This window comes from Pelodiscus sinensis, chromosome 2 (genome assembly GCF_052426305.1).
Source record: "Pelodiscus sinensis isolate ZL-2025 chromosome 2, ASM5242630v1, whole genome shotgun sequence".
In the NCBI taxonomy this organism is placed as follows: Eukaryota; Metazoa; Chordata; order Testudines; family Trionychidae; genus Pelodiscus; species Pelodiscus sinensis.
In genome coordinates, this window is record NC_143053.1 from 87,264,088 (window position 1) to 87,408,266 (window position 144,179).

General features: G+C 43.7%; 2 protein-coding genes and 1 long non-coding RNA gene across 5 annotated transcripts; all 3 read left to right on the forward strand.

Moving 5' to 3' along the window:
* The first annotated feature begins 446 nt into the window (after positions 1-446).
* On the forward strand, positions 447-78,635 carry RAB31 (RAB31, member RAS oncogene family). 2 transcript variants are annotated; one of them, XM_025181869.3, is made up of 7 exons: positions 447-992; positions 35,031-35,110; positions 40,975-41,056; positions 59,925-59,996; positions 61,764-61,870; positions 64,608-64,717; positions 74,532-78,635. In XM_025181869.3, the coding sequence occupies exons 1-7, from the start codon at positions 969-971 to the stop codon at positions 74,627-74,629; spliced, it is 573 nt and encodes a 190-aa protein (XP_025037654.1). In that variant the 5' UTR covers positions 447-968; the 3' UTR covers positions 74,630-78,635. The 2 variants fall into 2 exon arrangements, with proteins under 2 accessions (XP_025037654.1, XP_006117529.1); XM_006117467.5 differs by having other exon boundaries at positions 450-1,007.
* Positions 78,636-80,472: 1,837 nt separating this feature from the next.
* LOC112544863 (uncharacterized) lies at positions 80,473-86,745 on the forward strand. The gene is made up of 3 exons (XR_003088193.3): positions 80,473-80,989; positions 82,985-83,070; positions 86,235-86,745. It is a non-coding gene; the product is annotated as an uncharacterized LOC112544863 (long non-coding RNA).
* Positions 86,746-95,541: 8,796 nt separating this feature from the next.
* VAPA (VAMP associated protein A) lies at positions 95,542-143,669 on the forward strand. 2 transcript variants are annotated; one of them, XM_075920981.2, is made up of 7 exons: positions 95,542-96,072; positions 125,061-125,213; positions 129,926-130,029; positions 133,644-133,724; positions 137,325-137,564; positions 140,591-140,767; positions 142,899-143,669. In XM_075920981.2, the coding sequence occupies exons 1-7, from the start codon at positions 95,997-95,999 to the stop codon at positions 143,055-143,057; spliced, it is 990 nt and encodes a 329-aa protein (XP_075777096.1). In that variant the 5' UTR covers positions 95,542-95,996; the 3' UTR covers positions 143,058-143,669. The 2 variants fall into 2 exon arrangements, with proteins under 2 accessions (XP_075777096.1, XP_075777097.1); XM_075920982.2 differs by lacking the exon at positions 137,325-137,564 and having other exon boundaries at positions 95,571-96,072.
* The last annotated feature ends 510 nt before the right edge of the window (positions 143,670-144,179 follow it).

The window sequence follows — 144,179 nt, forward strand, 5'->3', positions numbered from 1 at the left end:
ATACATTCATGGAGGTTAGGTCCATCAATGGCTATTAGCCAGAATGGGCAGGAATGGTGTCCCTAGCCCGTTTGTCAAAAGCTGGGAATGGGGTGACGGAATGAATCACTTGATGATTCCCAGTTCTGTTCATTCCCTCTGGGGCACCTGGCATTGGCCAATGTCAGAAGACAGGATACTGGGCTAGATGGACCTTTGGTCTGACCCAGTATAGCTATGATGTTCTTTATAAAAGATTTGTTATACAAAAATCACACAGACACACACACACACACAGACACACACACACACAGACACACACACACACACACCCCTTTTCCTTCCAGTGATTTGAAAAACATTTTGTTCTTAGACCAGGCCCACTCTTGTTGGCTCAAATCTGAATGCCTATTTTGTTAGTCTCGAAAGGCTCTACAGGAACACTTGTTTTCCAAGGGTGTTATTTATTTATTTTGTGTCATCTGCAGATCTGCCAGCCAAGCCTCTGCGACTGAGGAGAAGATTCCTCCTGTGTTTGGGATTCTTCACTCGGGCACTTTTTGAAGCCTCGCATTGCTGCGCAGACCGACTTTGCTGCCTGCCTTTGTCATCTCCCCGCTCATTTTTGCACCTCCCGGGCAGAGTTCACCTGGCACTTTGGGACGGCGCGGGCGGGTGGAGCCCGCGCGGCGCACAGTGGCTGGGGCGGAGGCGAGGCAATTCCTGGCCCGGGTAACTGAGCGCTCGGGCGGCCAGCGCCAGGCAGCAGCCGCGGGGCAGCAGAGATTTGCGCGCGCTGGGCTCAGGGGGGAGGAAAGCACCAAAGCGGGCGAGGAGGAGCCGGGACTGCGCTCATGTGACCGGTGGCGGCTCAGCCTGCGGGGGCAGCCCAGAGGAAAAAAAGTGCCGCCGCTGCTTTTCCGTTCCCTGCCGGGGAGAGCCGGCCAGTGACTCCGCCGGAGGATGCGAAGCGGCTTCCCCCCAAGCAGATGATGGCGATACGAGAACTGAAAGTGTGTCTGCTTGGAGTGAGTACAGCGCCGCGGCCCGCCGCTCGGGCACAGAGCTGGCACCGCTTGCCAAAGGGCGCCCGCCGGCCTGCCGCAGCCCCCCGGCACTGGAGCCCCCCGGCACCGGCTGGCGGGAGGCATAAGGGTGCCAGCCCCTGACTCGGCTCCCCGGGAAGTTTGCCCCGAGTTGCTTTTGCGGACGGACTTTCTTTGTCCCTGGCTCTTCCTTGTGCCTGACTTGGCTGAGCCCGCGATAAAGGCGACTGCCTGGGACCCCTCGCTTCCCCTCTTGGGATATACTCCGGAGAAAGGCATTTGCGGGGAGGGGGGTTGTTGTGCTAAGCCCTAAGGGTGTGGGCAGCTGGGCATTTTTCCCCTCCAGTCCAGATTGTCTCTGGTCTCCCTCCACTGCCCTCCCTTCAGTTCCCTTCTTCGCCAGGTGGGGGACTGAATGTGCTTTTTCCTGGAAGACACCATTTCCAGTTGGGACAAGGGCCCGCTGCACATCCCGAACCTCTGGACCGCTGCATGGTCCTTTGTCCTCCTCTGCCCCGCCCAAGCGTCTCTCCAAACATGGAGTGGGGGGCTGTGTTTATCATGGAACATACCATGCTCCAGAACGGTTGCTACATGCTGAACTAATTGTGCATAGACAAAGTCAGAGGAAGCTTCGCGGTACACAGAGATCGTACCAGCTAAATAATAGAGGCCACTCAGCTGAAAAAATGCTTATTTCTCCCTTTTTGAGGGTTTTATTACATGCTTGTGGTAAATTCCTTCAGACTGAAACTTGCATACAACATGCCAGGATCCAGGGTGGGATATTTTCTTTCCAAAACAAGATAAACTTGGCTGTTGAAATGGGATGCTGTTTACAGAGCCATGGACATTAATCACAAATTTTCATAGTTCATTTCAAGTTAAACAGTTTCACTGCTTGTGTTTACCTTTTGTTTTTCACTTAGCTTGGTCCATGGTAATTTTTGTTTCTAGTGAATTTCACTTCTTGGTTCTTAACTAACCAGTGTTTGGTCAGTAAACAATAAGGGGGTTTTTAAATTTAAACTATTATTTCCATTGAATTTTTAAAAGTGAATCTGAGATCTCTCATATATATGAGCAAAACCTAACATTTTGCTTTAACCTGTTACTGTTGACAATGTTCCTTTAAACCTCTTAATTATCCAGTCCTTAATACTTGCCATATACTGCCTACCTAATCTAAAGTTTCTTGTGTGGCGTGGAGCACATCACAACATCAGATTTAATTTCACTACTGGGATGCCCTTAGAGCTTTTCTTTGCCACCGACTAGGATAGATAAAGAATTCTTACTGAAGAATGCCTCTTTCACCTTAAAAAAACAACACAGTCTAATTCCTTACACTAGAGAAGCTTTTGACAAATGGCCTGTCACTGAATCAATGTTAACAAGGGTTAACAGATCTCCCTAGTGTAGATAAGATATTATTGTTTCCTCATGTCACTGTTTCAAATATCCCTAAACAAGTTTTTCAGTGGTGATTGCTATGCTGCTGTGTGCATTGTATATTGACTTCAGTGGAGTTACCAACGCTACTTGGTCCAATGAACTCATAGCAGAAGTTTTGTTCTGCACAATAGTGATTTCTTTTTCCTTCTTTTTCTGTTTGAGCATGTACTGCATTTGAAACAATAATGTGCTATGATGAAATTGCTCAATGAATATTCGTTGAGCACAGCATATACAAATCAGAGCTTTTGAGAGTCTTTCGTGTTTCATATAAGTTTTCAAAACACAATGGCTACGTCTAGACTGGCCCCTTCTCCGGAAGAGGCATGCAAAGCAGGCAAGTCAGAATAGGGAAATCCGCGGGGGATTTAAATAAACATGTCCGCCGCTTTTTTTCCGGCTTGGGGAAAAGCCAGAAAAGAGTGTCTAGACTGGCGCGATCCTCCAGAATAAAGCCCTTTTCCGGAGGATCTCTTATTCCTACCTGAAAGTAGGAATAAGAGATCGTCCGGAAAAGGGCTTTATTCCGGAGGATCGCGCCAGTCTAGACGCTCTTTTCTGGCTTTTCCCCAAGCCGGAAAAAAAGCGGCGGACATGTTTATTTAAATCCCGTGGGGGATATTTAAATCCCCCGTGGATTTCCCTATTCTGACTTGCCTGCTTTGCATGCCTCTTCCGGAGAAGGGGCCAGTCTAGATGTAGCCAATATGTTGTATATATGGATACAAAGATTTTAGATCATATGCCTATGAAACCAAAACTAGCTTTATAAAATTTTAAAAAACACACACTGCTAAATTATGCATAGCGCTGGTGTTGGCATTTACACCAATGCAAAGTAGGCACGGACGACTTTGACCCAAAGTAGTTGACAATAAATATTCCTCCCTCCTCAATAAAAATCTCTGCATTCATCTTTAAAATTGTATAGATGCAAAAGTAAATGCAGTTAGCTGAAATTTGAGAAGTCTGTGTTAGAACAAGTAGATGCTTCTTTTTTCCCACAAACAGCAAATCCTGTAATCTTGGTGTTTATAGAGACAGAGGCCGATGCAGTCTTACAAAATGACATTCCTCCTGCAGTAAAATTTTTGCTGTTTTGTCATATTAAATATAAGAGTTTTGTATGTTTTTGTTCTAGTTTTGTTTCTTCTGAGGCATAGAAAAGAGCATACAGAACAGCTACATGTACTGTGAATTCAAAACTATTCAATACATTCACAAAAAAACTTAGGGTAGCACAGGAAACATTTAGGAAAACATGAAAAACTACAGACACATAGGCCTAGTAGTTACTGAGAGGAGGGTCTCTTCTGAGTCTTAATACACTTTAATTCTACAAAATCATTCACTGCTGATCATATTCATCTCACTTACCATGGAGGCTGGCAGTCAATTTTTTCAAGACTTCAAAAGCGTTCATCTGACAGATCCTCTGACTAACTGCAGAGACAGATTTCCAGAATTGAGTGCCTGCCAGCGAGAACAAGTTCACTCATTAATCTTTTGGTCTACTTAAAAGAGCTCTCTGCAAGATGCCAGCCTAGAATTGGGCCTTCAGATCTACCAAAGGGAACCTTAGAGTTATCTTTTTTTTTAAATCACGGAAGCCTGAGACCTGCCTGTGACTTTTACTAAAAATACTCATGACAAATTGGGGTCCCCGTACCCTCCACAGCAAGTATGCAGTTATGGGGGTCTGCTTGGAGCTCTGGGGTTCTCCAGCTGCCCTATGCCACTCACAATGGCTTAGAGCACAGGGAGACTTCTCCGACGTTTGTAAAAAAAATCGTAGCCTTAATCATGATGATGGGAGTCTGGATAGGCCAAATTTGAATGAAAGGCACTGTAACCCCATGAGCCTGGTCACAATTCCACTCAGACAAATTTGGTCCATGCAAGGGGGCAAAGCCAAACCTGAGTAGTGATGCAATCCCGGAGGTTACAACACCCAAAGCCAAAAGCTGAGCTCAAAGTGCTCCACCGCGTAGTAGCTGCAGGAGCTACCACTGTGGGGTGAGTGCTGGACAGGAACCAACCCTTCTTCACCCCCAGGGACAGGACCCAATTCAAACCACCTCGGAGCATCCCTCCATCCCCCAGACTATTTTTTGGGTTGTGACAGGCTATAAACTAGGGATGTTAAATTTCATGTAATCAGCTAATCAAGTAGTTGATGGAATTTCCACTGACTACTTGATTAGTTGATAAGGGGAAGTGGGGCCCTCGCTATCCCGGCTGCAACTCTGCCTGATAAATGCAATAAGAGTCACCCACGGCTCTTACTACATTAAAAAGGCAGAAGAGCAGTGGGGAACACGGCATGAGCGGGGACTCAAGCAGGCCCCACTTGCCTTGTGTTCCAACTGCTGCATTTCTGCCTTTGAAATGTAGCAAGAGCTCCGTGGGGACCCGCTTCAGTCCCCGGTCATGCACCTCTGCCTCCCCTGCCCTCCTGCGGAGATGGTATTGGGGGGAACTGGCTCTTAAGATAGCTCCTCCCAACACTGGCTCCTACTGCCCCACACTTGCTGCTTTTCTCTGACAGAGGCAATACGGGGTGGGGGGAAGTGACTAGTCGAGTCACTACTCGACTACCCAATAAGCATATGCGTATTGGGTAGTTGACTAGTCGCTTACATCTGTGCCATAAATATTTACAAATGGGTCCTGAGCCCAAAAATGTTGAGAATGGAGTTGTGCCTAATGGAGTGAGAAATATGAGACATGAACAGAAGAGTGAACTGCAGAGCAAACCTGCCTTAATCTAACCCAATCTTATACACAGGTTAATTTTAGGACAAGGCTCTGAGCTGTTGGTATCCTTCTTTGCTGAGCATAGATTCATAGATTCCTGGACAGAGGGGACCATTATGATCACCTAATCTGACCAGCATATCACAGGCCATAGAACTCTCAGAATAATCCCTGCAGCATATCTTTTAGAGAAACGTCAGGTCTTGGTTTTAAAATTGCCAGGGGTAGAGAGTCCACCATGATAACAGGTAAATTATTCCAGTGGTTAATTACTTGTTAAAAATATATGCTTTATTTCCAGTCTGAATTTCTCTAGCCTCCACTTCTAGCTATTGGGTGGGGCTTTGTTACTCATGATTCATCGAGAAGAAGCTCCCTGCCCCCGCCCTGCCAGGAACACTTGGCACTTTTAGAGAGAATCACCAGTTGTTTTGAACAGCTGGCAGTTCCCTTTATGCACTGCGCACCCCTGGCAGTAGTAGGAGACTTTGTGCGCTCCCCTGTCCCTAGGTCTCGATTGGCCTGGGGGCAAGGGAGTGGCTGGTCGGCCATGGATCAGATCAATCGGATTGGTGGGCCGGATCTGGCCCTCGGAAGCTGTCTTGTCCACCCCTGCTGTAGGATTAAGTTATAGCTTCTTGTCAAGTTCTAACATAACTGTTGTGTAGCAACTAGTAATAAGATTTCCAACTCTTGGATTGAGGCTGGGCTCTTTGACTTTAGTTACATTTTAGGGAAACTGTTGTTTTGCCCTAGTGAAGCTTCAGGAGGTTCGCTTATTTTCATCTTTATTTACCAAGATTTTATGTTGTTTCTGGGCATGTGGTGCATGTACTGTACAGGTGTATCAACTTCCAATGTAAACATAGACTATAGAAAAGTAGTCAGAATTCTTTGATAATGTAGGTAACCTGGAATATATTGTTAATGTTAGTAAAGATAAAATCTCCCTGGTATTCCAGTTGTGATGACATGATAAACTAAGGGAAAAAATAGGACCTATTAGGACTGTTCAGGAAGAACAGACAGGGGAGAAAAGGAGGAGGAGTTGCACTATATGTAAGAGAGCACTACGATTGCTCTGAACTCCAGTATAAAGAGGGAGAAAAACCTGTTGAAAGTCTATGGGTTAGGTTTAAAGGAACAAACAAAAGCAGTGATGTTGTGGTTGGTGTCTGCTACAGGCCAGGGCTTTGTCAAGCCGAGACTTAAACACCTCTAGGGATGGAGACTCCACTACTTCACTAGGTAACCCATTCCAGTGCTTCACTACCCTCCTAGTGAAATAGTTTTTCCTAATATCCAACCTGGACCTCTCACACCACAACTTAAGACCATTGCTCCTTGTTCTGCCATCTGTCATGACTGTGAACAGCCTCTCTCCATCCTCTTTGGAACCTCCCTTCAGGAAGTTGAAGGCTGCTATCAAATCCCCCCCCACTCTTCGCTTCTGCAGACTAAACAGACCCAAGTCCCTCAGCCTCTCCTCATAAGTCATATGCTCCAGCCCCCTAATCATTTTGGTTGCCCTCCGCTGGACCCTCTCTAATGCATCCACATCCTTTTTGTAGTGGGGGGCCCAGAACTGGACACAGTACTCCAGATGTGGCCTCACCAAAGCCGAATAAAGGGGAATAATGACATCTCTGGATCTGCTGGCAATGCTCCTCTTAATGCAACCTAATATGCTACAAGGGCACACTGTTGACTCATATCCAGCTTCTCATCCACTGTAACCCCCAGGTGCTTTTCTGCAGAACTACTACTTAACTGGTTGGTCCCCAGCTTGTAACTATGCTTGGGATTCTTCCGTCCCAAGTGCAGGACTCTACACTTGTCCTTGCTGAACCTCATAAGATTTTTTGTGGCCCAATCCTCCAATTTGTCTAAGTCATTCTGGACCCTATCTCTGTCCAGCACTCGAAACTGGCCAGGCCCACTGCACTGCAATTAACTGATTAAACACTTTGTTTAACGTGTTAACTTCATAACTAGGATTTTATATCCCTACTGCACAGTGCAGAAAGGCAGCTAACACCTCCAAGCTGCTGCTGGTCACCAACATAACCCAGCTGCCTCCTGTCCCTGGCTACAGCTTGGGCAGGATGGGGTTAACCCCTAAGGGAACCTGATTGCTCGGGCACTGACACCAGCAGTATGCCCACAGCACAAGATTTCATTCTGAGCTTCCACCAGCCCAGTTAGTCCTTGCAGGGTCACCCCAACAACCCTCCCAGTCTTGAGTCTCCACTGAAGTATCCAGTCCTTTCTACTGCACCCTGACAGAGGTAACACCACGTTTGCTACCACCAAAGAGCCAGTACGCACAACACTTTGTTAGCTCCTCTGGGGCGATACATGCCACCCTACTATGCAGCACTGGGGGTGGTTTGCAATAAAACTTGGGATAAATTTATTAGAAAAGAACATAAATTGAAATTATTTCAAACAAGAATGAAAGATACGAAAGAGTTGCAAACAAAAATAACATGCTTTCCAGTGACTAAAATTTAATTCTAGCAAGCTATAGCTTTACCTAACATAGTTTCTTACACCAAGTTGTCAGCATTCTCCAGCCTTTTGTAGCAGGAGGACCCATCTTTCATAGATACAAAACGCAGGCGTCTTTGGTCTCTCAGCTGATGGATTCCCCAGTCTTTCAGAAGTTCCTTATATCTCCAGAGTTTATCTTTGGCTTCAAAGTCAGGAAGCCCTGTTGGCGTTCAGTTTTCTGGGTCCATCAGGGAGTCAATACAATGTTAATTTTGCAGACTCCTGTGATTTTGCAATGCAAATGATCTTGCAATCTCCAAGCAAATGAATAGCTCATAGTCCCTTTTCCTGCTCACACCTGGCTCAATTTACAGTTCGCTTTCCCCTCTGCCTGGAAAATGGTTTTGCATTATTTGTCTGTTTCCAGACTCCAAAATATAATATCAGAGGCTACGTCTATACTACAGGGTTTTGAAAAACTTCGCCGTGTCCAGGGAACGCCGCTACTCTTTTCCTTTTTTGTGTATGGAAGAGCAAATGTGCTTTTTCGGAAGCCCTGTCTTCCTCCTTCCATGAGGAAGAAGGGCTCTTCCGAAAGAAGAGGTTTTTCCAAAATTTGGCCCAGTGTAGACAGGCCAAATTTCAGAAAATCCTCTTCTGAAAAAACTATCAGAAAAAGGTATGCAAATTGCAGAGCACAATTTGTGAACCTTTTCCCAATAGATCAGTGTAGCCTAGACATAGCCAGAGAGTGGCTGTAATTTTACACATTGTTGTTATATACATTTCATGGTGACATGGTGATTAGTGCAGTGAAACCACTTTGAGAAACCTGCTAACTGGCTGCTCTCGTGTGTTTACTCACAGGTTCGCGGCTCCCATTGGCTCCAGTTTGCTGTTTGCAGCCAAGGGTTTCACGTACCACTTAGAGAAACACTGGATTAGCGTGCTGTTAGCTATCATATGATATATTACAAGCTATCTGTTAAATAAATATAATCACAACAGTGCATGAGGTATATTGAGTTGGTCAGGCCAGCTGAGACTGACTGTTACAGTCCAGGGATGTAAAATTCCATTTAATCAGTTAACTTAAATGGGATCCTGTGTGTGGGAAGCCACTCGAGGCCAGCAAGAATGGTCCCAGCCTGCAGCATGGTACAGTGGGCCCGGCTGGGTTGGAGTAGCCCACATCTCACGTGTGGAGGAGGCTGCTCCAGCTGCCAGGACTGCCAGTGAACTGGTAACTGGTAATCATTGCCAGTAACTGTTAACTGCTGACATTCCTACCAGGGAGCCCGTAACGACTTGGCATTGGGTTCTCCTAGGGACCCCTGTTTGCTATGGTCTGATGTGAGGGTTTGTCCAATCATACTATAGGATTTGGGACTTTCCCCATATGAGTCTATGGGTATGTCTACACTACAGCACTAATTCAAACTAACTTAATTCGAATTAGTTAATTCGAACTAAGCTAATTTGAACCAGTGCATCTAGACCTAAAAACTAGTTCGAATTAGCATTTTGCTAATTCGAACTAGCATGTCCACATTGAGTGGACCCTGAACCGAGGTTAAGGCTGGCCAGAAGCAGTGCCGGCAGGGCATCAGATTAGGACTTAGAGCGTGGAGCTGCTGTCTCAGGCTAGCCGAGGGCTGTGCTTAAAGGGACCTGACCCCCACCCCGGACAGACTGTTCTCAGGGGCTCCCCGCTCGCTTGTCTAACTCGATGAGGGACAGTAAAGCAGTCCTGACTTAGAGTGTCCTGAATGCCCACTCGGCACATCACAGCACTTGGCCATCAGCCCGGCTGCACTTGCTGCAGGCTGCCATCCGGGAGGGGGGGCGGGAGGGAATCAATTGGGGGGCTGCAGGAGAGCTTCCACCCCGAGGAGCCCGCAGAGCCACCCCAGTCCTCCCCATCGGGGGCTCATACCCCATTCCTCCCTCACCTCCTTCCACTTACCCTTCCCTAGCCCCCCTTCCTGATGTACAAAATAAAGGACACGTGTGTTCAAAAATAGAAACTCTCTTTATTGAACAAAACTCGGGGAGACTGGGAAAAGGAGGTGGGAGAGGAAAAGAGGGCAACTAAAATGATCAGGGGTTTGGAACAGGTCCCATATGAAGAGAGGCTAAAGAGACTGGGACTTCTCAGCTTAGAAAAGAGGAGACTGAGGGGGGATATGATAGAGGTCTATAAAAGCACGAGTGGTGTGGAGAGGGTGCATAAAGAAAAGTTCTTCATTAGTTCCCATAATAGAAGGACTAGAGGACACCAAATGAAATGAATGGGTAGCAGGCTTCAAACTAATAACAGAAAGTTCTTCTTCACAAAGCAAATAGTCAACCTGTGGAACTCCTTGCTGCAGGAGGCTGTGAAGGCTAGAACTAGAACAGAGTTTAAAGAGAAGTTAGATAAATTCATGGAGGCTGGGTCCATGGAGTGGTATTAGCCAGGGGATAGAAATGGTGTCCCTGGCCTCTGTTTTGGAAGGCTGGAGACGGATGGCAGGAGACAAATGGCTTGGGCATTGTCTTCGGTCCATCCCCTCCGGGGTAGCTGGTGTTTGCTGCTGTCAGCAGACAGGCTACTGGGCTAGATGGACCTTTGGTCTGAGCCAGTACGGCCGTTCTAAGCTCAGGGCTCAGGGTCGGGGGTCTCACTGGACCACCTTGATTTTCATGCAAACCTGCTCCTGGGTGGCCAGGCTGGCAGCTCTCCTGCCCTAGACGGCCACTTTCCTGTGCCTAGTGCGGAGGTCATGAATGAGGTCCACAATCTCTGCACTAGACCAGGCGGGCGCCCACCTCTTGCGGCCCTGGGCTGGCTCCTGGGAGCCGCCAACCTGGTCCCGGGAAGAGGCGGAGGGCTGGGTGGCAGCCGGTGGCTGGCTCGTGCCGTGCCAGGTGCAGGGTCTGCTGGCTTGATGCTGGCAGGCTTGTACCTGGCACGGGCACCGTAGCCAGACCGTGCCCCTTTAAGGGCTTCAGGGCCGGGAGGGGGGCAGAAGAGTTTCCCTGGTGGTGCCCAGAGTGGCCACCAGGGAAAGCTGGGGAGGGCTAGCCTCCCACTAGTTCGAATTAAGTGGCTAAACAGCCCTTAATTCGAACTACTTAATTCGAACTAGGCGTTAGTCCGCGTAGAATGAGTTTACCTAGTTCGAATTAAGCGCTCCGCTAGTTCGAATTAACTTTGTAGTGTAGACATACCCTATGATAGTGAGGATATAAACCACTTAACCTTACCGTTGTGCTCATAGGAATAATATTCTTCTCTATCGGACTGACCTTTAAAGGATATGATTTAATTTCATTAGTATAATTTCAAGGAGATTTGCAATTAATAGTCTTAAGATATGTTAGTAAAACTCCACTCGTAATTACTTCTTGGTATTTGAATGATTTAGCATCAACTGGTCTCCCTTTTCTGTTCTGTATGATCCTCTCATCCCCAAAGTATTCAACAGCTTTTTATCTGTGCGTGAAATGTGCTACACAAGTGCAAAAAATCCTTTTTGAAAAGGATATACACTGTAGGATCTGAATTATAATAAATGCAATGAGAATTCCTGCTAAACTTCCTCTAAGATATATATATATATAGAGAGAGAGAGAGCACAACTGTAATATGTCAGATGACATATTTTTGTTAAACAAATTTGATTAAGTGTTCCAACAAGCTTGAATTTGCTCTCTTATCTAAGGTCTTTTCTGCACTAACCTTATGTTCATGGCAAACTGGGATGTAGTCTGCCATGTCTGTGTGGACCCTGCTGATCCCCTCTAGCACTAGAGTACTTTGATTTAGTTGCTTTTCAGAGTGATATAGATCAAAGTGTGATGAGGAATGGGTAGTGCTCATCAGTAGCATCACATAGGGCAGTGGTTTGCAAACTAGGGGTTGTGACCCAGTACTGGGTTGCGGAATGTCAGGCAGTGGGTCTCGTTGATGCAGGGTGATCAGTGGGGGTACAGAGGCAGACTTTCTGCCTTTCCTGGCACCGTAGACTGTGCTGCGCTCCAGAACTGGCCAGCAGCAGGCCCCACTCCTGGGGGAGAACGGCGGGGGGAAAAGAAGGAGGAGGGAGTGCATAGGGCTCCACACATTGCCCACCCCAAGCACTAGTTCCTCACTCCCAGTAGCTGGGAACCTGCTGCTGGCTGCTTCTGGGGCGCAGCATGTTCTACGTTGCCAAGAGAGGCAGGAAGCCTGCCTTAGCACCCACACTGCATTGCTGACAGAGACCCACTCAAGAGGTGAGCCCCTCCTGCCCCAGCTCTGACTCCCCTTCCTCAAAGCCAGAGCCTCCTCCTACAGCCCAAAGGTCTCCTCAGCCCCATCCTAGAGCCCACACTTTAATCAAATCATGTTGGGTTGCAGGCATCAACAATTTTCTTTAACTGGGTCATGAGAAAAAAAGTTTGAAAACCCCTGACATAGACAATTAGTGTGTGAGAGCCTAGTGCAGAGTAGATTTGTACCGAATTTGCTGCAAACTGAATGTTCATGTAGAGAAGCCTTTGGGCACTTTTGGGGCTATGAAAATGGAATTTAACCATTTTTTGTTAAACTTGTTAGCACCTCAAGCCCATTATAATGCAGGTGAAGTCCACTCTGCATGGATGTGGCTGAGTGAGATGTGTAATAACTAGGTTTATATTTACTGAATAAGAACCCGATTTATTCTAGTCTTTGAAATTTAGCATTGTGATTGAAAAGACAGGATTGATTTCATTTGTTGACAGGAGACAGTCTAATTTTTAAGATGAGAAAGATTGGAGCAATTATGTGTGCTATATTCAATATGCAAAACATGAATTTTCAGGGCATTGACTTCCATGGGGCTGGATTTTCACTGTCAGGCTAGATGATTTAGTTTAGATTTGGGAAGACAACAGATGACCACTATAACATCTCCAGGAGACAGAAAGGAGAATAGTACGTATGTTTTACTGAACAAGCTCCTCCATTACTAGGGTTGCCAGGTATCCAGTTTTGAACTGGACAGTCCAGTATTTGAGCTTTCTGTTCGGAAAACAAATTGAGAAAATGTAAATGAGAAAATATAAATGTCCGGTATTTTCTAAATAAGATGTAATGTAGATCGTGATGTAATGTCAAGTGTGTCTGGTATTTTTGTTGAAACCATCTGGCAACCCTCTGACCATTACATATCATTTCACAGCACGATGCATAATAAAATGATTGTCCTATGCACAGGTCTCCAAGAACAAGCAAGAGTATGAGGGTACTGAGCTGGGAGCAGGGTGGAGTCACATGGGGGATCATGTAACCCCTATCTGGTGTGCCCTCCCCTCCTGTCCGGGTTAGGATTGTATTTACTTGCATCACAGGGTCTAATTCTTCATTGCCCAGCACATTGTCAAGGCTGGAGCTCTCATGTTCACTACTACAGTGACTTTACATGCAGTGTAAAGGCAGCATATAGTGGGTATACATGTACTTTCTCCCTCTTTAAAATTAATGTAGGCTGCTTTAGCCATGTAAAAGGCTTCAATGTAGATGAGACTAATGCCATACCATTTTGATACAGTAGCATTTTACACCCACTTTGCATGGTGTAAATAATTGAGCAAGGTACATGGCAATAAAAAAGCAGATCCAATCAGTGCTGTTTTTTCCTCCTTTCCCCCCAATCTCTTAATTTATAACTGCAGAGAGAGATTTCTAGGGCTTCTACTGTAGAAACATTTTATAATCTCTCCCATATTGTGCCTTAACCAATTTTGAACATCAAAAGAAAATATTGATTTTGTGTAAGGAGGCAGTTGGTGAAATTGGATAACAGGCCATTCCATCACTTGCCGTGATATAAGCAAATTGTCTAAATCTACAATCACAAGGCTCGTGGAAAGGCTGAAGCCACCAGCAATAGTTACACCACAGTAAGCTGCACACTGATCAGTTGAACAAATGTCTCTGATTTTGTCATAGCTATTTTTAAATGTAAGTGAAAGACTGTGGGGCTTTTTTATTTTTTAGAGGGCGTGATGTACTTTGTAGTATTTTACTGCTTCTCTTTGGGCTGCAAAATTGTTTACTAGTGGAGCACATGGAAGTAAATATTAAATCTATGTTGATGCTGGCTATCAAACGAGTTGTGTTCCAAAGTTTGTTTTTTTTCTTTGTCAGCGGGATGATAAGTGCTGGTGTCACTGTGGGTATGTCTAGACTACATGCCTCTGCCAACAGAGCCATGTAAATTAGACTACCCAACATAGTCAATGAAGCGGGGATTTAAATATCCCCAACATCATTAAAATAAAGATAGCTGCCGCGCTGTGCCAGCTCAGCTGATCGTCGACACAGCGTGGCAGTCAGGACGCGAATCGGTCGACAGGGAATGCCTTTGTCGACCGCTCCCTTATGCCTTGTGAAACGAGGTTTACAGGAACAGTCGACAAAAGCGTTCCCTGTCGACCAATCCGCGTCTTGACTGCCACGCTGTGCCGATGATCAGCTGAGCCGGCACAGCACAGCGGCCATTTTTATTTTAATGAACACTGTGGTCTGATTCTCATTCACACAAAGGCCAGATATTATCAGATCTATGTAAAAGGGCCCTAAAGTAGATGTCATATTGAATACTTTATAATGCATCCCCTCTTAAATTTATGTTTGCTATAGAATTAAACAGATATAATTCAGATATAATGGCATGGATACCAAGTTATAGTCCCAGCTAGAGTAGATGCCAGGTTATAGTCTCAGCTATAATCACCTCAGTATGGCTATGTCTAGACTGCAGGCTTCTGTCGAAGAAACTTTTCTGGAAGAGATCTTTCAGAAAAAGTTCTTCTGAAAGAGAGCGTCCACACTGCAAAAGCGCTATCTCGCATTTCAGCTGTGATTACTATGGACGGAGTGCCCACCAGGGCACCTGTGCTTTTCCTCTTTCCTCTTCTTTCGAAAGAACTCCTTCTTCCCCGTCAACACAGGCCTTTTTCCGAAAGAGCTCTTTCGGAAAAAGGCTTCTTCCTTGTAGAAAGGGGATTACCGCTGTTGGAAAAACCCCTCTGTTCTTTCGATATTTTTTTTGAAAGAACGTGATTGTAGTGTGGATGTAATTGAAGTTTTGTCAGAATAACAGTCGTTTTTCTGAAAAAAACCTATGTTTATCATACTGAGATCCTATTCTGTACCAAATCAGCCCCCAGCATAAAGAAGAGCAGCTTTAAGAGTTCTCTGTTATACTGGCCTGGATGCAAGGAACAATTGTAGCCACAAAGGATTGCCTGGTGTAGATTCCTTAGATATGCCTACTCCCTGCTCCTAGGGTTGGCATAGGAACTGCTGCAGTATTTCTGTGCTACCTGAGCAGGGATGTCAACGTGTAGAAGACTACACAATTAACGGATAAGCCTGGGTTTATGTCGACTACCGCATTTATCCTAACCCCTGTATCATGGACAGAAAGGGGAGAGGTGGGATTCAGTGCCTGTGGGGAGCCATCTGCCCCCTGCCCTGCTGCTGTCTTTATCAGGGGCAGCTATGGGGGGAGGCAGGGGAGGATGTCGCAGACCAGCCTCTGTCTGCAGTAGCAGTCCCTGTCTGTTGGGGGTCTGCAGGGACCTTGGGTCCCCCATGGACAGAGGCATCTGCTGCCCCACACTTCTGCCTCTGTATCAGAGGCAGCAGTGTGGGGGAGCAAGCAGGAGCCAGTCCATGCAGGGAGCAGGTTTTTAAACCAGCTCCCCTTGTGGACCAGCTCCCACCTGCCACAGAGGTAGCAGAGTGCAGTGGCAGGGAGCTCCCTAGGAGTGGGGCCGGGAGTGCACTGGCTGCCAGCCCTGCCCCTGGGAACTATTGAATAGTTGTGTAACCGCTAAAATTTTATGTGGTTATATGACTATTCAATTACATACTATCTAACATCCCTATATCTGAGCATTCCGGTATACAGCAGAAGTCCTCAGATGGCAGGTTATGCTCCTATGTGCCATTGGAGCAATAAAAAGCAGCCATTTCCCTGGGGCAGGATTATACTCAAGAGTGGGGTCAAATTCATCCTGGATGTATCTCTTTTGACTCACATGGAGTTATACCAAGGATGACTTTGGCTTTTGGTACTCAATGGCTGTGTCTAGACTGCATCCCTTTTTCGTAAAAGGGATGCAAATTAGACATATCGCAATTGCAAATGAAGTGGGCATTTAAATCTCCCCCGCTTCATTAGCATAAAAATGGCTGCCGCTTTTTTCCGGCTCGGAGTTTTGCTGGAAAAAAGCGCCTGTCTAGACGCGGATCTTTCGGAAAACAAAGCCTTTTCCGAAAGATCCCTTATCCCTCTTAAAATAAGGGCAAAACTCCGAGCCGGAAAAAAGCGGCAGCCATTTTTATGCTAATGAAGCGGGGGAGATTTAAATCCCCGCTTCATTTGCAATTGCGATATGTCTAATTTGCATCCCTTTTACAAAAAAGGGATGCAGTCTAGACATAGCCTATATGTCTTAAATATTTGATTTAGAAAAATGTTCTCTGCCTTGTTTTCAGTCTAGCTATGTTGATCTTCCTGCTGTCTGTGAGGTTTACTGTTAGGGAAGAAGCTGGCCTTTTTATTCCCTTGTTTGTGGAAAGCAGTTTATGATCTAGTTTTAAAGTAGGAATATGGGAGGTGTTTATATATGCCAAGTGAGGGTCCTATTCTGAAACAGCCTCTGCAGTCCAGAGAAGTAACTGTTGTGGTAATCTTTGCATGAAATACGCCTCTGTTAATTTCAGAAAACTGTTGTCTGTTGATGTGAACCACTTACAATGCACCAGGGCACAGCGCCAGACTGTGGCTTGGTAGAGATGGTGTACTGCATACTGGGAATCTGGGAATGAGAAAAGGAGAGGAGACTGTCCAGAAAGAACTAAATCCCCTCATTAAACAAGTAGCCCATTTTTAAAAAGTACACAGTGTCCATCATGATGTTTTGAAAGGGTGATAAAATCATTTGGGATATATTTCAGTAAGTCTGCTGTGCCCATGAAACCTCCCACTGTCCTGCTTTAATTTAAGCAATCAGCTCTTAGCTGGCTAAAATCCCCTTTGCAACATTTATGCCGATTATCCTTCATTTAAGGATAAAGAGTTCTCCAACATACTATGAACAGTATTTTCCCTCCTATTACACATAAGTCAGCTTTTTCCATTCTCCCCACCCTCATATGAACACAGTCATTGGGGCCACAACAAGGAAAATCCTCCTCTTGGGCAGTGCTTGGTTCTGGTGGTCCTGACATTTTATTGACTGCTTGGTAAATGTTTTATTTATCCATATTTACTTATGAGTAAGTAAAATAAATCCTAAACTGCAATCTAACCCTATTATGCAGCAAGTCTGGCATGGGAAAAAAAAGTGAGAAAGAACATCATAGAATCATAGAACTGGGAGGAACCTTAAGAAGTCAAGTCCAGTCCCCTGTATTCGTGGCAGAACCAGCCACCATCTAGACCACGCCTGATGGGTGTTTGGCCAGTCTAGACACAGCCATTTTGTATGTGTGCAGCTGATTGTTCATTCCTAAGTGGAGTACTTTGCATTTGTCCTTATTGAACTTCATCCTATTTGCCTCAGCCCAGAAATATTCTCCAGTTTCTCCAGAACATTCTGAATGATAATCCTGTCCACCAAAGCACTTGCAGCTTCTCCCAGCTTGGTATCATCTTCAAACTTTATAAGTGTACTCTACATTAGAAGTATGTATACTTGCCTACATTTGTTGCTTATTAATAATAATACTATACTACTACTATTAAATGTTTGACATTCTCAGATGAAAATTTCTGTGTAAGTGAAAAGAATTACTATCTTGGAGTTTGGTTCTCATATGGCACAGCTACACAGCAGGGCTAAAGCTGAAATAAGCTACGCAACTTGAGCTACGTCAATTGCGTAGCTTAAGTGGCTCTGGAGGCAAAAAGGGACACTCTTGCTCTAGCTGGAGACCTGGCTGCAAAAGAAGCTGGGGGCTTCCTGGAACAGGGCAGTGCTGGGAAAAGGCAGGCAGGACTTGGCAGCTCTGGCCTGGACTCCCTCTGAGGCTGCATGGGCCTGAAGCAAGGCCTCAGGGTGCTAAGGCTGTGGGGAGGTGGCCAGGATAGGCAAAAGCAGCAGGACTGCTGCTTGCCAGTGATGAATGGCCATTTCAGACTGTAGTTTGCCCCTGAGATAAGGGTCTAGAGATGAAGACTGGCAGTGGGTCACTGAGGCAAGGTGGATATAAGGGAATTGGGGGTTCCCTGGTAGGGTAAGATCTCAGAGTACAGAGACGGATAAACACCCCCTCAGAAGGGGGTCAAGAGTCCCTGGAGTGGGCACTGTCGGAGATGGAGTAAGAAGTCCTCCAGCTTGACATTATTTTGACATTCTGTCAAAATAACTGCTTGTCGTGTAGTCGTGGATTATGTTATTTCGAAATAACGTCAGTTATTCAGAAATAACGCTGCTGTGTAGACGTACCCATATAGAGTCTGTAAGGTACTGAGTGTTGTTAACACTTTCAAAATGAAGTTGAGAATATATTAAAAGTTGCAGGGTTTGCTCTGTCGTTTGTTGGCTCAGCGGGCCGTCCTCTGATTGGGTTGCAGGGCCATCTGGAGACCTATTAAGATGCTTGCTTTGCCTGATCTGGTCTCAGACCATGGAAAGTGTGGTGAAATCTAAGTTCTCCATCTATTGCTCTGTCCCCAGAGCCACCTAAACAGGAACATTTATTCCCCTCGCCTCTGTGAAAATAGAAGAATTGTGTGACCCTCTGTAGGCTCATAAAGAGGGGAAGGAGAGAAGAAATGGAAGCCGAGGCCTTGATTACACTGCACAATTAAGTCAACCTATGTTAAATCATACAGCCACCACAGTAATTACTGTTTTTTTATGTCCATGCTTGCATCCTTCTGTCAGTGGTGCGTGTCCTCACTAGGATCGCTTGCACTGACTTGAGTGGGACAGTGCTGGGCAATGGGGTCCCAGCTGGGAGCTTGACACGGAGCTGACAGTGTAAGCCCTGAGCACTGGGCAGCCGGGAACCCAGCCAGGAGTTCCATGCAGTACTGACTGGTGATGTAAGTAGCACAATGTCTACACAGACACTGTGTGGCCCTAAGTACATCAACCTATGCTCTACATCTCTTGTGGAGCTGGAGTAATTAGATTGTTGTAGTGGAGGACTTACATCTGTGGGAGCAATGTAGTGCAGACACTTAGCCTTGGTCTACACTAGGGCGTTATTTTTAAATAAGCCCCCTTAGGTCGAATTTATAAGTGGAGCATCCAACTACCAAGCCTGTTATTTCCTCTTATTTCAATATCTGTACTCCTGCTTTCCTTGGGGAATAATGTTAATTTCAAAATAGATATTTCAAAATAGTGTGACTGTGGACGCTGCAGTGCCGCTATTTTGAAAGTGCTTCCTGAGGCTCGAAGTCAAGATAGCACATCCACATTAATGGAGCCTGCCTCGGACTAATTTTGAGGCTCTCCTATAGTGGGGACAAACTATTTCGATTTTGTAAAAGTGGGAGTTATTAAGTCAAATTTAGTTATTTCAAAATAATTTCCTAGTGTAGACATGGCCTTACAGAATTAAGTTGACATAAACAGCCTTATGTTGACCTAACCCTGTAGTGTAGATCTGGCCTGAGTGACTGGCCCTACAGTTCAGCAATTTTGCTACGGTGGTCTGAGTTGAGAAATGGGTGGCAGGAAATTGAGTGCAATGGCACCATAAGCAGAAAATGAGGATCGTTACAGGGGCAAAATGAAAAAGAATCATGGGAAAAGGAAAAAGTTACCAACGGCAGAATGTGGAAGTATGGGGGCATTGCGGGGTTGAGCAAGGAAGAGAAGAGAAAGAGAAAGAGCAAGAGCAAGAGCAAGAGCAAGAGCAAGAGCAAGAGATTGGGGGGACTCGGGAGGAGAGATGTTTAGAAAAGTTGAGTGCCTGGAGAAAAAATGTGAAAGAATAGAACAAAAGGAGAGGAAAAACATCACAAGGCCAAGTATTAGAACAGTAGATTGGAGGTAGGCTTATTAAGGAAAAATAAGTCACAGGAAATATAAGGAATAAACAAAGACACTCTGGAGTGAAACAAGAACAAAGGGAAATGAATAAAATCACGGGAGACTGGGTAAGTTAACTTTATTGTACTGAACTCTAAAAAGCTTCACAGTAATTAACCATTCACAAACAGTGTTTGATAGTGCATTAAAATCTTTTGAGCAGCCAAAAATATTTTGACTGCAGAACACACAGATTTGATAGAGATTTGTCCTTCTGTTTTGACATCTGGAAGGCTTTAAAATGGCCTTTCAGGTAAAGCTGATCAGAAATGTTCCAACAAAATGAGATTCAACAAAATGTTCCAACAAAATGAGATTGTAAACTACGGTTCCCTCAAGCCCAAAATTGTTCCCAAAAGCATGTGATGAACTTTTGCTTAATCACAGAAACCTGATTAGTTCCATCTTAGCTCACTTGACGGGCTCTGGGGCACTGCAGTCTTCCCTGGGGATCTAGAGGCTCAAAGATCTACAGCCCTGGAACAGTCCCACCATGCAGATTGCCCAGGGCTGGAAACTTCAGGGCTCTGCTGCATGGAGCCTGGCACTTGGGTTTGGCTTCTGACTCTGTAGCTCAAAGCCCTGGAAGCACAGTCTCAGCCATGGCTCCCAGAGTTTATGGCCCAAGCATAGCAGCTTCATGTCAGTTTTAGTGAGCAACTGCCAGAGGTGGGGAACCACAATTTGTTTTGGTAATGAACAGTTTTGGAATTCCTTAGTTTTTTAAGAAATTTAGAAATGTTGTAGTTCCGTTGCACTAGCTCTCTGCCAGCTCTCTGCCAGTTCATGTCTAGCCCTTGGCAAGTAGCTTCCATTTCTGTGTACGCATGTAAGTCAAAAAGTCACCCTTCACTTTGAAGTTAAGATACAGTGACAATCTGCTTGGATCAGGGAGCAGAGCTGGAAACAGTTTTCCTGTTCCACTAAACGAAACTTGTTGAGATTTCAGAATGTTTCCCCTTTCATTTCAAGAGGAAACCAAGATCCTTTAAACAGTTTTGTGAAAAATGAGAGAACACATGCCTCTCCCCAGGGCCCTCTGTAGAATGTTAGAGGTCCAAGTTCAAGTTGCTAGTCCACCTGATTTAGACCAGGGACTTGAAGCTACATCTTTTATAACCCAGATGAGTAATTTAACCACTGGGCTATTGGATATTCGAGAGCTGGTCTCTCTCTTTTTGACCAAAAATTTCCCCACTGGATCTGAGAAACCTTTACCAACAATACGGCTGCCCCTTTGAAATACGGAGGCGGTGTTTCAAAGGGGCAGCCGCTGCACCGCTGATCCCCGGCTCAGCTGTCCTCAGCTGACCCGCTTTCTGAGTGGCATTTCCCCAGAACCCGGGGTCAGCTGGGGAGTCCCTAGATGACCCTGGGCGCCACGATTCTGTTTTAAAGGGGCAGTGCTGCACAGCTGAGCCACGGATCAGCTGTGCAGCGGCTGCCCCTTTGAAACGCCACCTTGGGGCTTCAAAGTGGCAGCGCCATACAGCTGATCCCTGGCTCAGCTGTGTGGCGCTGCTGCTTTGAAGTATTCCTCTCGCCCCCCCCCCCCCCCCCCGCCTCATTGCTGCCTCTATCTCAAATGCTTATCGGATAGTTGACTAGTCCTTAACATCCTGAATCCGGAGTTCCCTTGTTCGGCAACACCCCTGGTCCAGCATCATTGGGTAACCCCCTGTGAGAGCAATCAAGGAGATAAGTCGTTGGGCTGGGGCCAGGAGCATTGCCATACTAGGGGGCCAAGATGGAGCCCCAAGGGCAGCAGAGTCACTGGGAGGAATGCAGAGCCCCTGGTCCCTGGGGGAGGGCGGGAGCGTGGCTCCGTGTCACATTTGAGGGCAGCAGCTCAGCTGTAGGAGGGGAGCGCGGGGCTCTAGATGGCAGCAACTTTTTCCCCCCGCTATGTTCTGTGTTTTTCGTGAAACTATCCGGCAAGCCTAGTCTCTGGCCACTGCAGGGAGAGCAGAGCCCCAGCATGAGTGGAGCCCCGAGCGGCAACTAAGCCTCAGGGGGAAAAGTAGAGCTCCCTCCCCTGGCACTGTAGGGAGAGCAGAGCCCTAGGTGGCAGTGGAGCTGCCTGCGGAAAAGCAGAGCCCCTTGGAGGCCCCAACTGTGCCCAGGCTGCACGTGGCTTTTCAAAGCAGCAATGCCGCAGGGAGCCTGGGGTCAATTGGGGACTCTGCTGACCCTGGGCTCCCTGCAGTGCTGCTGCTTTTAAACGCCGTACAGAACACGGGGGCCAGTGCAGGACTGCTTGAGTCCCCCGTTGGCCCCATGTTTCCCCCCAGCGCTTTCACCTTTGAAGTGTAGCAACAGACCTGGGGCTGTTACACTTCAAAGGCGGAGGTGCCCTTATCAGCTAATTGAATAGTCGATGCAAATTGCATCGATTGTTCGATTAGTTAATCAAAATTATACATCCCTAATCCCGAGGGTGCTGGATCAGGGTGGTACAACCTGTATATGGATATAAAATGCCTAGATACTAGATTATATCCCTTTCCTCCCACCATTTTTATGTCATTAATTTTTTAATTTCTTAGGGTACGTCTACACTACAGCGCTAATTCGAACTAATTTAGTTCGAATTAGTTAATTCGAACTAAGCTAATTCGAACTAACGCGTCTAGAACTAAAAACTAGTTCGAATTAGCATTTTGCTAATTCGAACTAGCAAGTCCACATTGAGTGGACCCTGAACAGGGCTTAAGGATGGCCGGAAGCAGTGCTGGCAGGGCATCAGAGGAGGACTTAGAGCGTGGAGATGCTGTCTCAGGCTAGCCGAGGGCTGCGCTTAAAGGGTCCCGACCCCCACCCCGGACAGACAGTTTTAAGGGGTGCCCCGCTTGCAAAGCAGTCCTGGCTTGGATTGCCCGGAGTACCCACACTGGGCACATCACACCACTCGGCCATCAGCCCGGCTGCACTTGCCGCAGGCTGCGATCTGGGGAGAGGGGGCAATCGGGGGGCTGCAGGAGAGCTTCCACCCCCAGAAGCCCGCAGAGCCAGCCCAGTCCTCCCCATCGGGGGCTCGTACCCCATTCCTCCCTCACCTCCTTCCACTTACCCTTCCCTAGCCCCCCTTTTTATTGATGTACAAAATAAAGATAACGTTTCTTCCAACATTGACTCTGTCTTTATTGAACAAAACTGGGGGAGACTGGGAAAAGGAGGTGGGAGAGGGGAAGAGAAAGGCTGGGAGAGGGGAGGGCAACTAACATGATCAGGGGTTGGGAACAGGTCCCAGATGAAGAGAGGCTACAGAGACTGGGACTGTTCAGCTTAGAAAAGAGGAGATAGAGCGGGGACAGGATAGAGGTCTCTAAAAGCAGGTGTTGGGTGGAGAGGGTGCATTCATAAAAGTTCTTCATGAGTTCCCATAAAGAAGGACTAGAGGACACCAAAGGAAAGGAATGGGTAGCAGGCTTGAAACTAGTAAGAGAAAGTTGTTCTTCACAAAGCAAAGAGTCAACCTGTGGAACTCCTTGCTGCAGGAGGCTGTGAAGGCTACAACTAGAACAGAGTTTAAAGGGAAGTGAGATCAAGTCATGGAGGTTGGGTCCATGGAGTAGTCTTAGCCAGGGGGTAGGAGTGGTGTCCCTGCCCAAAGTTTGTGGAAGGCTGGAGAGGGATGTCACGAGACAAATGGCTTGGTCAATGTCTTCGGTCCATCCCCTCCAGGGTCCCTAGGGTTGGCCGCTGTCGGCAGACAGGCTACTGGGCTAGATGGACCTTTGGTCTGACCCAGGACGGCCATTGTAAGCTCAGGGCTCAGGGTCGGAGGTCTCAGTGGACCCCCTTGATTTTCATGCACACCTGCTCCTGGGTGGCCAGGCTGGCAGCTCTCCTGCCCTAGCCGGCCACTTTCCTGTGCCTAGTGCGGAGATCGTGGACGAGGTCCACGATGTCTGCACTAGCCCAGGAAGGTGCCCGCCTCTTGCGGTCCCGGGCAAGCTCCCGGGAGCCGCCAGCCTGGTCCCGGGAAGAGGGGGTGGGCTGGGGGACATCGGGTGGGTGGCTCTGTGCCGTGTCAGGTGCAGGGTCTGCTGGCTGGGTGCTGGCAGGCTTGCACCTGGCACGGGCACCGTAGCCAGCCCATGCCCCTTTAAGGGATCCGGGGCCGGGAGGGGGGCAATAGAGTTTCCCTGGTGTTGGCCAGAGTGGCCACCAGGGAAACCTGGGGAGGGCTAGCCTCCCACTAGTTCGAATTAAGGGGCTACACACCCCTTAATTCGAACTAGTAAGTTCGAACTAGGCTTAGTAATCGTAAAATGAGGTTTTCCTAGTTCGAACTAAGCGCTCCGCTAGTTCGATTTAAATTCGAACTAGCGGAGCACTAGTGTAGCGCCTATGAATGTTAGTTCGAACTAACGTCTGTTAGTTCGAACTAACATTGTAGTGTAGACATACCCTTAGTGTCTCTTCATATTTGCTAATACAGTTCCTCATGCAATGGGGCCCCAAGCATGCTTGAGGCCTCTGGGGATTACTTTAATCTATAACAATGAGATGATGATAAATAACATGACCATATTTCCAGGAAGATGGAAAGATTATTTTTCCTTATGGGAAAGCAAAAGACACACGGAAGTATTAAGGAATGACATACTTGAAGTTTTTGTCCTTCAAGAGATTCCCTGACTAGAAAAAGGATACAGTGATGGGAAGATATGTAAGCATTTACTGAGAAATTATTAAACTTACAAAAAAAGCAACACAAACCTGTAACAGCAGAACAGACAAAATTACCCAGACTTGTTCTAAGTAAACACAGTCAAGAAACCATGCATGCATGAGCTTACTCGCACAGTGGGATGTGTAGTTTGTACGTGAAAGGAAACCACATGTTGAATAATCACACAAGGAAGAAGGTGCCAAAACTTTGTAACAGATGTCCAGCCTAAATGGCTTTGTGAGCTTTCCAGAGGTGGACATGCAGACAGACAGTATCCAGCACTCAGAGAAAAATGCCTGATTTGCCCTAAATGTAACCATTATGCTAACCAATGAAAGTAAAAGAAAAACAAACACAGCCAAGGAAGCCAACATGCATTGAATCCATAGCCCAACTGCACCAGCAGTGAAAGGCTAGTTTATTTCAAATGAACACCAGTTCTTACAAAATGGCCTTTGATGCTGAATCCAGAAAACCAGCTGAGCACTTTACTATTCTTAGTAAATTCTAGTCTCACAGCATCCATTATAATCCTCATTTAACACATAGGCTATGTCTACACTACAAAGATAAATCGGAAAAAGAAACACAATTTGCGGTATGCACATTGCGTATCTTTTTCTGATTTACTTCTGAAAGAGGCTTTTCTGAAATTTGGCACGTCTATATGGGGCCAAATTTTGGAAAAAAACCCTCTTTTGGAACATCCCTTCTTCCTTGGAAAACGAGGTTCTCAGGGATGCCAAAAAAATGCATCCGCTTTTCTGACATTTTTTTCAGAAAAGTGGATGCATGCCTTGGACATGGCAGAGCTTTTCCGGAAAAGCTCTGCAGTCTAGACATAGCCATAGAGAACTGAAATACAGGAGAGGTTAAAAGCATAGTCATACAGAAACTCCATAGCTGAATCAAGAATTGAACTTCTGTCTTTCAAGTCCCAAGCCACTGACTTAACCACAAGAGCATCCTTCCTACATGTAGCACAGCTGGATAGATGATGAAGTAGACAAATGTGCTTGAAATCAAGACTTGCTATTTCTATAGGGAAAAGATGTCATCTCACTCTGCAACACGCGAGAGGAGTGAGCTTGGCTTTCTAGCTATTACAGGATACAGAACACCTATCTTAGGCCTGGAATCAGGCCAGCAATTGAAAATGATATATATGTGATTTTACTGTGGAAGAATTGACTTGATCCTTCACAACTTTATTGAATACAGACATAATAGAAGGATTGGGAATGTTATATTATACACTAAAAGACTGTAAACAAAGACGTACAACATATCATGCATGCAGCTGGGAATGTATGCATGGTGCTGATGGATAGACTACAGAAAAAACTGCAGTATTTCTTATTAGGAGTAGGGATATAATAGTATAGTTGATTAACCAATTAACTGATAAGCAAAAGCTTATAGGTTAATGCTATAGACTACGTGCATTTCCCTCCCCCACCCTTGTCAGTAAATTTTTTAGCAGGCTGGCTAGTAGCCCAGCTCAGTTCTGGCTTGCACCAGGTCCAGAACCTACTCTTGCTACGGCTCTGCAATTAAAGTGTATTAGGAGCCAGGCAGGCTGGCTAAGTTCTGGTTCATGCTGGGTCCAGGAGCTCAGACCCACCTTAAACAGGGTTGCTGCCACCCTGTTCTGATGCCTCTTTATCAGAGGCAGCAACACTGGGAAACAGACAGCTAATTCACAAGGGGAGCTGGTTTTTAAACTGGCTCCCCTTGTGGACCAGCTCCAGCCTGATACCCTGCACTGCTGCCTCTGATACAGCAAGGCGTATTATAGAATAGTTGACTGACTGATAAAAATTCATGAGGTTACCTGACTATTCAATTAACCAATATTTAACATCCTTAATCAGGAGATGTTATTGAAAAGGTGAAAGATCCTGCAGAATAAGAACACTGTAGTTGACACAAAATAAAATCTTGATGGCTATGTTTGTACTTTGACCCCAAGGAATTGAATGCCAACATTAAAAGGGAGCATTTTCACATACCAGCTAAACATGAAATCATGGGAGGGAAGGCAGATGCCAAATTTTTCATCATTTTTGTTGTTTCAAATGGCTTTTGGCAAATCTCTCTTACATCGGAGAGTACACAACTGTGCATTTAACCGGTCATTAAGCAGGCACTGTTTCCCCTGCCTAGCTTGCAGCCAACTGTGTCAGAGAGCTATGCACCAACTCTTGCACAGCATTGATGGTGTAACACCGTGCCTAATCTCATGCAGTGCTCTAGTTAGCAAGAATATAATGCCAGGCATGTACACGTGCCAGGGATAGCGAATAAAGTGCCAATTCCAGAAGAAGGGACTTTTATTTGGAAGAAATTCTGTCAAAGATGGTTGTTTTTTATAGAGAGGCAAGGACATGCTGAGCAGTTACAGTTTTATGTGAGCTTGTGAGAGATGGCTGTAGAGATAGAGACCCATCCTCCACTGTGGAATGTTGAGATTGCCCTTCTCTCAGGGTATGTCTACACAGCAGCGTTATTTTGGAATAACACCAGTTATTCTGAAATAACGTAGTGTGCATCTACATAGCAAGTCCTTTATTTTGAAATAAATTCGAAATAACGAGCTTCTTATTCCGACTTCTGTAAACCTCATTGTCTGAGGAGTAAGGGAAGTCTGAAGAAGAGTGCCGTGTTTTGAAATATGTGCTGTGTAGATGTGCCCATATTCAAAATAAACTATTTCGACTTAAGCTACGTAATTAGCATAGCTCAAGTTGCGTAGCTTATTTTGAGTTTAGCCCTGCTATGTAGACGTGCCCTCAAAATCAGAGAGAGGAGGTGCTGCTCAGTGAGTAGATGATTCATGTCTGTTTCACTCAAGACACTCAGAAATCAAATAACCTTCTCTGGAAAGAGCACCACATATACCCCGTCAATGATGTCCTTTGCATCCAGCCTGACCCAGATGGGGAAAAAAGAACGTTTACAAAATAATCCCCTCGCTTTGAAATATATATTCTTTTGACTGTGGAAGCAAAGAGTTTGAGCACCTGAGCATAGGTTCTCCTTATGATGGTTTGCCCAGCTTAAGGGCATAGACTGCTCTTGCCTTCATGAGTCAGAAGTGAAAGCCATCGTAAACTGCTCTTGGATTTTCACCTGCCCATTTAATATGTAGTGGAATTTGCTGATTTGGCACATTGCAGATGGAGACACTTTAAATCCAGCACAAGCTATTTTTAATGCTCACTAAGCACTGCTGCTAATGACCACAGTCTCTCTGAGATGGTTCCACAACACACACGAATTGGTCTCTTGGAGGGTGGTAGATCGTGCCTCCAGCAGAACTTTCAGACCAGCCTGTAAAACAAAATTGCTTGTGGACAGACAGAGGCTGTGTCTAAGGCTAGCACAAGTTTACTGGGCAGGATCGTTCTTGGATTAAAAAATTGTGGTCAGGAGTCTATAGTGCCTAACTCTTTGGCTATGTCTAGACTGGCATGATTTTCCGGAAATGCTTTTAATGGAAAAGTTTTCCGTTAAAAGCATTTTCGGAAAAGCGTGTCTAGATTGGCAGGACTCTTTTCCGGAAAAGCACTTTTTGCGGAAAAGCTTCCGTGGCCAATCTAGACGCGCTTTTCCGCAAAAAACCCCGATCGTCATTTTCGCGATCGGGGCTTTTTTGCGGAAAACACTACTGTGCTGTCTACACTGGCCCTTTTCCAGAACAGTTTTCCAGAAAAAGACTTTTGCCCGAACGGGAGCAGCATAGTTTTTCTGGAAAAGCACTGATGATTTTACATTAGATCGTCAGTGCTTTTCCAGAAATTCAAGCGGCCAGTGTAGACAGCTGGCAAGTTTTTCCGGAAAAGCTGCTGATTTTCTGGAATAACTTGCCAGTGTAGACACAGCCTTTATGTATCTTTACACAACTGATAAACATCCTCTGTCAGGTTCAAATGCTCTTCAAGCTGCCCACCAGAGCCTTTCAAAATGGCTGCAGGAGCACAAGTGGATTAGTACAACTTGGAAAAAATGGCAGTGCTTGCCCGCTCATCTGGGTAACAATTAACATTACGGCTAATGTCAGGTGCAGAGTGCTAGGACAGGCAGAAAATGGAAAGGCTTTATTATCATTTGGGAATGGGAGTCAGACAGTACAGCAGCAGCTGCATGAGCGAACAGGTAGCAGTGTTCCCGACACTCTCCTCAGCTGCTGTTTGAGATGGATGGGCATCTTTGCAAACAGGAATCAGAGTGAGTGGCTCAAGGCTGCTATGTGCCAGACACTGGATAGGAAACTGTGTTCCATATGGAACCAGCCCTGACCAGAGCTTAAAATGTGTTTCTGGAAAAGTCAGCTAACTCTTTCTGATGCAGTATAGCAATTTGCTTCATTGTAGCTAATAAGCTGCTAATCAGCCACCAATATGAGTGTGATTGCACTCTACATAGTTACATCTAGTGTGAATTTTTATATGCCAGAGGCCATTAAAATGCTGCCAAGAGCTAATGGGAATGGCTTAGGGGTTATAATAGAAGCTATAAATCACAGGCTAAAGTACAGCCAAATTCCACAGTGGAAAGAGCAGATATTTTGATGTGCAAAAGCTCAACTGCCAAGTCTGGTCTAGATGTATTATGCAACAGCATCTGGTAGGGCAGCTAGAATGAAAGGCCTTTTTGCATTTCCATTTTTTAAAAAACTAACCAATTATTTTTTCAGAAGGTTAAATTCTGTCCTTCCAGATTGTAAGCTTGGCATATGGGTTGCCTGTCCAGAGGCAGATTTTGTTCCCATTTAAAAATCATTTAAATTGTTTTGAAATTATGGGTGACAAAAAAGAGATTTTTTCTTCTGACAGTTTCAGATTTTTTAATATTTGCTACATGTAAGTAAAGTCTTACATAAACTGATGAAATTTTACCACTTAAAAAAAGAGAGGGCCAACACTCCATTTCTGTCATATTGATAAATGGAGCTCAGCTGATGTGACAGAGAATTTGGCTCAAGCAATTTATAGCAGGAGTGGCCAACCCACTACAGTTGAAAAGCCAAAATAGTGGTGAAACAGCGCAAAGAGCTGAGGGAAAAAAGTTGTTGAGAAAAAAAAAAAGCCCCGGATGCTGCATTTGGTCAAGCAAAAAAACCCAAACCAAAACAGAAACAGGCTGCCCCTTTCAGAGTTGCAGGTGCGGGAGCCGCAATTTTTTCTTTGAAGAGCCGCAGTAGCCTGTGGATGAACCTGCCCACCCCATTACCAAGGGGCCTCAGAGGGCGATGTGCTGGCCGCTTCTGGGAGCAGCATGAGGCCAAGGCGGGCAGGGAACTTGCCTTAGCGTTGATGTGCTGCCACCCAGGAGCTGCCTGAGGTAAGCACTGCATGGCTGGAATCCGCACCCCTCATTCCCTCCTGCATCCTAACTCTGTGCCACCGCCCTGAGCCCCCTCCTACACCCAAACTCACACCCAGAGCCCTAATCCCTTCCATATCCCAAACCCTTGCCCCTTCCCAGTGAAAGTGTATGAAGGTGGGGAGAGAAATGACAGACGGAGAGGGGATGGAGTAATTGGGGGTGGGGCTTCAGAAAAGAGTAGGGCAGGAGTGGGACAAAGGGATTTGGATTTGGGTGATTAGATAGTTGGCAACCCTAGAGTCAACTCTTGCTTAGACTACAACTTTAGGATGTAGAAAGTGCATTTACAATGGGCGATGGACAGTGTTCCCTTTAAGCTGTGGGGCAGCAAAGCTTCACAAGTGATTAATCAGCCCCGCCCAGTCATTCAGCTCCCAGTGGGCCCTGTGGTCCAGCCCCCATCTGGCTGCAGAAAGGGCTGGTGGCTGTCCCCCTCCTGCTATGGCACAAGTAGGTGGAGAGGCCACGATCTGGTGGACAGAGGAGAGCTGGTGAGTGTAGCGAGCAGGGGACAGAGCACCCTAGTTTTGTATAAAATTAAAACTGGCCTGTCTCATCAGAGTTCCAGACCCATTTTACTGAGGGAGATTAGGATAAAATTCTGAACTCTGGGTTCTTTTCCCTTTGAACATGTAGAGAGGTTCACTTGATGCTATGGACTGTCTTCCTTCTCCTGTTTGCTGAGCTTTGTACATCTCAGGTTGTACCGATATGGATGTGTTTATCCTGCGTTGACTAGTGATGACTAAGTATTGTGAAAAAGAACAAGGTGGAAAGCAAAACATATCACTAGTCCCATTAGCTATATCTACTTGCTAAAGCATAACTTGGTTAAAATGAGAGTATATAAATTTGTGCATACACCCCAGGCATGCATAAAATATCCCTTTAATCTGAACTGACTTTATGTATTGGATCCCTTGTCATATGGAGTTATATATATTATTTGTGATTATTTTAAAGAAAAAAATTCCTCCCCTTCATCGCTCCTCTGTTTGTACAAGGATGATGACTTTTGGGTAATTAGACTACATTCCTTAGAGTGCAGCTTGATTCCTGCTATCAGATGCTCAGCTGCTGTAAATTGTCCTAGCTTCATCCAAGTCAATCGAGGTATGGCTGCTTACACCAGCTGAGGATCTGCCATCTGGCATGTGTGGTATGTTGAATATGTATATCAGCACAGTCTAACTAAAACAAAGGACCAGATTTTATGAGATACAAATTGGTAAAGCGCAGAGCTTGGGATTCAAAAATAACTAGATAAATTCATGGAGGTCAGGTCCAGCAATACTTACAAATCAGGATGGGTAGGAATGGTGTCCCTAGGCTCTGTTTGTCAGAGGCTGGAAATGCATGACAGAAGAGGGATCACTTCGTAATTACCTGTTCTGTTCACTCCTTCTGGGGCATCTGGCATTGGCCACTGTCAGAGGACAGGATACTGGACTGGATGGACCTTTGGTTTGACCCAGTGTGGCCGTTCTTGTATACTTACGTTCAGTGAACTGAAGATTAAGGTTGTTGGACGTTGGTGTTACCAGCCTGAACAAATCCGGTCTTTCCCTGGTGGCAAGACAAGGAACTTCAACAGATTTGAGGGAACAAGGCTTATGGACAGCTGAGAATACAGCAGAGCAAAATACTAAAGCAGATGGTAGCAAAAGTATTTTCTGCAGCTCTAGTATTTAGGCTATTTTAATGGAATGCACATATTGCTAGCCAATAAGCAGCAGATGCCATCACAAACTGTTGCTCCTCCCACCTGCTTCGTTGCAACTGTCCTCTCTCCTGTGGCCTCGGCAAGCTTTGTCTGAAAGGGATGGTACTTGGTCCTTCTGTGAAGGCAGGGGACTGGACTGGATGACCTTTCAAGGTCCCTTCCAGTTCTAGGAGATAGGCAATCTCCATTAATTTAAAGGCAATAGCTACTCTGTTTAGTAAACTTTGACTCTGTTTTGCAATAAACTATTTCTACTGTTTTCCTAAGCGTTGTATGGAAAGTTCACACATCCCAATCTGCTTCCAAGTTGCAACAGAGTGGGAGGGTGACCCGTTTGACAGGTACATGAGAATATATTAAAATTGTCCAAATAGTTTTAAAACTAACTATGGAATGATGATCAGCATTTTATTCCCTTCTCCCACAAATGCTGCTCTAAATATATTCTAAGGGCTAGTCGAAGCAGTCACATGGGTACAGACTGAGAGTGAGTGCCTTTAAGCTGGAGGCTACTTAATTGCAGGCTGGGTGGCTGGCACATATCTAAGTTTAGCTGCAATTGCTGTGAAGGATGTAAGAGAAATAGAAACCACTAAAGCTTAGTTATTGTAAATGTCTGAGGAGGGGGAAAAAAATCTAAAAGTTTAAAGTTGATAAAGATTTTGTATTTTCTAGAAAAATGAGGTGAGCTCCAAACTCAGCTTGTACATTCCCCAGTCCTGCCAAAGACCAAACCCCTCTTTTTTGGTGAGCTGTAATTGCACTTGCCACTGGCCTATAAAGGCAGCTGGAAATAAATACGTATGGCACTGGGGTGGCATCAGGTCCCTGAGATCATGTCTAATTTTAACCTCTGGAGAGGAAACAACTTAGCCACGAAAGGGAAATGTAATTCTTCCGAGCTTGTTTTGCTTTTCTAAATCACAGTTAAAATCTGGAATAATAATTTTATTATTCAGTGTTACCTCAGAGGACTTCTTAAAATGGGTTGCACTATCCTGGGTTTGATGACTATGCACGAACATCAGATGGAATTAATAAAGAAGGTGAATTTTGGGAATAGTAGCAGTGGTTGTTGAGGCTATTGATTGGAATTTGCTAGGCTGGTTTTCAATACTGTTGCTCTCTTTTGAACTTTGTGTATCGATTGCACATTGCAGATAAACAACCAGCTGCACTGAGTTATTGTACTTGGAAGCAGACCAAGTAAGGACAGCCTGGAATTAGAGATGAGAGTATAAATTATGGTTTTCCAATATGCAAAGTTGGAAACTTTATTAGTATAGTTTTATTTAAACAAGAGAGAGGGAATCTAAATACTTGGATTTTTTTTCCATCTTTGAAAAAGAAGATAAAGGTTGGCAAAAATGATTACAGAAAAAAACAGGCAAAGTTTTGCGTAATTATTTGTATGGTGCCATTAGTATTGCCCTGGCTCAGTTTGAAAACCTGTCAATTATAAAATACTAGTACGTGAGGCTGACGGTTGACCAGGCAAAGTCATTCTAGATGTGTAGATTACACTTATAAGAAGGTTCAAGAAATTAAATATATGTAATATCATTTTTTATTAATGTGCTTGCAAAAGGGACGTAAAAGAAATGTTTTAAATGTGTAGGATTTCAACTTCAAACATTATTAATTTTATTGAATAATTACTATTGATTGTAAATTTGAATCAGAAACTCATAAAGCTTCCATTACTCTTTCCATAACTAATTTGAATTATTTTGTGATTTGTAAGAGTAAAAATTTTCTTTTTACTAAAATGACAGTTGAGTAGGCGACTTGATTTTAATTTTGTTAGCAAATATTTTATTAACTCTAATTATAATAGGCATGACTTTTTTCTAATGAAAACAGAAATAATTATTTAAAACTTTCAGCATATTCCAGTGTAAAAAATAGTGCATTCAACTAATTTAAGTGGCAGTATTGTTTATGCAAAATCTGGTATCTGTTAGTTAATTGCGAAGCATGACTTTATTTTGCACAAACAAATCCACAAACAAAAAAACTCTTCAAAATATATAATAGATATAAAATGGTTTTAGAAATCTGGACACAAATGTTTATTGATCATAAGATTGATTCATTTCCAGTGCAATCAGCGGGAGTCTTCCCACAGACATTTAATTAGTTGGATTGGGCCTTCACTCTCATTGTTAATGTCCGTTTATTAAAAAGATAATTGATATCTTTCCAACCTCTAGAAGCGGCCCTGTACAGTTCTACTGGATCTTAATGAACCCCCACTATTGAACCACTCTGTGGAGTGGTCAAGAAGTATTGGAAAATGCATTTTTGGCAGGAAGAATTGCTGTGGTATAATGCAAGGAACTTCTTTCCTTCCCTGTTTTATCCACAGGTTCTGAATATGCTGTGTATGCAGTACTCCTAGTACAGGTTGAAACTCTCTAAACTGGGACTCTCTGGTCTAGCCCCTGGTGGAAGTCTGACGGCTTGGAGCCCTATGGCCAGCAGAGCAGCAGGCTGTTGGCAGCAAGCTGCCCTGCGGGGCTGGGAAGTCCGGTGAGGCTGGCAGGGCAGTGGTGCTGGTGGCAGGGTGGGGGACCTAGCTGAGGGGCCAGTGGTTGGGCCTGGGCTGGTGGGACCACTGGCAGGGAGGCCAAAAATTACCTTCCCTGGTCTAGCAAAATCCCTCATCTGGGACCGGTAAGGTCCCGAGGGTGCTGGACCAGGGAGGTCCAACCTGTATTTATTGCTACTGACTGGTAAGAATGAGACTAGTACCAGTAAAGAAAACAGGCAGTGCACTTGTCCTTCTGTTTTTTATAAATACATTGTTTCATAGATTCCATAACGCATCCTACCAGTGTATTTCTAGAGGATTATTTCATATATTGGGTGGTTAAAGTCACTCAGTTCTTAGCATCATATACCATGAACGCTGAGAAAGGCACTTATTCGTTTCATAATAAAAAGATTTTATGTTAGCTATTTATTTTGGAAACATATGTACTTGGGCAATAACAAACACCCAAAAAACTAATTGGCTGAAAGTTGGTTTTGCTCAGCAAAGTAACTATGGATTTTAACATGCAGGTTTTTTATTTTATTTTGAATAAGTAAATAGTTATATTTAAACTTTCATAACCAGTGACATATTATGAATGGTAATGTAATACCCCCTCCAAAAGAGTTGTGAAGTTGTAAAAGGATGGAATTTTAGAAAGGCAGAAGAGTTAAATGAATAACACCAGTTATGATAGTGACACAAAAATAATGAATGAACTGTTTTCTTTTTTAACACTTAACCTGCTCCACTTGCCTGGAGATTAAGTTTGTACTTTTTTGTTGAAAAAATAGACTCATAATTCATATTCATAATTCATAACTCATCCGATCAATGAATTTTTCTACTGAAGTTTAGGTATTTATACCTTGTGAATATATTATTGGTTTTTCATTGCAGGATACTGGGGTTGGGAAATCGAGTATAGTTTGTCGTTTCGTCCAGGATCATTTTGATCACAATATCAGCCCTACTATTGGGTAAGTACCCTGTATAATCTTTTTTTTAAGTGCTTCACTGCTACCAAAATCATCTTATTATTTCTACCACAAGGGTCTTCTCTCCCCCATATTCAAGACTGCGAAACTCACCCACATTTTCCCCTCACTTCTTTGATGCCCTGTTCTGCTCTTCATATTCCAAGTAAACAAGTAAACTTCTCTTTCTCTTTTTTTCATTTTCTCATCTCACTCTCTGTTCATGTCATTGTTTCCATTTATAATGACCTCTCAATTAATATTCACCATGCTTCTTTCTTACCAACAGCTAATCAGTCTCTTGGTTTGTGAAGCTGTCATAAACACTCAGCACGACTCTGTGTTTTGTATTGTACAGACTCATAACTCTAGACTGGAGGCTCTTTACCCTCTAAGCTCCGACTACAATTATGGCATAATATAAACAGTGCTAGCTTTAAGTCTGCTTGCTGGGTGATGATGACAGGCCACTAAATGTCCCTTTCAGTGTGCTAAGTGGCCAGGAAACCTGAGTAAGTCAGGACCAGATTATGCAGTTCTCATGGAAAGCAGGATGGGATTTAAGGCCAAATTCTCTTTTTATAACTAAACTAGAAGGCTTACCCAGCATTGTTCAGGTCCTTCAGGACAGGGGACTGGAGGTGTGGGGAGTGCAGGAGTCAGGGCAGGAGCTCGGGGATTTTGGGAGCTCAGGGCAGAGGGCTGGAGATGTGCTGAGTGCAGGAGTCAGGGCTAGGGGGTGAAGAAGGGCTCAGGGCAGAGTTCTGGGGATGTGAGGGCTGCTGGAGTCAGGGTTCGGGGGTGAGGATGGGCTTAGGGTGGGGATCTTGGGGTGTAGTGGAGTGCAGGACTCAGGGTTGGGGAGTGAGGAGAGGATTGGAGTGTGAGAGGATGCAGGAGCCAGCAAAGGCCATGCTGGTCAGGTGGCAGCCCCCTGGGACTGGCCGCAGCAGAAGCCATGCTGCCCAGGCAGATACTCCCCAGGACTGGCTGTGGCAAGAGCTGTGCTGGCTGGAGGGCAGGTGGGTAGTTTACCTCTACTCCTGCCACCTGCTGCCCCAATGGAATTATAGCTGTCTTGGTTCTTGTCTCTGACCCCTTGTTGCACCCTGTGGTCATTACACAGTATAACTATCCCTTCTAGCGGCCCCCTCCCTTTCCATTTATGAGAAACAGTTTTATTCCAGGGATGTCCCATTCTCTTGGCACAACCAAACCCTGTACCTTGCTTTAAGTTATGATAAGAGGAAGTTGCATACCAAATTTGGCGGTCCGAGCTCTTACTGTTTAGGGGGAGTTCTTGAACAAACAGATGGACAGACAGGCTTGCTCAGAAACAATCTCAAATATATAGTAGCTTTTGCACTTACATAAATGAACAGAACCTGAGCCATTGTTTCCTATTCTAGGAGCCATGGACCCAATAAATTCATATAAATTAGTTTCTCTTGTGGTAAGTAATCCTCTTCTTCATGGTGGTGTCTATCCCCTCACTAATAGCCTCTTAGTTCCCTCTACTGAACTGTGTAAGTTTCCTTTTTACCTCTCAAGAGTTTCTAGTTTTAAATGAAGTCTTGGACTATGCAGTATTGATGAAAGTCTCAAAATATAAGACTAAATTCTGCCTGGACATAAATGTGTTCAGTTTCCATTGAAGTCCATAGGATTTGTGCTTACTTAACTCCAGGACTGAATCTGAACTTTTGAATTAAGAAACCATGATCTATTCTAAATGAAGTTCGCCAACACATATACAACAAAGGAATGGAATTAAGAATTTAACTTGTGAAGGATTCCACAGAGTTCCAAGGCCTGGTCTACTCTAAAAGGGGACATTGAAGCAAGATACACAATTCCAACTACATTAATTAGGTAGCTGGAGTCGACGTACCTTGTTTCACATTTCCCCACCATCCCCACAGCGGGAGACCAATGGGAGCAAATGCTCCTGTTGGCTTCCCTTACTCCCTGCACAAGCAGGAATACCTGCAGCTGGTGGGTGTGCCCTCTGAGTTCAATTTAGTGAGGCTTAACTGGACTTGCTAAATCAAACTCTGAAAGAGGGATTGTAGTAGTGGCAATTTTCCATTTAGTATGGAAAAAATTTTCCACTTAGGTATAGGTACTGCTAGACAAGGTATAAGTATTAAAGTGCCTGTTTCCACATGCAGCAAAGCTTTTTTTATGCTTGAGGGAATTCTGCACCAAAAAATTAAAAATTTGGTGCACAGTATTTTAAAATTCTGCAAATGTTTATCAATAAATAATCATGGAGGCCCCAACATGGCAGTGGGGAGCACAGGCCACAGGCTGCTTGAAGGTGGGAGATCACCCTGCAACCACGCTCTCCTGAGAAATGGACTTGGCGGTGAGACTGCTCCCAACCTGACAGGCCACAAGGGCCATTCCAGGGCCCTGCCCCTCAGCATCAGGCACGCTAGGTGTGAGCAGGCAGCTCAGCCCAGCAGGATCCAAGTATAGAGGGGTCAGTGTGGGAGGATACAGGTGTGGCATGGGAGGGCTCTGTGTGGGGCAACCTGAGCGCAGACAACTCATTCGGTGGGGCAAGGTGTGTGTCTGTGTGGGGATCTTGATGCAGAGGGGTACACTGAGGGGTTCCAGATGCCAGAACAATGGGACTCTGCAGGGGGAATCAGGTGCAGATGGCTGGGGCTCAGCAGAAGGATCTGGTTGTGAGAGAAGGGCTTAGCTGAGGGGGGCTCAGTAGGAGGGTTCAGGTGCAGCTGGGTGGTGCTCAGTGGGGTGTGGGTCTAGGTGTGGGGAGTTAATGGAGTGATCCAGGTGCAAAGGAGGTGGGGCTGATTGGGTTAGGGGTTTAAATCTGGGGGAGGGGGAGTATGGTCTGGGTGAAGAGGGTAAGGCTCCAGGCATGGTGGTTCAGCTGCAGTGTATTTGGGAGGAAAAGTTCTGGGTGCAGGGAAGAGGGCTGAGGCTTGGCAGGGTGTCTGGATGCACAGGGATTTGGTGGATGTGAGATCAGCTCCCCATCGGGTGACCAGTGTTCCCTCTACTTTTTCCCACTCCTGAGTAGAATTAATAAGTAGGAATAAGAGATCCTCCGGAAAAGGGCTTTATTCCGGAGGATCGCGCCAGTCTAGACGCTTTTTTCCGGCTTTTCCCCAAGCCGGAATAAAAGCGGCGGACATGTTTATTTAAATCCGCGGGGGATATTTAAATCCCCCGCGGATTTCCCTATCCTGACTTACCTGCTTTGCATGACTATTCCGTTTTATGGGGCCAGTGTAGACGTAGCCATAGTGTTGAAATTAATGGGAACATGAATAATCTTTTGGTTCTAAACCATTATCAGTACTTTATCAGAGTAAAGACATCCCACCCATATGAAAAGAAAATATAATTTTTCATAACTATCGTGTTGAGGGGAAACAGACTTTATATATATAATTTTTAAAAGATACACTTTGGCATAGTGGGTTAAATATTCCTAATATGTATTGTTACTTCATGTTTTCTGAGTAGGACAACTATGACGTAGATAATGTTTTTTTGCCAGATGAACTAATGTTCTTCTTTGAGAGATGTCCCCAGAAGTGCTCCACTTTAGATTGGTGCACTGCCACTGAGTCTTCAACTGGAGTCTTCAGAGCAGTGTCCCTGTCCACAGTCGTGTGCTCCCAGTTTGCAGGTGTTGTGCATGTATGAACCCCCCAAGTTTCTTCTCTACCACTTCTGGCCAGAGATGGCACTTGGAAGTGTTTCTTACCTCATTCCATGTTTTAGATAAGTAATTCCCCTTTCAACCTGTTTTTATTCCCCAGTTAGTTGCTTAGCAGTTCACGGTTTATACTTATTTTTTCTTTAAAAACCCCCAACAAAACAGACATCCCCTCCCCCTAGTTTTTCTCACAGTTAATCCCTTCCTTTGGTTTAGCTAGATAGCTGGTGTCATGCCTGGCTCACTGGGTTTTAAGCGCTGCTTCACATTCAGAGACCTCATTCTGATGTCTGATGGACACACACAATGTGTCCGATGCCTCAGCAAGGCACATGTTTCTCAAAAGTGCCCTCATTGTGCGATGTTAAAATCCAGAGCTCGGCAAGACAGAGATTTGCGGCTCAAACTCATTCTCCTTGAGAAATCATTAAGACAACCACAGCAATACATGCAACATAGAGACCTCTTGGTTTCCTCTACTTTTAACTTACCCTTTCTCAATACGGACAGTTCTCCTGGTACACTGGCACCACAATCAACTATGTTACCTGTGCAGTAACTGACGTTCTTCGAGATGCGTGTCCTCTTAGGCAGGGCTCGACAAATCCGTGTATCTACTTGCCCATGGCGAGTAGATTTCAGCTGGTCTCCCCTTTTTGTGGCGGCGCGCGCATGCGCACTGCGGGTCTGGCGCATGCGCGGTGCGGGGCTGGCAAGTGGATTTCGCCGTGTTTTGTTGAGCCCTGCTCATAGGTGCTCCGTGACCCTCCCTTTCTTTCCTCTGCTTCAGAATTCTGGCCTCCTTAAGGGGTCTCGTTCTGGGTCAGAGAAGGAACTGGGGGGGAAGGGGTTACACATGCACGATGCCTGGAAACTAGGAGCGCGCATATGCGGATGCGCACATGCGCGGCCCCAGGGACACTATTCTGAAGACTCCGATTGAAGGCTTGGCGGTGGCACACCAACCTAATGTGGAGCACCCACAGGGACACTCATCTCGAAGAACATCAGTTACTGCACAGGTGAGTAACCTCCTCTTTTAAGTTCATATTTCTAATATCCTGTAGTTGCTGGTGTTCTGAACTTCCTGTTTTCAAAGCTGTGAAGTGTTGCATAATATGGAGAGCAAAAGAATGATAGCTGGACATATACTCCCTCAAAATAACCAAAGAAAATACTGCTCTTCCTGTGTTACTTAATCTTTTTGTATCCTGTGCAACACAGTTTGAATTGAGCAATTTACAGATGACTATCCAGGGAACCTTCGTGTAGCTTTCCCAGAAAATGTTTTGAAAACACACGCCATGTGGTGTAATCCAGTGTATTTCTAATGCAAAACACATTCTCTCTTGTGCTTCTTTATACGTCAGGGATGAAAGTTATTTTTGCAGGAATGGTTCAGTCGTGTCTAGAAAGAAACACAGTTCTACCAAAGCCTGGGCAATCTCCTTCAGACTTCCTTAACTTCAAGCTCTGTTGTACAGAGCAAACCTATAAATGTCTAGCATTCTTTCGGAAAGGGATACAGTTTTGAAAATCCACTACAGTTTTGAAAAAATCACATTTCCCTCTGAAAAAATTTGTACCTTTTATTTTTACAAGTAAAAACTAAGATGACTATGTCCAAGATTGGGGTTGGGTGGGAACTTTTTAATTTGTCTACTTTCTACTTTTGGCAACACCTATTCTGCTGTCTTGTTTCTAGTCACTTACATTTCCCGTCTCCTACACCAGCATGATGAAATCACTCATTCATTGCTTGGTGGGGTGATAACATGTACATTCATCCTATTCCTTGCATGAGGATGTTCATCAGGATCAGCAACAAGAACAAAAAACCTGAAGTGCCAGCTGCCCAGTGGTCAAGCATGTGCACAGCGAAGAAAGGAGGTATGGGCCCTGGATGTGTTTGGTACTGGTACTCTTGAGCCTAACCAGAAGGATCCCACCAAACTTCATTAGAGGAACAGAGCAATCCTAATTTGAATAAATATAAATAAATTTAAGGGATGCTGTTGAATGGCTGCTCTCCCAGAAAATGACTTTCTCCCCTTAAATGGCATAACTAAACAAACCCGCTCAAAATCTAGCATTGATCTGTTTAGAATATTGGTCCTGTGAATTTTATTTGTTAACCTTGTAACAAACAATTGGTGTTTTTCACTTTCAGTGCATCTTTCATGACTAAAACTGTGCCTTGTGGGAATGAGCTTCATAAATTTCTGATCTGGGATACAGCAGGTCAGGAGCGGGTGAGTGTCACTCTGTGATATGTTCTGTTACAATAATATTTAATACTTACATGCCACTTTTCATCCTCACAAACACGTTTAATGAATTCTCACACCACCTTGTGAAGCAGGTTTCAGTTACTAAATATTACAATTCCCATTTTACAGATGGGAAAACAGAAGCAGACAGGTTAAGTGACTTGCCTAAAAGCAGAGAACACATCATCAAGTACAAACTCCCAGCCCTCTTCTACAGGCCCTGTGGAAGGCTGTTTCTTCTTGTATATTGATTGTAGAGGCTGATTCTGATCTCTTACTCTAGAGCAGCGGTTCCCAACCTTTTCCAGATGGAGACCCATTTTGACATTCAGGAAGACTTGGTGACCCAAGGCAACTCAAAAACAGGGGGAGAGGGGAGGGCAGAGCCACCTGGGGAGACACTTTGCGACCCTTTTGAAATGTAATGGCGACCCATATTTGGGTCCCGACCCACAGGTTGGGAAACCCTGTTCTAGAGGATCACATACTTCCTGCAGCTTCCCTTGGCTGGAATTGATGAATTGGAGCCAATGGGAGCTGCGAGGCTCTGTGGCTACAGATCCTTTGAGAAATACTGGTCTAGTGTTTTATGAACCCCCAAATATTCCTCAGGCAAATGGCTATGGGCCACATCTAACACAGCCTTTCTGTGCTCATGGGGTAGAAGCTGATCCAATTCTTGCTCCCTTAGCTGGACCATTCTATAATAGACCTTGTTTATAACAAAGTCTGGTCCTGGACATTTGGTTTTCCCCACTTCTGGAGCCCCATTTAACTCGAAAATTTCTTTTCTAATATTTCACTCCTCTGGTTGGTTCCCAGATAGTGAGGAGGAGGAAGCGATCTGACTCAAATACAGAGGGACAAAAACTGGACTAGGGCTGGGGGCTTATGGAATAGATTGGTACAAAGAGCATGAGGGAAGGTATGTGTGGAAAGACTGGGATTAGGAGATTTGGGAGGGAACAGGAGATGGTGGAAACTTGGAGACAATGGACAGGGGAAAGGCAAACTGATATTGGATGAGGAAACTGGGTGTGGAGGGAGATGGAAGAAGATAGGGATTCACTGGGCAAGGAAACTGGGACTGAGAGACAGGGTGAGGGGAAGATGAGGTGTTGTTGGGAGACTGGGATGGGGCAGAAGGAGTCAGGTTAGAGAGAAAGAGAGGCAGAAAGGTATGGCTAATGCAGAACACTCCCCTACAGAGAAAAACACAGGATTCCTGAGTCTCCCTATTCTTGTGCTATTAACAACTATCTGTGAAACCCACTGGCAATATGCATAGCTCATACCCTTGGTCCACATAGAGGATAACAGCATATTACTGCTACCTGCTACTCCTTTAGCTCTGGTGGCAGAGATCTGTGTAGTGGATTTAAAGGTTCTAACTCTCCTGATAAATCAGGTGGGTTTGAATAGGGTTCCACACGATGAAATTTTTTCTTCCACTTAGGTTTTTGTATATACTTGATTAGTTAAAAAAACACATTAAAAGACTATTAAGGTTGCTAAGTCAAACACTGAGAATTTAGGAAGTGCCAGAATTAAGCTTGTCTGTGCAATCAGCAAGATTTAGTGTTGATATCCAACTATTTTTTGCGTGTGGTGGGCTTTGTGTGTGTGTGTGTGTGTGTGTGTGTACCCACACTCACATATATATGGTATTTTAGTGACCTTAGATATCAAAGATTTGGTTTTGCTCTCCCAGATTTGTATTTTCTTGTTTACCCACAAGAATTCTCTTTTCTTCTTGTTTATTGCCAAACAAAACTTAATTCTCAGGCATATAACTTATGTACCTCTTGACCACTAATCCTTTCTCCCAGTAAAATACTACACTTCCATGTCCCTTCTACCTGAGAATCTCAAAGCATTCTGTGAACATTATCATGCTATGTCTTACAAACAGTCTTGTGAGACAGATAACTATTAACTAATCTTATTTTACGAAGGCAAAGAGATTGAGTGATTTGACCATGAAATCTGCAGGAAGTCTGTGACAGAACTTTGAGACTCAAATGTGTGCAATAGCCACAATACAACTGTTCCTCACTAAGTTGTTTTCTCTTTTTAGTATGGCATTACCACAAGTATGCATTGATAGCCATCATCTTTGTTTCTTTTTTGGGGATATCATGATAAACAATTACCAAACTTTGGTTAGACTGCTGAAAATTGACTGCTGCTTAGTAGTAGGGATATAAATATGCAGTAAAAAAGTTAACTGGTTAAATGATTTAATGGTAATCCTTTAACTGGTTAACCGTGTGAGTGGGGTATCATGACTGACACTCCTACCCAGCCCTCCACAGGCAGGGAGGCTGCTCTGGCTGGCAGGGGGACTCCGTGCTGTGGGCGGGGGGCTGCTCCAGCTGGCCAGGGGCTGCTGTGCTGAGTGGGGGCAGGGACTGCTCTGGCCCACCTAGGGTTCCTGGCATGCCATGCAGTGGTAGGCGGGCTGCTCCCCCTGCCCTGGCCCTCTGGTTAACCAGTAAGCATACTGGTAAGGCTAATGCTTACTGGGTAACTGGGTAACCTTTTACATCCCTACTCAATAGTTAAAGAAGCACATGTTTAGAAATTCATCCGCTACTGTGTTTCCTCTCTTATCACAATTATTCTCAAGAAAGCTGTCTCATATAACACCCAAAAACACACCCTGTAGTCTCTTTGGAAAATTCAGATCTTTTTGTTCTGTTTGTATAGCTTCTGCCACACTGGGCTTCTGGTGTATGATTGGTGCTCCTAGGTGAGTGCTATAGTGGTGATGGGAGTCTACTATATATTTGAGAGTTTGTCTGTCTGTCTGTCTGTCTGTTCAATACTCCTCCTAAACTATAAGGGTACGTCTAGACTACAGGGTTTTGTCGACGGAAGTTTTGTCGACAGATACTGTCGACAAAACTTCTGTCGACATAGAGCGTCTAGACACATTCAGTTCTGTCGACAAAGCAAGCTGCTTTGTCGACAAAACCCTGTAGTCTAGACGCAACCCTACAGGCAATAACACCTTCTGTCGACAGAACTCTGTCGACAGAAGGTGTTATGCCTCGTAAAATGAGGTTTACCAGCGTCGACGTTATGTCGACAGAACTCAGCGGTAGTGTAGACACAGGTATAGTTTTGTCAACAACAGTCCACTTTTGTCGACAAAACTCAGTAGTCTAGACACACCCTAAGAGTTAGGGCCACCAAATTCACAGCTGCCTCTTATCATAACTTAAAGTATGGTCAGGGTTTGATTGTGCCAGGAAAATGGTATGTGCCTGGAATGCGATTGCTTCTCAGAAAACCCTACAGAAAAGAGAATCACCAGGCAGGTGAAAAAAGGGTGGCCTTTGCTCCCCCACCAGGACTGCTGTAAACCTGAGCCTCTTGCCCCCTAGGTGCCCTTCGGGGGGGAGGGGCTGAAGTTCTTCCCCCTCTCCCCAGATTCATATGGGGACATTGCTGGCTGTTCCCTTTCATCACAAAGTTTGCTACATTCCTCACTCTTGCTGGGGAGTTCAGGGGGCCGATGAACCTGCACCTGCCCCAAGCAAGGGACATGCATCCCTCTTCTGGCTGAACCCACTGGAGCTGCAGCAGCCACGGACAGGAGCTTCTCACCTGGCCCAATTTGCTGTGGTGAGAGAGAGCTGGGTTAGTCGTCTCTCCTGGGGACAGCTCTCATACTGAACCCCTCATTCCCAACCCCACACTAGAGCAATGATCCAATGAAGCATGTACGTTTTCATTTTATTTTTCAAAAGACAAAAATTAGTTGAGTTAAGGACTAGGGATATGATAATATAATCGATTAAACAATTAACCGATAAGTGGGTGCTTATTGGTTAACGCTATCGGCTACATGTAACCGTGCTCCCTCCACCCCCATCAACCCTCGCTGCAGCTCTTCATTAATACTATTAATACTATTATTGCAGAGCCGCAGCGGGGGTTGATGCCGGGATCCGGCAGGATTCAGGACTGAGCAACCTGCCTGTGCACCACCTCCTGAATTGCTTCTACTGCAGAGCCGCGGTGGGGGACAAATTTTGTTGACTGCACAATTAACAAATTACATGCTTCTTAACATCCCTATTAAGGACCTGAGCAACGCTGGAAAAAAATCGAGTAATTAATAATAATAATAATAATAATAATAATAATAGTGCTAATTCAGAGAGGTGTAGGAGGAGCAGCTCAGCACCTCACACTGTTCCATGCAGTCTTCTCCCTTGGAATGCCCATGCTTGTAGCCAAATATTAGAATTCTCACTGGCTTGTTCATATTGTGTGCCTTTTAGATTTTGATTACCACATCCTCATCACCTTTCTCCTCCCTTTCTTATTCTCTTCTGAGCCACAGTAATCTGCCAAGGTCTCCAATGTTCTTTTCAATCCATTCTTTCAGTTTATCGTTACTCTTCCCATTCCACTTGTCGGCATCTTCCAAACCATGCATGTACCTCGCTGTCATTTTTCCTTTCTTCTCTATTTTCATTACATCTGCATGATCAGTGATGGGACAGAAGTTTAGAGCACTTTTCCTTTTACACTGTATATAACTGTGTTCAGACTCACTTCCTAACATCCGCAACAAACAAAATTACTTACATCTTTTTCTCAGCAGTGTTTTGGTTTGGCTTAATTCTTCTAAAAGTAAATCAAAATGTGGCAACTATCTATCTATCTATCTATCTATCTATCTATCTATGCGTGTGCATGCATGCTGCAATTCCACAGCTTCCCAAATGACTGCCTTGTCTGCACCCTGGTACAGAAAGCTCCTCTGCTGCTTTTCAGCTCCCCACTTCTTCTTCAAAAAAAGACAAAGCAACGGTCCTTTGGGGGTCAGCACTTGGGTCACTCTTATCAGAGATCTGCTCATCCTGCCTGTCACTCCACTCCACCCCACCCAGCCCCCAAAGTCTCCATGCCTTGTCCCATGCAGACATATTAATAGGGAAAGGTGCACAAGAAAATGGACTGTCCCCACATCCGCCTTCAGATTCATGGCAAGAGAGGAATAGAAGCAGACACACACACCTCTCCTCCTCCTAGCAGAGCAAATAATAGGAAGAGGGGAGGAGGACACCCCCAATCCTTCTAACAGACAGAAGGATTGAGTTCCTTCCGCCCACCCCTCCAGTCTGTGCAATAAGAAATGTGTATGTCTGCAGAACAAAGCCCTGCTGGAGCATTCAGGTAAAGTGACAATTAAGTCCTACAGGCAATAGTTCTGTCACGAACTAATAATAACAACCTTACTTGCTGTTCCTCATCCATCCATCTCAATGCTCTTACAATGAGGCATAAGTAACATCTGCATTAAGAGATGGAGAAACTGGTACAGAGAGCTCCAAATGAAAAAAATTTCAAAACATGGGCAGACTCAAATACTCATATAGGCACTCCATCGAGGCTCACATCTGTGGGGCTAATCAGAGCTAATATTTGGCTATGCCCAATTTGTCTGAGCACTAGCCCTGGCTGCATTAGGCCACAGAAAAGCCTGAAAGAAAAGAATGACTAGAACATAAATTCATTTGCTTCCTTAGAGTTTACAGAAAATGTAGAATGTCTTAAAGAGGCAAATAGCAGGCCCATTCTTCCAAAACATCTTCAGGGGCAGTTCCCTGTTCATGTCCTTCTGTACCCCTAACTTCTTTCTCACTGACCCATCTCTGCCTTTGCTCCTCCAGTGACATAGATGTTTGGGCTTCCTGTTGTAGGATGACCTGATGCCCCAATTTTATAGAAACAGTCCCATAATTTGGGGGTTTGTTTTTTACATGTGACTATTGTCTCTGTCCCAATTTTTCACACTTGCTATCTGGTCACTCTGTTCTCTTATCTCCTCATCCTCTTCCATCTTCCTCCTATCATAATCTAATAAGCATTTAGACTGCTCATCACTATATGTCCAGACCTCATTAGCAGATGCAAAATGGTATCACATATGACAAAATTGCATCTGCTAGTAATTTCCAATAAGTTCTGAGCAGCCGGGATGCTTGTATGGAAGCTTTAGGAAATGGTGCTGAGCATTGGAACCTCAGGCCACTTGAATGTGGTGAAAACCAGCTTGAACATCTTGGGTACCCAGCACTAGATGGACATCTCATTTGTACCTGCCCAAACTTTTGGAAACATTGTTCATTGTGTGTATGAAAAGCTGGCCTGTTAGTAGAAGCAGTTCAGCATAGTCACCCTACAGGCACACCAGCCAGCGCATGGTCGCAGAAAACAGATTACTGAAAAAGTCAAGACATAACCAAAACTATTTCCCGAACCACACTCACAGCTACTACTATATATGAGTCAGAATTGCCTTTTATCGGGAAATTCTACAATTTCAAAACTTGTTTTTGTTCTAAATCAGAACAAAACGCCAAATTTCAAAATTTCCCACAAAAATGTTCATTTTGGGTCAATTGAAATATTACCTTTCTAAGTTGAAATGTTTCATTACAATTGTAATCTTTTAAAAAATTATATTATTTTACAGCATAAATTATCATATACTATATTTTTCAAAAGAAAAAAGGCATTTCAACATGAAAAATTAAAGTACATCATTCCAGTAAGGTCTAACCTAATCAAAATGCTTCATCTAATTTTTTTTCCAAAACAAAAATGTCATCTAAATAAACACATTCCTGTGGCAAGTTTTGAAGTGGACAAAAGGGCATTTTTGATGGAAAATTTTAACAAACTACTTGCAGCCTTTGCCCAGACATCTCTCCCTTCCTATTCCTGAATCAGTTACTTTTAGAGCCCCACCCTGAAGTGCGTATGGGGGCCTGAGTTACTATTAACTCCTCATTTGATTGGAGTGCCAAGTGACTGCTTCACAGTGCACGTCTGCACCATTCTAGCATAACCTATGAAAAGCTGCTTTAGTTTCCCCTTTTTCCAGAACTACTGACCAATCAAAGCAGCTGCCTAAGAGGAAAAAAGGTTTATCTCTGCAGTTTCTTCTTCCTCCTTCAGCTGGGGATGGGGTGGAGAGAAGGCTGTACTAAGAACAAAGCAACTTAGAAAAAAAAGATGGAAAAGCAAAAGATGAATTTCCATGCCTAGCATATATAGGGCTTGGACTGAGTACTGACACAGTTCTGCCCCTAAATAATTTATCAGTTTAAAAAAAATAAAAATAAAAAGAGCATAAGAAACAATAGATGGAAAATGCTTGGGGAAAATGCTTAAATTGGCATTTTTAATACACAATATTAAATAAAAGCCCACAGTAAATTTTTGCATTTTAGAAAATGTGGTTCAGAAGCAGGTTTCCTGCCTTGACATGGGTGAGAGTGACTGTTCAGTTTTTTGTTCAATGGCGGCTCTGAGCCCCCAGGGAGACTCCTGGTAGAGCTGCAAGACGTACCACTTATTGTGGGGAGTATAGGTTGTTCTTTTGTCAGAGAAAACGAGAGCTACTGAGCCTTACTAGTGAGGACTTGAAACCTCAGCAGCACATTTAAAAACACCCCTCTGCTTCTCCTGTTTGTGTCAATCTCTGATGTCCTAGTTTCTTTGTGATCACTTGTCAAATCAGCCCACTTACTCCACTTTCCAAAGTGTCCCTTTTCCTCCATCTTGCCTCTACCTTTTCCTTAGTGCTATTCATCAAACTTACACTGCTGTCCTGAACTGCATAGCTAAAATCCATGACAGTTATATTGTTGTGAGCAAAGGTTGTCCCTCTACAAGCAGTCTCCACACAAATTAGCTAAGGATGTTTTTATTAGTGTGTATATTCAATGATGCCATAAGTAGCTTCTAATTACAACGCTTTTGTCAGTATGCCTGGGGCTGCTGCCAATTTTCCATTTTGCCAGCCCTGATGAATATTGTGGCAAATATTAAGGCAGCCAGAAGGCTATGTTTCCAAGGCAGAGAAACATTTTGCTATTCTTTCTTCGTAAAAGGGCACCTAGGTGTTTAAGCCCAGCTGGAACTCATGCTCAGAGGGTTTTCATCATTCCATATGCAGTAACTTCATAAGTGGCTAAAAAGACCAATTCAAATGGATATAGCTTTTATTCATCCCTCACTTGGAGGAACTTCTTCTCCAGTCTCTCCCCCATCCATAAGTCACCATTTATACTGAGTGCATAGATTCCAAGGCCAGAAAAGACCATTGTTTTAGTCTGACCTCCTATATAAGCTGAGAGAGAGAACTTCTCCCAAATAATTCCTAGATCATCTCTTTTAAAATTTGCCAGTGATGGAGAATACACCAGTATCTCTGGTAAATTATTCCAGGGGTTAATTAAGCTCACTGTTAAAAATGTACATTTTATTTCCAGTTTGAATTTATCTACCTTCAACTTCTTCGTGCAATGAGGAGTAACAGTTAATTCGAGGAAAGGGTTTTGGATCGGACTACCGCGTCTACACACGGCGAGTTAATTCGGGCTACCGGCTTTTTAAAATGGCGACCGGCTGCGAATATGCTAATCAAGCGTGGGATATTTAAATCCCATGCTTCATTAGCAACTTCGGTATGCTTCATTTGCCTCCCTAGTTCGAATTAGGGGGCAAGTGTAGACATACCCTTACCTTCCTAATAATGCAGCACTACGCACTAAACTACTAGAACCTTTTACTATCTCATTTGACTTCTTTCCTACCTGCTGACACTTTTATGGCTTGTTTCTGAACCAAGAATCAGATATTACCTCTTGCACTCCTTTACAGCAAGAGAGTTTTTGCCACAGGGTTCTTGTTCTGTCAGGCCATGTCTACACTATAGATAAGATCGAAGCAGCCACAGTCGATCTTCCAGGGTTCAGAGTAGTGGGTCTAGTGAACACATGCTAATTCAAACTAAGAGGGTGCTCCAACTGATGCCCATAATCCCGCTACTATGAGGAGTAAGAAGTCAGGGGAGAGTGTTCTCCCTTCAACTTCCCACAGTGTGGATGGTGCCAAAATTCAAGTTAAGATACTTCGACTTCAGCTACGCAATTAACATAGCTGAAGTTGCATACCTTAATTCAAATTTATCCCCTACTGTAGACTAGGGGCCAGAGCCTGCAAAGTATACATTTAATTTCCATTGAAATCAGTGTATAAATATCTTTGACGATCTGGGCCATAGTTAATACCTTATCCTCAGAATACATAGAGCTTGAATTAGAGTTCAGATCTGTCCTGTTCCTAGACTTTAGCTTCACTGGTAACTCAGACATAATAATAAATACAATGTAGCATAATAATCTAAAGGCTTGTTTTTATTGCAGAATTATCTCAAGTTATAATTGAAGTGTTGCCTTTAACTTGAATTCTGTTTGCTGCAAAACCCCTGAAGTTGAGCACTGTGGTCTTTTTAACTCAGGTTGTCTGGGGGGTATAAGCTAAAGCTCACCTGAGCACTTGTTAGCTGCTAACACAATCTGTAATACTAAGCCAATTTGTTTAGCTTGTGTGCTATTTCATGGCTATTCTCACTCAAAATTACTTAACTCAAATGTAGATAACTCATGCTAACCTTCAGTGAAGACACAACCCTAGCTAGGCCCCTAGAGGTTCTGACTAGGTCGAACCTCTTCTGTCCTTTCTCTAGGAAGCAGCTTTTTACCTTCTGTACACCTTGCATGTTGTTAACAAGCCTTATCTGCCATAACAAGTATATACGTTTACATAGGCTTTTAACATCTTCTGTGAAGTTTATTGATTTATTTATTTGAAGAGAGGAGGGAACATCATCAAAATAAATAAGTAAATAAAGACATTGCATTTACCATTGTAAGACTGAGAATAAAGCCAAGTAATTACGCTGAAGTGTGTGTGTGTGTGTGTGTGTGTGTGTGTGTATAAAAACTTTAAAAAAAACCCTATACATGCAGAATATCAAAGAATAATAATTAAGAACCAAGATGTAAAGTTATTAGATGTTTCACTTAATGATTGTTTTTGAAAAAGGCTGAACACCATCTCATTTTTGTAACATTTCAAAGCTTTCGTTTCTGCTTATTTTAAATATCTTTTGGGAGCTCTCCTAAAATGCTGGAATTTTTTTCTTTAACTGCAAGAACTCTATGTTTTGGAGGCAATGTATGTGAGTGAATTAGTGGCTTTTTCAGTCTACTTTGACAAAAAAATAAGAGAAAAAAGAATGCTGCACTAGTTCAATAGCTTCGCTATCACCTATAAAGATTATTAAATATTTTTTTCTGTTCTGTTGGACTTTGAGTCCAGAGGAAGATGCTTGTTGGGATTAACATCTACTGCTTTTCAGATCTTTGTAAAATACTGATTTATACAGCTAGTTAAGAAGTTTCCTTACTACTCGAATTTCAGCTCTGTTTTGTGCACAGGAAAAACTACTCAAGATTATATAATGCTAAATCATATTTGTGAATGGCATGCATGCATAACATTTTCCATTCACTCTTTGCCAGCTGAGAATGTTAGGAATTTCCTATCCCTCCGTCCCCTCCACTACATCCGTGTGAGAATCTTATATATCAGGATAATCTATTTATTGTTTCTATTTCTCTTCCATAACTGCTCTCCAATAACCAAGATTTTAAACTTGTGCAGTATTTCTATGGTAGGTCATAGCATCAGAAAAAAAGACAAGACATTGCACTAATACACAGATCTGGGTAATGTCTAAAGAATAGCTGTGGGGTCTGGCTTAGCCCCCTTCTGGAAGACATTCAGGGCACGTCTATACTTAGCGGAAGATCGATGCTCCAGAGAACAATCTTCTGGCATTCAGTTTAGTGAGTCTAGTACAGACTTGTAAATCAAATGCTGAGCATAATCCTCCCGGCGTCCAGTACTCCTCCTTTTGTGAGGAGTAAGGACTCCACGAAGGTTTTGTTAAAGGTAAGCCGACTTCAGTTATGCATTTTACATAGCTGGAGTTGCGTACTTTAAGCCATCCTTCCTGGTCTAGTATAGACCTGGCCTCAGAATAAATTGACAAAAATAAAAAGGAAAATCTAGCCATGAGATACTCAACCTGTGGCTCTAGAGATGTTAGCAAATGCTTGAAAGGGCGCCCTTGGGAGAGTATGTTGATTCAGTCTTTGAGTAAGTAGGTACAGTACCTGCTGAATTTAGCCCTGCTTAGTTTGATTCAAGGTCCTCTGTTCGGTTTTAGGTGTAACATACACCAAAGGAGTGATCCCGTATTCCCTGATATATAATAACAGTTTATAATCGGGTGGCAAGATCTCCTGCTGCCCCTTCCAGCTAGCAGTTGTTGGAAGTTGCATGGAAATGCTGACTGACTTCAGCTGGCTAGGTATGGCAACTGCAACTTGTGAATCACACTGCCAATAATATGGGAGATGCAAGTGGCACTTTGGTTGAGAGGTCTTGGAGAAAAACCCTATTGACAATCTAGCCTAAGGGAATAAGCTCAGACTGAACTTTAAATGATGTTATTTCAACTACCAGTAAGACTCACTGTAGGAAGGGGGAAGAGCGTGAGCACTAACCCAGAGAATGAGTGCACTCTATGGGAGAGTGGAATGACAACTTGGCCTGTTCATGTTTAGTATGAGGAAGTGGAATTTCAACATTCTCTGCTCAAAAAGAAGGATGGGGACAGGAGCAGGAAACATTAATTTGACCTCTTCCATTTGCTGTGTTGCTGCTTCCTTCTGTGCTCCTCTTTCTGTATCAGTACATGTGTGGAAGACATTCAGCTGGAGATTGTTTGCATTTATTTAGGCTTGTAGGAAACAGGCAACACAGGTTATTTGGTTATTTGCTCTCTCTCTCTCTCTCTGTGTTATTTGGCTGTTTGCTCTCTCTTTCTCTCTCTCTCTCTCTCTCTGTGTATTTTTGTGGGTTTTTTGTCATATCTGAATATAAAGGAAATGTAAAAAACATCATTTGCTGTTTTTTTCTGTACAGACTCACTCTGCTACCCCCTGAAATTTCTAAGTTTGTTCATGATCAGATGTACAGGCAGTCCCCGAGTTACGAATGGGGTTCCTCTCCCTGGTCTCCAGCAGACTAGGGAGAGGAAGCAAAGCGGCGGAACACGTGGGCAGCGGACAGGGCTGTCAGCTGGCAGCGCGCTCCGCGGCTTGGCTCTGCTTTGCCCCCCCCCATCCCCCTGGTCTGCAGACCAGGAGGAAGGGGGGGGGCAAAGCAGAGCAAAGCCGCGGAGCACGCGGGCAGCGGACAGCCACGGCGCGTCTGGGCTGTCCCGCTGCCCCCGTGCTCCGTGGCTTTGCTCCAGACACCTGTGGTACAGCAGCTGGGGCGCTGCCAGTTGGTCCCGTAGCGCCGCTCTGGGCGCTACTGGACCAACCAGGCAGCACCCCAGCTGTTCTGCCCCAGGCGTCCTGATTCAGCCACTGCTGTTCAGATTCAGCAGTGGCTGAATCAGGACGCCTGGGGCAGAGCAGCTTGGGTGCTGCTGGGTTGGTCCAGTAGCGCCGAGGAGCGGCGGCGCTACTGGACCAACCCAGCAGCACCCCAGCTGCTCTGCCCCAGGCGTCCCCAAGTCAGCCGCTGCTGAAACTGACCAGTGGCTGACTACAGGAAGCCCCTGCCCCGGGCTTCCTGGAATCAGCCGCTGATCAGTTTCAGCAGCAGCTGACTTGGGGATGCCTGGGGTTCTTAAGTTGAATCTGTATGTAAGTCAGAACTGGCGTCCAGATTCAGCCGCTGTTGAAACTGATCAGTTTCAGCAGCGGCTGAATCTGGACGCCAGTTCCGACTTACATACAGATTCAACTTAAGAACAAACCTACAGTCCCTATCTTGTACGTAACCCGGGGACTGCCTGTATCCTTCTGTGATGTGATATGCTCAAGCAGAGGGAAAACAGCTTTTAATTAAACCCTCTTAAACAATACTTAATTCTGTGATGGCAAATCTTGGTTCCACAGAAGACAGTGGCAAGACTCCAATATCCAAACCTATTGCTTAAATCTAGCAGCATAATGTTTGTTCCTGAACTATGCTGAAAATGCACTTCCACACTTAGGACCAAGTGCAGCAGCCAAGAGGGGAGCTGCTGGAGAGCCTGGACCTGATCTCCTCTAGTTTGGCAAATACCCTTGTTCGGGACCTCTCCGGTCCCAAGGGTGCCAGACTAGGAAGATTCAACCTGTACTATTAGTCTTGGGAGAATACTGCAATTTTACTATAGCTCCAAATGCAACAATTGCAGAATTCTCCCAAAATTAACTTTATATTTGTCACTCATTTTTGGCTTCTGTCCCACATATGGTCCTTGGCCAGTTGTACATTGATATTTTGTATTTTATACTTAATTTGGTATAACTGTTTCATCAGAGTAGTTAAGCTAGGAGATGATCCAAGAAGACTTTTCTATTAAGTTATTGCTAGAAAAGTTATTATTGGAAAAACACAAACTTATTATTTGCATAAAATTGAAAATATGTATTTCTAAGCTTTCAAAATCTGTGCTTCTCATAAAATATTTATACTTTTTAAAAGTTCTATTATTGCATAAATTAATGCATTTTTTTTTCAATGAACCATTTTTTCAACCTTATTGATTTATTTATTGGTACAAGGTGTCTTCCCATGTTTTCTAATAGAGAAAAGCACATTCTGTCAATGTGTACGGAGAGGGAATCTTGGTTTCCTAATAGCTGAATCTCATTAATGGGTACTGTGCCATAGTGTTTTTATAACACTTTTAGAAGGTGATTTGAAAGCAGTGACAAAATAAGTTTAGGTTAATTTTTATCTGGTAGAGCATTCTGTGCTGTGTTTTTGATGATGATACGATTACTAGTCCATTTCAGATTTTAAATGAAATGTCTTCAGAGTAGCTTTCTCCCTTAAATCTTGGGAACCTGTAACAAAATATGCTCTTTCAATCACCTGACCTAATGTGAAACTTGATAAAATCACTAGGCAAGATTTTCAAAATTAGGCTTCTAAATCCAGTGCAAGACCTGATTTTCAAAAACACTGGGGGTATGTCTAGTTCGAACTAGGGGGGGTAATGTAGTCATTCGGAGTTGCAACTGAAGCCCGGGATTTGAATTTCCCGGGCTTCATTTGCATAAAGCCGTCCGGCGCCATTTTTAAATGCCGGCTAGTTCGGACCCCGTGCCGCGCGGCTACACGCGGCACAGACTAGCTAGTTCGGATTAGGCTTCCTAATCCGAACTAGCTGTACACCTCGTTCCATGAGGCGTACAGCTAGTTCAGATAGCTGGGGTCCGAACTAGCCGGCATTTAAAAATGGCGCCAGCCGGCTTTATGCAAATGAAGCCCGGGAAATTCAAATCCCGGGCTTCAGTTGCAACTCCGAATGACTACATTACCCCCCCTAGTTCGAACTAGGAGGGTAGTGTAGACATACCCTGGAAGATTATACCACTTGTTTAAATGCATTTAGCACCCTAAACTTTAAGCTTGTTTATTTTTAAAGTTTGGGCTACTGTTTCTTTTCTTTAAATGACTTATGTCTAAAAAATATTAGTATAAAATAAGGAAGGAAACAAATATTGTCAGCTGGGAAAGTTAGCTCAGTTTTTACAATAGGAAATGACACAAGATACAGGGAACTGGAAAAATCAGACCTTGTCCTCTTATGTGTTTTTAAAGCACTACATACATCTTTGTAGTTTATTAACTAGTGATGTTAGTGTTTAAACAATGAACCAATAAGCTGATGCTTATTGGTTACTTAAACGGTTAACTCACCTACTGGGACCCCACTGGCAACTTAAACTGTATGACAGAAGGGCCGGTGGCCGAGTGCCCGCGGTGGCGGGGCTGACTGCGATGGCAGGGCCAGCTGCCAGGACCCTGCCAGCTGCTGGGACCCTGTTGGCAACCAAAAGTATGCAGCGGCAAGGCCAGTTGCCAGGACCCCATTGCGGGCCAGCTGCAGTGGCAGGGTAAGCAACTGGGAACATGTGCCGACGGCCGGCTGAAGCAGTGAGGAAGGCTGCTGGGATCCCAGGATGGTGTCTGGTTGCTGGACCCAGGAGAGGGGCAGATCCCATGGGACTGGAGCCAGGGACGGATGCCGGGGTGGGGCAGTATGGCGGGCGGCTGCAGCATGTGCCAGGACTGGAGCCGAGGCTGCGGTGCTATTTTTAGTACTGCGGTCCCGACCCCAGAATCTGCCTTTGCCGCCCCATTCCCAGCTGCTCCCAGGGTTGGGCCACGTGGTGGACAGCTGCCCCGTGTGCCAAGACTTGAGCCAGGCTGCAGTCCAGCTGCTCCTGGGCTGGAGCTAGGGTACTGAAAATAGCACCGTGGCCTTGGCGTCAGCCCTGGCACATGGGGCAGCCCCCGCCATGCTGCCCCGCCCCAGCACCAGGGGACTAGAGCCAGGGGACTAGCGGGGGGTTGAGGGATGATGATGTCAGTAATGCAGAAGGGAAGGGGCAATGGGAGAACTAAGGGGGAGGTGGGGGTGAGGAGAGGAAGGGGCTTGTGCTGAGGTGAGAGGAGGGGGCCAGGGCAGGAGAAGAAAGGGGAAGGCACCAAGGGGCAGGGTGCAGGAGAGACAAATGCCAGGGGCCAAGAGAAGACAATGAGGGGAAAGGGCAGAAGATATTTGTTAATAACTTGGGTGCCACAGTGACACACATCCGAACAAGTGCACATGAACTCAATACTGGTGCATACGACAAAACTGACTCTGTTCATGGATGGAAAATCTTAGAGGGAACACTGGTAGTGGTGACCATTCCGTCCCTAACCATGATTGGTTACATGGTTAATGTTGTTCTATATTTTTTACATCCCTGATATTAACCTTGCAGAATTTTCAGCCTGGCACAGATTGGTTTGTCTGCTCTTGACTATGATGAATGTTAATCCCGAAAAAATTAATGGTGTGTTATTTCCATGTAAAAAAAAATTACTCACCTAGGAGAATGAACAAGCCGAAATTCGCAAGATGATGCTGGACACGCAAATAATAAATTATTATGTAGCTGTAATGAGATTAAAAAAGACTGAACTTATTTTTCAAGTTAGATTATTTTAGTTATAGATAAGAATCCATCTTAGATGAATAAGCAAAAAAATTTCCTGCCTCTGTACTAGTATGAGGTTAAATTCTAAACCAGGTACTTTGTGATTAGTCTTGTAAACAAACAAAAGCAGTGGTGACACGTGGGGGTGCACATAGGTACACATGCAGCCCCGCATCCCTAGGGCAGAAGGGCCAGTGTTGGTATCACCAGTCCTCACAGCGACAGTCCTGCCACCCTTCACTCACTGGTTGTGGACAAGGAGCAGGCTGGGCAGCTTCTTGCCACGTGGGGGAGTGCTGGGGCGAGAGTGGGCAGGAGCAGGGAGGGGTGGGGCTAGTGCTGTCTCTCCTTCCCCTGCTATGTGTCACCAGTGATCATAAGTGCAGCTGTTTTTCAGCTGTTTAGTAAACTATTTTAATGCTTTCTTTAAAAAGAAGCTGTTCCTTGAAATTAAAGCTGCAATGAAAAGAAATTACATTTGAAAGAAATTATACTGCATCTCTATTTGGAAGATAATTATCTGTCAGTTAGTTACAATTTTATTATAAACTATACATTTTGATTTTTTATTTATACGAGAGTGACTTTGTAAATGTTTTATTCCTCTTTAGTCCCAGGGTTGAATGCTGTTGGCCATATCTAGAATTCATGCCTTTGTTGACTACCAGTAGAAGTCCTATACATCACTTAAATCTAAATTAAACCATAACTTAATTAAATTTAACATTCCTCAGGGCAGGGACACCAAAGAAGTCTTCCACAATAGTACTGAATTTTAGAAAGGGGAACTATACAAAAATGAAGACGCTAGATAAATGGAAATTTAAAAATATACTCATAAAAGTGAAATGCCTACAAGATACATGGAAACTTTTTAAAAACACCATAATAAAAGGTCAAATTAAATATATACCCAAATTAACAAATATAGTAAAAGGATCCAAAAACTGCCACCATGCCTAGACAACAAAGTAAAAGGTGTTAGAGGCAAAAGGGTCTTTTTAAAATTGGAAGTTAAATTCTACTGAGGAAAATAGAAAGGAACAAACTCTGCCAAATCAAGTGTAAAAGTATGATTAGGCAGGCCAGAAAAGAATGTGAAGATTCAAAAATGAGCATAAAAAATGTTTTAAATGCATCAGAAGCAGGAAGTCTGCCAAACAGGCAATGGTGCTAAAAAGTATTCAAGGATGATCAAGGTGCTAAAGAAATATTCAAAGAAAATAAGGCCATTGTTTAGAAGCTAAATGAATTCTTTGTGTCAGTCTTCCCTACAGAGGTTGGGTGGAGATTCCCACACCTGAGCCATTCTCTTTAGGTGACAAATTTAATAAACTGTCCCAGATTAAGGTGTCAAAAGAGGTTTTGGAACAAACTGACACATTTAACAGTAATAAGTCGCCAAGACCAGATGGCATTCTCTCAAGAGTTCTGAAGAAATTCAAATATGAATTTGCAGACTACTAATTGTGGTATGTAACCTGTCATTTAAATCAACTTCTGTACCAGACGATTGGAGAATAGTAGCTAATGTGATACCAGATTTTAAAAAGGACTCCAGAAGAGGCAATCCTGGCAGTTACAGGCTGGGAAATTCATACCTTTGAGGGAGGTCAGCAAGCATGGAAAAAGGTGATCCAGTGGATATTGTATTTTGGACTTTCAGAAAGCCTTTAACAAGGTCCCTCATGATAGGCTCTTAAACAAAGTAAGCAGTTATGGGATGAGAGAAGGGCAAGAAATATTCAGTGTTGACAAATACAAAATAAGGCACTTTGGAAAACATAATTCTAACTCTACATACAAAATAAAAGGATCTAAATTAGCTGTCACCACACAAGAAAGATCTTGGAGTCTTTGTGGATAGTTCTCTGAAAACATCTGGTCTATTTGTAATAGAAGTCAAAAAAGCAAACAGTAATCATTTGGAAAGGGATAGATAATAAGAGAGAAAATATCATAGTACCATGGGACACACACACCTGGAATACTGGCTACAGTGTTGGTCACCCCTTCACAAAAAAGATATATTAGAATTGGAAAAGCTACAGAAAAGGGCAACAAAAATTACTAAAGGTGTGGATTAGCTTCCATAAGAGAAAAGATTAAGACGGGGATTTGCCATCTTGGAAAAGAGATGACTAAGAAGTAATATTATAGAGGACTATGAAATTGTGACTGGGCTGAGGAAAATGAATAAGACAGTGTGATTTACTACTTCCCATTATACAAGAATCGGGGGTCACCAAATAAAATTAATAGGCAGTAGGTTTAAAGTAAACAAAAGGAAGTACTTCATACAACAGATAATCAATCTGTAGAGCTTATTGGTGAGGATGTTATGCAGACCAAAAAAAAAAAAAAGAACTAGATAAGTTCCTGGAAAATACATACATCAGTGGCTGTAAGCCAAGATGGTCTGGAATGTAACCTCGTGCTCTGTGTGTCCCTAGCTTCTCATTGCCAGAAGCTGGGAGTAGACAAAAGGGATCACTTGATCATTGTTCTGTTAATTCCGAAGCTCCTGGCATTGATAACTGTTGGCAGGCAGGATACTGGGCTAGATGGACCTTTGGTTTGACCCAGTCTGGCCATTCTTATGTTCTTTAGTTTCTCCCCAAGCCTTTTTAGTGCAGATCACGTACCATGCTTCAAAAAACAAAAAAGCAAAAGAACCCAAAACACACCAAGAAAAATATGTAGAACTCAATGTGCTAATTGTATGAGTCCAACAGAATAAAGAACAGCCCTTTTTTTAGAAGTCCTACTGCAACGCAAATTAGGCGCACATTCAAGGAGCTCAGTCTCTTTCTGGTGAAAAAATATGATGCAATCATGGTATGTCTTTGTGACCTGGCAACATGTAAAAGCTTTAATTGATTTATGATGTTTTGTTGGTCTTTTAACAGTTTCATTCTTTGGCACCAATGTACTATCGGGGATCAGCAGCAGCTGTTATAGTATATGATATCACAAAACAGGTAAAGCCTTTCTGTTTGCAATTCCTGTAGTATACATAGTTTGCTTAATGACTTAATGTATTGGCAAAACTGTAGCAGAAGTGCCATTCCCTAAGTTCACTAGAGAAAACACTAGAGACTATACTTCAGGGGAAAATTCTGAATTTGCCTCTTTGAGATGAACAAGATGTCGTACTGGATTTTTCCTACTATTAAACAAATCAACTGGTTTACAAACTGGAAATTAATCTTTCAGAAATGTGGCTACAAGCTTGCATTTGCAGTTTGAGAGTTGAACTCTTCTGGAGTTGGTTTACTTTGAAACAATGCAATGAAATAATCTTTGGCTCAACATTATTATTTGAAATGGAAGTATACTGTCAGCTGAAAAAGTAGCCCCATTCCCTTGTCATCCAGCTGGTGATCTTTGCCCTACCCTCATTGAACTTGCTACTATTAAAATTCAAAGAATAAAGTTTTAATTTTAAAAGAAATCCCAGGGGATGATGTTGTTATAGACGAAGCATTAGTAGATGAATGGCTGCAACATTTTGCTTATCTGTTTCTTCTCTCTTGCCAACTGAATTATTTACTTTTACAAATAAAAGTCTGGCTCAGTTTACCATTGCATTAGTGTAATGACCCGTTGTTCATCGCTGCATACCAGGACATAAGTTTTTATTTTTAACTGAAATGACTCATAGTTGGTCAGAAAGTCTGTAGACCTTGTGAAGGTGGAACTTAGTCCTGTCATCCTTATTCAGAATGCCTGTGCAGCAACTTTCATTCTCTGAAAGTTTAATATTTAAGTATAGCATAGCTTTGTGGGATGTACATTATATCCCACATACAAGGCCACACTTTCCTCAGAGTTACCTTACCACTCCCATTGATTTCAGCAGAAGCGGCACATGTATTTCTGAGGAGAAAATTTGACTTGATGGACTATTGGTAACATCAATTATGCCTGGGGATCACTGTCACTTGAGTACAATGCACTTTGGTCAATTTCATATTCATAGGATTTTAACAATAGAAATTTTCATTATTTCAGCTATTTAAATCTGAAATTCAGTGTTGTAATTGTAGGGACGTTGACCCCAAAAGGAATTGGAAGGGAGTTGCCAGGTTACTGTATGGGGGTTGCAGGCAGTGGCACTGTCTTCACAGGTAGGCAGCTGGAGAGTGGGGACTGCTGACAGGGAGCCCAGCTCTGAAGGCAGAGCTACCAGCAGCAGCTGCACAGAACTAAGGATGACATGGTATGGTATTGCCACTGTTATTTCAGAGCTGGACCCGCAGTAAGCAACCACTAATCTTTGGCAAGCTAGCTCAGAAGGAATCAGCATGGTGGCATGGGTAGAAGTAAGGGTGGCATGGTTTGGTATTACCATCCTTACTTCTGCACTGCTGCTGGCAGAGTGCTGACTTTAGAGCTGGGTGCCTAGCCACCATCTGCCACTCTCTGGCTTCCCAGCTCTGAAGGCAGTGCAGAAATAAGGGAGGCAATACCGTAAAATAACCTTGTAACCCTCCTGGGACTTTCTTTTGGATCAGGACCCCCAATTTGAGATACTCTGGTCTCCCCTGTGAAATTGATATAGCACAGGGTAAAAGTTCACAAACGACCAGATTTCACAGGAGGAGATTACATTTCACAGTCTGTTATGCATTTCACATGAGGGTTTTCTGTGTGTCCTTCCTGTAATTTCAGAAAAATGACTGCCAAATCAGGGAGCTTCTGATAGCTGTTTTTTTCTTCTTTTTTTGCTTGTTTGTTTGGTTTAGGATTCTTTCCATACTTTGAAGAAATGGGTAAAAGAATTAAAAGAACATGGTCCTGAAAACATTGTCATGGCCATTGCTGGCAACAAATGTGATCTTTCTGATCTCAGGTAATGCATCTATTGGATATTAAAATGCTATTGGTATGCACTGCTTTCCTTCTTCACATAACCATGTTTATATTGTCATCTGTAGTGCTAATCGTGGTGCAGTCCCCCACTGAGATCACTACCTTCGATTTCCATCATTTAGAGTCAGGCCTGAACTACAGCAGCATCCCAGCCTCTGAACTCTTTTTTTTTTTTTTTTTTTTGCTGCACTTCCACTGGTTTAACCAGAATTGCAGAATGGCAGATGCAGTTTCTGTGCATGCTGCAGGCTTTGGGCTAGTTGAATCGATGACACCTGATACCTTTTGTTTTTTCATTTGTGTTAAGAGGTGTGGAATATATTGCAGTTGGCACATTACACAGATTGGCACCATATGGGACTTTTAATTCCATTGTACTGTATGTAACTAGTTCCAGTTACCGCATGCATAGCTCAAAAGTGCCTGATTAACGTGTGAGTGCTAGAGATGCTGATTTAATCAAATGAAGAGTTAATGGCAGATGCAGGAGGATAGCCTTATTGCATAAAGTACAGCTGCAAGAACATAAGGGCTCTCACAAGCCTTAAATAACAGATTTGTCGCCTAGGTGTGAGGAGAAAGAATCTCCTTAGAGTCTGACTTGATTCCTCTACAGAAGAGTCAAGATCTCGCTAGTCATGGCCCATCTTACCTCATGTTTGGGATTGTGTGTACTCTTGTAGCCATGGGAAATATGTTGTTATATGACAAATAACCCTTTGGGGTGATCAATGTGCTTTTTGTTATTTGAGAGATGAATTGTGTTGAGTGCGTTGTCTTCAGCAGTATGAGCCCAAGGTCTTTGATCTTTTAGGTTATTTTTGGTCATTTAGGATATTTTCATCTTAGATCCTCAAGGACTCTCTCCGTGCCCATGATATTTCACATTTATTCCTCTGCCCCTTAAAGTCATGACATTGGCTTTGATTCAGCAAAGCATGTGATCAGGTGCTTTGTTGACTGAAGACATTTCTGAGGACAGTAGCCCTGTAAATAGGCTTTCAGTATCACTCTAGAACCTGCTAGAGGAATTATTGAACAGAACAGTAAAGTACTCGTTCTCCCCAGGGCCTCCTGAATAGGGCTCCCACTGTCTTGTGGCCTGGGAGTGAAGGACACAGTTTGTGTATTGGCTTGGTGCCTTACATGGCAGTTCACTATGCTTCTGTTAAGACATCAAGGCTGGCTGAGTCCCATAAAATTCAATAGATGGCTTCCAACTTACTAGTATGAATAGTAGAAAGCAGAAAGGCTCTCCATAGGGGGAACAAATAAAGTTTTGTTTTTTAATTTAGCATACTAATACTAAGCGGAGTTTGTGGTCTTTTCTGGTTGCCCTTGGGTCTCATTTAAATATATTGCTTTAATGCTCTCAACGGTAACTTTACTTGATTAATTAAAGAATCCCAAGTTTTGTGATTCAGTTAGAAAGCACAATCACATAGTGCAGATGGGGTGACCTATTATGTTAAAATATAACATACAATGTTTTAGTAACATGAATTTGCTTAGCTGTGCCATGCATGTGGCAATGAACTATTAACTGCTTGCCCTCAGGAGGGAAGTTTTATGGTGATGATTCTCCGTACACTTGTGCAATGCCCATTTGCCTCTTTAATGGCCATATAGGCTAATATTTGCACAAAATACCATACTCTGCTAATACTTTCTGCTGATGTTCAGAATTATGAGAGAGGTCTTCAGACACTTTTCTTACAGTCAGTAATTTTTTTCCACTCACTTTACATGTTCCTAAACTACTTTGCTGGTGTTATAATAAGAGGACTTTTGTGGATACCTCGACAGCAAGATATATTTTATACATGACATGGTCATTGTTCTAGCAGAAATCTGTTTGAACATGTAATATATATAGTGTGTGTGTTCTTTGGTGTTTTTATCTTAAGGTTTACTTAACTGGAAATGGCGTTAGGTAAAATTTATGTATCAATCTATTACATTAACGCCACCGAATAGAAAATACAAATACTTGTGTACAAGGGGATTTAAAAATATAATGTAACTAATGTGGGCATACATGAGCAACCTGCTATTTCTACATGACTTTTGGCAGCTCTGTTTATGTATATGGAATTTTTACCAGCTACTTTGCCAGATATGTTCTGCTAGACTCTAGACTGGCAGCCATTGGTATGGCAAATGTGAATAGAGGCAAAAGAAGACAGACCAAACAAAGTTCCTCTAGTCTTGATTAAGTGGTTTCCATTACCACAGAAACTGCTCCGAGGAGAAATAACCGGGGGACAACAGAGGAACAGATTTGACTTCTAGTAAAAGGCTAATTTAGTTTCCTTTGGTACTTCCAACAATGATCACATTTTCCACTGGTGTTGGTGGTTTGTTTTGTTTCTTTTTACAGTTCTCTAATATATAGGTGTCTGGCTAGACTCAAGACACCCAAAAGACATGTGGTTAGTCTTGATGGGCTTTGACAGCTTGGGTCTGCTCATAGTAAATTACATGGCTAAATTCACATGAACTTCAATGAAAGGAAGACTAGGACTCTTAACTTATTTATAATTTGAGAAGCAAGGAATGTCAGCACCAGAGGAAGATCCAAATTTATGTAATTGAAACTAGGAACAATGTGACTTGAGATGTCTTTCAGACTGATATAGATACATTATTTTATATTATATATATATATATTTTATAAATACACAGTAATTTGTTTGCTTATAAAAACTTTTTTTAAGGGAGGTACCTATGAAGGATGCCAAAGAATATGCAGAATCTATAGGTGCAATTGTTGTTGAAACCAGTGCAAAGAATGCTATTAACATAGAGGAACTCTTTCAAGGAATTAGTAAGTACATTTATCATTTTCTTGGGGAAATTGCTTGGAATCCTTTTGAAAACGATTTTCAATAGTGCATTCAAGTATTTCTTTCTTCATGAAGACAAAAATCTGAGATAGTAGTGTGTCCACTGCTTATGATCAGGATAAGTAGGAAACAGTCACTTTTGGTGTACTCTAGCACAAGTTTTCTCCCCATGATTTTTAAAGGGGAAAAAAAAGAACATTGCTAGCAAAGAAAGGGGAATGCCGCTATCCATTTTTAATTCCAACAATTCCAGCGTCACTAGCCATGGAATAAAAATAGGATATAAAGTATATTCCACCCCACTTTTTCTTCTCTATTGCTTTATGACCAGTCTTTTTCTTTCCTCACAAATTCAGTAAAGGATAAATAGGTGTGTGAAATGTTTCTTTGCTCCTACCAAATCACACCATTCTGTGCATATTACCTGAGAAGCTACTGATCAATCATTTCTCTTGAACGGGATGCGTCTGAAAATGTGAATTGATGAGATGAGATTACAGAACTTGTAATTCTTCTTGTTTGGAGACTGGTTTATTCCTTTGATAGGTAATGTTACAACAGGTAGCAATCAAAGCACCCTAATAATGACTATATTTGATGTGGAAAATTACTTAAACTGAAATTAGTATTCACTAGTATCTAAGCATATACTTTAAATATATTATAAAAGCTTTTGGACACATAGAAAGTTTGTTTCAGTGGGCATATTTGTGATCTTACTAGAACTCAGAATAAAGGATAAAGTTTGTAAGTGTGTAGTATTTGGATGTGGAATCGATAGCACATAGATATGCAAACAAAACAAAAGATGCTAAATTGCCATACATAAATAGGATGCCAAAACAGATGGATAAAACATATTGTCATGGACTACAAGCCTCAAACCCAATCTGCAGAGTTCATGGGCGCAACTATGCTACAACTCTCTACCTGCCAGCCAGATGATAAAGGCTTACCTGTGACCAATGGAGCCTAACCCCATTGTGCAGCTCTGTCCCTGAAGTCCAACTGGTGGAGGCCCAGCGTTGACTGACTGGCTCCCTGGGCCTACTTAAACCAGAAGCAGGAACAGGAAGCTGTTTGAACAACTGGGTTCCACCCAGTTCTTGTGTCTTGATTTACTGGCATCTGACTTATGGTTCTTCGTGTCCACATTGGCTCCTGCCTTTGGCTGTTTGGTACCCTGGCCTGACTCTGATTGCTGATTTGTGGTTCTGATCTCCAGTTTGCCTCCTGCCTCAGACTGCTCTGTATTTTTCCCTAGGCAACTCCTGTCTCATCACTATGGGTTTTGTCTTGAATTACTCTGTGGGGTAGTTATTTTAAAATAGCGACACTGGAGCATCCACACTAATGCTATTTTGAAATTAGCATTATTCCCCGAGGAAACCAGGAGTACAAATTTCAAAATAGGTGGCCTGTTATTTTGAAATAATGGGCTTGGTACTATGGATGCTCCACTTATAAATTCAACCTAAGAGGGTTTATTTCAAAATAACACCCTAGGGTAGACTAGGGCCCAGTTTGGTAGTTCAGGAGTAGAAGTCAGATTTTGGAGTAGGCTCTGGAATGTCAATCTGGACAGCCTCAACCTAATTCAAGCACCCCGAGAGCATAACACAGTTGAGTTGATGCCCCTCTTTTGCTGAACTGAAGAACTACACATCAGAAACCTGAGTACATCAACATTCCTGCTCCTGAACAACCTTTGTTTGCCTCCGTTTTTCATGCACTAGGCCATGCCCATTGGCAAGAGATTGAAGATCTCAAGATTCATGCATATATGTCTAGAAATGTATGTTTATAAAACAGCCTGATTGTATAAAATAAAAAACGAAATACAGCTGTTTCTGTGAAGGCTTTTTGCATCTGTACTCCACATATAAACAATCTGCTAAACATTAGAAAGATAAATTAAATATTCCAAGAATTAAAAATACAAAATCTAGTTTTAAAGTAGAGCACTTAGAAATGACAGTGATGTGAGCTGTAGAAAACCTAAAGTTGATCGGATCACTCTAGAAGCATACAAAAGTTCCAGAGTTTTCTATGTCCAACCTCAGAATTATTGGACAAATGCATGTACATTTCATGTTCTCTGTGAATCTGTTCATTTCATCCGCACTCCTAAACCATTATCTATTTGCTGCTAGGCAACTGGTTACATCCTGATAGCATGTGTACTTCTCTAAAAAATTTGGAGAGGAGTCTGGGTCTGTGATCTGGACAGATATTTTTGTTTAAGTTAAGGATCATAATAAATTCCATCTCTTCATATGGTGTATTGTGAACAGAAATTACCAAGCAAGGCAACCCTGCTTTGATGGTAATTAGTTATTTTTAAAAACTGTTTTGGTGAATGTATTTGTCCATGAGACTAGAGTGATAGCACAGAATATATATAGTTCTCTTAACATTATCTGTAGAACATCTATAACACAGATGGCATCAATTTAGTGTTCTTAATCCATTTAATGTGCTTCCCTTCCTCCCCACCCCCATCCCAAACAGATGAGAGAGTAGTTTATTCTGTAAACCAATTCAGTTCTTGAATTCTGTTGATCTTGCTTGGGTATGCCAGCTAGGTCCAGTTAGGGTTTTGTGATGTGAACACTAGTCTGTTATTAAGAAGTGAACTGGGTCCACCAAATACCTTTCATATAGTTAAAACTTGTAGTCACCACAGACGTGGATTTGAAGCTAAGGCTCATCTTTCCTATACTAATCATCTGGATCTTTTTACCAGTTCTATAAAACATTCTTTATATGTTACTGACTCTGCTATGAGATTACCAATTAAAGAGTCCCAAAATAGACAGTCTCATGAATCAAAGTATCTTATTTGCTCCCTAAAGTCAGCCAAACAGATTTCAGATGCTAATCATATTTTCTAGCTTGTCTACTTTGTAATGGAGAGACGTTTTCTTAAATTAATACTTGCTCCATACCGTGAATACGAGAAGAGACTGACCTCAATTTATTGCTCATACTGTGAGACTGATTCTTTCTCATTACATGGAATTTTTCACTAGTATAACTCAATTGGCTTCAAGGTTGTTACTCCCAATAATGCAGAATTAGATCCTAGGAGTCCCTTGAGCAGAGACAAGTTTATTGAGAATATTAAGAATATTAAGTTCAACAATTTCATCTTGATTTAGCAAAACCTGAGCAGCAATGATGATGGGAAAACTTGCATACAAAAAAAAAAAAAATCAAATCAAAACCACAAGACTGAAAAGGAGTGTGAAACTTTGTTGCCTTTTATTGAATTAACAAAACAATAACAACATACATTCTCCATAAAGTTACTCTACTTACTACACTTTAATTTATAATAGCACCAGTTACAGCATGTGTGGAAAAATTCTTTTTTATATAATTGTAAGTTGTTGTATTTTATATTGGCATGTAAAATGAATAATAAAATAAAAAGCAATTCACATCTTGGAGTATTGTGTTATAGTCTAAACTGGACAAAATAATTTGGTGAAACCTGAAACTTTTTTCTTCACTGGCTTCTTAATAGGCATGATTGATTAGAATACTCGCAGTTTTAAACTCATTTGTACAGGCAGTCCCCGACTTACGTGGCTCCGACTTATGGCGGATCCGCACTTACGAATGGGGCTTTTCTCGCCCCGGAGCTCGCGGGCGGCGGGACCGCCCAGAGCGCAGCGGTCCCGCCACCGCGTCCTCCAGGGCGAGAAAAGCTGCTCCGGGTCTCCCTGGTGTGCTGGGGGGGACTCCCCAGCACAGCAGGGAGACCCGAGCAAAGCCGCACAGGCGGCAGGACCCTGCTGCCCGTGCGGCTTTGCTCCTTTGCCCCGGAGCAAAGCCGCATATACGGCGGGGTCCCCTGCCTCTGCGGCTTTGCTCCTGTCTCCCTGCTGTGCTGGGGGGGAGTTCCCCCCAGCACAACAGGGAGACCCGAGCAAAGCCGCAGAGGTGGCGGGACCCCGCTGCCCGTGCGGCTTTGCTCCTTTGCCCCGGAGCTAAGCCGCACAGGCAAAGGAGCAAAGCCGGGGCAAAGGAGCTAAGCCGGGGCAAAGGAGCAAAGCCGCACGGTCAGCGGGGTCCCGCCGCCTGTGCGGCTTTGCTCGGGTCTCCCTGCTGTGCTGGGGGGAACTCCCCCCCAGCAGACCAGGCTTTTGTTGCGGGATGCCTGGGGTAGAGCAGCTGGGGTGTTGCCGGGTTGGTCCTGCAGGGACCTACCCGGCAGTGCCCCAGCTGTTCTGTCCCAGGAGTCCAGATTCAGCTGCTGTTGAAACTGATCAGCGGCTGATTCCAGGAAGCTGGGGGCAGAGCAACTCTGCCTAGGGCTTCCTGTAGTCAGCCGCTGATCAGTTTCAGCAGCGGCTGAATCTGGAGCCAGTTCCGACTTACATACAAATTCAACGTAAGAACAAACCTATAGTCCCTATCTTGTACGTAACCCAGGGACTGCCTGTACTATGAAGCTCAGGATGTAAACAGATAGAATCAACATAATAAAATGTTTACAGTGGATTTCTGAAATGGGGTCTATACTAACTTGCACATTTACACTCTCCTCTTCAAACTTGCTGTTCAAAGATTTAAAACTTGAGAAAATATTTCCTTAATGGTATGTTATGGGAATTAAGTTTACACGTTCCAACATTCTTAACTGCATTAGGCTTCCAGAAAAAAAAGTGGCAGGACTCCAGTTCAACTGGGAACAAATTCAAATACTTTAGAAACATAATTAACTCAGTGCAGTAGTTTTTCCTCCATGTTTCCAAAATGTCATTAATACACTCTTGAGAAGTCTTTTCAGATAGGAAGCTTGTCTTGCTTTTTATAACACATGATGTGCCATCCTCAGGCCTTGTCTATGTTACTAAGGTTAATTTTTTAGCACCTAATTTTGTAAAGTTGAAGGTGCATGTTCCTGCTGTGCACAAGAGTTTGAACTAGTGTGTTCCCAGAGTGGTAGCTATCATTGATTTTGACAGTGATGCACTGTGGATAACTGGATAATTTAGGAATGTTAAATATAGGTTAATTAACTAACTGATTAGTCGATGGATTTTTCCATTGACTAGTTGATAAGTGGGGGAGCCGCAGCAGGGTTAGCTCCTTGTCCCGGAGCTAACCCCGTATGACTCTGCCTTTTAAATGGCTGGTGCACAGTAGTGGGGACCCAGCATGAGCCAGGCCAACTTATTCTGAGCTCACATCGGGTCCCCCCTGCTGTGCTTTTAGCCTTTTAAATTTATTAAGAGTGGATGGGGTACCCCCCGTTGCACTTCTGACTTTTAAATGTATTAAGAGCTGGCAAGAAGGTCTTAATACATTTAAAGAGCAGAGTTGCAGCATCTGGGACTGGGCATGAGCCAGGAATCAGCTGATTCCCAGCTTGCACCTGGTCCCCGCTATTCCCTTGCCCCTTGCAGAGATGATGCTGGGGGGAACTGGCTTTTAAGCCGTCTCCCCCCAGCACCGGCTCCTGCTCCTCCCAAGGCGGGGGGAGCAACTACAACTACAAGGGTCTAGTTGACTATCTGATAAGCTTTTGCTTATCGGATAGTCGACTAGTAGCTTACATCCCTACCACAATTCCTGCCACTCCCGTGCATTCTGGGTTAGGCTCCTGGTGCCAGATGGGACCAAAACAGTGCAGCAGGTAGTGCCGAGTACATGTCGTCAGTATCCCATAATGCACTCATCTACTCCCCCCTTTGTCCCTGCTTGAAAGCAATGGAAAACAATCTTCTTGTACCTTTTTTCCCCTGGTTTTTCATGCACACACCATAGCAGGGCAATCCTGGACCCTGTTCAGCAGCAAAGTACTCTGGCAGCCATTGCAAACATCTCATGCCTTATGCTGCAGTATACTAGAACCTATCCAGGGCCCGCCAGAGCTGGGAAGAATATGAGGCAGCCATGAACAGACACTTGTATGAAACACTTGAGTTGAGCAATTGGCAAATGTAGATTGCATTCGATCCTCTTGACACAGTAGAATGTCAGTTCTGGTGCTGTGAGACAAGCAGGGATTGGTGGGACTGCACTATTATGCAACTATGGGGCATCAGCAGTGGCTGCAAAACTTTTGACTATGTAAGGCCACTACCATGGAATTTTAGGAATCGTTTTCTCCCACTCTGAAGCACAGCAATATCAGAATGAGACCCACTCTGCCAGTAGGGAAGCAAGTGGAAATAGTCCTGTGGAAGCTTGCAATGCCAAACTGCTACCGGTCAGTTGGTAATCAATTCAGAGGGATGAAATCAACAGTGGAGGCCAGTATGATCCAAGTAGCCAAAGTAGTCAATAGCCTTCTGCTGTGAAAGGTAGTGACACTGGAAAATGTGGAGGACATAGTGGAGGACTTTGCTGTGATGGGGTTCCCTAACTATGGTGGGGTGATAGATGGAACGCACATCTCTATTTTGGCACCCAACTACCTTGTCAGAGTATATAAACTGCCAGGGGTACTTCTTGATGGTGCAGCAAGCAATGGTGGATCACAAGACCATTTCATTGTCATCAGCATGGGATGGCTGGTAAAAGTGCATGATGCACTCATCTTTAGGAACTCCTGCCTCTTCAGAAAGATGCACGATGGAACTTTCTTCCCAAACCAGAAAATTACAATCAGAGGTGTTGAAATGCCAGTAATGATCCTTGGAGACCCAGCCTACCCCTTGCTCTGTGGTTCACAAAGTCGTATGCAGGCAGGTTGGACCACAGCAAGTAGCAGTTCAACTACAGGCTGAGCAAGTGAAGAATGGAGGAAGTGCTTTTGGATGTTTAAAAGGACGGTTTTGCAGGCTACTGACTAGTTCAGACCTCAGAGAAAGCAACATTCCCAGTGTTGTGGCAGCCTCTGCATGTTCAGAGCTTTGGAGGAGGGGGGACAGAAGGGAAAAAGGTGTATTACAATCCCCGAGTTCAACCATCACACAGGTGACAGCCTTTTGTTTTGGAACACATCCCTGAAGGTTGAGTGCGCAGCTGCTCTTGACTCCCCGCTTCCCTCTGCATTCTAGGGTACCTGGAAGAGAAGGTTATGGAACTTGATGAAGAAGAAATGTGGGTCAGCATGGGCCAGAGGGGATCTCTAGATTGGATGGCTCTCCTGTGAGTCTACCAGGCACGTCATCAGCTTTGCCATGATCTTCAAAACGTTCTCCTGCACGCTCCCCTCTCCTCATGCTCCACTTAAATCTGCTGCCGCAGCCTTCTCCTCCACTCATTTAATTGAGTCCTGTCCAAGTGGGTGGACTGCATTTGCTCATTGAATGTGTCATCCCGATTACATTTTCCCCTTCGTGTCTGTGCTAGCCAAAAAGCTGGAGGAGCATGCAAAAGGCTCACTGTTGAACCCGCTTTAATGAAAAAAAAAGTGAAGGACAGACTCTATAAGAGGGACATTGTGGAATGTAGAGCCTAATCTCTTAGCATAAAAAGAAGGTCTGCCTAAAACAACAGGAATGCATTATGTTCAAGGACAAAGTTATACTTTTAAGCACCTACGATACAGTAGGTGCACCACAGAGATCTTAAGGGAGCAGCTGGACTCGGTTTGGTAGCAAGCCTCATAAGGGACAGGTCAGGGCTCACTCTTTTGCTTCTGTTTTGAAAGCATGTGCAACACAATACTTGCAGATAGTAACTCCCACAGCTAGGCAAGCATCTGTGTTGCAAAGGGGGGAGGCACAGTCGTGTGGCAGCAAGGCAGGGCAGGGGTGCCGGTGGTGACTGTGTGTTCAGCACTTTCCATTTGCTGGAAGAGTGCAACTTTCGCTTTCGCAGGATCCTGTTGGCAAGAGGGGGTTTGGGCGTGGTTCACACGGACACTGAGGAGCCTGTGGGCGGGAGGAGTTGGGCATAGCAGCAGAGCAGGACAGGGGCCCAAACCATGCTTTATTGGGGCTAAGCAAACAGAGGTTACTGCCAGTGGTATCAGTTACATATATACCTTCCCTGCTTCATCTAGGTTGCCATGAGTAATATCTCTTCTCCTAATCGCAAAGTGATAAGGAGCAGATGCTGACTGAGTGTGCCCAGGAACCAGGACCTCACGCTGCAATGCTTTGTGCAGCAATTATGTCAGACCACTTACTGTTGGCTTGGCATGGAAAGGTCCTTCTGTGGAGGATGGAATAAGGCAGGCCTATCCAAGAACCTTGTGAGGAAGAAAGAGTTCCTTTATGAGAGCCTTATGGAGATGTGCAGGGAGGATTCCTGCTCCATCTCCAGACACATTTTCAAACTGTTCTGGGGAGCTCCTGCAATGTAGGCAAAGCGGCTGCCACAGATCACACTCAACTGCCTACACCCACTTGTACTATGATTAAAAATGTGAACTCACCAGAAGTGCCCTCCACCACCCTCAGCGCCCAGCAGCGATACACCCCAAGAAGAGGAGATTGTCTCCAAAGTTATAAAAGAGTCCTGGTTGTCGGTGAGATTGGATGCTCTGCTTGCTTATTGACCATTCTCATCTTTCTCATCCACACTGCCCTCCCTGTTGTTGGCTGGTATTGTTGCCTGAAGACTCTTTTGGAAGGAATCCAGGGATGAGATTGGGACACTGGTCAGGTCCCCCGCTGCAGTCCCATGCAGCTGCTCATAGGAGTGGCATGTTTGCCATGCTGACCCTAACCATCTGTTTGCCTCCTTTGTCTTCTGATATGTCTGCAGAGCTACTTTATTTTCCCGTGGCACTGCTGGGTATCCCTGGTGTATCCTTTTCCCACCATGCCATGTGTGGTCTTGGCCTAGATATCAGCATTTCTTTTGCTGGTTCATAGTTCTGCAGGAACAGATGTCTCTCCCCACACAGAAATGAGATCCAGGATCTCCTGTATGCTCCATGCTAGAGCTCCATGCTAGAGCTCATGATCTGGACGTTCATCTCCTGGAGGCCAAGAACATTGACTTTCACAGCATTGCATCTGCACTACCCTAAAATCAACCATGCAAGGTTGAATGTACTGTTTTTCTTGTGAAAAGCAGGAATACTGAAATCTTGGTGGTGTGGATTCATCTTTTAGAAAATAGAGCTTATACAGCTAAGTTCAACTCAACACCTGGTGTAGACAAGGCCTCAGAGCCACCATAAACTGGTCAAACTCATTCATTCTTACCTGCTACCATGAGAGCCAGCAGGTTCTTATTTTCCCTAATTCTACACTCAAGTTTTCACATGAGTCACTCCTGATATACCTGCATTGAATGACCAGGCTTGCTAGTTGCAACATATATAAAGGACATATTCTGTATCATCTATATGTAGTGGCCAATGAAACAGAAGACACAGCAGAACTGAAGAGGCATACAGGGACAGATCTGAAGCAGCAGGCTCTTGCCTTGCATTAGAACCCCAATTAGGGCTGACACTTTTTTTTAATCAAATAAGAATCAGGAGGCTGAGCGTTATTAGACAAGCCAAACCATCTGTTGGGATTGAGGAGAGTAAGAAACAGAGGGAGGGATTCAATTCAAATAATTATTGTGTTTCTCCTTTCCGTTTATGGCTCACATTTGCTTGTTTAAAATGCTCTTTTGCTTTAGAGAGCTCTGGGGTATAATAAATATATGCACTGCAAATGTATATATGTATTTTAATATGTGACAGTGCTGCCTTTTACATACCAATATATAAACTACAGAAATAAGGAACAAACTAAGTGAAAAACAGTTGTTTCATATTAAAATCTGATTTACATAGTTTTAGTGCAAACTAAGCAATTTCTTAGTAATACCTCTGTGTGTTTTGTTACATCAGAATATTGAATCCAGTATTTTCTTCATATTTTTCAGGTCGACAAATTCCACCCTTGGACCCTCATGAAAATGGCAACAATGGATCAATCAAACTTGGAAAGCAGACTACACAGACAACTAGACGGTGCTGCTGACCCAATATGGCCAGTTTTGGTTTACTTGAATACAATAAAATAAAATGCCATTTGCTTATGCCATTTGCTTATGCATTGAGCAAAGGACTTCACAACCTCACTGGCAAGGCACCTTGCTTTAAAAGCAGTAATTTCAGTACAACGTGCACATAATAATGCAAGGTTCAGACGCAGAAAAGATTTTGCAAAAACTAGATGGAAAATCCTCCATAGATTACTGCCAAAATTCTTGAGTCAATTTATTCTAATCTCTGGTTTAAACCAATGACTGTTTGTTTGGTTGTTGTTTTTTAATAAAATGGCTTTTTACATGGAAACTTTAGATTTGCTATAAAATCTCTCCTCTTACATGACTGGGTTGACTCAGTAATGTTTTAAACTGATCATTAGAGGAGTATGTACATACAATTTAAGACCTGAACTTTGGGCCGCATACTTCTCTGGTTTTGCTTTTAGCCAGGCTCCTTTTCCATTGCTTTTCTAGAGTTGCAGTTTTATCAGATGATTTGATTAGTCATCATCAAGAAATGGACTGAAATCAGGAACTAGAAAAATGGATCTAAAACTGGAACAGCCCAGTTTTTACAGGTTGTGAACCAGACAGAATTTGGCCCAACACATGATGGACAGCTTGGCAAAATGTCAAACGATACACATACTTTCCATTGTTTTCATGTATCTGAAGGATGGAATTGCCATGGTGGAAGAGGAATTGTTTAGAGTGGTTGTAAGCAGATGGAGCTTCCATCCTGCTCCAAAAAGAATGTACTCGCTTTCTGCTTTAGGTCTTACATAAATTGCAACAAAATGGCAAACACCAACTTCAGCCTGTCTGTTCCTGGGTTTTCTTGCAGATAATTCTCTGTCATAGGTATTCTCTGCCCAAAGATTCATCCCACTTCCTCATTTCCAAGATGGAGTCACATCTGCCACAATCAGCAGAAATCCCTTTACGTCTCTCTCCATGGTCCTGTCAACAGATGCATCTTGCCACCTGTTGCTAAAGTGGCATAAGGGAGTGCGGTATAATTTGAGGTGATGGGAATGAAATTAAGAAAAGAAATGATGACAGTTTTTCTAAAGATGCAGTGTGTTCAATTGTGGAATTATTTCCTTAGGTGATTGGGAATTGGTATGAAACACAATGCCTGAGACATTTAAAACTAGACTGATCAAAGCATGACAAAATACAGTGCAGAGAAAAATGCAGTATTTATAATTATGGACAAGGTGATTGGACGATGGCCTAAAACCGTGGGCCTGTTCAATCTGTAACATATTGGTTCTGTGATTGATAGAGTAGGTAAATTATTTTTTTCTCTTCTCCACTAAATTTAATGTTGAGCTGAAGCAGTGTAAGAAATTTAAGTTGCAAAATCAAAACCCAAATTCATCCTACACCATGATACATTTGTGATTGTTAGAACATTTGACCTTTTAGCACATTTGTTACATACAACAGTGGAGGAGTTAGTTGAAAAATAATCACCAAGGGAAAAATTATTGCCAACTGAGGAGAGAGAATATATCTCAATTACAGGCTGAATGTAGATGGACCTGCATACTTATAAAGAAAAGCAGAATGCAGTGGCAGAGGTAGTCTGGGAGGATGACTGCTATCATGTAGTAGTTTTTAGGTTTATGTGTGCCACCTTTTTAAGCCAACTGGCATAGTTGAAAGTGGCACCGCAGAGACTCCCTGGCTCTACCATTGCTTAAAGCTTGGTTCTGCTACTGAGTTAATGCAGTGGTCAGATAGTATTGGCTATTTAGGGCTTGATCCGAAAGTCAAGGGGACTTTTTCCATTGGCTTCAGTGGAACTTGGATCAGGCCCTTAGTCATTGTAGTGCTAACTTATTTACTGGGCTAAAGAAATAATCAACTGATCAACAACACCAATTAATATTACTTAAGGGACTAATGTTCATATTGCTACAGGCAGCCCAGCTTACTAAGTGTAAAAAGGCAGAGTCTACAGCTAGCTATGTATTAGAAAAAGATGGCAAGGCTATTTACAAGTGTTCATTTTTTTTAATAAAATGTTTATTGGTTGTGTAGTATGCATTTTATATTAGTCATGCATAAAGCTGATTTTAACTTGTTTTCATAAACCTAAATGTGGCCAACTTCAATTTCACATGATGTCTCAAAACCCATTAAAATCTGCTTGAGATGGCTGTAAACTTCTTCAGGCAATTTTGCAGTTGACTTTTAATCTCAGACTTAAATAACAACTGGCAGATGATGCCAATCTGTTTGCTATAGATTCTGTATTAAAGTGCGTAACCAGCTTTCAGAGCTACATTGGGTTATATGTGGATCAGATACAGATCTCAGTGTTATGTTAAATAGGTTGAAATCAGAAATTGTAGAGACAGCTTTCTGGCTGATACAAACTTTCAAAATTTTAATATTTCCAAAGTAGGTTTACATTCGATACTTTTACATTTCAGAGGGCCAAATCCTGAAGTCCTTGTTCTGTTTATATTTAATCAAAATGCCTACATCAGTACAATTTTTAATTGAATACCATTCCAGAATTTGGGTTGCGAAGGAATAGTGAAGTCACAGATAAGAGAATAAGGTCACTGTAATAATATACAGGGTAGCTATGGTTTTCTTCGATGCAAGAGTCTCCAATTATTATTCCTCACAGCCAGTGTTTTTTCAAGTTTTGTAAAGCAGCTTTATTCTGTATGTTTTGGAATGATGTATGGCTTGGTTTAGGAGCATATTTGATAAATTATGATGGCAGCTTTCCGTGGTTGCCTTTTTTGTTTGCAAAATATTGCCATTCTTTTTAAATACTCAGAAAAATTACAGAATACCAAAAATTACCTCAGAGCCATAAATCTCACCACAACCATAACTCTTGCCAATTGTAATTAAAAACCCTGGCTGGTTCAAAAAACTAACAGAAAAAATCCTATGATACAGAAGATCAAAATCTATAACTAATCTGCTCTGATAATAATGCAGCACCTCTGTGTGAGCCAGCTAGACTGGACATGTCAAGAGATTGGCTTTAGCAGATCAACACATAGGTGGGCTAAAGCACAAGCTGCAAATTGGGTATATTATATGGAATCTTTGTATGCACCGTAACTCAAGACTGTGACCATCCAGTTGCAGGTGACACGTTTTCTGGTATGTCATGAATTCGTTACTTTAGAAAAATTGTATTAAGGAATAGTTTCATATATGCTGCGTGTGGATGTGTAGAGATAGAAAGATAGTTTTATATTTTGTTAGAGTGACGTGTAGTACTTTTTTCACTGGCTATGTCTGGTTCACATATATGTCATATTTTATCTTGTAAATATCTTTTTCATTAGTGATCATTGCACCTGAATGAATTTACGGTGCAAGATAGAAGGTAGCAATAAGAGGGTGATCTATGTAGGTACATTGTTGACTTGCCATTTTAAAGCATTAAATGGCATATTTCAGAATATAAGTTTGCCACGCAGGACAAAGAAATCTGGAGAACCAATTAAGATCCATTAACTGGCACCAGTAGGTGCAAAAGTGATACCCTCAGAAATTAGATTAATTAGCTGATTATTTTTATTCATGGTACAAAAGGTCAGTCTGAAGTGCTGCATTGTAACAACAAAACCCACCCATCATTAGTTCCCTACTTTATGTTGCTCTCCAGTTTATGTGGCAGTTAACATGACTAGATACCTTGTATGTGAAAGCACTCTGATTCATAATCAGACCTTGATTATATATTTTACTATCATACTCTTGGTTATTTAAACCAGATCCAGTGACCAAATGTCAAGTGTAAGTTGTGTGCTAAGTACTACTCTGTTTATGTAAGGGCTTTTACTGGGCTGGACCCACTTGCTGTATGTATGGGATGCTGCAATCTGTTAATACTTTATCTTCTGTTTACATATTAATTGTATAATATCTAATAAGATTTTTTCCTTAAAAGTAGTGTTGTTTTTATTTACCCTACAGTGATTAATACTTAATAAATATTTTAAATACTTCTGATTTTGAAATATCATTGGGTTCAGTAGAACACACAGAGAAGTCACAGATCTCCAGAAGAGCATGCTGATTGACACATTGTGCAGAGGGTTATCACAAAGTGACACTGTGTACTGCTTAAGTTCCCCTGTCTGTCCTTTAATCTGAATTTTGGAATAACAGAAGTGACATTGCACTGCACAGGAGTCGATCCATTCATCAATAAATACATATATCAGAGATTATACATAAGGCTCAGTGTATTCTGGATGCGATGTTTTAGCTAATATTAGGCAGTTTGGATGCACATTCCAGTAGTACTTTACACTATTACAGTCCTGTATTCTAGAATTTTGATGATCTGGGATCCTACACGAGGCTGTGAAGTTGACTAACTTAACCTCCACCCCATATTTCTATTTGAATGCTACCGATTTTATCCCCCATCTGTTTGAAACAAATTGTTGACATTTCATCCTTCAAAAGTGCTACAGCTTCAATCGCCATTTTTTTAAAGAAGTGTCATTCTGAAAATACCTGTGACCTTGGAAGAGATCAGGACAATAAATCTGATGAAATACTCTGTGTTTACTTCAGACCTCCACCCCCTCACTCTAATCTGCTAAAGTGTTGAGGCTACCACCAGATTGTGAAATGTGCATAGGCCTGAAAGGCAAACCTTAAGCTCAGCTTCAGACATTGTTTTGTCCTTGGCTACATGTATTTTCTCCTTGACTATGTAATCTTCTTAAAAGCATTAAAACATTAGTGGAAGGGTAAAATGGCTAAAAGCAGTTGTATACAAGCCTCTAATAATTAATGCAAGTGAGTTTCTAAAGACTCAGTTTTAATAATAGATACATTTGTGCATAACAGTGTTTTTGATCATTAGGGAAATTACAGTAAACTTCCGATAATCCGGCACCTTTAGGACCCAGGGGGTGCCGGATTATCAAATATGCCGGACTATCAGAAGGGGGGGCTATCAGGGGTCTGGGGTAGGGTGGGAGGGGATGCCACCCCAGACCCCTCATAGCTCCCCCCTTACGATAGTCCGGCTCTGCCCCAGGCATCCCTGATTCAGCTGCTGCTGGTCAGTTTCAGCAGCAGTTGAATCGGGGATGCCTGCAATAGAGCAGCTGGAGTGCTGCCGGGTTGGTCCCACAGCGCCAAAGGACGGCGCTGCGGGACCAACCCGGCAGGACCCCAGCTGCTCTGCCCCAGGGGTCCCCGATTCAGCCACTGCTGAAACAGATCAGCGGCTGATTCCAGGAAGCCCGGGGCAGAGCTGCTCTGCCCGGGGCTTCCTGGAATCAGCCGCTGATCTGTTTCAGCAGCGGCTGACTTGGGAACCCCTGGGTCAGAGCAGCTGGGGTCCTGCCGGGTTGGTCCTGCAGCGCCGAAGGGTGGCGCTACGGGACCAACCCGGCAGGACCCCAGCTGCTTTGCCCCAGGCGTCGGGATTCAGCCGCTGCTGAAACTGACCAGCAGCATCAGTTTCACCAGCAGGCTGAATCCGGACGCCTGGGGCAGAGCAGCTGGGGTGCAGCGGGGTTGGTCTCATAGCGCCACCCCTCGGCGCTGCGGGACCAACCCGGCAGGACCCCACCTGCTCTGACCCAGGGGTCCCCAAGTCAGCCGCTGCTGAAACAGATCAGCGGCTGATTCCAGGAAGCCCCGGGCAGAGCAGCTCTGCCCCGGGCTTCCTGGAATCAGCCGCTGATCTGTTTCAGCAGTGGCTGAATCGGGGACCCCTTGGGCAGAGCAGGTGGGGTCGTGCCGGGTTGGTCCCGCAGCGCCATCCTTTGGCGCTGAGGGACCAACCCAGCAGCACTCCAGCTGCTCTGCCCCTGGCGTCCCCGATTCAGCTGCTGGTCAATTTCAGCAGCAGCTGAATGGGGGAAGCCTGTCTGGCTGCCCCAGCACTTCCGGGTTCCTGATGGTGCCGGACCATCAGGAGTCCTGGAGCATTGGATGCCGGACTAATGGAGTTTTACTGTATTAGGTAAATTATTAAACTTCTGGGGCCACTGATGACTGCTTATTGGGACATTATCTTTCATTAAAAAAATTAGATTATTTACTGCAGGGGTGAGGGACCTGTAGCTCATGGGTTGGAATCTTCTCTCTACTTTGTTTTATCCGGCCTGCGGCACGCCTCTGCACCATGGGCTGGAAGCTCTGAGCCTCAGCACTCCTACCAGGACTGGTGCAGGGGCAATCAGAAAGGCTCTGGGTGCTGTCCCTGCCCCCAGCACCAACTCCACAGCTTCCATGGGCTGGGATTTAAGGCCAATGGAAATTGCAGGGCTGGTGCCTGCAGGAATGGGCAATGCAAACAGCACAGAGCCACCTGCCTCTCTCTCTAGGGTTACCAGGTAGGTTTAGAAAAAATACCAGACACACTTGATGGGGGGGGGAGACTGGCTGGCCGGGTGGAGGGGGCAGGGGCAGCGCAGCTGTCTGGAGGAGATGGGGGGGGTCAGGGCAGCGCGGCTAGATGGGGGAGATGGGGGAGGGGTCGGGAGCAGCGCGGCTGGATGGGGGGCATGGGGGAGGGGTCGGGAGCAGCGCGGCTGGCCCAGAGAGATCAGGAGGAGAAGAACCGGCCCGCAGAAAGCAGGGGTGGTCGGGAGAGGGTCGGGGGCAGCAGAGCTGGTTGGGAAGGGTCAGAGGAAGCAGGGGGTGGGGCAGGACTGACCCGGGCACATGCAGATCCTGGGGCTCTGACAGTCCCGTGCACAGTCCGGAGAAGTGTGAGTAAGTCCAGCTGCGGCTCCACCACGCGCTCAGGGACACGGCTTCTCCTCCTCCCCAAGGCGTCAGACACAGCTAGGGCTCCCAGGGCCGGTTCTGCCCCGCCTCCCAACTACTCCCCAGCCCCCGCCAGGCTTCCATCTGGTGACCAGCTGGAAAACCAGGAAATACTGGACATTGCACATGTCCAGTATTTTCTGGATTTTTTTACTGGACAGAGGCCCCAAAAACCGGACTGTCCAGTAGCATACCGGACACCTGGCAACCCTATCTCTCTCTAGGGGCCAGATATGGCGGTTGCTTCTGGGAACAATGCAGACCCAGGGCAGATCGGAAGTAGGGTTGGCAGGTGTCCAGTATTCACCCGGACAGTCCAGTATTTTCTGCTCCTGTCCGGTAAAAAAATTCAGAGAATACCGGACACCTAAAATGTCCGGTATTTTCTGAATTTTTCCCCAGCCAGGAGGTGAAAATGCCGGGCATCTGGCAACCCTACAAAAACTTAGCGCCCAGCCTCCCCCCCCCAAGCCTCTCCCTGGCTCCCAACACCCCCAGCCCCCCGACCGCAACCCCCATGCTTACCTGGTTCCCCAAGGCTGCCGGCACAAAATGGCTGCTGGCCAAAAGACCTAGGGGAAGCAATGCTTTCCCCTGGGTCTTAGTGTTCAACCGCTCCCCTGTTCCTATCCCTGCACTCACTCTTAAAGGGACATTTATTTTAATTTTTTTTTGGCTCAATAAGTCCTAGGAGTCCTTTTTTTTTGCTCAACAACTTTGGTCTCCCTCCCTTTTTTTCCCTTCAACAGAATTTTTTCCCGTTTTTTTTTTGGGGGGGGGGAGGGGAGGTGTTCCGTATTTTTGTTTCAACCATCTGGAAACCCTAGTCAGAAGCCTGCCTTAGTTCCACTGCACCACAGATTGGGAGCTCCCTGAAGTAAATGCTGTCCAGTGACAGCCTGCACCCTGAACCGCCTCCTACACTCCAAGCCACTGTCCCAGGTCAGAACCCCCTCCTGCACCCTAACTCCCTCCCTGAGCCCCCCTGCATCCAAAATCCCTCCCGGTGCTGGCACCGCCAACCCCATGCCCAGCCTGCAGCGCCTTCCCACACCACCCATCAGCTCTCTTCATAACAAAGTGTTAGTGTTGTTACAAAATGTTACTGTATTGGTACAAGGATATAAGTAGATAAAGCACAAAAGCCATGTTTTTGCTTAACAGCATTACCAGCACTTCCACTGCTTGCTGGGTTCTTAGGAGACAGTTTGGGGTAAATCAGAACACAATAATAGCACAGAGCCAGGCCTAGCAGCTATAAACAAATTTTATGGGATAGCAGAAAACTTGGCCACTCCACAATAAGTGGTCATCTGGGTAAATAAAATCATGACAGACTACAGATGTTGCCAGACCAGAGAGTGCTATACCAGAGAGATTCTTCTGCTGTATATGTTTTAGGAAAATACATAAATATTTCCAGTGAAGTGTACTTACTTGTAAGATTATTTGCCTACTTGTGTTACCCTAATTTCTTGATTATGGTAAAACATTTTGTTAAATGGGAAAATAAATTAGTAAACTCCCTTTTTCCACACTCCTCTTCTCTGCAAGTACAGCACTCCTGGGAAACAGGATTTATTACAGACTAAGAGGGAGACATTTTTGTGGGAGTTCCTCAATTAAACACTGGCAGACTTCGTTGGTAAGTTATACCTTTGATGCCCAAATGTTCCGAGTTGGGGAAAACAGGCATATTCTGCTTCTTCAAGCAACTGGATTTTTTTTGGTGTAGGGTTGGTGTCTCCTGACATTTTGCCTTTAATAATTTTTATCTCTGAAAATTAAAAAATGAATGAGTTTCTGTCAAAATTCTTGCTTTGGTGTTTTAACTAGGGTGAAATTTAGGTTAAAACAACGTGAACAATTAAAAGTCTACACTTGTGATCTTCTACATATAAATCTGTTTTGCTGATAAACATACATTGGGTATTTTGTTGGGTATCTAAGTGAAAGAGCAATGATTGCAACATGGGTGACATGGTGCATTTCGAAATCTTTTTCCCGTCTGCTAGCTCTGCAGATACCAAGTCATCAGCAAGCCTAGAATTATTCTGAATATCACAAATGTAATCCCTGCCAATATTCTTCATTAATTTTCAATGTAAATATTCACCACAAAAACCATTAAAATAATGCTAAGGATCTGCTATAAACCCCAGGAAAGACACACATTCACAGTAAATGCTTAATTTCTATTGTGTTAGATATTCTTCGCAATATGTTCGTAGCAACATTCTTTTAGAGACCTCATTAGCCTCCTACGTTCTGCTATGGCAGCAATTATTCTTTATTCTGAGAAGGCACTTCCTCTCTGCTGGCAGCAATGTGGATGTTATGTAGGCATCGAAACCAACACATATTCCTGCACTGGAGTCTTTGAAACTAAAAACATAGTAAGTCTATTTGGGGCAAACATTTCCCAGTATGAGACCTTTCTTCAAGGAAGATGATGTGGTTTTTGTGACTGTTTTGAACATAAAACCAATTTTAAGGCTTCCTGGCAAGGTGGATGGATGAACTCAAAATGATGCAGCTTTGTTTCAGTCCAGAAAAAGGGTTCTCAGCAGCCACATTCGTTTCCTGACATCAGCAGGACCATAACCTGCTGAACTGTTTTTGCTAAAAATGCTCGAGAAATGTTTTAACAAGGAGTCTTGTGGCACCTTAAAAACGAATAGATTTATTAGGGCAAAAGCTTTCATGGGCAAAACCAATGCATCTGACAAAGTGATTTTTACCCACAAAAGCTTATGCCCTAATAAATCTGTAAGCGTACATCTACACAGCAGGGCAAAAATCAACTTAAGATAGGCAACTTCAGCTATGTCAGCTGCGTAGCTGAAGTCAAAATAGCTTAATTTGGCTTTTGGCGCTATCTACATAGCAGGAAGTTGAAGGAAGAACACGCTTCCTTCAACTTCCCTTACTTCTAGTAAAATGAGGGTTACAGGAGTTAGAGTAAGAAGTCCTTCATCTTGACATTATTTCAAAATAATGGCTTGCTGTGTAGATGCGCATTTTGTTATTTCGAAATAACATCAGTTATTCCAATATAACACTGCTGTGTAGATTTATCCTCAGTCTTTAAGCCCTGTCCTATACTAGGGAGTTATTTCAAAATAAATCCCCTTATTTCAAAATAACAAGTGGAGCATCCACACTACCAAGCCTGTTATTACGAAATAAGGGGTTGGTTCTTTTGAAATAACAACTCCTGCTTTCCACAAGGAATAATTCTTATTTCGAAATAGTTACTTTGAAACAGCAGTAGTGTGGATGCTCCACTGCTGCTATTTCCAAATAATTACTCCCCAGCGTTATTCAGAGTAATTACTCCTCAGTGCTACCTGGGGCTCTAAGTTGAGGTACCACTTCCATATTAAGGGAGCCTGCCTTGGACAAATTTCGAGGCTTCCGTGCAGTATGTACATGCTATTTCAAAATTATTATTTTGGGAGTTATTTTAAAATAAGTTATTTCAAAATAATTTACTAGTGTAGACGTGCCCTAAGGTGCCATTAGACTCCTCGTTGTTTTTGCAGATACAGACTAACACCACTATTCCTTTGAGGCTTGAGAAATGTTTTGTTATTTTGTTTCAGCGTGGCAAAGTTTTGTTTTTTTTAGTGGAATTCCTGGGTAGAGAATGCTTTGCATGGAAGTAGGACAAAATTGGAAGAGTCACTTTTGCTAAAATAAAAGTTTATACTTGCAAAGTGGTGACATGCAGAAACAGTAATTCTGTAAAAGGTCTTTTATGCTACGTGTGGCAGTTGATTGGAGCAGAGGATGCAGAGGGAATGAAGAGGTGTTATGCAAAATGTAAAATTTGGGGGGAGGGAACAAGGCAATTCTAATTTGAAATGATGATAAAAACAAATGGATACAGTATATAAGCCTACTGTATCGACATCACTTGAGAATGCCCGCTATAAATTCATTGTAAAAATGTCTATCACACTACTAGAGCCTCTACTAATAAGGAGTATTAAACTTGCACCTGTATATATGCCCAGATTTACCGCAGAGAAAACAGTACAAGTCCCATTAAATAACAGACACATGGTGCAACAGGCTATGCATGGAAACCATGAAAAGCACTGGCTGTGATCAATAAAGTCCAAAGTCACTCATGTGACAGTGTTGCCTATGTCATTCAATGTTTTCCAAGGGCTGACTCACAAAGATGGATCTTTTAGCAGAAAAGCATGAGGCAAATTGTTCCAAGGATGGCTAAGGAATGCCCCTCCCCCCACCTGGCAAATATGAGCCAAATAGATTTGCATTGACTGATTTGAAACCACAGCATGTAGTTTATTCTGAAGTGCTGGCAACAGAGAATATGAAGTCTTAACAGGAATGAAATAGCCATCATTGAAAAATAAACTGGACACTTTTTTTTCAGGGGATATCTAGTGCCTTGCAAAATCAACAAGACTTGAGTCCTCAGGCTATCAGTGTCAGCATGTATGTCCTTCCTGTGTTTCTCTGATATCTATTCAAAGCACAGAACAGTGAAAAGCACATGCCATTGCAAAAAACTGCATCCTTTGTGATAAACATATTTTAAAACAAATTATAGAGCCTAAAGCAGCTACCAGATTGGAAACAGAACGCCTCCTATCAGAGACATACAGGAGCACAGCTGAGGGCAATGGCTTTCAAAAATCAGCAATAGTGACTACTGTATTTAGCAAATCAGCTTGATGAGTCAGCTAATGTCGCTGGATCTAGAGTTTGTGTGATCTGTTTTTGATAGCTCTATTGGAGATGACTTGCTTTTTTTTTTCTTTTTTTTTTTTGTAGACTTGCCAGAATGCAAAAGAGGAAACACTTATCTGAGCCATTTCAGGGAGCCAAGATTCAACCTGCATTACTCTGGAGATTTTCTCACCTCCTACATGGGACTGTGATGCATAATTTAATCCTGGTAGTAAATGTGCTAAGTTAGTGCAAAACACTATTTAGGCAAAAGTGGCTTTTTGATTTTACAATAAAATTCACAATAGAAAATATGCTATATGAAAATTTGTCTTTTAAAAAAAAAATCTCCCAAATGTTGCCATTTATAAACATTTTAAAACATTTAAAACAGCCACATTTTTATCAAAATGTTTATTCCTATGACTATTTTGCCCAGAAATGGGTCTAATAACTACTATGTCTAAGGGAACCAAACTCAGATGTGTTCTGGGCAGTGCTACAGATACATGGAGGTACTGCTTACCTCCTACGGCCCTGATTCTCCACTGTGTCCACGACAGGCCAGCCAACCTTACACCAAATGGCACTCCAGGCAAGGAGCATCTTTGGTGCCCTCCCTCCATTTGTTAAATATTTAAATACTTTATTTGTATTGCATTTGAAGTCCTTTTCATGACTTTGATGCACAATTTGAATACATGACTTATCCCTATTATATAAGAATATAAATTTGCAAGCTAGGATCTGTAAGTCTGTATTTATTCATGCCATACCTAAGCAAATTAAAAAAATCATTTCCTCTAGGCTTCTAGAAACTTTAATTTTAAGAGCAACTGAAATCTACTAACATTAATAAATTGATTTGTGCACCAACATTGGTGTTTGCTATATTGAGCTCCTGAAGGCTTCTTTGGAGACATCTTTTGTTTTTCTGTGGGAGAAAACAAAGTGTTGTGTGCTCCTTAATACTGGCTATGTTCCACAGTCTTAGAAAGCCATCAACATTACATGTTAAGCTTAGTAAAAGAAGTAGCAGCATATCTTTTATACTGTTGCGTGGATAGGTGTCTGATAGATATCTCTGGCATATCATTAAATGTATTCTGTTAGTCTCTACTAACTCTCTTCAAATGGTAAAACACAAGTACATTTTCACAATGATGCAATAAAACAAGATTCAGAATATCACAGTTGCGCTGTCACTTTAATTAAATTCATTCTGACATCTCACTGACTGGCAAGGCTCCCTTACATATCCATAAGGACATGGCTGACAGCATTCTATGAAGTTTGAGGAAAACGTAATTCCCAGAAACTCTGGAAGGTTCCATGAAATTCTACAAAGATACAGAACATTCTAGGAGGTCAGTGAAAATGACCCCAGATACGGAATACCTGACACATTTTACTTCAAACATTCTATTTTTCCTTTTGTCATTAATAATAAAACTAGCACCCTGATCCCAGCACCCCCCAAATCTAGTGCCACAAGCAATTGCCTGGGTCAACTGTCCCTAAATCTAACCCTGGTCCAAGCTGTGGAGAGTGGTGGAAACAGAAAGCCAATTCTGGCTCCTTGATCCTTACCAGCCCAGCAGCAAACATTAGAGCAGCAGAAAAGACTAGCTTAAGATCCCAGTGAAGGAACAGGTACAGTAAAGTTCCCCTAACATATCCACTCCTTCTGTCTCTGCTATATGAACCATAAAGCAGCCTTAGTAAACAGGACAATTTGGCCTATTAGGTTTTCCTTTCCTCCTCCCTTTTATGCGGGTTAATTAAGCCTCCCCGTAACACAGACTTTTAGATGCGTCTATACTACAGAGAAGCGTTTCCCAAACTGTGGTCCGTGGCCCAGTACCGGTCCGTGGCAAAAAAATACCAGGCCTCAGAAAAATTTTTGCAAGAGAGCCCACCTTCCTACCCCTAGCCCCCAAGATGCAAGCTGCGCTGATGTTACCTCCCTCCTGGGACCACAGAGGTAGCGCGGGCTTCCTGCTGGGTTGGGGGGCAGTTCTGCAGCTGCACGCCAGGTCCCGGAAGTACGCAGGCTGCTCTCCCCCTTGCCCCAACAGCAGGTACGGTACCTAAAATGCCGGTCCATTGCACGCTGGGGACTTTGTTCCCTTGCTGCCTTCCTGTGTGTTGGGGAGTGGGTGGGGATCCGGGACTGCACCAGCTTCAGCTGCTCGGGCAGCGCATGTTGTCATGGGGAGCGGAGGAGCAAGATGCGCGCTGCCCATGCAGTTGAGGCTGGCACGGTCCAGGACTCCCCCTCTCCGCGCGCAGAAAGGCATCAGGCGTGCAACGGACCAGCATGTCAGGTACCACGCCGCTGTTTGGGGGATGGGAGAGCAGCCCGTGAGCTTCCTGCGCCTTGGCAGCTACAGGATCCCCAGGTATCGGTCCCTGTCCCCTTTCCCTCCCCCCAGAGCTTCCTCTGTTCCCCTTCCCCTGTCCCCAGCACCCACAAGCGCCCTGTCCCCTGCCCCAGCACTCATTGGCACCCTTCCCCAGAACTCTGTCCCAGCACACACAAGCACCATTGGGGGCCACATGAATGAAGTTTGAGGGGTTTGGAGGGGTTGTGTTTGGTATCACACCTGTGTGGCCGCGACTGACTTTTCTGTGGGCTAAAGTTGGACCTGGGGGCTTTGGGAGGACCAGAAACAATTTATTTGCATATTTATCATTTGCTTAATGAATATGCAAATAAAAGTTACAGGTCCTCCAAAACCTCGTGAATGGATTTACTGGTCCCCGGTGTCAAAAAGTTTGGGAACCCCTGCTACAGAGGAAGATCAAAGCTGCTACTGTCAATCTTCCAGGTTTCGAATTAGTGGTCTAGTTAAGACAGCTAATTCAAAGTGAGAGGGGAGTTCCAGTCGATGCTGGTAACCCTGCTTTCAAGAGGAGTAAGGGAAGTCGAAAGCAAAGCGTTCTTCCTTCAACTTCCTACAGTGCAAACAGCATCAAAAGCTGAACTAAGCTACTTTGACTTCAGCTACGCAATTAACGTATCTTAATTTGACTTTGTCCAGTAGTGTAGATGTACCCTATAAGGAGAGATTCTGAGCTATAAATCTCTCTGTTTATTTTTACATAATTTCCTTTCTGATCTCTGTCTCCTGATTTCAGTTAAGATGTTGGGTTCAAGAATGTGACCATATATGTTCTACCCCCCTATAGCTCTGTCCCCATGGCCTGATGATGAGAGGGAATGTTTGATTCAACAGTGAATGTGAACTGCAGCCCCTGCTCCTTCGGCTTGGTGTGTGAGTGCTATGCAGAATTGGTGCCCTGGGATATGCAAAAGGTCAGACTAGATCTGTGATTCTCAAATTGCACCGTGACCCCCTTTTGACAACAAAATGACGACATGACCCCTGAATGGGGAGCTAAAGACTGAGCCTGCCTGAGCCCTGCTGCCCTGGGTGATGGTGGTGGGGAAGCTGAAGTCCAAGGGCTTCTTCTTTGGCCAGGGGACATGTAACCTTAGCCCTGAGTGGTGGGGCTTAGGCTTGGGATTCAGCCCTGGCCTTGGGATTCTGGAGCTGTATTGACAGGCCCTGCAATTAGGGTGTGATTCACAAGTGCTTTGTGATGGACCAACTCTTCCAATAAGGCAACTGTAGAAACATTTAGTTTCCTTATATGGTTATCTAGTGTTGGTGGCTGGCAAAATGGAGTGATGGATTGGATTTCACATATAAGACCAAGACAATGACTCTTTAAAGGCATAAAAGACCATGCTAACAATGTTTTAAGCTCATGGCTCTTTATCTTGGGTTCATTCAATTTGATTTACCACTTTCCAAACAAAGAGTTGGGTAGCCTGAAGGTTAAAGTATGGTGAGCCAATCAAATGAGCTGCCTATTGGATTTAAGAAGCATTTAATTTAGTATTCTCCCCAGTCTGATTTTCACAGAACAAGAGACTCATGAATTATAAACTGGCAAAGCCTACACCTCACATCAATTGGGGGAAAGAGAGGTTACAACTAAAACCATGAAGCTGAGCCTAAGTGATTTCAAATGTCTCCATTTTAAAATGTCATTTCTCATTGGAGACAAACTTAACGGGAAAAAAAAACAGAAGAAATGTCACATCCCGTGTCATTTAATTCCTAATGATTACTTGCACCGTTTAAAATCACAATCTAGGAATTTTGGAGCAAAATCTCTAAAAAGTGAGTCTGAAAAAATGGAATAGTGGGACTCTGTTTTAGGCAACCTTAATTCTGACATTGCCTAATTTTGAGGGATTAACCTTGCAATCTTAATAATGCTCTTTCAGCTTTTTAAAAAAAGTATAATAGGTATGTAGGGTTAGAAACAAAGTAGTGTATGTCATTGTGTGTTGAGTAAACTCAGTCAATGTATAGGGGATTGAAAGGATTCAGCGGGAACACAAAAAGAACTAATGGTTGTAGACAAGGAAGCAGAGTTTATGCTCCTATCCTGAATAAATGTTCCAAAGTTTTGTGCATATTCCGAATGCCTGGCCACAACAGAGATAACAGTTATGGAATATTTTTTTTTCTGTGACTCAACAACACATTAAAAAAATCAAGGAAGAACAGGCTAGTCCTTGTTTATGTACAATGTATCCAATTGCATGTTGCAACCTAAAGCTCTCATTGGTATCGTTTGCACAGCAGCTCTATCAATAATTAAATCCAAGATTGTCAAAGATCCCATCAATAAAACTATGCAGGTTTTATTCCTGACTGCAGAAGGAATTAATATTTCATGAATCATCTGTTGGGTAAAAATGCAAGACCTGCCAGCCTAGTCTATGACTAGTTAAATGCAAACGTGGACCACATTTGCAACAAACCAAACTTGGAAAATTACAGAAACCTTGGCACTGGCCCACAACATATTGACTGAATTTTAAATTAACAGCAAATATATTACCTGTAATGTTCCTTTTCTAGATATTATTAGCAAATTCTTAATACTGGCCAACAACTTCTGCACCTGATTAAAACCAGTCTTTCTGATGCTTATTTATTTTTACCATAGCACAATAGTGAGGTTTAACAGTTATTTCAGAAGAAGGGCGTTCTCCCGAAATAACTGCATCTACACCACTTTTTGTATTTCGAAATAGCACCATAATGCAATTACGCAAATGAAGAGCGGGATATTTAAATCCCAGCTTCATTTGCAATTTTGAATGTCTTCATTTGTATCCCTCTCTTGAAAGAGGGTGCAAGTGCTAAGGTGCCACAGGACTTTTTGTAGCTTTTGCAGATTCAGACTAACAAGGCTACCCCTCTGTTATTTACTTTGTCTTTTGCTTGCTATATAATACTGCTTTTATTTACTGTTAGAAATGTGAGGATTTGGATCAATGGTGGGCAATAAGTGGTCTGTGAGCCAGACACAGTTAGCTCCTGGACAGTTGCTGGATGCTTTATTTATCTGCATGTCCACAGGTATGTTCACTTGCAGCTTCCGTTGGCCGCCATTCACTGTTCTCGGCCAATGGACGCTATGAGTCACCATTTCCTGAAGGTCCCATTGGCCAAGAACAGTGAACCATGACCAACAGGAGCTGTGCGTGTCATACCTGTGGAGATGCAGGTAAATAAAATGGCCAGCAGCCTGCCAGAAGCTAACCCTGGCAAACCACATCCAGCCCACAGAGTGCTTATTGCCCACCCTTGGTTTGGATAGACTCTAGTGTAACAAATTGCTCATCTCTACTAAGGTGAAAAGAGCAGGAACCGAATTCCAGTTTTAGCTCTCTCATGCTAGCTGCCTCAGACTCAGCATTAGCCTCAAGTTGCTCTTCTGAATTTATGAAGGAGGTCAGAAGGTTGGTCCAAACCATCTATTTGAACTGCGAGCTTTGGTCTGGTCACCCTTAAGACTATGTCCACCCTGAACTTACTCCCTTAACATTTTCTGACAAAGCAACTACAAGCTGCCCCCGATTTGCGATGCGACTGGTTCCAGAGATAGTGTCGCAAGTCAAGGGCATCATAACTCAAGTCTGCAATTACAACAGGCATCGTACGCTGTCGTAAATGCGGGGCCGAGGACATAAGTTAGGGGATTTCAGCCTCTTTCACACTTACAGAAAAGGTCGGAAGTATGGGGGGGGGGGTCATAAATCAGGCCGTCGCAAAGCGGGGGCCTCCTGCACCAGTAATTTTAACCCTTGTATCTAACACTGTTCAGAGCTTGACATGATGGTTAAAATAATACTAACCACCATTGCTACAATAGTAGTGGAGCTGAGCCAGTAGTAACAAAGTGAGACATTTTAAGAAAAAAGTGAGGAAAGACAAAGTCTTAGACTTCCAATTGCCAACTGAGTTATCTTGATACTGGTCTGCTTGTCTTCTTATTACTTTAATTGATACAATGCATGGATCTTTCTTTACCTATTTAACATGTTCTTCTTGGAACACTCTGCAGAGAGCCAAGTATCATAAATCTTGTGTAACACTCATGCAGTTGACAGCCCTATAGCATAGTCCCATACTTTAGCACTCACTCCTCAGTCATAAGAGCCCAGAACAAAAACCTGCATCTGCGGAGCCTAGAACAGTTGCTATTCCCTCATTGCCACTGAGAATTCATGCAGAGGTATATAGCCTATTATGGATTATAGGCACAGCAGAATGTCTTGCTCAGGAGATCCAGAGTGACAGTACTCTGGGGTCCTACGATTAGCCAAACACTCATTTAATCCCAGGGGTTGACCCAGGAAGTTGATTCTGTAACCACAGACTGTGACCAGCATTTTCTCCTGCTTTGTTGCTCCAGCCTACCCAGTCTCCAACTCCAACCTGACTCTCACTCCTGCCTCTAGACCTCTGGGTCTCTGATAATGGCCTGATCCTTGTTTATGGGACCCAGCCCTTGCGATTCCTCCAACTCCTGCTGGGTGATTGCTACCAGTGTTCCCTGTAAGCTGAGCACAAGGACAGATTCAGATGCTACCCAGTGGATGAGCACCACCAATGCTCTTAACTCTAATAGCCTTTCTGCTCCATGTAAACACCCCTGCGATCCGCAGCTGCCACTGATGACCCAGAATTCATCCTACAACTAGCAATCAGCAAATACTCACTACACAAGAAAGTCCACTACTCATAAATAGCCTGGGACCTCTAACTAGTCCAGCACCCACTCACTCACCCATACCCCACGATCACCCCAAAATCCCCACCCAGTTGCCAGCTGCTCTTAGACTTGTGTCAGCACACACCCATTTACCAGTGTTTATTCAGTTCCATGTTGTATCCCTGCAACTACCAGGATGTTTAGATCAGAAACTCAAATTTATGACTATAGGCAAATTACCCTATTCAATAATTTGCCTGATGCAGCCCTCATGGCTCTGTGCAAAAATTGGTAGTAATGTCTATCCTGCCCACAGTTTTATGAGATACTACTGACATTATTTCACCATTTAAATCCAAACTAAAAATGAAGGGCTTAATTGTGCCAATGGTAGTTTTCAGCTTAGAAGACTGATGCCAATGGAAGAGCCTGTGGCAGCTGAAATTTTACAGCTATTCCCAACTTGTGGTCCTTAAAAAGTTAGGCCTTTAAAATTCTGCAAATAGAGACAAATCTGACTAATTGGGAGGCTCTGTCAAGAAGACAGTGATATGACAAAAATTCTGAGCTGACTAAGAGGGGCTAGTTTTCTCTTTGGAACGGCTTACAGTGGAGCTAGTGAATATAAAGAAGAATAAAAGGGAAATCAATGTGAACAAGAGAAAAATAATACACCATGACAGAGATGATAGTTGTATTTACCAGTCTTTGTGTAACTAGAACTGAGGGAGAAAGACATATCCTGGATGTAGGGAAAAAGTGGAAAACTCCCACTAGACATGAATCAGGAGGCAACTTGATATATACAGTATTACTATAAATAAAGAAAAGGAAACAATTTAGAATCTTGTTTTTTAGAATCTGGCACACAGCACCAGAATAGTTTTGCTAGGACCATCTGGATCATTCTTGTGCTCACGTCATACAGAAGCTCCACCATCAGACTTACCAACATAAACTATATAGTCACAACCAAACAAGAGTATTTTGAGATTTTGCTCATCAGCACTTAGAACTAGTGATAGGACACAATTCTACTCTCATGGAAGTCAATGTCAAAACTTGCATTGATTTTAATGGATTAGGTTAAACCCTGCCTCCTCCTCCCTTCCCTTCCCCCTTGCCTGCTAAACCACAGTACCCAGAAGTGGGGGAATGCTGTCAGTTTTCCATTTGGAATTGTCACCCTATTTCTTTGTGGGAAATTAACTTTTGGGGTGAGATATCCAACCCTTAGGGCAAAAATTGTAAATGATTAATTGATGGATATTTATTAGTAGTAGTAAATATTGTTTGAAATATGATTGTGCTGTTCCTGTTAATGCTCCTATGATATTTTCACTAGATTTCAAGCAAGATATTTGTTACAATTTTGCTGGAGCTATCATTTTCATTGCTGCCCTTCCACTCATTTAGTTAGACATTTTCTGCCAGTGTACCTAGGGATGGAGAGGGGAGAGGGGAGAAGGGGAGGGAGAAAAGAGCAATCCACTCCACGTGTAACATGTACAGTATAGTCCTCATCTCCTTTGGGAAGATTTGAATGGATTACAGTTCACATTATTTTAATAACTTTTAGATTAGGTCATATTTTCTTCTATACTGTTTGTAAATAATGTAATCCTTTGTCTTGTTACCTACGAAGAGTATTATTTTTAAAGAACAAGTAGAAATGCAAACCTTAGAAAGGAGAGCGGGGAAGGCAACAGAGAGAATGAAAGGGAAAATACATTTTCTTTGTAGAAATTTATTTCACGTTTAAAGTCAGGAAAAGGGAGTGAATTTCCCAGCTTTCTACCTACAAATAAATTGTGGCTTGTTTTTCTCATTTTCAATCATGGATATTGGACACTCTTTGGTATGAATGGGGCTAATCTTCTTACAACCCAACACTGAAACAGTCCAGTTTCCCCCCCCCTGAGCACAACCTGGTCTACATTGGGCCACTGAAAAGGCAGAGAGGTCCAGAGTGCACGTGTCTATAGCAAAGTGAGGTTATTTTTCTATCTACAAACCTTTTCCTAAAGCAAACGCTTAACCTGCTCCATCCAGCTCTACCTTCAGCAGAGGGCGGATCTCACCTCTCTTCCTCTCAGACATCAATCGCATTAAGGAGAAGCCAATGGCAACCACCCCACCCTTGTGCCGCGCACTGATATAGCCCTTGAAGACTACTATTCCCAGCATGCAATGCTTCCAACACCATCAGAGTGTTGCATGCTGGGGATTATAGTCCTGAAGCGGAACTTTGGCCACGTCGAACACCGCTTCCTCCATCGCCATTCGGTGCGCATGCGCCCTTCTTTCATTTCCCTCGAACCGCTCTCGCAATCTGAGTCGTCTAGATCACGCGCCCCCTGCTGCCTCAGCTGAGGCAGTGTGTGACTGACTGATAAGTGGCTCGCGAGGCCAAGTCGAGCGAGCTGTCAACGGACGGCGGCGGCGGGAGCGAGGGAGAAAGAAGACGACGCCGCGCGCATGCGTCACTTGGGTTCCGCCACTGCCGTCGTCGCCCTCGTGCCCGGGGGGGAGGTTGGCGTTTGATCGCAGTGCGCGCGCGGCCGCCGTGTGTGTGTGGGGGGGTGAATCAATTCTTACAGAAAAAAAGGGGGGGGGGAACTAGAGGAGCACGCGTGCGCGCGCCCGCGGAGGGGGAAACGAGGCGGCGGCCGCTCGGTCCGGACCCCAGCCCATTGCTGCTCCCCCTCCCCGGCGTGAGCGAGCGAGCGGCGCCTCTGCCCGGCCCCTCCCCCCGCGGCAGGCAGCGAGCGAACGAGCGAGATGGCGGCCGCTGGGACTCTGGCGAAGCAGGAGCAGATCCTGGTGCTCGATCCGCCCACCGACCTCAAATTCAAAGGTACGGGCCGCGCGGGCCGGGCTGCCTCGTGCCGAGGGGCTGCGGGGTGGCGCGGGCAGGCTGGGTCGCCCCCCGCGTGGGCCCCGGCTTCTCCGAGGGACGCGGCGGCGGCGGCAGGGCCCGAACCGGTCTCCCTGCGCGGTGGGGAACCAGAGCCGGTGACCGGGACACGGCGGCGCCGCCGCCGCCATCTTGAGCTCCCGCAGGGAATCGTGTGTCTCGGGCATGGCCAGCGCCGCTGCCTCGGGCCTGGTTCTTGCCCCAGGCCTCTGGGTTGCGGGGAGAAGCGGCAGGTGCCGCAGCAGCCGATACTGCCGCCCCGGGCCGGGAGCCGGGACCCTCCGCTCTCATGCCGGGAACGTCTGAGCCGCAGGCCCTTAAACCTTCCCACATCGCCCGGCCTCCATCGGCCGGGACTGCGCTGGCATCGCTGCCCTGGCCAGAGCTCTCCCTCCCCCCGACACCTCTGTGGCGTGTGCGCCCCCCCCACCCCGGAGCAGGGAAGAGCGGTCCGGGGGATGGAGCGTGTGTGGGGAGAGATCGGTCCCCAGGTGCTCTGCAATCTGTGCCCTGGCCGTAGCTGCGCTCTGCTTGCGGCTGGGCTGAGGCCAGCTGTTAACAATGGTTAGTAGCGGGGAGGGAGTGGTGCTATTTTGCACCATCCGCTGGTATCGCTAGAGGATCTGCTATGGCACGCTCCTTTCCCAGATGGAGTTTGACCCTTTTGGGAGGCAGATGATACGACGCTGGCGTATTTCAGATCACTTTTAGGTGAATCCTTCGGATTGTGTCGGTAGGCAGTTCATTAACTTTTTGGTAATGTGTCAGCTATTTGTATGGCTCCAGCTATGCAGTCTTATTCTGTTTGGCTTAAAACCGTTCCCTTAAAATAGCTGATTAAATACACTGTTCCTGATAAACCCTAACTTTAATAGCGAGGGGTATTCTGAGTAGATAGACGCACATTCAGTTGTTAGGAAGACAGGCTCCTTAGAAGATGAAGACCAAAACCAAACAAAAACAAGTTGTGCTGAAGGGGGTGGGTATTCATAATTATGTGGTAAGTTTCAGTGCTTACAGATTGACAAAGGGCATTAAGTGGAACATTTATTAGGTAAAGCATTTACTGGGAAACAAAATTGTTACGGTTAATGTTGAGAAATTATAAATAAGACTATTTGCATAAATACAAATGCCTTAGCTGTTCAAATAGTATTGGCAGTTCTTATACTTTTTAGCTAATCCTTTACTCTGTTTGTATTTAACTTTTTACTTTTAACTGTGTTAATTTTCAGGTTCATTTTCTATTTATAGTATTTTGGGTCCCGAGACAGTCTTGTGTTTCTTGAGAGATTTTGAAAGTTTAATTGTAGAACCCTTTAATGGGCAAGTAGAAAAAGCTAATGTGATCTTGTACCTTACAGAAGGTAACTGTGTTCCTAACTTTAGATAGCCCATGCTTTTTCAACAAGGTTTAAACCTTATCAGAGAAGACAGATTTATACCAAACTGATTTTCATTTCAGAGCTTTGAATTATTCTCTACCCGTTTAGTCAATTAAAATAAACCCTCAGGAATTACTTTAGTTTTTTTGGTAGTTACACTCAAAATTGTAGATGTTTTTTGATTATACATTGTTAAAACATTATTAGTTTAAGTTTCTCTCAGAGTAGCAGGCCCCAAAATTGTACGTGGTCTTGGAGAATGACTGCACTGTATTTATATTTCACATCTCACAAGAAGAGTAGAATGAGCATAGATGCATGTCACACCAAAGCTAATATTTATAATTGCATGTGTATTGACCTAGTCCTAAAATGTCTCTTTTAGCCCAAAACACATAACATTTACAGGGTATAAACAGAGTTGTTGAGATTGATAAAGAATCATCATTGGACTGCAAAGTGTATAGGAAGGATATGAGTAAGCAAACAAATAGGCTCAGTATGCACCTTCGGAATGGGAGCTGTAAGAATTAAGTGTAAACTTAAAATTTATTTAGACGAGTATAGATGTTGGGAAGGCTTTTCTGGAAGGGGATATTTAAAGAGTATGAAGCAAAGTAGGGCCTTTCAGTGTCTGTATAGAAGGACCAAACTTAGTGTATTTCAGATACAGTGGATCTGTTAGCTCATTCTACATGCCATCCCACTATGTACTCTTTTATATTAATTGCCCATTGTTCTGACCATCAACAAAACACTTTCTCCAATGAAATAACTTAGAAAGTTGGTGGAGGGAGACTAAGTGATATATTTTCCTTTATACCAATTAAGCAATCTGATGATAATGTACCTTCAAATAGGTTCTGTTTGAAATCTAATATGGCAAAATTATATTGTGTTGATAAAAGAATAGAGTGTTACTATGGTTGCCACTGATTTGCTGAAGTTTTTTTGATGGGTGAATGGAAAGTTGTTGATTCATATAGCATTGCTAATGTCAAATACGTGTGCACACCAGACACCCAGATTAGGATTTTTAGAGTCCTGAATAAAAACAGTTTTTGTTTTGCCCCCAAAGGATTTATTTTCTAACATTTGTATAATTATAATAATTTTTAAAAATAAATTGAGAAAACTGAGGCACAGAGTTGATTTCCTGAATGGTCCATAGGCAATGCTGAGAGTACAACCCAGGTCTCTTGCCTTCTAGTTAGAGGTCTTATCCAGTGAACCATCCTACCTTCATAAACAGAGTATTTTTCCAACTTTCAGCCTCAAACATTTTGTTTATATCTTGAGATCTAAGAAGGTATAGCTATACAGTAGTTGCTTGATATCTGAAAGATTTGAAAATATATTTGTTTATTAATCTCCACTGATATGCTCAGTAATTGCTGGGTGTTCATTATCAATCTGAAGTTTTAATTTGCTATCAATCTCTTGACTTTAAACAGATGTCCCATTTAAAAATCATGTAATTTGTTATTGACACTAGGGATGTTAAACTACAGTTATTTGACTAATCGTGTAGTCGATAAGGACCACTCTGCAGAGCAGGTAGCACCATGAGCCTATATGAACTGGGACTAAGCAATCCTGGTTTGTGCTGGCTCCGGGAGCCATCTGAGCTGTGGCCCTGCATTTTAAATCTTACTATTTTTAAAATGCAGAGGCGCAGCATTCTGGACCACTGTGAGCCAGGACTGGTCGGTCCCAGCTCACACTGAATCCAGCAGCATCTGTTTGTGCAGCTTATGCTTATTGGGTAGTTGACTAGTCAAGTACTCGGGAACATCCCTAATTGACACTTGAAACTCCCAGCATGGTCTTAATTAAATCAGTAAAGGCTCTTTTTAATCTTTAAAAATATTTATTATTTTGATAATTTAATAGGGGTTGCTTTTTGGGTGTCAATTCTTTTATTCTCATCTAAAGAGCTGCCGAATCAATAATAAACCAGGTATGTGTTTTGACTTCATTATTGAAATTTCTTCAGAATTTCATGTCAGAGTTCACCGTTCAGAGGGACATTTCCCAGATCTGTAGAAGAGCTCGTTGTAGGCTCAAAAGCTTATCCGTCTCACAATAGGAGTTAGTCCAATATAAGATACTACGTCACCCACCTTGTCTCTAATATTCAGACACTAACATGGTTACAACACTACATTAACAGCTCATTCATTTTGTCAGTATTTAATAGTGATATTCCTGGCTATTCTGATTTAAATGTTGCTTTTTGTTCTAACTCTGTATAATAACCCATGGAATATTAGACCCATTTCACTTTGAAGAGTTTGTAAGTATTTTCTCTCTTTAAATTTTAAAAAAAATCCTTATGTTACTAACATCTGAAATTATTAAATGAAAAAAATACATTTATAATGAAGATTACTTTTTGCTTTTTCCTTGATTTGGACAATGAAAATAGGCTCACCTTCATTTTATGGCTCTTACACTAGTACCATACTGCTGTATTGGTTGCAAACATTTCAGAGGAGCATTTGAATAGTCTCTTCATTGGGATTTTGAAAAATTATGAAAATTTCTGTTTAGTAAACCTGAATTTTTTGGGGGGAGTAATTGACTTGATAATCCTTTAAAGGATTATTAGCCAGTATTTTATTCAGGTGTATATTTCAAGTTGGAACCTGCATAACCATATTTTCAGATTTTAATAAATGCCTTCTTTTAAGTATGGATTATTCTTGATTAATGTTCTTTATTGAAGATCTTGTTACAGGATTGTGAAATCCAGTTGTCTAGCTATTGGAAAGGGTACTTATTTGAAAGTGTAAACAAAATATCATTACAGGTTGAACTTCTCTAGTCCACCATCCTTGGGACCTGACCCGAGGTCAATATTGTCGTGCAGCATTACCAACACTTCCACTGCTTACTGGGCTCTTACAAGACGTTTAGGGTAAATTAGAACTAAATAACAGCACAGAACACTGAGAGCCAGGACTGGTGGCTGTAAGCAAACTTTATGGGACCATTGGAAACTTGGCCACACCCATGATAAGTATAATTTGGCTACTAAACTCATGCTGGACAATCAGTGTTGCCAGACTAGAGAGGTTCAACCTGTACAAATGTGAGGAATAAGGATGTTAAATTTAGATTAATCAACTAATAGTCGATTTTCATCAACTATCAATTAGTCGATAAGGGCACCTCCGCCTTCAAAATGTGGCAAGGCTCTTGCTACGTTTCAAAGGCAGAAGTGACACGGGGCCAGCGGGGAAATCAGGCAGTCCCCCGCTGGCCGCGTGCTCCCTGCTTTTGAGATGTACATTTAAAAAGCAGGGAGCATGGGGCCAGCGGGGACTGCTCGAATTCCCTGCTCACCTCTTGCTCTTGCGGTGCTTCTGCTTTTGAAATGTAGCAAGAGCCTCACTCTCCCTACATTTCAGAGATGGAAGTGCCGCCAGTTCCCTGCTGAGTCCCTGCCTCCCTCCCCACTCTGGAGGCGGTGCTGGATCTTAACTGGCTTTTAAGCTGGCTCCTCCTAGCATTGTCTCCTGCCCCCTCCCCTCCCCACCTTGCTTGCTCTCTTTGATAGCAGCTGCAAGGTGGGGCGGGAAGCAATTAGTCGAGTTGAGTAGTCACTTATATCCCTAGTGAGAATGAGTGGAGTGTTTTTCCATTTTGTACCTGATTTTTGTCATGTTTCAAGCTAAAATAACAAATAAGCAGACTGAAATCACCAAGTTACCAATAGTAATGAATATAACATCAAATTTCATTTCTCATTATCAACCTGATTTGTAATCTAAACTCATTAGAAGATTGTAAAATCACCTTCAGTTATAACCAGCATTCATGCGGATTAATTTTTTCAGGTTACATAAAATACTGAATGAAATTGGGTTGTTAAATATCTGTGGGAGACAGCAAGGGGGGGTGCTCCATGGAGCTAGCATGTGCAGAGAGCTGACTTAAAAGCTGGTTCCTCTCTCATATCGGCTCCTGCCTCCCCCCACACGTGCTCTCTATCAGAGGCAGCAGCGCAGCGGGGAGGGATTTTTAAAAGCTGGTTCCCCATGGGCACCCTATCCCTCCTCTCCCACCCTTGCTGTCTCTGATCCAGAAGTGGCAATGGGTGTGGGGGAGGAGAGAAGCATGTAGCCATTGGGATTAATTGATGATTAATTAGTTAATAGTGTAACTGACTACACTCTGACATCCCTAGTATGGAAATATTTTCTAGCTGCTAGATGTCCATCTGGGGTTTCTCGTGATTATTAGAACCATATCAATAAAGTATTGGAGTTTAGTAATATGCTTTGTAATCGCTGGTTTGCTCTGGGTAATGCTGAAAGCTATAGGATATGCATTACTGCAAATCGAGAAGGTTGAATTTAAGAGTAAAAATAGCTCAATGTTAAATCCACCCCCTTGCCTTCAAGATCAGTTGCCAAAATTGGCCCAGGCTATGTGTGTGTGCAGGATTTGAACTCCTTAAACATAATCTATAACTGCTTTATTTGATTGTGCCTGGATTGGATCATCTTTTGGCTCTTCCCAAGTGTCAATCGGATTGTGGAAGATTAGTATTGAATTGTGCTGTCTTAAGTTTTCACTGTGAGGTAATGTTTCTGAATAAAAATAACAGAAAATAGTCATGCTAGTTATATTTTAAAAGCCAAAATATTAGATTGCCCAGGAAAAATTTGATGAAAATGGTTATGGGCACTATTGTGATTTTACTATTTATAAAATGAAGTCTTTTATACTTAATATTTCTCAGTGCTATGTGTAAGTTTTGTCTAATGAGATATATCATTCTATGTGAAGTTCAGTACCTAAGGGGCTGTGAATAATCATTGATTTTTTTTTTTAAGGCCAAAAGTGTTTGACCTCATACAAAACACAGTTCATAGAAATTTACCAAGTGAACATTGGTTCAGGATAACCTATAATTTTTGTAGTAGCTACTCGATGAAATAAAATGTTAGAAAGTAACAGTGATTTGTACAAATGTGATGAGAAACTAAAATTCAACATTTTAAAAAACTTTAGTCAGTATTTACAGGGAAGTGTTGTGATCATTGTCATCTCGTAATCACACAATGAGGGAAGAAGGGTTTTGCGACTAACTGCTCTTATGTGTATTAAAGTGGAAATAGTTATGCTTAAATAGTGACATGACTTGTTCTTTATTCAGATAGAAAAAAAATATTAATAAATACTTAGAGTATTTGTTGTCACAGGGTTACTTTCTTTCTTTGGAGTTAAAAGGAATTGTTTTACTCAATTTATCCTACTTCCAGGCACCGTTGAAACACCATCTACATCAGGGGCAGGCAAAATGCAGTCTGCCAGACATTCAGATCCAGCCCTCTAGGCTGCCAATGTCCAGTGGGACTCTTGGGCAGGCTCTCTGCCTGCTGCACCCCTTCAAGCAGCTCAGAGCAGCAAGCTCTTGGGGCCAGCCTGCGCATCTCTGTGCGGCATGCCCCTGCGGGGGAGAAGGGAGTGGGTGCGCACTGTCCCAGCCTCCAGCACAATCCTTGTAGCTACTGTTGGCCGGAAATCTGCCAATGGGAGCTGCCTGGGTCATGCTTGTGGGCCCAGGCAGCTTGCAGAGCCCTCCTCCCTGTTTATTGTGCACTGCAAAGATGTACATGCTGAGTATCCTACTTGGCTGCTGGCTGAGAGCCACCTGTGTTAAGTGCCTCCTGACCAGAGTCTATACCTGGCACCCCACCGCCTCGCAACCCAAACTCTCTGCCCACCTGCCCCAGGTCACAATTCTCACCCTCTGCACTCCATCCTGCACCCTTTACCCTAGTCACAACTCCCTACCATACCCTGCATCCCCTCTTTCACCCACTTCCCAGGTCAGAATCCTCTCCTGCAAAGACACACACTCACAGACCCCACACTCCCTCATACACTCTAATCTCCTGCCCCACATCACAACCTCATTCTTCACCAAACTCCCTCCTAGACCTCACCTCTCCAGCACGTTAAACCCCTACCCCACGCTCCTTTCAGCAACGAACTTCTGTCCCAGGCACCCAACACCCTCCATTAATACCATAGAAAAGTGCAGCCCTTGTCCTCTTACAAATTCTTGGAGTGCCCTCCCTCCATCGGAAATATTGCCTACCCCTGATCTGCATTATTCTAGATTTCTCTCAGATGCTGCTAATCATGGTTTGAGAATGAAACTGACAGACCTTTTTAATGGCCGCTATGAAAAACAGAACCTAGAACATAATCCGTGATGTTTGGCCAAGAGTGGTATGTAGCAGTGATTTCAACCTTTCTAGGGTAAAGTATTCCTTTCAGGAGGCTGATTTGTGTACCCCCAAGATTAACCTCACTTAAAAACTATTTACAGAATGATGCATAAAAATACATACCTATAACTGTACTTCATTACTAAAAATGCTTGCTTTTTTGTTTTAACCAAATTATAAAATAAATTGTAACCCCTCCCCCCCCCAAGTTGAGAAACACTGATATAAACTTTAGTAGTGGAGTAAAAACAAGTGACAGTACAATCTAAAGTTTCATATAGTAATAGAGAAGTAGCTGTGTTAGTCTGATCTTGCCAAAGGAGAGAAAAAAGGGAAAAACAATGTAGCACTTTAAATACTAACAAGATGGTTTAATAGGCGATGAGCTTTCATGGGCCAGACCCACTTCCTTGGATCATATTCTGGAAGAGAATTGGCATGACCATATGTATATCAAAGGGATACAATGAAAAAAGTAAACACATTATTAAACTGACAAATCAGATTTATTATAGAAGGTGGGGTGGGGTGAGGGAACGGGAAGGAGGAAATACTATTTGAGTCAATGAATGGCTAATCAGGGGTGATAAGTGGGGAAGCTATCTTTTTAATGATTAAGGCAGTGGTCCCCAACACGGTGCCCGCGGGCGCCATGGCGCCCGCGGGGGCATTTCAATGCGCCCGCCAGGTGCTCGGGGCTGGCCTGTCCCCGGGCACATGGCGCATGGGCGCTTGCGGGGGGAGCGCCGGGCGCGCGGCACTCGGCGGGACGCGGCGGGGGGAGCGCCAGTCCCGGGCGCGCGGCACTCGGCAGGAGGGGGGGGAGCGCCGGTCCCGGGCGCGCGGCACTCGGCGGGGGGAGAGGAGCAGGAGCGCTGGCCTCGGGCGCGCGGCACTCGGCGGGGGGGGAGGAGCAGGAGCGCCGGCCTCGGGCGCGCAGCACTCGGCGGGGGGGGGGGGGCGAAGGAGCGCCGGCCTCGGGCGCGCGGGACTCGGCGGGAGGGTGGGGGTGGCGGGGAGCGCCGGCCCCGGGCGCGCGGCCCTTAGGGGGGCCCTGCCCCCGGGCACGCAGCTATGGGGGGACCCCGCCCCGGGCGCGCGGTAGGTGGGGCCCCGCCCCCGGGCGCGTGGATGGGGGGGCGCCCCCGGTCCCCGCCCCCTGGCGCCCGGCGGGCAAACGGCCACGCCCCCTGGCGCCCGACAACCTAAAAAGGTTGGGGACCACTGGATTAAGGTAAAGTGTCAAACTTAAGCATGAAAGAAAGTTCTGAAGTTTCCCTCTGTAGTCTGGTGTTAAAGTCTCTTTGAAGTAAGATGCAATGTGGTAAGGTCATTAAAATTATGTCCAGGTAGGTTGAAATGAAAAGCAACTGGTTTTTCCTTGTGAAGATGTTTGATCTGTGGCCATTAATTCTTTGGCGAAGTGTCTGTGAAGTCTGTCCAATATACATAGCAGGACACTGTTGGCACATGATGGCATAAATTATATTTCTGGATGAACAGGAATATGTGTTCTTGATCCTATAACTGACAAAGTTTCGTATAGACATTGCTAGGACTTTTCATGTAACCTGTTGTAAAACGCAGCAAATACCTAGATGAGTTGACACGCACTCTGGAAGACCTCTGTGTGCCCACGGGGGTACCTGTACCCAAGTTGAGAAACACTGGTATATAGTGCCTTGAAGGTTTCAGGGCAGCCCTGTCCTTTAATGGTTCATGTTATATGAGGTAGGTCATATCCTCATAAACTTTTGGTCTGTTTAGTAATTTGATAGCTGTCTTGTAAACGTCTCAAGCACTAGCTATTTTTGCATAGGTGTGACTACCTGCTCTTTCCTGGTTACTCTTTGTGGCCAGTCCGCAGTCATGTCTAGTTAAAAAAAAGAAAAAAATCCTTTAAAATATAATAATCCAAATTAAGTATTTATTAGGGATAATAAAATGCATTAATTTTTGTAAACCTGTGACTGCTGACATTTTCAGCAGTTACATGTTAATACATTTGGGGAAGACTTTTAAGCCAGCTTCCCAAGTGCACCAGCTCCCGCCTTCCCCCGTGTCTGATACAGAGGCAGCAGCATGGGGTGGGAAATGCATGTAACAGTTCACATTCCTACTATTTATTAAATAAATTAAAACCTTCATATATAAAAGGACAGGTAAAAATGTAGCCATGGGTATAGAATACTAACAACCAATAATCCATGATAAAAAATTAAAAACAAAGTTAAAATAAGGATAAATATGTACAGTCGGTTCCCGAGTTGCGAACGGTCGAGTTACGACCATTTGCATTTACAACCAAAGCTCCCATGGAGTGGTTGTGAAGGCGGTCCCTGAGTTACAAACGCAACCCGCGCTTACGAAAAGTGCGGTCGCTATGTAACTCAATGGGGTCCAAGTTACGAACAAATCAAGTTACGGCCAAGTGTTTGGTCCGTAACTCGTTCATAGCTTGGGGAGAGGCTGTACAATATGAATACAAGAGGATACTTGGAATGGAGCTCTGGGATTACTGTTTGTCACTGAACATAGCCAGCATGTCTGTAGTGGCATACAACATGAGTCTGCATTAGGGATGTGAACAAGTAGTCGATTAGTTGATTAACTGATAAACCTAGGCTTATTGGTTAATCTAGTCAACTACTCACTTCCCCTTGCTGCTCTTGCAGGGCAGCCTCCCTTACACCCAGCAGCCTCTGTCTGCAGGGAGCTCGGACCCCTCGCACGGACAGAAGCTGCTGCCACCCCATGGTACTGCCTCTCTGTCAGAGGCAGCAGCGCGTTGTGGCAGGCAGCCAATCTGAGGGAAGTTGGTTTTTTAAACTGGCTTCCCTCGCGGACAGGCTCCCACCTGGCATCCAGCACTACTGCCTCTGATGGCAGGGGGCTCCCCAAGTGTGGGGCTGGAGAGCACAGGCTGCCAGCCCCACCCCTAGGGACTTTAGAATAGTCAACTAACCACTAAGAATTCATGCAGTTAGACTATTCGATTAACAGATAGCTAACATCCCTAGTCTGAATAAAAAACTTCAACAACAACAACAACTGTTAGTCTTGCAGTACGTTAAAGAGTAACAAAACATGTTGATGGTATCATGAGCTTTCTTGGGCATAACCCACTTCTTCAGATGAATGGAGTTATTAAAGGTCCAGTTTTGAAATTAATTGGAGGTGAGGGGAGAATAAAAGGGAAAAAAGGGAAAGAAATAGTCAATTGGGGGCGTTTATACTGAAGAACCACGCAAATTGAGCTACTTCAATTGTGTAGCTTGTTTCAAAATAGCGTCTTATTTCAAAAGAACACTGTTCTCCGATTTCCCTTATTCCTCGTAGAATGAAGGTTACAGGAGTCGGAGTAAGAAGTCCTCCAGCTTGACAGTATTTTGACACTATTTCTGCTGGTATTAATGGAGGGTGTTGGGTGCCTGGGACAGAAGTTCGTTGCTGAAAACGTTAGCTTTTAATTGTAGCCATGGATGATAATGAAAGATTCGAAGAGAAGGATATTGGCGTTTGAGAGGAGTTGTTATAGAAAGATCCTGAGAAATAGGATGGATGCAGAAGGTCACCAATGAGGAATTACATAGGAGGATACAACCGAAAGAGAACCTACTGCAGAAGGTTATACAACGGAAGTTACAGCTATTCGGGCATATCTGCAGAATGAACGACAAGCGAAAAGTTAAGACCCTGGTATTCGGCATAATGGATGGTCCGAATAGGAGAGGCAGAACCCACAGAGAACGGGTAGATGATATAGTAAATTAGTTTCTGTAGACTAGCTCTGCACCAAGCCACTCCGCACTGGACAGGGAAAGATGGAAGGAGATGGTGAAGGAGGCATTGGACACCAATGGGCGTTGAGCTCATGGATGATAATGATGATCAGGGCTCAACAAATTATGGAAAACCCTACTCGCCAGACAAAAAAGGGACCCCCCCCAGTGTTTTTTTTTTAATGGCATAAATTCCTAATACAAATAAGAACAGTTAATTACTAATAAGTTATTTATAAATATCACCCAAGTTACTAATAAATATCTTATGAACCTCTACCTTTTCCCTCTGCTTCCATGTCTCCTCCCCTTGCTCCATCAGTTCCCTTGGTGCCTGCTGCCCCCCAATTCCTCACCCTCCTCTGCTGTTCTGACTCCTGCCCTTCTCACTGCTCTCAGCCTTCCGGAGACCTGACCCCCTCCACCAGCCCTTCTCTACCCCTTGTGCCCACTCCTCCAGTAGCCCCACTCTGATCATGTGAGCTACCCCTCCTCATCCCCTCTCCTAACACCTCCCTCTGCACACCTGCCCTGCCTCTCTCCTTTGGTGCTGATGCCTTCCCTGCAGGTCTCTGCCCTTCTGCTTCACCTCCAAAATCCCCTGGCACCTGCACCCTCCTGATGCCTCCCCCTTCCCTCACTGCCCCTGCCCCCTTTGCCCTCTTTTTCCCCGATACTCACCCCCCAGCACCCTTTGCCTACATTCCCCCCATGCCCCTGTGCCCTCACACATGCCTTGCTCCATCCCCGCCTTCCTCATGCCCACCCCTTCTTTCAAGCCTTCTCCCTGCACCTCTCCCTCCAGCCCCCAATGCCCTTACCTTCTCTTTTCCCAGCATCACCCTGTCCCCACTGACACCTTCCCTCCTGCCCTTTTCCTCACTGTCTCCACTTGGCCCCCTGGCATTTGTCTCTCCTGCACCCTGTTCCTTGGGGTATGTCTAGACTACAGGCTTTTGTCGACAGAGGTTTTGTCGACAAAGCTTCTGTCGACAAAGAGCATCTAGACTACAGCCAGTTCTGTCGACAAAGCAAGCCACTTTGTCAACATGAGAGTGTAGACGCAAAGGACAGTGTAGATACAATAATGCCTTCTATTGACAGAACTCTGTCGATAAAAGGCATTATTCCTCGTAGAATGAGGCTTATCGCTGTCGACAAAACTGCCGAGTTCTGTTGACGTTATGTCGACGGAACTTGGTGGTAGTGTAGAAGCAGGTATAGTTTTGTCGACAAAAGTCTGCTTTTGTTGACAAAACCCTGTAGTCTACACGCACCCTCGGTGCCTTCCCCTTTCTTCTTCTTTTCCTGACCTCCTCCCCTCCCCTTCCTTCTCCTCCCCTCCACACAAGCCTCTTCCCCATATTTTTCCATTTCTCCTCCTCTCCGCACAGCACAGCACCGGCACAGGCCCTACCTGGCTTCTGCTTCCACTTTGTGAGGTTGTTGGGGCCTTTTTGAATCCCGCAGACACCGGCCACGATGTCAGGACACCACCTCACGCCAGCATCCTGGCGGCTGCCAGCGTCCTGCCCTCTGGCTTGTGCCCAGCTTCCTCGTGCCGGAGCTGGACGCAGGCAGCTCAGCACTGAGAATCGCCATACTTTCACTTCCCCGGCGGCGCTCTGCTCCTCCACTGGCTGGCGGATCGAATGGGGCCACACCACCCGTAATGCAGGCTTCGGCCAGCCCGTCACAACGGCCCACCAGGCCAATCCGCCTCTGCACTCACCAGCTGATACAATCTATTCACCATGGATGAGCGGGCAAGTGTATTTGTTGAGCTCTGATGATGATAAAGGAAGAAGTCAAAAAAGATTTACTAATTGAGTCATTTTTAAAATACTTAATCTCAATTCCCTGGCATTTTAAAGTGTACCACCTTTCAAATTCCACCTCCCTCCAGTTCTTCAAGTTCGGGGTTACCACACAATAAAACGTTTTCCCTGCGCGCGCGCGCACACACACACACATCTAGCCAATCATCTTATGAAACAATATGCCTTCTCCACTTCCAAATTAGCATATCTGGGATTTGAATACTAAATTTAGTCAATGAATGTCTTCATCTCTTCATTTAGCCTGTTTTGTACACTGAGGATGTGTCCAGACTATGCTGTTTTTTTTTAAAAAAAACTTCACCTGCATCTAGACTACCGCCGCATTCTTTTGACAGTAAATCAAAAGAACGCGGCCGTTTTGTCGACAGCGGTAACCTAGTTTTACAAGGAAGAATGCCTTTTTTAACAGAGATCTGTCAAAAAAGGCGTGTGGACATGGGGTGGAGGTTGGGAGGAGGTTCTAATAAACAGACATCCAGGGAAAAGCCCTGGTGGACACTCCATCTGCAGGAAAAAACCTCTGTTGTTCCTGTCTGTAGCCATGTCTTAAAGGCACAGGCACCCTGGGCAGCAGTTGTAGCAGGAAGGCAGCAAGGGGAAGCCACTGACCACACAGCTCACCCTGCCTGTCTGCCAAGGAAGCATGGCACAAGCGCAAGACCCCTGAGTCCCCCAAGGACTTTTCAGGGAGCCATCCCACGAGCTTTCTAGGGGTACAAAGAGGCGAGTGCCAGACTGGTCAGGGCCTGAGGTCCTGACACTTTTGGAACTATGGGGAGAGGAGTAATCACTGCAGGCTCTGCATTCCCGCTGCTGCAATGCAGACATTTACGCCTGCATGGCCAAGGCGCTGGCCAAAAAAGGCCATCACCCCAGAACCTTGGACCAGGTGTGGGCCAAGGTAAAAGAACTGAGGCAGGGCTATATCAGGGTCCACGAGCGCAGCTCTACCTGCGCGTACTTCCAGGAGCTGGACAGAATCCTGCATGGTCGGGAACACCTCTCTGCCCTGATTCTTGTGCAGTCTGGGTTGCACACACTCATCCAGCAATGCCAGGAAGTGGCTGAGGACAACCTGGAGCAGCAGCTGCAGGAGGAGGAGGAGGACGACCCCAACAGGAATCTTGTCACCCTGACCCTGGAGCTGGTCCTCCAGATCCAGGAGGCCTCGCAGGCATCTTCTGACCCTGGTGAGGGAACATCAGGTGAGTGTGGTCAGGGTCTCTCACACAGAGCAGGGGAGGTGGAAGCACAGGGGATGTGGGCCAATCTGTAAGTCATGCTCTTCCTGGACAGCTTGCACCTCTCTGTCCATGTGCAAGCATGTTTGTTCCCAGAGCACATATGGGCAGGTGCTCACAGCTCGGGGAGGGCCCCACATGTGTCTGACCCTAGGGAGGGCTGTCATCCCCCCTCCAGGAACTGCGGGAAGCAGGCTGGTCATAAGGGCACACACATGACACACACAGACCACCGCAAGTGTCACACCTAGCACTTGGACATGTATGCACAAGCGACACAACAATCGCTCCCGCAGACAGTGCTGTCATGGGTAGGGGATGGATGGGTGGGTGTGTGGGTGGGGGCCATGGGAGACCCAAGCTGTTCTAGGCCCCTGTCCCACGTCTTGTGACCCACTGTGGCTGGACACTTCCCTGGGCTGAATGGTGTGTGAGAGAGAGAGGGGGGGGGGGGGACATTGCCTTAGCCACCTTGGGGCCCTTGTGAGGCCGAGGCTGCTGGCCAGACCAGACATGGGCTTGCAGTGAGAACATTGCCATCCTTTGTACCAATGACTTACTGATCACAAGCAGGGACAGTGTTTGCATTCATAAAACTGACCACTTCTCTCTCTTCTCAACAGCTGGACCTGCTGGATCAGAGCACCATGCGACAACTGCACCACCACCCACCCAGTCCCATGCCTGCCGGGTCTACAATGATCTCATGCGGAGGCATGTTGAGTCCCTCGAACGGATGGAGGAGACCATGGCTGAAAGGACATGGGAAGAGGCTTGGTGTAACGACCGCTTGCTGTAGGATTTCCTCCCTCAGTGACCAGCAATGTGTGGGAGTATCCGTGAGGCCACGGGTGTCCCAGGTCCTGTCCCCATTGCCACTCCTGCTCAGCCTGCTCCTGCCCCCTCTGCCCCCCCTTCTTCCTCCTCATCCCCTGCCCCCCCTCGCCCCCTGCTATCGCAGACCCAGCTGCAGCGCCCCCCCCCCACCCGAGGCCCCACTTGATCCCAAGTACATTTAGGGCCACGGACCCGAGGTGGCAGACTTTTGTGGGCCATGTGACACCCTCAGCCCTAAACCTCCCTCCTCCAGGTTTACATCCCCCCTCCTTCCCAGTTAAAAAGACTTTGCTAGTTTAACAAGACAGTTTATGTTTTTAAACATTTTGCGCACAGTTTTATTTTGTTACAAAAAGTTAATTCTTTGCACATTGTTTGATGGTTTGGTAATAAACATCATGTTTTTGACATAAAACCTGTGTGTGTGTGTGTGTGTGTGTGTGTACGTACACATGTACGTACGTATGTACGTACTGTCTGGAGACTGGTGCAGGGATGGGTGGTGGGAGGAAAGGTCTTGCGCGGGCCCTGGCCACAGGCCCCATTGGGAAGGCCCTGGAGAGAGTCATTGGGCTCCTGCTGCGAATCTTTCACAAAGGGCCTCCCAGATGCGGACCCCCACCTGATGGGCTTGGCAGATGGCAGCTGTCCGGGGCTGCTCGAACTGCCTCCCCTCAACATCAGCCTGTCTCCCCCACTCTGGGAGGAAGGCCTCCCCTTTGCTGGTCACCAGGTTGTGGAGCATGCAACACACAGGCACCACCTCGGGGATATTGCGTTCCCCCATGTCGAGGCGAGTGAGCAGGCACGTAAACCTTCCCTTCACCTGGCCAAAGGCGCATTCAATCTGCAAGCGTTAAATTGATCCCTGCTCGTGTTTAGATGCCCAGTGTACAGCTTCATGAGCCAGGCATAAGGGGGGTACGCTGCATCAGCCACAATGCAGATTGGCATCTCCATGTCCCCAACAGCAAAGTTTCGCTGTGGGAAGAATGTTCCAGCCTGTGGTAAAGGTAGGAATTTCTGAAGATCTGGGCATCATATGCCCAGCTCTACCACGCCACACAAATGTCAGTGAATTGTCCATGATGGTCAACCAGGGCCTGTAGCACCATGGAGAAGTAGCCTTTTCTGTTGATGTACTAGGCTGCTCGATGGGGCAGTGCATGGATTGGGATGTGAGTTCCATCGAGCGCTCCTCTACAGTTTGGGAATCTCAGCCCAGCAAAGCTGGCCATGATGGTGTCCAGGTCTCCGAGGCAGACAATCCTGTTCAGCAGCTCCGAGTTGAAGGCTCTCATCACCTGCAGAAATAGACACATACAAACACATAGAATAGGGAGTTAGAGGGGTTGCCTGAGTCCTTGGGAGGTGCCTCCCATCCTTTTTCCCCCCCCGCCTGACCCCAGGAATTCTCCCACCCTTCAGGCAGCTCCTCCCAGTAGTAGGGCAGGGTGCGGCCAGGAGCCCTCCCCCACTCCCACTCCATTGCCCCCCTCCCTTTTCTGTTACACTCCCTTTACCCCGCATCAACTGTGTCCTCCCCCCCCCCCCCCCCCGAAGGACTTACCTCCATCAACACGGCGCCAACAGTAGAGCTCTCTACGCCAAACTGGTGTCCACCGAATGGTAGCTGTCGGGGGTGGCCAGCTTCCAGAGGGCAATAGCCACCCTCTTCTCCAGGGGGATGGCAGGACACAGGTGGGTGTCCTGTCGTTGCAGGGCAGAGGTGAGCCAGGTACAGAGCTCCTGGAATGTGGCCTTATGCATCCTGAAGTTTCAGAGCCAAGCCTGGTCGTCCCACCGCTCCATAACAAGCCGGTCCCACCAGTCTGACTTGTCTCCAGCCTCCAAAATTGCCTCTCGTGGAAGAGGTTTGGTGGCAAGAACAGTGTTTCTGGAGCCCGAATAAGGGACTCAAGGCTGGGTTCAGAATCCAGACCTGGCATGAACATTGTGAAGGTCTCATGGAGTTGCAGCAGAACTTGAAGCATTACAGTGTGGGGCCATCGCCTGCCCAGGGGCAGCTCCAGTTCCATGGCAAAAAAAGGATTGTAAAGCACAAATCCTAATAAAAAAACCACACTGCTGTGGTGTCCCAGAAAGCAGGGCACTCAAAGCAAGCACTGCAGAAACTTTGCTGTCCCTCTAGAGCAGTGGTCCCCAACCTTTCGAGGTTGTTGGGCGCCAGAGGGGGTGGCCGTTTGCCCGCCATGGGGCGGTGACACTTGCGCCCCGGGGGCGGGCCCCCCCCATAGCTGCGTCCCCGGGGCCGGCGCTCCTCCTGTCCAGCGCCGCGCGCCCGGGGCCGGCGCTCCTCCCGCCATGTGCCCGGTGCCAGGCCAGTCCCAAGCACCTGGCGGGCGCATGGCACCCACGGGCACCGTTTTGGGGACCACGGCTCTAGAGGATAGGCAAGCCAGCTCCAGGAGCAGAGGAACAGCTGTTCAGGGGGGCCCCTTTAAGCACGTGATTGCAAAGAGGATGCTGCAGGACCCAGAAGTAAAGGCTGCCCCCATTCCCTGGCAGAAGTGCTTCCAAGTGCCCTTTTTTCGACAGTGTCCAGGCAGACTGGATCGTAAAAGCGGATCGCTTTTTTGATCCACTTAGTGCAATCTAGACGCTCTTTTTTAAAAGAGGCTTTTTTGAAAGTATCTTTTGAAAAAGCCTCATTCGAAAAAGGCGTGTAGTCTAGATGTAGCCTGAGGGAGATGTAAAATCTTAACTTTCCTCACGATAGCATTTAAAACACAAAAGGCTCAATTAAAAGCAAATTATAAAACAACCTGGGTAAAATATACGTCCATAAAATCATCAATTTTTGGACATGTTTCAAAAGGGTTTCACATTAACACACCTTTTCAGTCAATTTCACAGGGTATCACCCACCCCGTCAAAAGGTCTATATTTGCAATCAGTTATTTTTCACACTGATGTGGTTGCATTTAGTCTATCTTATCTTTACCTAATTTCCAATTATACTTAAAATTAACCACACAGATTTTACATTTAGCATTTGTTTTCCTAACATTTACCTTCAAGCCTAGTATTCCTGAAGAATCAGTCTAAACTCTCGAGGTTCCTAATCATCTCTTGATACGTCCCACTTAAAATAGCCACATCATCGACAAAAGCCAAGAACATAATACTTTTCCCTTGAATGCTGCACCAAAAGTCTTCAGTCTCCAACTTAACCTGCAAAGGCTCAATGGCTGTATTAAATATTGGAGATAAGGGGTCTCCTTGGTTGAACCCACTCTTTATTTTAATGGACTCGGTGCACTTATCGCCCACTCAAACCCTAGTGATATGATTACTGTAAAGGTCCCTAACAATATCTGTAAATCCCTCATTAATCCGAATCCTCTTAAGGTCCATGCCCTATTGAGTCAAATACTTTGGCCAATCTACAGAAACAATAGCCAACTCCTGTCCATTTAATTTAGCCCCTTCAATTAAATTGTCTAAAATGATTGAGAAAATATATAACTGAGTATTGTTTGTCTTGGAGCAATGTCTAGTTTGACACTTAAGAGCTCGAAAAGGTCTCAATAAGGTGGCCTGAAGTATGGTGATATTTAAATATGGCTAGAGATCATTAAAAAATCACTAGGTTTTAGCTTTTGAAAGATTAGAAAAAGTTTTCTGCGATATTTAAAATTCTAGATTGTATTGCTATGTTATCTTCAATATGAGAGGAGACTTGCAATGAAATCAATTATGTAAACTTAGAACAAATCAGAAATACTGTTTGATGGGCATAGCCCATGGAGTTGAATTCATTACTACAAGAGGCTATAGTAAAATATGGGAGATAAATTTAGAAAAGGACTCTTATTCCTGGTGTTTGATGTTCATGCTAAAATAAGAGTGGTAATTTTGTAACTTTAAAAACAATGAATAGTCCTGTGGCACCTTAAAGACTAACAAAAATATATAGTATCATGAACTTTCTTGATTAAAACACACTTCATAGTCCTTTGTGATGATTATATATAAAGAATCAAGAAAATATATTTTAATTTCAGAATAGCTTTCCTGTTGCAGCAGAGGCTAGAAAGATCTATGTGAACTAGCCGGGAAGTTCCATTTTTGAGAAGGCATATATGCCCAATGGTATTGCTTATTGGACATGTTGAATAAACTTGAAATCTTTGCTTTACTTGTGTATCGGGTGAAAACCTTTGGGATATTTTCTTTTTCTAAGTTTTACTGTTCTAGTCTGGCATTCTTTGTGTAATTTCTAGAAGAATGCCCATGTGTATCTCTGCCTTAATTCATCGGTTATTTGCTTTACTTAGATTAGGCAACATGTTTCAGTTGCTGTAATAAAGGATCCTGCCATAGCAATTGTATCGTTGAAAGAAAATGGTTGATCACTTACACCTAGTACAGGAGGCGATCTGTTCCTGGGGAAGCGTCGCAAGTTGGGGGCGTCGTAACTCAAGCCCTCATTTACGATCAGCACCATGCGCCATCAGAAATGCGGGCTGAGGATGTAAGTCATGGGGTGTAAGTCAAAGGAGCCCCTTTCGCACTTTCAGCCATTTTTGTTAGTGTGGGGGGTCGGAACTCAGGTGGTCATATGTCGGGGGCCTCCTGTGGCTGACTCATGGCCTTGAACATCACCTGTTTTTATTAAACATTCATATTCTGCCATCCCTAAAATATTTCTAGCCTACTCTTCTGTTGTCACAACAACAAGAAAGCTCTTGTAATGGGAAAATATTATATCAGTATAAAATTTTGAAAGGGTCATTTTTATTCTCTCTCCTAGAGTGCATCTTCACAGCAGAGCTTAACTCGAAATAAGCAATGTCAATTGTGTAGCTTATTTTGAAATAGCTTATTTCAAAATTGGAAGTGTCTACACAGCACTTATTTTGAAATAGCACACTCTTCCTCCGACTTCCCTTACTCCTTGTACAATGAGGGTTGCAGGAGTCCTCCAGCTTGACAGTATTTTGACATCACATCAAAACAGTTGCCTGCTATGTAGATGCGGACTACATTATTTTGAAATAATATTTTGAAATATTTTGAATTGTCCAAAATTTAGAAGTTTCAGTTGACATGAAGTCAGATTATTCAGTAGGAATAACATTGCTATTAAATCAAAGTGGGATGTGAGTTTGGAATTAACAAAGAGATGTGGACCTTTTAATATAAATAATTGGAAATGAACCTTAAAGAATGCTTGCTACTCTGCTAAATGAATGTGTGAGGAACATCTTTAAATAAAAAAGAACCAAGAAGGTCTAGCAATTGAATATATATCAGGCTCACTGTCTAGAGCTTTTAAATTCTAAAGCTGACTTAAGATGATAATGTTTTTGCCAAGACTACTTATCAGGTATGTGCATTGGTTTGTCTTACCACCCTCCAAATTACAAAATTTCATTTAAATTTTAACACACAATATTGCATTTACACGATGAAATGCAGTTGTTGATTGTGAGCACTGAAGCACATCCGTAAAGTTGTGTTGAGATATAAATATGCTTTGTTATAGTAATGTAAATATTTCATATCACTAAAGGAGTTCTCCCTCATACCATGATGGTTCAAATCTATACAGCATTGTTTGAATATGTATGGTTTTTGGTGTGTTAAGTGATTAATACACTTTAATATTCATTATGCCACTGATACAATCAATTCAGTGGCAGATTTTGAACCTGTATGAGAATATAAACAAGGATTCTTTGAATAGGAAGCTATTGCTTTGTCTAGTTTGAAACTGCTAGGTCTTTTTTCCTAGCTAAGAGGCAGGCCAAAAGTTTGTTTTAGATTTTTTTCCTCCCACAGTACGGCCTGTTAGTCTGCAGTTATGAATGGTAAACTGCACTGATGTTGCTTCTCAGTGTTCTGTTTCTGTTAGATGTAGACAAAAGCTATGTCTACACTGGCAGATGTGAAGCTCTGGCAATTACAGTCTGTCACAGAGCGCTTCAGGGAACCTGCTGTTGCGAGTCCACATTGTGCTTCTTGTCACAATGGAACATGTCCACCTGAGCTGCTCTTGTACTGCCACTGAGAGCAGTGCATTGTGGTAGCTATTCCACTTGCAGCAGAGTGCTTTGGAAAGAGTTTGCAATGCTTCATGGGGTAGTCAGCATCACATGATGCAGGTTTCCCAATCCCATTGCTCTATGGTTATCCTACTACATTGACAGCTGCTTTTTAATAAAAGTCTGGGCAAAGGGGGGAATGTGAGACAGGGAGTATGTATATGGGGGGAGACAGTGAGTTTTGGGGATGTCAGCATGCTGTCTTGTAAGTTCAGACTGTGGCAGGAAACAACCAGTCTTGAGGCAGTGAGAGGAGGAAATCCTGGCATCTCAGCCCCTCTCTCCTTGTCTCTTTCCATGGCTCTTAGCACAGCAATCTCTCTCTCACACATAGGTGCCTGCCTCTGCATTCAACCGCAGGAGCATTCCACCTGAATGGTTTGCTCTGTGTTGGGAGCAAATCAGAATAGCATGCATGCTGTCCAAAATGGAGCTCTGAAAGGGGATTTCTGCATGACTGTGGGGCAGACAGAAGAGTTCAAAACAAGGAACAGAGGGAACTTGAGGGAATTAGAGTCCAGGTAGAACACAGGAAACAATTCAAGTGTCCATACTTGCACCCTAGGGCTGTATCCAGAGCACAGCAAGCTCTGTGCTTTTTGTTGTGATGGTTTACTTATCGTGCAGCAACTGTGGAGTTAGTGCGCATGAAGTGCCTTGCCAGTGTGGAGAATTCAAGAGTTACAGTGCTGGGATCTAATTTACTGCACTGTAACTTGTCAGTTTAGACTTGGACAGGGTCTCTGAAGGTTATAAATAGAACCCTTACCATTCATAAGGGGAAAATCTTTTGCAGATCCACAGCAACCTGCATGGTGATAGGCAGTCTGTGAGAATGGGGAGCAAGATGGAATATCAGGCTTTGTCTACACTATGAGATAAGGTCAGATTTATTAAGGTCAGGGTTTTTTAGCACCCGATTTTGTAAAGTCAAAGGTGCATGTCCCCAGTGTGTGTGAGTATTAGACATACTTCAGAGTAGCACATCGCCTGTAGGGAGGCTACCATCAGCTTCAAAGGTGATGCACCATGGGTAGCTATTCTGCAGTTCCTGTCACCCTTTTGCATTTTGGATTATGCATGCTGGAACCAAAACTGTGTGCAGTGGGTAGTTCTGGGTATATGCCATCAGTGTCCCAGTATTTCTCCCCTCTCCTCTGCTTGAAAGCAAGGGCAAACAGTCTTTTCATGACCTTTTTCCCCTTGGTTATCTGTGCAGATGCCATAGCGGGTTAAGTATGGAATCCATCATGAAACCTGTTCAGCCGCAAAGTATTATGGCAGTCATATTAACTGTGGTGTGCTTTATGCTGGAGCATATCCAGAGTCCGCTGGAACAAGGAAGCATCACAGGAGCAAGTAACATACTCTTCTGTGAAGCACTTGAGTGGACTGGCAAATATATTTGATCCTCTTGACACAGTGGAACGCTGGTTCTGGTGCTGTGAGATGAGCACAGACTGGTGGGACCATACATTGGTGCAGCTATATGGCATGATCAGCAGTGGCTGCTGAACCTTTGCCTGCCTAAGGCCACTTTCATGGAAGTTTGCTAACTGCTTCCTCCTACCCTGAAGCACAAGAATACCAGAATGAGACCCACTCTGACAGTGGAGAAGCAAGTAGCAGTAGCCCTGTGGAAGCGTATATCACTGAACAGCTAGCTAGCAGTCAGTTGGAAATCAGTTCAGAGTGAGGAAATCTACAATGGGGGCTCTTATGATCCAAGTAGCCAAGGCAGTCAATATCTTTCTGCTGTGAAGGGTAGTGACTCTGGGAAACATGGATGACATAGTGGAGGGCTTTGCCGCGATGTAGTTCCCATGTGGTGGGGCAAAAGATGGAATGCATATATCCCTATCATAGCACCTGACCATCTTGCCAAAGAATACATACATTTCAAGGGATACTTCTTGATGGTGCAGCAGGTGCAGGTTGATCACAAGAGCTGTTTCACTGACATCAAAGTGGGATGGTCAGGAAAGGTGTATGATGCATGCATCTGTAGGAACTCATGCCTCTTCAGAAAGCTGGAAGCTGGAACTGTCTTTCCAGATGGGAAAATTACTATTGGAGGCATTGAAATGGCAATAATGATTCTTGGACACCCAATCTATCCCTCGCTTCATGGTTCTCGAAGCCGTACACAGGGAGGTTGGACTGCAATAAGGAGAAGTTAAACTACAGGCTGAGCAAGGTCAGAATGGTGGAAGAATGTGCTTTTGGACATTTAAAGGGACCGTTTTGCAATTTACTGACTAGGTTAGACCTCAGAGAAAGAAACATTCTCATTGTTTTGGCAGCCTGCTGTGTGCTCCATAATATTTCTGATAGAAAATTATTTGGTGAGGGAGGGGGCTGAGGCATAGCATCTAGTTGGTAATTATGAGCAGTCAGACATCAGGGCAATAAGGAGAGTACAGTGAGGAGTATTGCAAATCAGAGAGGCTTTGAAAAATAACAAATGGTCAGACAGTGATACAAGAGTCATGCATGATGCTGCTCTATACTGTGGCCTGTCCCTGCATTAAGTGTGATCTTACTGTTATTCTGACATCCCCAAAAACTCTCCCACAAATTTGGTTATGTGGGCGTGGCATGCAATGTGCATGGTATTGAGAAGCAGTCCAGACAGTACAGAATGAAAAGTTTTCTTCATGTACATGTAATTCAGTGTCAGCCAAGATAGTCATGTTGTTGTAAGCAGTTTCCTAATTTGACATTTGAATTATGGCTTGAGGCATGATAGTGTGATTTTTTTATTTTATTTTTTATTTTCTGGAAGAAGTGCATCAGTAAGATGGAAACATTTTCTATTTCTGTCTTTCACCAATGGTATACTTAATATTTTAAGTGTGTAGCGTCCATCATAGTAATTTCATTGACCGTAATGAGTTATCTTTCACTTTGTCCTTGAGTTTATTCCTCTCAATGTTGGACATCTAAAAGGCATATCTTATACTCAGTAACCTCCTGGAATTACCCCATCATTCTTCACTTAAATGTTAAGAAACTGTCATATCAAATGATGGTTTGTTTTAGGTAGTGCCCAGGCACATGACGTGCAACCACTTTAGTTGTGTTGAAACACATAAAAATTGTGTGCTGCATTTTATGACCTTGTCCTTGCAACTCAGCCTTTTTCTTCAGATGCTTCTCAGCTATGTTCAGCTGGTTTGCAATTGCTTTTCCTTTTCATGGTTGAGAATGTTACACATTTTGCAAAAGACTTTGTTTTCCTCTGTCTTCAAATGCCTCTTCAGGAAAGTATCTTGTTTGTCTTTTGCTGCTTTATTTGCAAAATGAGACTAGTGGCAATTTTTTGGGGTAAAATTAATGCTATCTGTCAATGTGATCTGGTATTTTATTGTCATTTTTGGTTAATGACCATTTTGTGCAATATTGCAGTATTATAGAGAAAATTACATAGGTGCATAATTCTCAGGGTTATAATTATGTGTGTTTTTTTTAATAAGTGAGACATCTTCTAATCCATCCTTTGTCCTCTTAGTGACACACTGCTATTGGACCTCCCATTGTAATGGGTTGGCAAACTTTCTCTGTGAACAATAGGAAAATCTCTTACCTGAAAATTTCCTTCTTTCTAGTGGGGAAAAAAGTTCACAGATCTAACTCATCCAGTACAAAGATTATTAATTTGAGGTAGAATGAAACTATTGTACTGATTTGTATTTTTTATTTGTGGGCACAAATGTATATATTTTTCAGTAGTTTGGGTGGAATTTGAAGTTGCACTGAAATAGGAAGTCCTTATATGATTTATTCTTAAAATAATTTCTGAATTAAGCTTTAATGAACTTAGCTCTACAAAGCAACTTTGGAAATCTCAGACTTGCTAGCTGGTTGGGTTTTGAGGATTGTGGCTACTTGCAGTCTGCCGTGACTGGTTTCTGCCTCCAAAGAGTTGCAAACATTCGAGAGACCAGTTTTAATGGCCTACAGACTTTTCCTTATGTCCCATTTCTCTTTTTACCAGAATATAATGGAACTGCACTACAAACATTTGCTAGTGTAGCTTTGTATTTTAGTGGTGGAATGTTTTTAGTGGTGATATTTCAATAGTATAGCTGCAGTTTATGCTGACAAATATACCTTGTGCCTGTGGAGCTTATTTTGCCTGCCAAACTAGAATAAATATTTGAGTGTTTGCAGGTTGGATTGTCTTAAATCAAAGTGGTTTTAATTACCCAGAGGGAAACCTTGATTAAAATAATCAATTTGAATTTTTACATTTGTAATTTGTATTATTTTTCTAAAGTAGGGATGGGGAACTTTTTTTCTGTCAGCGCCTCTAACCCACATAAAAAAAATCTGTCATGGGTGTGACAGGCCAGTAGGGTGGAGACTCGGGACTTCCTCTCAAAGCGGGATGGGTCAGTGCTTGTGCTGTGCTCCAGTCCTGCAGAGCTCCAGCCCTGTGGGCAGAGAGGGGAGGAGGATTGGGCCTTGCCCTAGGCTCCAGGATGGGACCAGAAATGAAGGATTTAGGGTACAGGAGGGGACTCTGGGATGGATCAGAGAGTTGGGGTGTGGGAGTGGCTGAGGGCTCCAGATAAGGGTGCAGGCTCTGGGCTAGGGCAAGGGATTTGGAGTGCAGGAGGAAGTTCAGAGCTAGAACGGGGATTAGGGTGGGATTCTGGCTTGGACGGTGCTTATCTCAGGCAGCTCCTAGTCAGCAGTGCAGTGGGGCTAAGGCAGGAATTGACTACCTGATAACACTAGACTTATTGGGTAGTTGAGTCACTATTTGACTACTTGCTTCCCCCCCTTGCTGCCTCTGTATCAGAGGCGGGCGGAAGGGAAGCAAAGCAAAGCAAAGCAGGAGTTGGTACTCGGGGAAGTTGGCTTAAAAGCTGGGGGGAAGCAGGAGAGGCCAGATGCATCAGGGGTGACCTGGAGTTTCCCGGCTCATACCACCCCTGGAAGCTAACCCTGCTGTGGCTTGTGCCCAGCTCCTACTATATTTAAATTGCAGAGCCTCATCAGGGGTAGCAAACACACTCCCCTCGTCCCCCCATTGACTGATCGATTGGTTGATGGAAATTCCATCGACTACTTGATTAGCTAATTAACTGCCACTTAACATCCCTAACCACTATACAAAGATCTCTTGTATATGAAAGAGTACATTTGTTATCGAGATGCCTGTTGTGGGCCCACTTGTCCTGCTCGCATTTTTCTGTGATATCAGTGTTGTATGGAGAATGATCTGCAGCTGATGTCAGAAACCAGTCCATTATAATTTACCTGACTACATGTATATTTGGTTTTGCTTTGCCATACTGCATGTGAGCCCTTCTGAACTGATTTGGAATGAGCAAGGGATGATGTGCAGCTAGCCTTCACATGTGAGGCTGGCAAGAAGGAGAATCCCATGTGTGGCTATGGACAAAGACAGACAACATCTCTCATCATGACTATCCTCTTACCAAATTTAATGTCAGTTCAACAGTTCTGCGCTTCTCTAATAAGCCTGCTGGAAATTAGCTTGAAAAGCTCTGCAGACAACACAATGAAATGTAGACCTCATTAAATTGGAAGCCTGCATCCATTCTTTCCTGTCCCAGCCCTTGTCTTCAGCCAGTTGTCAACTCCTTTCCAATCTTTCCTGTTTTGGTGGTGGTAAGAATTTTTTCAGAACCAAGGATTCAGATTGAGGGTTCACAGAATCATAGAAATGAAGCAAGTGCCTTATTTGACAGACTAGTGGGTCATCTAGCCTAGTTTCCTGTCCGGTAGTGGGTAATGCTAGTTGCTTCAGCTAGAGGGGGATTCCTATTATGGAATAACCCACCCATCAGGTATAGATGGAAATGGGTAATTAGTTACCTGGTAAACGTCATCCTTATTGGATGAGGTTTACTGGTAATTGGTTAACTGGTGGCCTGGAGCAGCCCCCTGCCATGCCATGGGTGTGGAACTGCTCCAGCCTGATCGGGCTTACTGTGGGCAAAATCCCGGTTAAACAGTATGTTTAACATTCTGTTTAACTGGATAATTTTTTAAATTGTGATATTACATGAGGTATTTTGTAATGCATTTAATTATGTAATCGTGTAACCACTGAAAAATGTCAGTGGTTACACAAGGATGGGAGGGGACAGGCGGTTCCCACCTGCAGCCCCATGCTGCTGCCCCTGTAAAGCTGGCTCCCTGCATGCACTGGCTCTCGCCTCTCCCTCCACTAAGGGTGTTAAAATGCGATTATCTGGCTAATCATATAATAGATACAGCCAGCCTTCCCACCCACCCCCTTCTGCCTCTTCATGCCTTTGCTACTAGGTGCCACCTGAGGGTGGTCTCTGAAGAGAAGGAGGTTATATTGCTGACAATAAAATTGTCACTCTTTGCTTGGTAAATTAGTGTAGTCACTTCCCTCATCTAGAATTGTGCCTTATTTTTGGTGAACATAGTATTCATCTATAGAGCTGTATGGATAACCATGGAAACTAAATTCTCCTGTCCACAGGATAGATACAGCATGGGTAACAGCATTGTATACGTTTCTGTTGCCTTCACCAGGTTTTTTTTCTGCCCACAACTAGAAAGACTACAAGAGTTAAAAGATTAGTGTGTCTGTCCATTTTGTCTTTGGCAACTCTGTCAACCAGTGAACTAGTAAAGCAGGGTTGGTCAACCCGTTACAGGCGAAGAGCCAAAATAGTGGTGGATCCAGCGCAAAGAGCTGAGGGGAAAAAAGTTGTTGAGGGGGAAAAAAAACCCACAGAAACACGCTGCTCCTTTCAGAGCTGTGGGTGAGGGAGATGCCATTTTTTCTTTGAAGAGCCGGGGGTTGGCCACCTCTGTAGTAAAGCATCTCAGTATCACAGAATTTTCTTTATTATGACTAAAACAGTTGACTAGTTGACTACTCAAGTATAACAAAGCTATAAAGAGTTTTTTTTTAACATAAATATACATTGTTTCTGTTTCTAAGGAAGAATACTGTCATAGTTACTGTAATACTTTTGGCTATTGTATGAAATTTCAAGAAATTTGTGGGAAAATAAGCATAATAACTTTGCTGAAAATGTTTTCTTTTCTGTAATAGCTGTACTATTTTTGAATAATTTGAATCCAAAGAGTTAAACCGTGACTAATTTTTACTGTAGAGATGTGGACTGGTGTGTGAGTGGGTGTGTGTATATCTGTATGAACCGCGGCGAGCCCCGCTCGCCAGTCACGCTGTCCGGCGATCTGTGCATGTGCAGATCGCCCAAACCCGGCTCTTACGGATTGCAATCTACTCGCCATGGGGGAGTAGATTGCATTATTTGTCGAGCCCTGTATATAAAAATAAACGTATATATCTTCATTTTTGTCTTCATGTAGCAGAGTACAGGTGGTCTGGACATTTTAACAAAAAACGTGTACTTTGTTCCATGCTTTGTAATCGTTAATCTTCTCAGGAGGTAGTTTTTGTTAGAAATTGTATTTAAAAGTATTCAGGGCTGCATAAGCAAGTATTTTTTCGAATAAACTTACTTTTATTTTTTTAACAGGTCCCTTCACAGATGTCGTCACTACAAATCTTAAGCTACGAAACCCATCAGATAGAAAAGTATGTTTCAAAGTGAAAACCACAGCGCCTCGTCGATACTGTGTGCGGCCCAACAGTGGGATTATTGATCCAGGATCATCTGTAACTGTTTCAGGTAAAAACATGATTATTCAGCTTTACGGTTCTGATTCTCTTGTTAAGTTACTACATGAAACAGCTAGTTGTCCCTTACAGAAACTATTCCATAGCATCATTAACTACAATTTTTGTAAAGGGTTGTTAATAATGAAATTGTTTGTATAGTGTCTTTTAGTTTGGTTAAGCTTGCAGTTGCCTTCACAATAACTTGTACACCAAAAATTAATATGAAAATGAAGATCCTGGATACAGAAATATTTAGCTGCCCGTTACAAACTACTATGTTTCTGATTTAATTAGGACAAGTTAACACATTCAAATGACACTTTCTATATAGATGTGTGTGACTTAAAAGAAAAAATGTGGGGCAAGATTAAGGATGTTAAAGACTAGTTGACTATCTGATAAGCATTGCTTATCGGATAGTTTTTTGACTGGTCGATAGGCACTCCCCAGTTGATCCGTTGATCCCGGGCTCCCCGCAGCATTTCCTGGGGAGCCCGGAGTCAGCTGGGGAGTCTTCAGCTGATCCTGGGCTCCCTGCAGCTGCTCCTTTGAATTGCGAAGATGCATGGTTCAAAGGGAGAGTCGCAGAACAGCTGATCCGCAAATCAACTGTTCAGCATTTGTCCCTTTAAACCACGCATCTGTGTGATTCAAAGGAGTAGCTGCGGGGAGCCCAGGGTCAGCTGGGGAGTCCCCAGCTAACGCTGGGCTCCTAGCAGCATGCACCGTAACATGCAGCCCGGGATTAGCGGGGAACTCTGAGTCCCCTGCTGATCCTGGGTTCCATGGCTTTGAAATGCACAAGAGACCCCGCTGGGGACTCTCATGAATTTCAAAGAAGGCACCCATGTACATCCCAGAGTCAGCGGGATTTCCCGCTGGCCCCTGGCTGTAAGCGGAGTTCTGCAGGAGTTCCCCATTCCTCCTTTGAAATGTACAAGAGCTCCAGTGAGGCTTTTGTACATTTCAAAGGAGGAATGCAGAAGTGTCTATCCACTAGTCAATGGAAATTCCATCGACTAGTCAATTAACCGCATTTTAACATCCTTAGCAAAGATAAGATTATGCAGTAAGAAAGGAAATGGGAAGGTGGGATAGTGAGGGAGACTGAATTACAGTTCCTTGCAACAGTTACCCATGATGTATATGGAACCAAAAGGGGAAGCTAGAAAGGATCAGAGAAGAATTGATGATACCCTTATCTATAATTCACCCCCAGTGTAGTAAACATCAATTTATGGCTGTGAAGTAATTTCACTGTATTTAATATCTGATATGGTTAATTGTTGCTTTAAACATTAGATGAAAACTTTTTGATTAGACTGTAGTACATACCATATTTCAAATGATTAAGTAGATCATATAATTAGCCCAATCACAGTGTTACAAATCCACTGTTCTGTAATTGTTTTTTAGATTATTTAGCTTGCCAAATGCTTTCCATTATAAAAGGCTCTTGGTCTTTTTAAAGAAGCTTTTACATGTCCATAGCTTGCAGCAGGCCTTTGAAATTGAGCAGAGGGAAAGCTGTATGGCCAGTTGGCTCTTTCTTTCTCCCATGAAAATTTGTTTGGCTTGATTTGGGTACTTTAAAAAAAAAAATTACCATTGCCTTTCTGCTGCATGTGTTGTCAGCAAAAATAATTGGACATATGTATCTTAATCTAAGACTAGGTCCATATTTCTGCCAAAGCAGTAGCATACAGTACAGAGAATACTGTGAGCATGCAGTCTCCCCAGGACCTGGGAAAAGGGCTTGAATCACCCACAAGTGAGCAAAAGGCTCTTACAGCTCATCCCACTGTTTTTTGTGAGGCCACCAGATGGGAAAGGAGTTGCCCCATCTCCAGTGAGGGAAGGGTTAGAGCCAGTTTGATGCCTTCTGACCACTTCCATGGAGCACCATATGGGTTCAACTTATATGTCTCCTAGACTGCCTTGGATATTTGCATGTTGTAGGGAAGTAATCCTTTGGTAGGGGGTGCTGTAGACTTGGGTAGAGCTGTTCAGGTTCCTATCTTGCTCTCCTGTCTGAGACTTCCACAGTAAGCAGGAAAGCTGTCACTGGAACAGCCTGAGCTGCTATTTTTTCCTCCTTGCACTGTGGCAGGAGCGACTGGAGGAGCTGCTGAGAAACAGCAACAGGGATGTGAGGAAAAGAGATGCTTAAAACACTCCTGATTAACATTGGTGATTATCTTGCGACTGCTTCAGGAGTGGCTGAAGGAGGTGGCGGAGGCTGATTCAAACAATTGTGTTTAAAAGTTTCTGGTTGCAGTCTAGGGATGTTAGATATTGATTAATTTAATAATAGTGTAACCACATAACATTTTAGCAGTTACACAATTATTCGATAGTCCCCAGGGGTGGGGTCAGCAGCCAGCATGCTCCTGGCTCCACTCCTAGAGGCAGCAGTGTTGGGTGGCAGTAGCCCCTTCCATGGGGGGCCTGAGCTCCATGCAGAGAGAGGCTACGCCGGCATCCTGCAGAGCAGCCTCCCTTCTTCCCCACCCCTGCTGCTGTCTCTTATAGAGAGGCAGCCGCATGAGGGGAAGGGAGCAGCTCCACAGGAGTTGATACACGTGGGCAGCCAGCTTGAAAGCTGGCTTTCTGTGTGTACTAGCTCCTGCCTGCCCCCTCTCCCTCTGTGCTGCTGCCTCTTTGATACAGAGGTAGTGGGGAGAGAGGAGGGGGAGAAGGGAGGGAAGGGGGAGCGTGCATGCAATTGATAGGATTAACCAATAAGCTCTGGCTTATTGGTTAATCATGTAGTCAACTACACGTTGACATCCCAAGAGCAGTCCATGGAGCACATTTTTTTATTTATAGTCAAATACAAATTTTCAGCAGTTGCCCAGGAGGAGAACAAGCTGAGCCACTTATGCAAGAGAGAGATCAGAGCCCATAAAGCTTCTTCAGTGATTTCTACATCTAGACTAACAGTTTATGATTGAGCTAGAGTGTTTCATTGAGAGACTTCTTGAATCAAAGATTCTCTAGGTTCATCTACTTTGTTTAAAAAAAACAACAACCCGAATGCAACCTGTGGTAGGAGTTTGAAAGTTTGGGCTCAAGCTACAGGCTGCACAGATAACGGAATCATACTGGTGGGCTGAGAGTGATTGCTTCAGGATTCCGCTAGAAAAGCCCCACTGGTTAATGTGTCCCAACTTTTGAATAGGGAGTTAATCATTACTTTTAATTCATTTAATATATGCCATATTGATTTTTGAATTGTGCTAGTTTTTAAATGAGAATGTCATGTGGTGTTGAAGTCAAAGAAATCCAAATGTGTATGTTGTTTTATATATTTTATAGTATGTCAACACAGTTACCTTTCTCAGCTATACTTGAAATCTTGTCAAAGAAAGATATGTTCATTTGACAAGACTAATTTTCCATTCAGTTATGTCAACTACTATATTGCTTTTTAACTCTACTGATAGTGTGGCATAGCAGTCATTCTTTTTTTTTGCCCAGGCTTGATATTATGCTAATTGGCTTATAATTACCTATGTTATCTGATTAATCTTATGAATATGTTAACACATATTATCTTATCCACTTTCCAAGACGTATTGAAAACATTAATGATCCATAAAGTTTTTTGGTTAACTGTGGATTTTGAGGTATTAATACAGGTTTCTTTTGAAGTAGGCAAAGGCCAGTGGGCCAAGTTCTCAACTATTAATTTTTGTTAGATCTTTTTATATAAAAGTTTTAACTGCAACTCTGTCAGAGATTTTGATTTAAGTAAGATTAAAATGTGCTTTAAAAAAAAATCTAAACACAAATGTCTTTCCTTCTCAGTTGCTATAGTATGTCGCTTATTGTTTTAATCGTATTAATTTCTCAGTTATCCAGGGAAAAACAGGGTGGTAAAATTTGATTTCTTTTAAATGTAGAAACAAGAAATACCAACTCTCATTTTTGGGTGTTAAGGAGGTAGGCAACAGTCATTCAGACTTCTGTGAAGCAAAGATTACTTTTTCACAAGTAACGAAAGCACATCTTCCCCACCCTCCATTTCAGTTTACAAGACATTGGTGACCTAGAGGATCCATCCTATGGAAATGCTTTTTACATACTGTTTTTTTTAAGTTAGCATTTTGATCTTAGGTATGGAATAGTGTAGAATTTATTGGTAATGAGCATCACAATAGAATAGGCCAGTACTTGTTTCTTTACTATTCTCTCCAGAGAGAGAGAGGAAATCTGGCCTAGCTAACCTCTGTCTTCAAAAAACTCCTTAGACTAGATCTTGAATGTAGCGAAAATCGTGTGCATTTTGAGTCTTTTATTGTTAACATTCACTTAAATGGCAAGATGTTTCTGACTGTTTCCTAAGATAGTTCAGTGTGTATTACAGGGAAAATAAAAATGGATTGAGGAAAACTAAACTTAAAATCTTAAAATGTCTTAAATATTTTCTGGTACTGGCAGAAACTAAAAAAAAAAAATCTGCCTGCTTGTAGTGTTAGACCCAAACAGGCTATTAAAAATATGTGATTTAAGTGTTGAGAATTGTAGGATTTGTACACTTGTAAGATTTGTGTCTAGTTGATATCTTTTACTACAGTGTATTCTTCCCCAACCCATTTCCAACACTTCATTTGCATTGTGGCCAGTCAAGTGAGAATTGAATTGAAGCTAAAATGATTAATATGCTTGCACAGAATGATCAGTTTAAGAACCATGAATAATCTTATATGTTCTGTACAGTAATGTTACAGCCTTTTGACTATGACCCAAATGAGAAGAGTAAACACAAGTTCATGGTACAGACAATCTTTGCACCATCAAACACTTCAGACATGGAGGCAGTGGTAAGTAAACATATTAACATGAATATGTCCCCTGCTTAAAATTCAGTTTTTGCTGTAAAAGATAAACATATTATGTTCAAAATTTAGTAATTCTTACTCCAGAACAAAACTAATATATTTTCTGAAGAATTCTGACTACTATGAATAAGTGATCCAAGGTTTTGATTTACAAATGCATAATCACGTTATTCGAGTTTGTGACTTGCTTAATGAGGTTTGTTTGAAAGTTATTTAGGGGGGCTTGGTGAATATCAGGGAAATAGAATGTGAATGACAAGAAGATCAAATAATTATAGGTATTACCAGGGCTCGACAAATAATACAATCTGCTCGCCTGTGGCGAGTAGATTGCAACCCGGAAGAGCTGGATTCGGGCGCAGATCGCCGGACAGTGCGGCTGGCGAGCCCTGGGTATTACAGCATGAACTTTGCAATCAGTTAACTGGTCCATCTTGAGCCAGATTAAGCAGATTACAAACTCTATGTATTATGTATTTGTAATTCAAAACCTTGGATCATTTATTCATAGTAGTCAGAATTCTTCAGAAAATGTATGAGTTTTGTTCTGGGATTGCTCTGTCCTGGCTTGTGCCAAGTCCAGCAGCCCCTGTCCTCTCCCCCGGTCACCGCTTCTGCCTATATCAGGGGCAGGTGGCACCGGGGAGATGGTGCTGGGGGGAAATGGCTTTTAAGATGGCTTCCCCCAGCACCGGTTCCTGCTCCCCCACTTGCTGCCTCTGATACAGTGGCAGTGGGGGGGGAAGTGACTAGTCAACTCAACTATCCAATAAGCCTAGGCTTATTGGGTAGTCGACTACTTGTTTACATCCCTAACTCAGACTAGAGAAAGACAAAGGTCAGAAACCAGACTTTACAAAAAACTAAATATACTAGTCTCAGCAGTCTTGTACTGTATATTCGTTTAATAAGAAATTGAAGGGTTCATTCTGGCCTTTTTTCATCAGAAGCAGTGTTAATCCTCAAATGTTGTTAGACTCTCCAGAAGCTTTAGACAGAATCTGCCTCAGTGGAGCTTCCTGTCTGTTTTTGGTCCCAACCCTATACTCTTGGATCCTGGTTGCATGGATGATTGGTATGTCCAGAGAGGGTATAAAAATCCATTTCAAAGACATTATTTTAAATTAGCACCGTTAAAATACACTAGAGTAGAGGGATATTGAGAGTTAAAGCTACAGAAAATGTATCACTTTGGTTGTTAAATGCTTATATACTCCACAATTAAACGCCTCTGAGGGGGGAAAAAAGGAAGGGAAAGGGATTTTAATGGAATATGGCTTATTGAAACTCTGATTCTGTTTATCTATAATGCTTTCATCTCTTACACTAAGAGGTTCCTGAAATTATTGTAAGGCAGAAAACCTTATATCTATTTCCATCTCCATGGAATTATTTACATACACATAGCAAGAAGTATTGTTCAGTTTGAACTCTAACAGAAATTAATATTTGGAATAGCCTAGACTGCATGGAGTTTTATAAACATTTAATGTTACAGAATTTCTGCCCAAACTGTCACTGAGGAGATTGTCAATGTACGTTTTTGTCTTCCCTTTACCACTTTTTAAAAATAAGTTGATTAACATATTTTATTTTAAACTGGAAGTTTTAAAGGATATTCTGCCCCTCCTCTCTTCTACACATCACCATTAAATTACCATGTTCAAAGTGTTCACTTTGATTATTAAAAGTTATATTTTCGTCTTTTTTTTCTTTAGGCATCCTTTGAGCATAGTTATGACTATTTTTCTTTTTGGCAGGTGAACATCTCAATGTATTCCTCAACCAGTTTAATTCCAATAGAATTGAGTAATCTTAATGGGTTAATATTTTACTGTTTTAAATTTTGTTCCCTTTGAAATATTTTAATCTTCATTTCAGAGGGATTTGAGTTTTTGAGTATTGGGTCATTATTGTGCATTAAGGTGGCTCGAGATATACCCAGGCCAGAGCCAGTAGCTCAAAAACTGAGCAGTGGGAACAGCAGTGGGAACTCTGTGTCCCCACACAGCAGGAGACCCAAGGGCAATTATTTATTAAGATGCATATCTTCGTAGAACAAATTACAGATACATAACTTGGAAAAATGTTTCAAGGTAGAGGAACATGAAAGCCACCAGAAAGCTACACCTTTTGTCTGAGCTGCTTTTCAGTTTAGCTAGGATTGCAAGTTGCTTGGTATAAACTAAATTTGAAATTAAAATTTTAAATCTGTTTCATCAAAATCAAATGACCTATGGAGGAGGACACACTGTATTTACAATGGACATCCCAAAATTACCATTCTTCAACTTTTTATACATAAATCTATACTGTTAACTGCTGTTCGTGTATTCCAGGCTTTCAATATTAGATTAGTGTTGATTGATGCTTAGTAGTATTAGTGTTCTGAGATGCCTTTATAAGCATTCTTTATATTCTATTTGACAGATAAGTCAGTATGTAATAATCTTTTTCTTCATTAATATGGCCTTTTAACACTTATTTCTCTTTGGGAGTGATTTGACTAAACTTTGCCCCCTAGTGGACAAATGCAGTTGTTGCAGTTCTGCATCTTAAAGCAAATAAGGCCCATCTTTTTTTACTGTACTTAGAAGGAAGTCTTGTGACTTTTTTCAACTTAAAGTGCTTACTTAGCCATAATGGTGTTTGACAACAGGATTGTGTTAGGATAGTTGTGAATGCTTTCAAGAATTGCAGTAAAGACATCTGGAGCTCAGTAAATATAAGGCATATTTTAGGTGGCAGTATTTTAAATGTCAGTTAGGAGGGGAAATTCTAGCTTTTATTATAGTAGGGTATATTTGACAGCTTATTATAATTCAAAATGTTTCAGCTATTGTGAAATATTTCTAAAGGCCCAAAGAGTAATGAATTAAAAGCCGCGAAGACTTAGTCAGTCTAAAAATCTAGGATAATGAAAACGAATTTATTCATAGACTTCCAGGCTCGAAGGGATCAATAAGGCCATCTAATCTAATCTCCTTTAGTAATGTCATTATTGTGATGGAAGTTTTTGAATATACAGCTTCTCTCCGACTTACTAACTGGTTACGGACTAAGCAATTGGTCGTAACTCAGTTTGTTCGTAAGTCAGACCCCATAGAGTTACCCGCGACCGTGCTGTTCGTAAGCGCAGATCGTGTTCGTAACTCGGGGTCTGCCATTTACGACAGTTTCGGTCATAACTGCGAACGGTTGTAAGTTGACCGTTCGCAACTCGGGGACCAGCTGAATAGGATCATATTAATGAGGATATAATGCTGCCATTATAAAATACACATTTTTCCTGTACTTTAGCAAAATGTCTTTTAGCTCTTTGCTATTAAAACAAGTTATTTCATAATGTTACATTCTGTTTTTTTCACCTTTATATCCAGACATTATGCACATCTCTAGCTTCTGTTATTCATTATAAGTTGTAGAAGAATGGAGATGCAAGAATTGATTAAAAGCTAGAGTCAGAAAATTGTTGCTGAAATAAAAGCAATATTCACACTTGGGTATTGAGAAGGTATAAAAGCAAATAATTTAAGAAGTGTTCTTTGGTTTGCATGAACCTTGCATGTTAAATAACATAAAAATTGTCATTTTAGTGGAAAGAGGCAAAACCAGATGAACTAATGGATTCTAAATTGAGATGTGTGTTTGAAATGCCCAATGAAAATGATAAACTGGTAAGTAAGAACAAAATAAGAAACTAATAGTGATGCTATACTAACCTTTTAAGATCTTTCAGCAATTTGTTTATCATCGATCGGAGTGTTTTTCAAGATGCTATGTACTTATACATTGTGCTGAATGTCCCACATACCAAAAGTAAGAAAATTATCAAATGTGTAATTTATCTTTTAAAAAATAGTATTTTTTTCTTATCCCCTAAACTCATAGTGTCCAACATGCTAGCCACTTGCTGCATGTGTCGATTTGGCCAGTTGTGTGGCTAGTTCGCTATAACAGTAGCTTTAGAACTGGTTGGACACCATGGCCCTAAGCACATTACTAGTTGGTTTTTGCAGTCTTTTCTATATGATATGGTTTCACAAAATCTGAACATACTCTTGAGAGAAATGTTTAGCTCTTTTTTTTTTTAAAGCAATTGTTTACCTCTGTTGTAGTCTCCATTGGGGTTCCTTGTATTGTTACATCTCACAATAATGTAGTCGTTTAATATAAGAGTGCACTTGTCATCTCCCTTGAATAGACTTGGAAATAGGGTAAGGAAAAGAAATTTAACATCTATTTGACAAGTGTCCTTCCTTTTCATCTACAGCTTTTATTTCATATTCCCACCATTCTGCTGATGAACTGAATTAATTAGTATACAGTTAGAGACAAGGTAGGTGCGGTAATCTCTTCTAGTGGACCAACTGAAGTTGACCTGAAGAAGGGTTCAGTGAAACTAAAAAGCTTGCCCATCACCAACTGAAGCTGGTCCAATAAAAGGACAAAACACCCACCTTCTGTCTCTAATATTCCCGGGATCACCATGGCTACAAACTACACTAGCAAACATGAATGGAAATCGTTATATCCTGTTAAATCAACACATTGGTGTACAGTTGATGAGCTGTGCTAAATAAGTCTTTGCCTCACAGGACTAATACTCTCTGGGTATAGCTACTACAGTACAATACAAATTATGGGGTGGCCATCACAGAGGGTACAACATTTAGAATTGTGAGGTTTGAGAATATTGTAGGTAAATGTTGCATTCATTTTCAGACCTGATTCTAATTCTTTAATATTCTTAGCTATTTCAACAGATTGGGTAAAACAAAAGAGACTTTTTGGTATTATGTGCAACACTTTTTTTCATTCACTAAAACTGAATTTTAGTATTTTAATATTGATGAAAGTATTGATGTACTTTTTAAATAACTTTAATCAGTTATTTCAGACATGTATTTTTGAGTTCAGTGTTCTTCAAAAAGGACATTCACTTGGATTTAGTTCAGCTGCTCTTGAGCCCCATGTCTGTCTTTCTGATTAGTAGTAAGGAAGGGAAATATGTGTTAGAAAGAGGCAGATTTTTGGCTACGTCTAGATTGCATCTCTTTTTCGGAAAAGGGATGCAAATTAGACGTATCACAATTGCTAATGAAGTGGAGATTTAAATCACCCTCGCTTCATTAGCATAAAAATGGCTGCCGCTTTTTTTCTGCACGGAGCTTTGTCGGAAAAAAGCTCCAGTCTAGATGCTGATCTTTCGGAAAAGGCTTTATTTTCCGCAAGATCAGCATCTAGACTGGTGCTTTTTTCTGGCAAAGCTCCATGCCAAAAAAAAGAGGCAGCCATTTTTATGCTCATGAAGCGGGGGAGATTTAAATCTCCGCTCCATTAGCAATTGTGATACGTCTAATTTACGTCCCTTTTCCGAAAAAGGGATGTAGTCTAGACGTAGCCTGTATGTATCTGCACCAAAATCCACAGAAATGGAGGCCAGTGGTCATTTCAAACAGTATAAATTGAAGAGGCCCTATAGTCTTTGCACTGTCTGACATTTAAAGTAAGTAATATTCATTTGTTGTAAATTACAGGCAGTCCCCGGGTTACGTACAAGATAGGGACTGTAGGTTTGTTCTTAAGTTGAATCTGTATGTAAGTCGGAACTGGCGTCCAGATTCAGCCGCTGCTGAAACTGACCGCCAGTTCTGACTTACATACAGATTCAACTTAAGAACCCCAAGCTTCCCCAAGTCAGCTGCTGCTGAAACTGATCAGCGGCTGATTCCAGGAAGCCTGGGGCAGAGCAACTCTGCCTCGGGCTTCCTGTAGTCAGCGCTGGTCAGTTTCAGCAGCGGCTGACTTGGGGACGCCTGGGGCAGAGCAGCTGGGGTGCTGCTGGGTTGCTCCAGTAGCACCGCTCCTCGGCGCTACTGGACCAACCCAGCAGCACCCCAGCTGCTCTGCCCCAGGCGTCCTGATTCAGCCACTGCTGAAACTGACCAGCAGCGGCTGAATCAGGACCTGGGGCAGAGCAGCTGGGGTGCTGCCGGGTTGGTCCAGTAGTGCCCAGAGCGGCGCTGCAGGACCAATCGGCAGCGCCCCAGCTGCTCTGCCCCAGGGTCCAAAACAAAAGCCTGGTCTGCTGGGGGGGGCACACTAGCTGCGCCCCCCCCCCAGCAGACCAGGGACACGGGAGCAGAGCCGCAGTGGCAGCGGGGTGCCGCGCCTCTGAGGCTTTGCTCTAGCAAAGTCTCAGAGGCGCGGGACCCCGCCGTGGCTGCAGCTTCAGTCCCGGTGCCTGTGGTCTGCTGGGGACGGTCCCCAGCAGACCACAGGCACCGGGACTGAAGCGGCAGCAGCGGCGGTTCCCCGCTTCTGAGGCTTTGCTCTGTCAAAGCCTCAGAAGCGCGGGAACCCGCCCGGTGCCCCTGGTCTGCTGGAGACGGTCTCCAGCAGACCAGGGGCACCGGAGCAGCTTACGAACGGGGCTTTCTTGCCCCGGAGCTCGCAGGTAGCAATCCGCCACCTCGACCTCCGGGGCGAGAAAGCCCCGTTTGTAAGTGCGGATCCGACATAAGTCGGATCCGCGTAAGTCGGGGACTGCCTGTACTCAAATTACAAGGGAGCAGAACCTTGAAGAGTAGAACTCCCAGGCCTATGTATTTAAAGCATGTAATGTCAGTATTGTCAAATCTGATTTTGGAAGGTCTCTTTACTTACATCATACATAAGCCTAGGCAGGCATCTTGTAGACAACAGCCTCAGTCACATAAGAGTCCTAACCACCATCTATCTTGTGCACTGAATGAGAGAGAAGTTCATTGGAAAAAATTATATGACCACATACTATTAAAGTCTGAATTATAATGGATACACAAAGGGGTCAAATTAAGTTTGCAAGGTCAACCTTAATTCTGGTACTTCCAACTTCTGAGTACTTGGCTTTGAGGCCTTACCGATCTTTTACATAGTTTTTTTGGTTGTAATAGAAACATATTTTTATAGATTTCCTTATGATAGTGATTTTAAATGTGGGTTTTTAGAAAGGCATTTATTTTTTTAATCAAGCTTCAGATGCCTATGTATAGCATGCAATTCAAAGTTGTAAAGGGTAAGCATAGTACCAATAAAGTCATATAGTTTTTTCATCCCTAAATTGTTAGCATATTTACAAAAAAGTGTTGGGTAGCTTATTTTACTCTAAAGCTTAGATTAGATAGAGCAATTAATTGTACAAAACTAACACCAGAAGCAAACTCTTTGTACTTTCTGTAAGTTGGTATCTTTATATTACTACCTGTACATAATGTTTATGTTTTTCTGAGTAGCAGCGTGGGGTTGCAGAACCTAATCCTTTAGCCGCTGGTTTAGTCACTCCCTTAAATCTTGCACTGAGAAATCTGCCGAGTACTGAGGGTATGGCTCACCTGCCACCTCAGGAATTACCTACACCAGGATACAAGTATTTCACTCCAGTGAGCAGCAACTTTCTTCAGACACCTGTCAGTTATAGCCAGAAGATTGACATGAAGGAACCAATCAGTGAGGTCAGACAGCAGATGAAGCAGGTTTGTTCCAGGGAGATAAAAGCTATAGGGCTTTAGTGGCATTTCATTGCTTTTTAAAGCAATTCCTAGTTAGCAAACCAGAAATAAATTAAGTGCCATATAGTGCTCTCTTTGCACAAGTAATTATTTTGAAACCAAAGGGTACTACTTATGTAAGACAGCAGGATTTGGTCCTTAGGTTCATTATGATCATACAGTAGAATGTGTTGTAAAATGTAAGCAGGTATAATGAGATGACCAATAGCAGCTTGAGTTATTGCTAAGGAAGTATAATGACCAAGAACTTTGTTTTTTTTCTGCATATTGAAATCAAGATACCTTCTGTTTTTACATACTTGTCACAATAAGTTTTAAACAATTGTATTTATATAATCTTTCTTTGATTTGATATTTAACTTTCAGACTACTTACTTGCTATTTGAAGAAGTGCAATAGAGTGGTAACTTCTGTAAAAGTAACTGCATAGGTAACCAGGAAAAAATACAGTTGTGTTAGCATCATTAACTGTGATAATTACTATTATCTCCAGTGGTGCTAGCATGTGATTGTTTTTATAAATCAATTTAACTATATAGTTAATTCAGGCCATTACTACAAGAAATAGTATTTTTAATGCCCACTGGAGATGGTTTAATGTCTTAGTGATAGAAATGTAGCCATGTTAGTCTGGTGTAGCTTTAACAAAAACAGGACTATGTAGCACTTTAAAGACTAACAAGGTGGTTAGCTTTTGTGGGCCAGACCCACTTCCTCAGATCAAATAGTGGAAGAAAATTGGCGCAACCATATACAGGCAGTCCCCGAGTTACGCGGATCCGACTTACGTCAGATCCGCAGTTACGAACGGGGATTTCTCGCCCCGGAGGACTCGAGCGGCGGGACGTCTGGTCCCGCCGCCCGCCTTCTCCGGGGTGAGAAAAGCTGCTCCCTGTCTCCCTGGTCTGCTGGCGGAGCTAGCAGACCAGGGAGACGGGAGCAAAGCGGCGGAGCACCGGGGGCCAGACCCGCGGCCGCTTCCAGATCAGCTGGAAGCGGCGCGGGTCCGGCCGGGCGCTCCGCCGCTCTGTTCAGCGTCTCCCTGGTCCGCTCTGTTCAGTGTCTCCCCAGCCGGACCCGCGCCGCTTGCAGCTGATCTGGAAGCAGCCGCGGGTCTGGCCCCCGGTGCTTCGCCGCTTTGTTCAGCGTCTCCCTGGTCTGCAGACCCCTTCTTATCTGCAGACCAGGGAGACGCTGAACAGAGCGGCGGAGCACCCGGCTGGACCAGCGCTGCTTTCAGATCAGCTGGAAGCGGCGCGGGTCCGGCCCCAGGGAGACGCTGGGACCAGGGAGACCAGGGAGACGCTGAGCAGAGCAGCGGAGGACCCGGGCCGGACCCGCAGCGCTTTCAGCTGATCTGGAAGCCGCGGGTCCTCCCGGGTCCTCCGCGGCTTTGCTCAGTGTCTCCCTGGTCTGCAGACCAGGGAGACGCTGAGCAAAGCCGCGGAGGACCCGGGCCGGACCGCGGCGCTGATCTGGAAACGCCATGGTTCGGCTCGGGTCCTCCGCAGCTTTGCTCCACGTCTCCCTGGTCTGCTGGGGGGGGGGGGACGCAGCTAGTGCCCCCCCAGCAGACCAGGGAGACGTGGAGCAAAGCCGGGGGCCTGTGGTAGAGCAGGTGGGGCACTGCCGGTTGGTCCCGCAGCACCGCTCCTTGGCGCTACTGGACCAACCCGGCAGCACCCCAGCTGCTCTGCCCCAGGCATCCTGATTCAGCTGCTGATCAGTTTCAGCAGTGGCTGAATCAGGATGCCTGGGGCAGAGCAGCTGGGGTGCTGCTGGGTTGGTCCAGTAGCTCCGAGGAGCGGCCACGCTACTGGACCAAGCCAGCAGCACCTGAGCTGCTCTACCCCAGGCGTCTCCAAGTTAGCCGCTGCTGAAACTGACCAGCGCTGACTACAGGAAGCCCGAGGCAGAGTTGCTCTGCCCTGGACTTCCTGGAATCAGCTGCTGATCAGTTTCAGCAGCAGCTGACTTGGGGACAGCTGGTGTTCTTACCTTGAATCTGTATGTAAGTGGAACTGGTGTCCAGATTCAGCGGCTGTTGAAACTGATCAGTTTCAGCAGCGGCTGATGCCATTTCCGACTTACATACAGATTCAACTTAGGGACTGTAGGTTTGTTCTTATCTTGTACGTAATCCGGGGACTGCCTGTATACCAAAATGTGTTCATTTTTTTTATTGTATTCTTTGGTATATATGGTTGTGCCAATTTTCTTCCACTATTTGATCTGAGGAAGTGGGTCTGGCCCATGAAAGCTCATCACCTAATAAACCATCTTGTTAGTCTTTAAAGTGCTACATAGTCCTGTTTAATGTCTTAAGCAGGGATGTGGGAATCTAGATTCCTAGATTCTATTTCCAGCTTTGTTAGTTTTGTTGCGTGATCTTAGACAATCACTTACACTCATTGCTTCTGTTCTCCCATATTTAAAATGATTGGAATTCATCCTTGGAGAGATGCTGTGAGGTTTAATCAGTATTTAGGTGCTTTGAACTTCTTGCATTAGAAGCACTCAAAGTGTAAAATATTTTTATTTCTTTGTCATACCTCAGTCAATAACAGAACTTCTGTGTTTTGGATTTCATCTTCGTAATTTTAGCTACTTTACATTGTTTCCTATCACATTTTTTTCTTGTCCCTTTATATTAAAATGGTAGATCATATTTACATAATCATTTGGATTTCTATTAGGTCAGTGTTAACTCAGATATAAGTACTGACTTATTTTCTCAATGGCACTAGTGCTTAAAGCAAACATTGCTGTGTTTTTTTTAATGCTCCTACCCATTTTTTTTTAATGCTCCTACACATTAGTATTGAAAACTTGAAAGCACAAAAACCATGCTGTTTTTAGATGGCCTCAGATATGAACTTCATTTGAAATATATTGTGGTAGTAGTAGTTTAAATTTTTCATTTTTTAAGTTCTAAATTTTTCTTTGGCTGCAGAAAATTAAAATTCTCAGGGTATTCTTAATATTTTCAGAACGATATAGAAGCAAGTAAATCTGCCCCAGTCCTGAATACAGCTAAACAGGATGGACCGATGCCAAAACCACATAGTGTGTCTCTTAATGATACTGAAACAAGGAAACTAATGGAAGAGTGCAAAAGACTTCAGGCTGATATTATGAAACTGTCAGATGAAAATCGACACCTGAGAGTAAGTTCTGTTTTAATGTTTCATATTAAAATGAGTTACACCCAAACAGATGATTAAAAGGCATGGATTTATATATGTGCCTGCAGATAAAACTTAACTTCAGTTTTTATCTGCATAAAACTTAAAAAGGGAAAATGCTTCTGAGAATTAACAAAGCCAGTGGTGGAAGGTAGGTACAACTGCCCGTATAATAGGGATCATCTGCTGTATAATTATTTTTGTTCTCCTAAGATAGTGTTTCGCAAACTTTTTGGCCCATGGCCCACCTGGCTCAATGCAAACTTTTCCATGGACCATCAGTTGCTAATGGAAACTCGCTTTTAATTATATAATTACACCCGAGCAATGTTGCCAGTGCTGCAGTTAGGGAGAATAGTTTAACTTAACCAGTAAGAAAGGAAATATTAATTTAAATTATTAAACAGATTATGTTCTTAACTTTTTAATGTTTATTTAAAATGAAGTTTGAGAAACTAAGTAAAAAATTATTTATGTCCAACACAAAAGGTTTCAATGTTTTCTTTGTTATGGCTTTTTTGAATTGGGGAACACTGACCCACAGAACAATCAGTTGGGAACCACACAAATGAGAAGCAAAAAACCCCCTTCAGATACCCCCAACCCTCACTTATATAGCCTCCAACTGAGACACATCACTAGTGCTCCAGCCCCACAGAGGGAAGGGGAAGGACAGGAAGGGCTGAGGTTCAGGGATTCCCATTGACCAGTTTTACTCTTGTGGGGTTATGGCTGTAGTGGATTTTGTGGAAACCCCCACCCCCAGGCTCTGGGGTGGGGTAAGAAATAAGGGGTTCAGTGTACAGGACAGGGTTGCCAGTGAGTGGGGGTGCAGGATTTGAGTGGGAGGTGGGATGTGTGAGGGGGTGAGGTCTCAATGGGAGATGGGGTGCAGGAGCAGGCCAGGGGTAGGGTGCAGGAGTGAGCTGTAGGTCTGAGGTCTTAGCAGAGCTGGATGAGAAGAGTAGGGGGATGCAGGTTCTGAGCCTGAGGGGCAAGGGGGGGGAACTTATCTGACTTTGCACCCCCTCCGCTCCCAGACACCACGTCCCAGGCATGGCCTCTGACTGCTCCCATTGGCCACATTCCAGCCAATGGGAGAAGTGGGGAAAGCCTCAAGGCAGCATCATGTCTGTGCATTGCTGTTTCCCCAGCCAGGGGAGGGGGAATGGCTTCTGGCTCCACTTTTTCCCCACAAGCTGGATCTGGCAGGGAGGCTTGCATGCCCCCTCCACCCCACCCTGCTCCCCAGAGGGAAGCCAGCACTGGCACTCCAACCTTGCAGTGGTGGGTGGGTGGGTGGGAGAGAGGGAGAAGGAGAGGGAGAGGGAGACTGGAGCACCATCCCAGTCTCCTTGCTGCGGGGAGAGGGAGGGATTATTCACAGCTTTTCCTAAAAACTCACTATTACCTGTTTTCACGTAATTTTGGGTCTATTTATTAGATACTCAGTGACATGTAGCTGAGAACCAATGCAGATTGTAGATCAGAGAATTTTAGCTTACAAGATCACTTAATTATTCACTTACTAGTTGTGTTCAGGGTGGTGTTGCTTTTTGTAGTAGTATTACTTCCATAGCTGTAACTGTGTACTGATAAGTTACATATTGTTGTAGCTGTTTGGGTATATAGACGTTCCTTTATTGGAATAGCACTTTAATTTATAAATAAATCTGAAATAAAGCTAAATCCTAAACTGTAGTTGTGATATCAGAGTACAGTGGGAGACAAACCACACAATACAAAAAATTACCCATAGGTGAGTTGTTTCATTTACTTTAAATTTTTGTGTAAATAAAAGATTAATTTTTTCAGTGTGCAAGATAAGAGTTTTTGCCCCCATAATTATAGTTGTATGCAGAAGCAGTATGGAATGCATGTGTATTAGGTACTAAAAAAGAGAAATAATGACTTGAGTTAGTGTGAATTTATTTTTAATCTTTCAGTATCTTAATTTTTTTTTCAATTTAAAAAGTAATAGTACAGCTACTCTTCTAAAATGATTTTTGTATTACGTTATTTAAATACTTAGCAGAGGGATTCAGTCTCATGGTTATATTTCCAAAGGACTATGATTGCACATTCATGAATTTCTTCCATGTTTTCTTTTCAGGAGGATAACTTGAGGTTCAGAAAGGTTGCACACTCCGATAAATCTGGATCACCCACAGCCTTGACCCTCAGAGATAATGGTTCCAATCCTCTTCCTTCGCTTCTTGTTGTAATTGCAGCCATTTTCATTGGATTCTTTCTAGGGAAATTCATCTTGTAGAGCGAAGCATGCAGAATGCGGCTTCCTTTTTTTCCCTTGGCCAGAAAAATTTGTTTACCTACCACTTCATTGGTAGTATGGCCCAAGTGACCATTTTTGTGTACAGCATCATACAGGCTTTGCCTTTAATGATCTCTCACGGTTAGAAAACACAATTTTAAAAAAAGACAAACTGTTCGGCTACTGGACAAAAATTGTACATTAAATCATCAATAGCAGGTGTGAGTTGCACATTCAGTCCTTTATGAAAATTCATAAATAAAGAAGCGTTCTTTCTTTCTGTGGTTTTAATAAGAGTTCAAAAATTGTTCAGAGTCTTGTAAATGTTATTTTAATAATCCTTTAAAATTTTATCTGTTGCTGTTACCTCTTGAAAAATGATTCATTAGATTGTTAATCCCATTCATTCAGGAATATGACAAGAGGTTTTCTGCGGGAAATGGTGCCTCTTAACTGTAAATTTACTCCTTTACCTTATTTTGCTAATATCATGGCAGAATTTCTCTCTTATCCCTTGTGAGGCAGTTACTGGCAATTTTTCATCCTTACAATCCTGTCCCATGGTATTTAACATTAAAACAGAAATAAAATTAACAGATTTTCTGCTGGGTAGCCTGTCGTGTGTGTCATACTTTTAGAGGGATTCCTAACAAGTTTATTGTTCATGGTAATTTGCTATTTGTAAGAAATGGATGTTTTCCAATTTACTTTAAGTTTTTGGCTTAGACTGTTGTATTTGAAGCTTGAGAAAACGTATTCCCATTCGATTTATGAAGTGCTGAATAGTTTTATAGCTGCTTTCAGCTATAGAAAAGCTAATTATCAAATTTATTTTGAGACCTAGAAATAATTTGGGTATCCAGCAGGTATAAATATTGGGAGACAAATGTTTGAAGTTTCTGGTATTTAAATATTTACTTGGATTGTCTGGGTGTATTACAGTCAACCTTCTGTTGCATCTTTGCGTTTGTTGGGTGTCTAACGGGGCAAATTTTCCTTTGGTTTCAGAAAGGGTAAATCATTCACGTTTTCTAATCTTTCAGTTCTCTTTGCAACTCCATTTTAACTGATTCTTAAATACATTTTTTTCTATTCAAATACCCATAATGAATTTCCATGATG

What these genes read in the sequence shown, in the direction of transcription:
- RAB31 (XM_006117467.5), top strand. Translation starts at nt 969, where the DNA reads ATGATGGCGATACGAGAACTGAAAGTGTGTCTGCTTGGA. An exon ending in TGAAAGTGTGTCTGCTTGGA is followed by an intron (nt 1,008 to 35,030) that starts GTGAGTACAGCG and finishes TTTTCATTGCAG; the next exon opens with GATACTGGGGTTGGGAAATC. An exon ending in ATACAGCAGGTCAGGAGCGG is followed by an intron (nt 41,057 to 59,924) that starts GTGAGTGTCACT and finishes GTCTTTTAACAG; the next exon opens with TTTCATTCTTTGGCACCAAT.
- VAPA (XM_075920981.2), top strand. Translation starts at nt 95,997, where the DNA reads ATGGCGGCCGCTGGGACTCTGGCGAAGCAGGAGCAGATCCTGGTGCTC. An exon ending in ATCATCTGTAACTGTTTCAG is followed by an intron (nt 125,214 to 129,925) that starts GTAAAAACATGA and finishes TGTTCTGTACAG; the next exon opens with TAATGTTACAGCCTTTTGAC. An exon ending in ATGAAAATCGACACCTGAGA is followed by an intron (nt 140,768 to 142,898) that starts GTAAGTTCTGTT and finishes TTTTCTTTTCAG; the next exon opens with GAGGATAACTTGAGGTTCAG.